Consider the following 144,179-nt stretch of genomic DNA (forward strand, 5'->3'; position numbering starts at 1 on the left):
TTGTGCCTTCTTTATGCACAAGGGTCACTTACATCTGAGCCCTGAATGTGCCCTTCTATGTGACCATAAAAATGGGATAATGGAGTTCCATGTTGTGCATCAGTCATCTCCAGACAACACTGTCTTTTTTTTTTTTTTAAATAAGTAAAATTATGGTGGGGTTTTTTGTTGTTGTTAACTACAGCCCACCCTGCAGTCTCAGCCTGGGATTAGGGCAGCTGGAATGGCACAGAAAAGATAGTACAACTTGCCCTGCAGACCCTTGTGATGATGTGTAAAAAGGGAAGAACCCAGCTTGATTCTCAGTTCCCATGTTAAGTTTGCGGAGCTGAGTTAGAAAAAAAAATTTGCAACTGTAAACTGACCAAATCTGATATGGAATCAGTGAGACACAAACATGCAACCCCACAGTGCCATTTTTAGAGCCACTTTTAAGAGTAGAGCTCTCCTGTAAGCTCTGTATGGGGATAATTAGTTGCTCACCTCTCAAGGGTTAGTTATTGTTTGAAAGCCCTCTGAAGATGTAAAGTGCGATATAAAGTCCTAAGCATTATTGTTCTTTTTAGGGTCAACTCAGGAAAGCACATGCCTAAGTGCATTCCAGAACAGGGATGGACTTAAGCATTTGTGTAAGTGCTTTTCTAAGTCAGGGCCTTTGCGACTGATCAGGACAATGTCTGTGAGTGAGGACAGACACAGGGCTGGATTTTAAATGGCAGGCTATAGCTTTATTAGAAATTAACATGGGAGAGGGGCACTATCTGCCCCATCCTACGCATTTAGGGGAATCTAGTGCAGGATTACAGGGCACCTGCCATAGAGCCATAACTCAGGGCACCTACCATGGACTCTTCACTGCCTACCCCAAGGATTCAGCTTGTTCTGCTGAATCCCCTTATCTTCCCCCTGCAAAGGGGACAGAAGGTACCAGGAAAGGATCCCTGTCTGCAAGGACTTCAGGTCTTCCTTTTTCCATAGACCTGGGGTCCACCAACAAAATCCTATGTTTCTTACTGTCTGATCACTGGCTGTTTGGCTTTTTAATCTGCACTGGACAGAAGTTGTGATGAACATTCACACAATTCCTCACATTAAACTCTGACACCATTTCACCTCGTGGTGTCTCCATGAGGGTATAAGGAAGGTGAAAAAACCTACTAGGCCACAGTCCATTTGGCCCCTATGAGAAAAAATTCCTTCACAACCCCTTACATAGGTGATCAGTCAGACCCACTGCACACTGTACTATACAACCCTGGAGACGGAGGCTGGGTTCAACTTAAAATGGGACAAGAGGCTGATAAAACCCAGGCCAGGATTTAAAAGAAATGATTGTGGGAAGCATGAGACAATCAGCTCACATCTCTCTAGCTGCCCAATGGGCAGCAGAGCACCCAGAGGGAGGCGGGGCTTATCCCAGTATACACTCCCTCTTTAGCCTATAGCTGTCCAGCACCTTGTGGATCCAATCAAGTTTCTCAGTCATTATGCTGGGGGTGGCAGCATCCGAGTACATGCCTTTCACAGTCCATTCTACATGTTAAACTGTACTGATCCAACATCCAGCTTGTTCGCTGTATTTGTAATATTGAAAGCACTATGCCATGACACGTAGCTCAAGAGCAAACTCTCAATCTGTTTCCACATTCAGGCAGCACTGAATGTACTTTTACTTTAGACTAGCAGGAAAAAATGACTGCAGTAAGATATGACAGGTATTACAAAATGCTTATGTTGCAAAGACTGTTTTTAACAACATTTATTATTGGTGCAATGAATCAGTGTTTGCTACTTGATTGAAAATTGCCTGGCAATGCAATTTTGAGCAGTTTGAAAAGGAATGAAGCGTGGCTCCTTCTGTCATTTAAAAATGGCATCAGGGCTTTGTTTTCTTTTAAAAAGGGAGATGGGTTGTAGTGCTGATAAATATGAGGACCCAGCACACACAGACACACAAATTTATCCTTGTGAACAAGGTTTTAAGGTCAGATTTTGTGTACTACACTTCTAATCAAATAACTGTAGCTATATATATAATTTATGAGACGATGAGAGAGAACAGATGGTGTTTATAAGCCTGATCCCACAAACAGTTTTACTTGCCTGAAGTCCTGGTGCCTTCAGTGGATCTCTGTAGATGTAGCAACAATCGTGGGTATAAACTATTTGCAAGTCCAGGTCCCAAAACGGTAAGCCTTTGAATGGATATTTTCAATACAAGAGACATTCGTAAACATATTTAGTCATTCCACTTGACAGATATGCAGACAGATTGCTTGTTCTGCCTGGTGAAGTGGTGCAGTGCTTCCATAGACTGCTCTTTGCAGCTGCTTGTGGCATTAGACAGCGGGTAACATTTTCAAAAACACCTCAGTCTTAGTGCCTAAGTCCCATTGGTGCTTTTGGAATCTTGCCCCAGTGTGACTGAATACAACACAGTGTTAAAATTATTATACTGATCAATACTATTTGAAGTGGGTGAAAGCCATTTTTAAAAAGGGAATGTTACTAACTGAATCAATACCATTCCAGAAGCACTGGCCTTCCTTCTAGCCTTCTGTAAAACTTTGCCAATATTCATACAGGATCCATTACCCAGCCAAACGTCTATTAGCTGAAATATCCTGGGACCAACTTGGTTACAACACTACAAACATTATCTGAAAAGGCCCTTTAGCTTCTCCCTATTCTTGACTCTTCATCTCATTTTAGAGCTCAGCTGAAAACACCTGATTCTCCCTTGAATATGCCTCTTAGGGAATAGCAGAAGGGGAAGAGGAATTATTCTTTAACTACATTATCAGTATGTTGAGATCTGCAAGTTTGAGGTACACTTTATATGCATGGTGCTGTACAGAAAGTAAAGCCTAAATCCTGCAATCCTTTCCCATGCAAAATTCCCATTGATATCACTAGGCAAGAAAGAACCCATAGAACTTGACCTCTGACATTCTACTGAATTGTATTCCCATTGCAGCTTGTTCTCTTTGCCAAAACTGAAATATACCATCTCTTTCTAGTAAACAAAACAAAAGCATTTACTACAGAAGCAAATGTCAAAACCTAGAGAGAAAAAAAAAGGGGGGGAAATAAAGTAGGTTTCTAAGAAGCATCATTAACATCACAATCCACTGGTAAATAGATGTGACTTTAAAGCCAGAGAACTGAAGGGTTCTTTGGAAAATTGTTTTGGTTGACTTTATGACAGAATGGATTTTATTTAATGTACAGCATTGAATGCATACACCAATACCAGTGCCATAACAACAAAAACGGAATTTGTAAAGTTAGCAGCAGTTCTGAAGTACAAAAATACACATTTATTTCAGACCATATATAATAGCAAAATTTATCAAGATATATTATACAAACTCAAAGCATTTTAGATAATGCATCACTTTAAATATATTATAAGATGATTTAGATAGCACATAATAAAATTACATGTGTTCTGCTTGCAATAATACATGCCATTTTACAGCTATATTAATAAACTATTCACAACGTAAACATAAAACACACCCAATGGAATACAATAAACCAAACACACAGAGTTGGGAGTTGTTAGTTACAAGCTTCTACATTTAATGTCACTTCTTTTGCTGCAAGACGGAGAGGACTGGAACTACTGAAAAGTTACCTAGTTAACATACAAAGCATGATACTTCTTCCTTGAGGGCAATGAAAGTTATAACCGTCATAGTTTCAAAACAGTAGTAGAATACCACAGTTATGGAATCTATGCTGACCATGGATACTGCATCAAAACCACAAAGGACACGGACTTACATCTACAAAGCTTAACACGGGTGGTCAAGAGGAGGACTCTATGTCAAACACACTACTGCACTCGCTGGTGTCTTGGATCTGAGTGCTTCTCTTAATTCCTAGAATCTGGGAAGGTCCCAGGAAAGGTAGTTAATCACAATATCAGTATGTGGGGAAGTTACTTTGATAATTCCCATAATGACAGGATGAGTTCTGTAGCCCCGACATGAAAGTTCATCTCTGGGGATATTAAACCCTAAGCAGATTCGACATTAGTCTCAAAGGTGGTGATTTTAAACATAAGACTCCTCGGCAAAAAACCTTTGGTCAAGCTCTTCAAACTTGGAATCACTGCAATGCTTGTTTGGCCATTCCTTTGTATTTTGGACCAAGGCCTTGGTCCCTTCCTCTGATTTCTGAAGACATTTATTAACATCAGGTTTAAACAAACAGTCATCATCTGCCTTTGTGGTTTTTGGAGATCGAGAGAAGCCCCTTTTGGACTCATCATCAATATTTTTTGATTCAGTGCATGGCAAAGATTTGTTGTTCTTGGAGTTTGTCACTTGCTGACCTCCTAAATCTGTGGAAATCACAGTCTTACTGAAGCTGTCCTTGACGAAAAGTTCATGTCCAGCATTGACAACATCCTCTGGCTCACGGGCATGTTCAGCCCTTGGATTTGTGGACTGAGTGAAAGTGTTGGACAGCTGTCTTTTATGTGACTGAACAAACAGAGAGTTTGCCGCCTCCTCCTCTTCCTCCTCCTTGCTTTGCTCAGCCAACAGCCCCAAAGCCTTTAGTCTCTTGTCTTTGGCTTCCGCTGCACAAAGTGGAGAGCTGCATAGCTGCCCACTCCCCCTGGAGGAAGAAAAATTGCCCTCCTGCACTGTTTCTGCAGCATTAATTTCTCCTGTTGACATAAGTGTTTTTAAAACTTGCCGTTCTTGACATAAGTTATCTTCTGACGCATCTGAAGAATCGGTTTGTGGTTCTAAAGTTATTTTAACAACACTCTTCTTTTTCTCCTCTTGCTTGGACACTCTCCCCTTTTTTCGGAGAGTCCAATTTTTCATTGTGGAGGCTCCGTTCTTTAGCCATGTGCTGGGATGAAGAGTTACAGGGCTTTTTTGACTCTCTTTTCTAACACAAATGGAGCTGCTGCTGCTGGCTTGGCTAGGAAAAGAACTGAGGCCAGCACCCAGGTGTACTCCAGAGAAAGGGTTAAATTCAGGAGAAAGCTCTCCATGTTTCTTCTGAGGCTGAAAAGCACAATCCAAAGGAGAGGAGGTCTCAGTTGGAGTAAATACTGAATAGTCTGAAAACTGAGAGAAAGCACTGTCCAAGGAACTCATTGAGGACCCAGATGGGGACGTTCCGGGAGAAGATAAACTAGAACAGCTAGTTCTTGAGCAAATATTTAATCTCAGCAGGGGTGGAGGCAGGAGGCAATTGGACAAGTCTTTCTTTTCACCATTTTGGCCCACGGTGCCACTCTGACCCACATCAATCTCCATAACCAAATTCTGATTAATAAGCTTTTGCCCTTCCACCTGTAATGAACGAAGCTGCTTGAGCCAGTCTTCATCTACGTGCGACAGCACTGCGTCACAGCTGGCTTTACGTACTGCGTTCTCATGAACCTCACTGACGTGGCTGAACTTAGAGGCAAGAAGGCCAATCGTGGGCTCTGAGCAGCGTCTCTGTCTTCTCAAGCTTTTGAGAGCATCCGGGACCATTACTGAGGAGCAACCAGAGGTACTGGAGTGAAGAGACTCGTTCTCAGAGTGATCCTGTAATGCAGATTCATGGCGTGATCCAGTAGAAATTCGCACTGGTTTTGATTTGGGTGGCAGCTGAATTGTAATTTCTTCCACCTCAGGCTGGTCCAAGTCACAATCACTCAGAGTCAAAACTGAGTCCCGGCTCCTGTTATCTTGACCTCGTTTTTTGATCAAGTCACTAAATGAAGAGTCAACGTCATCATTGAGCTCATTTTCCAAACTGTCATAGGAAGAATCATTCTGATGAAAGGAGAGATCTGCAAGAGGATGAAAGCAGCATTAGCATGTCCATGCTCAAATGACTCTGATGACATAGTTACATTTTGTTTCAAAAGTATCCTTTCCCTTCGGTAACTGTTTGTCCTTGGAAAGTCCCTAAACCGGACACGTGGCCAAATCAGAAAAGTTTAGAATTCTTCCAAAATGATCTTTGTAAGATGGAATAGAAATTCATTTTATTAGGTCTCCAATGCAGCATAGGGACTTAAAAACACATGCTTAAGTGCTGTGCTGAATAGGGATGAATTTATGGATACTCCCTAGTAATCAATCTATGGATAATAAATTAATTACAGGCTATTAAATCAGTAACATTATGAACATTCAATTAAATTGCTCTGATATGTGAAGAAGCCAGGGTATAATTTTATTGTGCTCCAGAAAGTAGAAGATTTATAGCCAATATATGATGAGAGGTTCTAGTTTCAGATACGGCATAACAAGTAGACTCAAGACAATGGATTTAAAGTGGTGTAACTGAGGGACAATTTAGTCACATTACACTAGAGGGAATACATGAGAAGTTTGGGACAACCATATTACTCATGAGTGGCAAAGTGCATTATATAGATCATGCCAAACGGAGTGAAAAGAGTGACTGAATTAGTTATGTATTTTTTTTTAATCATGCACCTTATACTATCACCATCACTGGCTAAGGGAGAGTGCACGTTTGTGTATGCATTTGTGTACACTGAGTAATATTTTGGATGGACAGATTATATGAGTGGAAAATAACAGCCTTCCTAAGAATGTACTCAATCTTCTGACTGGCTGGGTTAAGCTAGTATTAATGAAACATATGTTACCTGAACCATCCTCTCTGTTGTCACATCGTATCAGTATGTCCCCAAAGAGGGTGGAAATTTCCTCTCCAAAAATCCTGCAGCAATTTTCAATTAGAAACTGTACCAGAATAGAAACCTGCAACAAATCAGTGGCAATGAGATCTCTATACAGATCTTGAACTACTGAGTTGAGAGGAGCATAGATTGGTAACAAAACCCAACCAATCCTATGTGCTTTTCCTTTGAATGAAAAGGGTGCTCCCAAATATCATGTTACAGGCTCTCTGCTGATGCTGTATATTGTGCTCCAGCCTTGGATTTACTCAGCATGTGCTAAATTTTGCAGGTAATGATTTGTTCCAAAGCAGGTCTAGATGGGTGGCTCCTCTGGACATGTTTCAGAGATTCTAAGGCCAGAGGGACCACTGTGATCATCTAGTCTGACCTCCTGTATAACACAGGCCATAGGACTTCCCCCAAATACTCCCTGTCTGAGCTAAAGCACACCTCTTAGAAAAACATCCAATCGGGATGTGAAAAGTACCAGTGATGCAGAATCCACCAGCCCTTGGTAAGTTGTTCCAATGGCTGATTACCCTCCCTGTTAAAAACATCCACCTTATTTCCAGTCTAAATTTGTCTCGCTTCAACTTCCAGCCGTTGGTCTCAACACAACTGTTAGGAGATTGAGAAAGGAACAGCCAAATCTGTAAGAGGTCACTCTGCACTCCCTGGAACATGTGACTGGCCCCATGTAGGTACCTCTCATTATGAATCCAATCCTTGCTTTCCCTGTGCTCATATTAATACCAAGAGTAATAAATGGCTCTGCACTATAAGAGACGAGCACTCTAGCACCCCCGGCCTTGGTGTTTTCCCCTCTCACCACCATTGTAGCCTCCCTCACCATAGGTCCTGCTCTCTCTGTGCACAGACTGAGCCTCTGCTAACTCTAGTCCCCTTCACTACGCACTAGATCACTTCCCACACCATCCCTGCAGGCCTCATGCTCCCTGTCTACCTCCTCTCACCAGCTGGCTCTGGCATGCAGTCATTTCCGCACCAGTTCTTCCCATCCATAGCACAGCCTTCCAAGGACAGCAGCTTCTCCCAGGCTGGAGAACAGACCAGAGGAAGGGTAGGAAACTGGCAGGTAGTAGACGATCACATTGGGAGGACAGGGTATATGTGGAGGGGAATGGGATGGCACTTGCTCCATCCACGCATCCTGACCTGCCCTCACCTCCCAGTAGCCAGGAACTCTCCTGCCTTTATGGCACAGTGACCCCTAGCAGATCACCACACCCCAGCCCTACAAAAACAGCCAGTCCCCCGGAAACACACATTTCAAGAACTAGGTTAGTTCCCTACGGATAAACAGGCTTCCAGCAGATGAAATTTCTTTTACCTTTAGGCAACTGCCTCCAATTTTGCCATTACAGGGCCTCTGCATCTATACCCTTCTTCCCCCACAGCTGGAAATGAATCTACAATGAATGGATTTTCAAACTAGTATTTACAAGTTTCTGCTTTTGCATCCCTCTCATTAGGTTCATCTGTATTGTTGCCTTTATGAACAGCTTCCAAATGGTGCCAGATCCCACCCTCTTCAGCAGCGCCATCTTGCAAAGGAGGCAATTGCATAGATTGATTGTGTTTGGATCCCACTCGGCTCCTTCCCAACTGCCGTTTACAATCTTCTCCTTGGGGATAATGTTCCCCGAGGCCCTAAGCCGACTCCTTCCTGTGCATCTTTTCCACCCCGACTGCCTTACAGGTTTATTTGGTCCTGCTTCAGTACAGGGGGCTGGACTGAGGTCCCTTTTCACCCTACATTCCTCCAATTATACAGAGAAAACTGTTCTAAGACCAGCTTAAACAAACAGCACCTCTAGGAGGAACTGATTGTTACAAATGCACTGGATATTTCTGATCTCACTCCCTCTGTTTCAGGGGCAGAGTGGGGATGAATTATTTAATGTTTGCAGAGGGCTTTGAAGAGGAGAAGCACTGATCTGTGTAGGTGCTAATTATCATCACCTTGCTGAACATAGAGATTCCTTAGCAAAACTGAGGTTTCACTCACCTTTTTGGTGAATTTGCTTTCTGTTTCAGGGCTAGAGGGAGCAGGAGGCCACAGCATGCTGGGTGCGATGCACACAGCTAGATTAAATGCAGTCATCTGGTTATCTTCAGATTGCTTTTCTATACTGTGCAGTACTCCAAAGAGGTAACGTAAAAGAACCACATTGGCTCTGGGGAGTTGCTCTATTAGCCTGAAAGAAAAAAAACCATCAAAAGCAATTGAAGAAAGTACTTCCCCCTACACTCACTAGAGCTAGAATCTGATGCAACTACAGAAATCGGAGGGAGGCAATGTGGATTAGTGGTTAAAGCAGGAAATAGTTACTATTTCAATAGCTTCTAAGAAAAGACCCAGCAGGTACTCTCATTACTAAAACTTCATTGCGTTCCTCTAATATGGGGCAACTCAGAACAATTGCTGATATATTGTGAATTAGTCTAAGAAATAATTAACACTGCACTGTCACATAAACGCACATGTACAATTTGTGAACTTTATTTGTTCTTTTGTTTAATTAGTTGTCAACTCACTGGTTCAACTCAGTTGCAAAATTCAGTCATTTGCTCTGGATACCCGTTGTTAATGTAAATTGGCAGGGCTTCATCTAATAGGTCACCCAGTTCACCCTCCCGCCTGCATGGACAAGTGCTTTGCCCAATCTAATTTTAATATCCTCAGCAACAGAGCTTCCACCATTGCCAGACTCCAATATTTTGAAACAAATACAAATAAAATAAAGAAGAATGGAACTGAATAGTTGCTGAGCCCCTTTTGCCAAAGCTCCTGCACCACCCAAAACAAACTCAGTCTATTTCAGTAGCAGGCAGAAGTCCTGGTCTTTGGGAGCATATTTATAAACAAATACTCTCCCGTGGTCGTGGTGAAAGGAAATGACTGAAATCTGCTTACTAGCATGCATTCCCACAGCAGGCACATAGGTACCAAGGACATGATTTAGGAAAGCACCCTATACAGGAAAGCTCTTCAGCACGTGTTTAACTTGTAGCATGTACTTAAGCCCTTTTTATGTCAATGGGACTTGAGCACATGCCTGTGTGCTTTCCTGAACTGGAGACAACTTAAGCATGTATTTAAATGCTTTCCTTAACTGGGGCTTGTCAAAAGTCTAATGTGCAGGATTCCACTTTTTTGCAATATAAATAACTCTACCTTTGGATGTCTTTTATCTTCTCTTCATGGTTCCCCTGATCCATCACAGAGACCCACTTATCACAGAGCTGGGATGAAAAAATGCTGCCTGGGATGTTCCGAAGAAAATCCTTATTCCAAGAGAGGAACAATAAAAACATGTGAGCTAGCAGTGTGGGGGAGGAAAAAAGATAAGCTACACAGATCTGAGAGAATGTATTGGTGGGACAGCACTGGCTGGTGTGCATTTTATTCCAGGGAGCCGCTGAGGCAAGCAGTAAAGCTCTTAAAATCAAGAAAAAAATTGCATTTGTTTAGGAATAATATTTTCATACCCTCTCCTGAACCTTTTCTGTCAAATGGGATGCATTTCTGATGCTTTATCTGTTTTCACTGCACCAGCGAATTAGCTCAGGGGCCAGTTATTTGGATACCGTGAGACGCCTGCAGTTTACTAATCATCTGATTATCTTCAATCCCCATTTATCCCAGCAAAATGTTTACAGTGCTTGTCACGGATCTGGCTAAGTAAGGAGCACACCCTTGCTGCATTCCAAGAATGAGGAGAAGACTACAAACGCACAGCTACTTTCCTACACGTGTCACAGAAAGACCTGGTCTATGCGTATAAGATTTAATGGTAAAACGATGCTGGTTGGAGGGTGGTAATTTTTAACCATATAGTTATACCGATAAAAGTCCTAGTGTGGCTGCAGTTATACCAGAATAAAGGCAACTTATACTGGTACAGTTATTCTCCTTCCTGTATGGGAGTAGCTACACTTGTATAAAGCACCTTTATATTGATGTAACTGCAGCGCCACCTTAACTGTACCAGTATAGCTAAAGCAGTACAAATTTCTAGTGTAGACAAGCAATACATTTTACAGTAAGTTTCCTATAGGGCCTGATCCTGAGCCATTGAAATCACTGGTAAAAATTCCACTGGGTTCAGTGGTGCCAAATTAGGCCCATATTATCATGTGTTTATATACTAATTATTCTGTGTTCAGTTTGTGACTGTCACAGGATTGTCAAAGAACAGATTGATTCTGATGATAAAAATTAAAGAAAGTTAGTTTTGCCTGCCCATTCTCTTCAGAATAAGGCTTGTACTTCCCTGAATTACAGACAGAGCTCAATTCTGGTCTCCAGTGTTCCTATCAATAATGAACCAGAGTAGCTGCATATTGCATATTGCATGGCTCCCTCATTCAAGCGGCAGGAAATATTCTTCACTGATGCTTGATTCACACCTTGGGGAAACTCTTAGATACAAGGTCTGAGATGGGCACTTCCAAAGAACATTAAAGCAAAGTCAATCAAGGGAGAAGTGGTACATGAATTCAGTTCTCTGTCAAGTTTTCAAGTGGCAGGAAAATTTGCTTTACCAGCTTAACTGTACAATTAGCACTTACTCAGCAGATCCCACCGACTTTGCCAGCCTTAAATGGGGTCATGCTATACCACATGAACTTTTGAACCATGTCTATGATGCATAATACACAAACAGGCTTTTCTTTGACATCAGACATGTACGCCCCCTTTCCCCATCTATTTTTGGGACAACTGCAACGAAAATTATGATTTCCACCTAAAATTTGTGGTGATAAACAGGGTCCTGATCCATCAAAACACTTCAGCAGTTGCTTAACTTGAGGCACGGGAATAGTCCCACTGGAGTCAATAGGATAACTCTCATGCTTAAAGTCAAGTGCATGTTGAAATGCTTTGTTGGGTGAGGGCCCCGCTGCTCAGCACTTTGCAGGATTGAGCACTAGATGTGCAAAATATTTGTAATGAAATGGAAACAAGTACTACAGTGCTTTCCCCAACCCTTTTTGCTACAAACAAAATAAGTGGGCTCATTTCACCCCCAAAACTTTGCCCTGTTTCATACGTTTGTTTTAAACCTTAAACAGGCCACTTTTTCCCAAACAAAACAAACTCTATTGTGATGTGAAAAATGGGCACAGTGAGGTGAAGCCAGGGCAGAGGATCAGCACCATTTCGGCACTATTTTGATGATTTAAGTGGTGTTCCCTGTGCCAAGGTGCAAGCATGAGTCAAATTCGTTCAATGGCTTTGATACTGAGAATACAAATGTCACACGTTCTGGCTGAAGAAAAAAACTCGTGTCAAATTGTGCAGAAAAAGAAAATCTGGAGAGCGTCAATCAATTTGCAAGGGTGAAACGAAAACACTTTTGTGCAAAAGTTTGGGGAAGATATTTCACCATCTTTACAAGCACAGATATTATTCCACATTCAGGTCTTATTTTCTTCTCTTTTGTACACTCTAAAACCAGTAGATATGGTTTCTCAGTAGATATGGTTTCTTTAAAAGAAGCAGTAGATATGGTTTCTCAGTAGATATGGTTTCTTTAAAAGAAGCAGGTGTGCTTTTCCTTATGTCTACATGTTATCCAGAGAGCGTCTCTCTTTCCCAGTGAACATTAACAGCAACAGCACAGCACAAGGAAGAATCTGATTCCATGCAAATCCCAAGGCAGGGATCTAACTTCATTCCTTGAATTGTTCAAGATCTCTTGAGCTAATGGAGAATTTCCGATTTACTGTCAGTAGTTAACAGCAGCACATTTTAAGACCTCCAACCACTAGAGGGCAGACCATTGCAACATAATGACAGGCAACAACTCATAGGCATCAGGAATGGCAGCAAGAGGAATAGCATTCTCTGTTAAAAAAATCCTACTAGAGACACTACTTGAACATATATCAATGGAGATTACAAGGACCCATTTTACGTAACCATGTGAAGGGTAATAAAACAACAAGGCAAATATGCCAGTCCATATTTGAGATTTATATAGAAATACACATCAGACAAAATTCTCCCAAATAGGCTGGTTATGAATTCTGGATGTTCTTTGCATGAAACAATACTGTTATTAACATACTAATCCTTATGCAAAGATAATCCACGGAGAAATAAACCTGAATATTTTGGGAAGCACAAGAGTCTTGTCGTTTATAGCATCTTTACAGAATAAGGGCCCAAGCCTGCAAAGAACTCCCACAGACTTTAAGAAGAGCTAGAGGACTTGGAGGATCAGGTTCTAAATGAGATTGGAGGCAAGTTTTTAAAAAATAATAAACTCCTATTGCAGAAAACAAATTGACTCATTGTCATATCCCTCCTCCCACCCCCCGCCCTCAAGGAGTAAAGCTTTTTGCATACCTTAAACACTGAGGCGGTCACAAATATGGATTCACAAGCTAGGTGCACTTCAGCTCCCAAATTCAGTTTCTCCTTGAGCTCTCGGCAGGATTTCGCATTCGCTGAGCGTCTGAAAATACCCCTGGTAAAAGGCCCCTCTTTGTAAAGGAAGGAAAGCATGTCCTGTGAAAAATTAAAAAGCCAGATAGCCTTCCTTACATACAGCTTCTTTATCTGTTAACTATTAAGATGTGGTTTTATCCTTTTTCTACATGTGCAAACATCCCACAAAGATTCACAAGTCAAAAACACATCAGGGTATCTCTCTACTCCATGGGCTTTGCCACCCAACCTTCATTAAAGCTATGGTCTGCGGCACTGAGTTGAGAAAACATTTCTCCAAACAAGCTGTGCGAATATTCTCACCCTATATAATGATATTACTCAACACTGATCTAGCACATTACCTCTTCAAAGCACTGTGTAAATGTTAGCCAGTTTAAACTGCTGTACAGGAAGAGAGCAACAGTCCATCTAGCATAGTATCCTGTCTGACAGTGGCTACAGCCAGATGCTTCTCAGGGAGGTGTCAAACCTTCATTCACCTGTTTGTTCAGCATTGCTGCAAACTATGTGCTAAGGTTTCTGGCCCAGCTGATGATCAATTTGTAGCCTGAACAGCCTAACAAAATTTTATCATAGCTAGTAAGTACTTCTCATTTCATATTAATCTGCACTTCTAAATCCTAATTAAGAGTCAGCCCTTACTGTGCCAGATCAATATGTTATTCCATGGAGTGTTTCATTTAGGAATTCTTTAAAATAGTGATATATCTCACACACACACTTTGTCTGAAGACCAAAGTATTTAAAACAAGGAAAATAAGCCGGTCACAAAGCAATCGAATACAGTTTGTTTTAAGGAAGGATCTCTGAGCTGTAGGCAGGGAAATGGTGGCTGGTGAAGTATGTATTATCATTAAATTATTAGAACTGTAATGGCTGAGAAGTAGCTTTTGGCTAATTTTGCAGTCTGGGCTGCTGGGTATGTCTTCCTGAAGCGCAGCAATGCAAATATGCCAAATGGAAACTATTTTTAAAGTCTACATTCCTCCTCTTTCAGAAGTTGGTAGCCAACTGTCCATCTACGTGCAAATACCTTTATAGGGGCACCATTCACACCAGCAGTACTCAGAGCAGTATTTCGCCTTTCTTTGCAAAGATTGGGAGCTCATTTGTTAAAAATGAGCTAAATCCTGCAATGCAAGATCTCGACTTGAGAACAAAGGTTTGGCCAACAAACAAAACTGGTCAATGTTTTAGGGTGATGAGTTAATGGTTTGACCCGCTTTTTATAAGATAAAAACTAAAACAACCCTTTCAAATTAGAATGCAGGTGATAATGCTTTAAAGCAGACACTTGTAACCTGTGTGGGGCTTTAACGCCCTCAGCTTTGCCTTCTCCATGTAGCATCCCAGATGCCGTGTTTCCTTCTCCAAGGAAACTGCATGAATTTTATGAAAATCACTTTTTGGGACTTAAACAACATACGTTTTTCAGACTCAAACTACTAATTGTACCAAGTGGTGTCTGTGCGCCCAGTAACTTTACTTTTCCCAAACAAAAGTTCCCAAAGGATTCAAGTTTGAGAGAGATTCTCAGAACACATCAGTGGCTGCGTTGGGCTTGAAGGACCTAATAGTTCTAGAATAGATTCCTAAGGTAAACTAGAGCTCATATCTGGAGGTTAAATTGGATACCCTAAAATCATCAACATTCATAAAGACTGCAGCTAGAAAACAAAAAATGCTCTGGAATGTCCTGAAAAGTCCTGGTAAGAACATCCCTGAGTGATGTGGGGAGAACATACCAAGGGCAAGCATAAGAGTCAGATCCTCCACTACTGTAAATTGATGTAGCTCCATTGACTTCACAGGATCTCCCCCAATTTACACCAGCTGAAGATCCGGCCCGTAGACTTAGGTGCCTGATTTCACAACACTTCTGTTGAGTAGTACGTACTGCTATTGAGGAGTAGGGACTACTTGCATTAGAGACAGTTACAGAATCAGGCCCATGCAGGAAAGATAGATTAATTTTAAAAAACCTTCAGCCTGATTACATACAATTTGCAGACTGATTTGTACTTACCAGGTCTGACCACATTTTACAAACATTTGCTGCAATTTGTGTTGACAGCCAAAGTTCTGGCTCAAAACTGGAGAGAACATTTCCTCCTGGTTTCCCTACGGAGGATCATTTCAGTGTCCTGGCTACCTAACCCCCAACCTTCTCATTTATTATGCAAAGAAATCCCAAAATATTTAATAGCCAGCCCAGAATCCGTGACTTACCAAGACAGGTTTGGGTAGATTGTCATTCTCACAGATGGCTGGCAGCGACAGACCAAAGAGTTTCCCTGGAACAGGAGATGTTGGAGACAGTGGTATATCGTCCAGCTGAGTGCCTGGACCACGCCAAAAGGCCCAGTTTATGATCGATCTTTTCCTTTTAAATGGCTTTTGGCTTAGTTCTGGGGAAAAAAGTGAGATGTTTATTACAAGAAATGTATTTCAGTTCTGTTTCCAATATTACTTTTGTAGTGGTTGCTACGGTTTCAGATGGAAAAAAGTTTCATGAACACAACTAACACAACTGGCTCAGCCTTTTCCATTGGTACATGCACACGTGGAGAACATGCCTTATTATCCAAGCATTCAAAAAGGATCACACTGATCTGCACTGCATTGCTAGACTGCAGCCGAACTCTTATCTCTAAATATAGGATTAAGAAAACCAGCCCACTGAGTTTACATGCATCCAGATTGTCGCCACTCACATGCACAAAAACGTCACAGCCTCTTTTAAAAAGAAGAAATTCTTCTCTTGCTGGTTGCTGTACCACGACATTCCAGTTTCCACTGGCAATGGGCTGGAGCAGCCTCTGCACAACTAACATCAATGAGTAAGCTGATGGGGGAAGGAGCATTAACAGCCAACAGAAAAACCCAGTTGCCTTTCCAACTCTTTTCCCCCAGAGTGAGCCTATCTGTGTATTTGCTCCAAGCATTTGCCGACTAATGCTCAAGAACCAGTGCCTGCTCTTTAATCAATGTCTTCCAGCTGGCACTTCATCATGATGCCAACACACCAATGGGCTTGGTTATTCTTCATTCTTTTTGATGGTTTTCATGAGGTATGGTAACAGTGAGAGCTCCAAACTGCACTACTGATGGAAGCTCTTCTTTACAGCACAAAGAGAAGGAAACCAAGGCAATCTTAAATAGATAAACGTGAGGGCATCCCTTTTCTATGTCATCCTATATAAATCCTGCCTTAACAGCAAAGGGTATTTTGGAGGGTTGTGTTGGATCTTTAAGGTGGAAACATGAAATATCTATCCACACATACCCACACACACTTTCCCTTTTCTTTTGTCTCCAAAGTCATCTGATTCAGGTTTACAGGATCCTTAAACCTCTATGAACCTTTCCATTCTTTGGTTCTTTCATCCCACGGAACGGTCTACGTTACTAGAATTCAGGTGCGGTACTTCTATAAGCATGGATTTCAGTACAATATAGACTTTTATATTGTGTACTTTATCACACATGCTTTTAGCCTCACTAGTGGCTTTTGTTATACATCATTCCACTGTAGGAGATTACGTTCCCATTGGGAGTGGGGGAATTCATTTCATTACAATTAGACAGGAAAGTTAGAGTAACTCAAAACTTGAACGTTTTAACTTTACAAGCTGATGAAAAATACTTTCCATAAAAAAATAAGGATATAAATTTAAAAAGAACCAAAGCTTCATGACAGATAAGCCTGACAAAGTTTAAGATTGTGCTTTCACATGCCATGCTTTGGAAGAAAGGAACTAACCTCTAATGTCTAAAAACAAAATTTTTGTTATGGCTTGCTAAGGTTTACTACACTGGGAGTTCTGTTCTTACAACAGCAAGTATATACTTATGCTCTGTTCTTGCAATAAATACATTGAGCCCATTGAAAGGAAAAATTAAGGAGAGCTTCTATTTTGGAGAATAAGGAATATTAAAACTTAAGGGAATTTATCTTAAAAATTAGGAACAATTACTAGCTTCTTGTTATTGCCTTCAATTCCAAGAGGCCAAAGCACTTAAAAAAATTATGGAAACAAAAAAAGGACCATTTCAAGGAAATGCAGCCAACATTTGGGAGAGAAACAGCATCTGTTTCACAGTGCACTCCAAAATTATCATCATCTAGACCAGGAAGCAGAACGGAGGTAAAACTATAGGGGGAATTTAGGTAAGCAGAATTATTACCCAATCTGGAATTTAGCCAGGTCACCCCCACACTGGTGAAAAACTTAAATTTCAGAAATGTGTCGATGTAAATGAACAATGTTGCAACTAAGAAAATTTCAGCCTTTCCTTTGCGGCAGCAGAGTGGTTGAGCCAATCTCAATGGAAACTTTTCTTTATCTCCAACTCCGCAAGGCAATAACTCATTGGTCAAACTAAGTGAGAGCCCTAAGCCTGGTGTTATGAGGCTTCTGATGCCAGTATATCCCCCTCAAAAACACATTCTGTAGAGCTACCACCAGAGAACAAAGTCCTGGAGAGACAGTTGTTCCACTTGGCCACTGTCTTGTTAGCATTTAGGAGAAGATTTCTTCCTATTTGAAGAGGACCAATTCAACATTCTTGAAAACACTGGGACAGAAACCAACAAGTAGCCTAAAACAATGAAATACCAGCATAGTGTCAAAAATTGACAATGGTTGAGCAGCAGGAAGAAACATCCTGTGGCCACAAAGAGATTCTAAGGACAGTAAAGCTACTCCAATATTAGTTAATTTACAGCTCAAGGGAAATGGGAGATATCAAGAAGAAGAGCTGGGGGATGGAGAAACATATAAGGTCTTTCTTTGCTTAAACATGTGCTAAGTTAAGATACAGAGAGAAGCTCCGACATGGCTGAGACACAGGCAGCTTATTCATTATGCAGAAGGCAGTACTTTCATACTTTGGAACACAAACTTTGTACTCCTAGGGTCTCTCTGGGCAGTGGTGCAGTTTGGATATTTTAAGTTCAGGTTCTCAGCCCCTGCCAGCACAGCCACGCACATACAGTGCAAGAGGTCACACTGCGCGGCCCTCCACTGTTTTGCTCTTTAAAATGGAGTCTTCCATGCAGCTGTATGAGAGGTCATACTATATGTGGAGGATGCCATTTTGGGAACAATTCTGTCCACACAGCAACTTTTTCACATTACAATCATTTGTTAACTGTTCACGGCCAATGGGAGCTGCGGGGGGGCGGTGCCTGTGGGCAAGAGCTACCCAGAGCTGCTTGCACACCTCTGCCTAGGAGCCAGACCTGCTGCTGGCCGCTTCCAGGGCACAGTGCAGTCTGCAATACCAGGATAGGCAGGAAGTCTGCCTCTGCACACCTGATGCACCGCTGACTGGAAGCCGCCTGAGGTAAGCCCACGCCCCAACCCCTTGACGCAGCCCAGAGCCCCCTAGAAGCCCTGAACCCTTTATTCCTGGCCCCATCCTGCAGCCCTCACCCCTGCACCCCAACCCTCTGTCCCAGCCCTGACTCCCTCCCACACCCCAACCCCCTGCCCAACCCTGAGCCCCCCCAAGCCCAGAGCCCCCTCCCACATCCTGAACCCCTCATTCCTGGGCCCATGCCACAGCCCTCACTCCTGCATCCCAACCCTTTGCCCCAGCCCAGAGCCCCTCCCACAGCCCAAACCCCTAATCCCCAGCTCCGCTGGATCACTGGCACCAACCATTTTCTTCACCTGGGTCGCCAGAAAAAAAAAAGTTTGAAAACCACTAATCTATGCAATGTGAAAGTATTTCACCTTTGCCAGTGGTCTAGTGTGATACATGATTGAAACACTTATGCCTCTGTGCTTGCTAATTGTATGTTAACCATGTTGTGCATGGACAACCATCATGTTTAGAGCCAACTGTATCCTTAACTGGCTACATTCAGTTGTAAGTTTTAGTGGACACTGTATAAACTCCGTTTCCAAGTTAACTCTTTTATCCTATTTCAGAGAGAAGAGAATAAATTGAGCTTAATCTTACAATAGTGAAGTGCAACATTATGAGCCATAAGACCTGTTACCATACATACAAATCTTGCCCTTTGTTGTGAACTCCTCTGATACATAGGCAGAATTGTGCCTGGCGGTTACATAACAATAACAGCCACATAGCCTTTGGCCTGCTGATTTTAAAATCAGCTTGAGATCAGCCACTGGCCTCTGTGCTGCTGTCCTTATCCATTTCCTAAACTAATCTGTGAGTGGGAGCCAAGAAGAGGAAAGGAGAGTGGATCCTGCAGCATACAAGTTAATCAGGTTTGCAAACAGATAAAACAATTTAAAATGATGTATTGCTCAATCAGCTGAGGAGGAGAGTGGAAAAATAAATAAATAGCCTCTCTTACTGACACTTTGCACAATGCTTGTGCATCATCCATGGGCTGCCCCAAGCCTCAGATCCAGAGGCAGTCTTGCTTTCTCTCCAGTAGTTTACATAGTGCTATTGATAATGGGTCTGCCTCAGAACTTGAGAGAGTTGATTTGCATTTCTATTTTCTCTTGCCAGTCAATGTCAGCTGCCAAGCTGGGTCTATAAACCTAATCACACCTGCTTACTAATTGCCTCATTCCTAAAATACACCATGAAGTAATAGATGCTGCATAACATTCTGGGTAAGGGGAGTACAAAGGAAATTATTTTACTATCTATAAAACACAATTAAATTTCCTGTGTAATGTATAATACATACACATACCAAACCCCCATATATTTAATTTCTAGATACATTAGAAATGGTGTTCTAGGCATACACTCTGAGCAATGATATCCAGGAAATAAAAATAATTGGTGAGGCAACATGAAAAAGTCCTACATATATATATGATTTTATACTATTATTAATACTACAGTAGCACAAAGGTGACAACTGAGATCAGGGTCCCAGTATGCCAAGTGCAGTAAAAAACATATTAAGGGCGTCTCTGCCCCCAATGAATCTACAGTATAAGGCCCCAGCCCTGCAAAATCTTACTCGTGTGCTTAACTGTCTCACTGAGGTCACGGTGCACAAAATTAAGCATGTGTTTAAGAGCATGCAGGGTTGGGCCCAATACAGACAAAGGGTGGAAGAGTATTATTATCCTCGTTAATGGAAGCAGAGATGTACTTAAGTACATGCCTAACCTCAAGAATGTGAGTAGTCCGCTTCTGGGAGCCACTTGGAGGACAATGGGTATTCACTCACGAAAGCTTATGCTCCAATACATCTGTTAGTCTTAAAGGTGCCACAGGACTCTCTGTTGCTTTTTACTTGGAGGACAGTGGATGCCTCACTTTACAGCTTTCCTCCTCACCTCCAAAAATCCACCCCCATCACTCCCCCCCCCATCTAATTTTTATCAGATATTATTCTACAGCTCTTTTTTTTTCTGATTTAATACCATTATGGATGCTGCTCCATCTCCAGACTTTCCACAAAATACTCAAAAGCAGAAGCTATTGGGCAGCCCTCTTGCAGACAGGATGGCTGACCAGGGAGAGGCTGCCTCTCTGAAGCCAGAAGAAAATATCAGAGGGGTAGCCGTGTTAGTCTGGATCTGTAAAAGCAGCAAAGAATCCTGTGGCACCTTATAGACTAACAGACGTTTTGGAGCATGAGCTTTCGTGGGTGAATACCCACTTCCTCAGATGCATGTAGTGGAAATTTCCAGGGGCAGGTATATATATGCTAGCAAGCAAGCTAGAGATAACGAGGTCAGTTCAATCAGGGAGGATGAGGCCCTGTTCTAGCAGTTGAGGTGTGAAAACCAAGAGAGGAGAAACTGGTTCTGTAGTTGGCAAGCCATTCACAGTCTTTGTTCAATCCTGAGCTGATGGTGTCAAATTTGCAGATGAACTGAAGCTCAGCAGTTTCTCTTGGAAGTCTGGTCCTGAAGTTTTTTTGCTGCAGCATGTCCACCTTAAGGTCTGCTATAGTGTGGCCAGGGAGGTTGAAGTGCTCTCCTACAGGTTTTTATATATTGCCATTCCTAATGTCTGATTTGTGTCCATTTATCCTTTTCCATAGAGACTGTCCAGTTTGGCCGATGTACATAGCAGAGGGGCATTGCTGGCATATGATGGCGTATATTACATTGGTGGATGTGCAGGTGAATGAACCAGTGATGGTGTGGCTGATCTGGTTAGGTCCTGTGATGGTGTCGCTGGTGTAAATACGTGGGCAGAGTTGACATCGAGGTTTGTTGCATGGATTGGTTCCTGAGCTAGAGTTATTATGGTGCGGTGTGCAGTTACTGGTGAGAATATGTTTCAGGTTGGCAGGTTGTCTGTGGGCAAGGACTGGCCTGCCACCCAAGGCCTGTGAAAGTGTGGGGTCATTGTCCAGGATGGGTTGTAGATCCTTGATGATGCGTTGGAGAGGTTTTAGCTGGGGGCTGAATGTGATACACTAAGAAACTACAACATCTACTCAGGACATTCCCTACACTAACACCAGAAGAAATCAACATACCCCTAGAGCCCCGACCAGGGTTATTTTATCTACTACCCAAGATCCACAAACCTGGAAATCCTGGACACCCCATCATCTCGGGCATTGGCACTCTCTCTGAAGGACTGTCTGGATATATGGACTCTCTACTCAGACCCTATGCCACCAGCACTCCCAGCTATCTCTGTGACACCACTGATTTCCTGAGGAAACTACAATGCATTGGTCACCTCCCAGAAAACACCATCCTAGCCACCATGGATGTAGAGACTCTCTACACAAACATCCCACACACAGATGGAATACAAGCTGTCAGGAACACTATCCCTGATGATGCCACAGCACAACTGGCTGCTGAGCTCTGTGCCTTTATACTTACACACAACTATTTCAAATTTGATGACAATATATATCTCCAGATCAGTGGCACTGCTATGGGCACCCGCATGGCCCCACAATATGCCAATATCTTTATGGCTGACCTGGAACAACGCTTCCTCAGCTGTCGTCCACTCACGCCCCTTCTCTACCTACGCTACATTGATGACATCTTCATCATCTGGACCCATGGGAAGGAGACTCTGGAAAAATTCCACCACGATTTCAACAGCTTCCACCCCACCATCAACCTCAGCCTGGACCAATCTACATGGGAGGTCCACTTTCTTGACACCACAGTGCAAATAAGTGATGGTCACATTAACACCACCCTATATCGAAAACCTACCGACCGCTATGCCTACCTTCATGCCTCCAGCTTCCATCCCGGGCACATCACACGATCCATTGTCTACAGCCAAGCACTGAGGTACAACCGCATCTGCTCTAACCCCTCAGACAGAGACCACCAAGCATTCTCAAAACTACAATACCCACATGAGGAAATAAGGAAACAGATCAACAGAGCCAGACGTGTACCCAGAAGCCTCCTACTGCAAGACAAACCCAAGAAAGAAACCAACAGGACTCCACTGGCCATCACATACAGCCCCCAGCTAAAACCTCTCCAATGCATCATCAAGGATCTACAACCCATCCTGGACAATGACCCCACACTTTCACAGGCCTTGGGTGGCAGGCCAGTCCTTGCCCACAGACAACCTGCCAACCTGAAACATATTCTCACCAGTAACTGCACACCGCACCATAATAACTCTAGCTCAGGAACCAATCCATGCAACAAACCTCAATGTCAACTCTGCCCACGTATTTACACCAGCGACACCATCACAGGACCTAACCAGATCAGCCACACCATCACTGGTTCATTCACCTGCACATCCACCAATGTAATATACGCCATCATATGCCAGCAATGCCCCTCTGCTATGTACATCGGCCAAACTGGACAGTCTCTATGGAAAAGGATAAATGGACACAAATCAGACATTAGGAATGGCAATATATAAAAACCTGTAGGAGAGCACTCCAACCTTCCTGGCCACACTATAGCAGACCTTAAGGTGGCCATCCTGCAGCAAAAAAACTTCAGGACCAGACTTCAAAGAGAAACTGCTGAGCTTCAGTTCATCTGCAAATTTGACACCATCAGCTCAGGATTGAACAAAGACTGTGAATGGCTTGCCAACTACAGAACCAGTTTCTCCTCTCTTGGTTTTCACACCTCAACTGCTAGAACAGGGCCTCATCCTCCCTGATTGAACTGACCTCGTTATCTCTAGCTTGCTTGCTAGCATATATATACCTGCCCCTGGAAATTTCCACTACATGCATCTGAGGAAGTGGGTATTCACCCACGAAAGCTCATGCTCCAAAATGTCTGTTAGTCTATAAGGTACCACAGGATTCTTTGCTGCTTTTACAGAAGAAAATATGGTCTGGCTACCACAAATCTCAAGTGAGCAGATTATCTTGAGAAAAAGATGTGAGGATACAACGGAGATCAAAAATATTACTAGTACGCGCCAAGCTAATTTGCGAGGCTTGGCATCAAGACTAGAGGACACTGAGAACAGAATCTCCTCACAAGAAGACACGGTGAGTAGTATGAAAATAACTGCAGAGTAACAGGAAAGAACTATTAAAGCACCACAAGAGAAAGTTAAGGATCTTGAGGGAAAAATCTGAGACTCGTGGGTCTCCTAAGGGAGGCCTGTGGAATTTTTATCCATCATACTGCTAGCACTTTTGTCTCTGCCCCAATCAAACTTAGAAATTGAGAGCGCTCACCGCTATCTTGTGCCAAGCCCCATCCAAATGCAAAGCCCCGGGCCATAATTGTAAGATTTTAAAAATACAGTATTAAGGAACTCATTCTTTAAAAAGTCCATGAACTGAAAGATCTAACAAGGACACAGGTTGATGATTTCCCTGGATTACACCAAGGACATGCTGGAAAAAAGGGCTAAATTCAATAGATCAAGAGCCCTAGCGAAAGGATTGGGTTTGGACTACTTTGTTTCCTTCCCTGCTACTTTCAACATTAAAGAGTAAGGTAAGATACTCATGATTTCAGTGCACAGGGAGCACCATCCACCTCGAGATCCTGACTCCAAGCAACTCACTGCACCAGACCTGGGGATCCCTTACACCTATGGATCAGCAAGGCTCAACAGAGTAGTGTGATGCTATTTTCTACCTGAGGCACTCTCCCTCCTGGTACCTTTTCCAACCCCTTACCTCACCCTCACCCTCCTTAAAAAAAAAAAAATCTTCCTGCCTGATTATTTTACTTGGTTTCATCCCCATCTAATTCAGAGATTCAGGGTGTATAGTAAATCTGGAAATATTCAATCCATTTGCCCTAAAGATACACTTATAAAAGATACCAGATCTAAACGACGGAATCAAGATTTTAATTTAATGATGAATCTTTTATAATTCTCCATGGTGAATAAAACTGATCTCCTAAAATCCTATCCAAGAACAATTATTATTGCTGGTTATGATTCACCAAATTACTGATACTGCGAGTATGAGACGGTCAGTTGTCTTTTCCAATAATATTAGTTCAGGTGGTTTATTTTAGTTTTTATTTTCATTAAATGAGTTGAAATAAATGTTAAGCTGATTTACATTGCTGATGCAGTTATTGGACAATGGAGTTCACACAATACTCAAGTGCGGACAAAACTGTAGGGGGTAAAGTTTAGGTAGAACTGTTCTGCCAATGAACACTTACTTGCAAATGATCCCGTTACATTAGAATAAGATTAAACTATTTGTATACCTTTCTTATATATCTCCTATAGACTTGTTCCTTAGACACTAGCCTTCTTCCCCTTTTGTTGTGAGTGCATAAACCATTCCCCTCCTTGATGAGAATATTTCTTCTTTATAAAGTTAGAGGGTGTTTTGGAGAGGTGGGAGGTGTGAGTGACAACGTCACCCCCTTGCAAAGCTCCTGGAATGAAGTATTATTTCCATTTGGATAAGAATTATGTATTTTTAAGTGATCTGTGGTCAATTTTGACCACTTCATTTCTTTTTATACAGTTTTTCCTATTTGTTTCCCACATTATACCCATCTTTTACCTTTCCAGGTCTGCCTTACCTTCTCCTCTTTCCCCTCCCCTTCATGCCCCCATGGCATGGAAGGGAAACCCAGATATACCATTCCTAAGATCTGGAAGTAACAATGACCCAAGCAATGACACTATTCAGGTGCCTGATAAAGAGATATTTGACCTAAAACACTACTTATGGCTATTATAATAAATAGTGTTTCCTGGACTATAAAAGGGGTTAATCATTCAATAAAAAGAAAAAGAACTGTCACCCACCTAAAAATGCTGAAAGCAGATGTTATCTTCCTACAGGAAACCTACCTTATGATTTGGAGGCAGAGAAATTGTGGAGGGGTTAGATGGGGGGAAAGGATGTTTAACAATTTTTCCTCTACAGCCAAAGGTGTAGCAATATTGTTTCACAAAAGACTCAATTTACAAATTCTAGATGTAAATAAAGATGAAGGTGGTAGATTTTTGCTGGAGAAGGCTAAGATTTTTTTCAAACTACAGGTTGCATAATGGAAAGCACTTGGTCACGGTGGCTCTGGTCAGTACCGCCGATCGGGCCATTAAAAGTCCCCTCGGTGGTGTTGCCCGGCTAAGGCAGGCTTCTTCCTACCCTTCTGACACCACACTGTGCCCCAGAAGTGGCCAGCAGCAGGTCTGGCTCCTAGGCGGTGGGGCTCCACACCATGGGGCTCCGCACACTGCCCCCACCCTGAGCACCAGCTACACACTCCCATTGGCTGAGAACCAGCCTATGGCAGCTGGAGGGGGGGGGGTCGCTGTCTGCAGGCGAAAGCCATGCATAGCCGCTTTTGCGTCTCCGCCTCGGACTCAGACCTGTTGCTGGCTGCTACCGGGGTGTAGCGTGGTCTGAGGCGCCAGGACAGGCAAGAAGCCACTCATTGGGAGCTGCCCGAGGTAAGCCCAAGCCCCAATCCCCTGCCCCAGGCCTGAGTCCCCCCCCAAACCTAGAGCCCCTTCCTGTACCCCAAGCCCCTCATCCCTAGCCCCACCCCAGAGCCTGCACCCCCAGCCCAGAGCCCTGACCCCCTCCTGCATCGCAACCCCCTGCCTCAGTCTTGAGACCCCCCCCCAAACCCAGAGCCCCTTCCTGCATCCCAAACCCCTCATCTCCGGCCCCATCCCAGAGCCTGCACCTCAGCCCAGGGCCCTGACTGCCTCTCACAACCAACCCCCTGCCCCAACCGAGAGCCCCCTCCCACACCGTGAACCACTCATTCCCGGCCTCACACCACAGCCCTCACCTCCACACCCCAACCCCCTCATCCCCAGCTCCGCTGGGTCGCAGGCATTAACAATTTTCTTCAGCTGGGTCTCCAGAAAATTTTTTTGAAAACCACTGTTCTATATACACTCTGATTAATATATATGGACCCAATATAGGTGATCCAAGCTCTTTTTTCTCCCCAAACTAATTAATATTCCACTAGAATCAGCTGTCACAGCAGGAGATTTTAATGAGGTATTGGACCCTTTGAGACAAGTCAGGTCGGCCCCAGTGTACACAATCACATCAAGAAATGCCTGGGTGCCCCTCACTTCCCCCTCCACTCAGCCTACTTCCTTCCCTCCCCTCCTCCGAACTTGGCTTCTCTTTATCCTAACTTCATAATTTTTCTTTGATTAATTGGATTTTTATAAACAAAATTTTGTTTGTAAATCGTGTAATACAAATAGCTGCTTTATATTTTAATAATTCATATTACAGATATAATTAAATGTTTCAAGTATAGCTAAGGTTAGGCAGAAAATGGTTAATATGAAACACTTCTGTATTATCAGAAGCTTGTGTATAGTACATTATGCTTGTTTTTTCTATATATAATTTGTTTTTAAATTAATCATAAGCGAATTAAAAAAAAGAATGCAAGTCGTCCCATTGAAATAGGTGCTTAAAGTTAGCACCTTGCTGCATCAAGGACTAAGGGGCTTGTCTGATGAGACACAGAAACTGTGGGGGCATAGCCAGGAATTTAATCCAAATTTCGTGAGTCCCACTCCAGTGCCTTAACCACAAAACTGTCCAGCCTCATTATAGAAAAGCAAGGCCTGTGGAGACATGATTTTTCTGATCAGCAAATAAACTGTTAAAATAAGCGAACAGGCTGCCTGGAGGAGATTTGGCCATTGCTTTGTTGGTTTCAGAAAAACCATTTGATAGGCAGTTTCATAAAAACTTAACCTGGTTCAAAAAAAAAAAGTGTAAAAAAATACAGTGAACTCAAATAAGAGAATTCTAGTGTAAAATTTCTCATATAGTTGAAACGTATATCTGGACCCTCTTCCCCACATCTTGTGCCCCCATCACATGACCGCTTTCTATAACAGAGAGAGAACCTGAAGACTCTCTCAATGAATGACGCCTCTGTAAGGGGAGCAACTTACCATTCAGTTGCTCGCACAAAGCCAGACGACTTGGCTTCAGTATAAACTGGCACTGCAGCTCCCGGGGCAGCTGTTCCATTAAGAAGGACCCATGAAGGTCGAGAGGGTAGGCATAGTCTTTCAATTCCTGGGTCTGGGGCACAGCATCTCGAATGTGGCTCATTTTAATTCCAAAGGGATATTCATGTCCTACTCAAGGAGAAATAAAAAAAATCTATTTCGGACTGACTGGGGACCAGCAAAATTCAATCTACTTTAGAGAAAAAGCAGATTCTTGTACACTGGCTTGCAACTCTCTATCTCCTGGTAACCTAGGGATAAAGCTACTCTGATTCTCCTCTCATTTCTGTTGGCATAAGTCATCTTTGACTCCACTGTAGTCAAAGTTACAGTGAGTACAAGAAAATTCGGGCAATTTTGTTAGTCACATTGTGCAAATGCCCAGCAAAAAATTACAACTGACAATTTTGGAATCCAGTGTTTATTCTTTTTATTGCTTTATTTTCTCTGCAGAAAAATCTAGGTACTGGTTTTCCACATGGAGCTGGCAAGAAATGAAAGTCCTGGTAGCCATTATTTGCTAAACACACAAAAAGCGTTAGATTCAACATGAAAGTGATCTCTCCTCCCTGGCCTTGGTAACTGGGCCATCCATCAGTGCAGGCAAAGGGGACAATTCCACTTCCTGTAGGATGTTGAAATAGGAAGGAAATGTTAATCACACAGTTAACTGAAACTGGTCATCCATGCTCAATTAAAGTCTTCGGTGACTATTCAGTATCTATTCATTTTGGTGTAATTATACAAACACTCCACTAGAAAACTACCTCAGGGCTTGTCTACACACGCAGAAGTTGAACTGAAGGTGTGATGCTAAAATGAATTAAGTAAATTGGTGTAAGCGTATGTAGACCAGAGGTAACCTGAAATCTGTTTGTGGATGCAATCTTGATTAAGGATGATAGGCAGAACAAAGCTGAAACACTTGCAGTTAGATGCACACCAGCAGGCAGAATTTGAGATAAAAACTGGGCCCTTAACCTCTCCAAGTAAACTTTTGGGTTAATATCAAGTGTAGTATCAGTTTAACATCCAATAGGTCTTCTATTGAAAGGATTATATTCTGTACTTTCAGAAGGAGAGATTCAATGAACTGACAGATCTTTTCCATCTCTACATTCTATGATCCGGTAAATAAAGCCACATCAGCGGTTATGTCTGAACTAAACTACGTTCAATATGCTGAATGAAAATCTGGTATGTTTCAAAGACAAAACAGTTTACATTGTCTATAAGGTGCACACCTTAGGACATTTTATAAATATGAATGTTGCCTGATGCCAGTAAAGCATTTGTAGTTAAGGCTGCTCTGAGAAGGAATGCTATGATTTAGCTGCAGTTAGGTTTGAGAGAGGAGAATGGGAAAAACCTGCACATTGTTCTTGTTCCCTGTTTCTGTTCGCCTGCAGAATGTTATGAAGCGTAAGCAATGCGACGTTCCAAGGAGGGAAGGTTCTCAAAAATAGAAAGGGGATCAGTTCTTGAATTAAATGAGAGATGGGCCAGAACTAATCTCCTCAATCAAAACACCTTGGAGCTTTGGTGTAAACCAGTGAGGGGTTGTTTAAACCAAAACACCCAATATTTTGTTCTACTCCTGCAAACGGGGAAAGCCAGCCAGCAGAGAGGACATAAGTACATTAACAAACCCATTCCCCAGCAATCTGCTGAGCCTGAGAACACTGTACATATGCTATGGCAATATAGGAGAAAACACGACAAAGCAGGTTGGTTCTATGAGAGAGAGGTGGTTTGTGATTAGAGGGGCTAGATCAAGGTTTAGAAAATGTAAAATAAATCTCAGGGAGAAAGAAATGGTACTTTCCAGTTGCTAAGAGGGTACAACACAGGAGAGCTCTCTGAAAAAAAATATCAAAGAACTCAACTGTGTCTCAGGTCGTCCTTAAGACAGGCAAACCCATAGGACAGGAAAGTATTAAAAATAGGAAACCACATTTTTAATATGACAGTTAATGATGTAAAACAAATCCATCCCAAAAACTCACCAATAAGTGGGTAAGGAGCATCTTCTTTTCCTGAATTCACCCACAGCTGATAGTCTTTTTCAGAGCCCTTTAAAATCAAAATGACCAGCCATTAGGAGAGGAATGTATTAAGTTTCTTACAGTAATATGAGTCTGCGCCTTGAGACTATGAGCAAGGGGACTCTCCAGAGGGTGACTACTCCTATAATTCCCAAATAGAACATCCAAACTTATGAATTATTTGCATTATTATATTGTTCAATATGAGGTGTTAAGGACTAGCTCCAAGCAGCACGACTGACTGCTTGGAGTCCTCCATTTCTAGTGGCCTCTTTCAGACTCACAGTTCACAGACTGGCAATTCTCTCTACACAGTAGCCGGATAAGAGGGGAGACAGTTTATCCTGAGTTGGAGGTGATAAAATATGATTGGGTGTGAAGCCCCTTTCAGTGCAAGCCTGATGCCACGGAATTGCCAGCAGCTGAAATCAAACTGCTCATCAAAATTTCCTATGATCGATTCTTGCGAAGAACATATGCCCAACTTTCTCTCCCAGAGTTCTGGTTCATTGTCAAGAATGAATATCCTGCACTCTCAACATGCGCCTTGAAACTAGGGTGACCAGATGTCCTGATTTTAGGGTCTTTTTCTTATATAGGCTCTTATTACCCCCCACCTCCTGTCCCAATTTTTCACATTTGCTGACTGGTCCCCCTACTTGAAACTGATGGTGCCATTTGCAAGCATATAATTGTGTGAAGTTGGATTCAGGGCACTTGTGTCCATCAAGTCTCGGTATTGATCAACCATTGATGTCACATCGGAGATTAAATGTGCAACTTCTACCATGCCACCAGACGTTGAAAAGCTGTGTCACAACACACAAGCCCATGTGTCACATCAGAGAGCATTAAATAACATACTTAATGTGTAAAGTCCTTGGATTCCTTAGCCACTATGTTACTTCATTGCTGTCAGGGGCCACAGGAAACAGTAAGGCTCAAAATGGGATCATGCATGCAAAAAGTTGGCGACCCCTGTGCTACAGCATTCTTAAGCAGAGAGAGTGTCCTGGCTATAGAAACCTGGCAGATACCCACTTGGTACTTTATTTAGATTTACGACAGAGTCCAATCTTCTTCAAAATAGATTTACCACCTCCTGCACCCACTTATAATAGTCTGGATCCACCCCAGAAAGCTGTAGCCACTTTCACTGTGACTGACAGAAGTACAGCTTTCTGGGCCACATCAGCACTGCTGCCAAGCTAGTTCGCATGTGGAAGAAGGAAAAGAGAGAGACACTCTGGAGACATATAGCTGAATAGCACAAAAAATATTTACTTTTTCTTTGTAAAATATATAGGAAGGAGACATAGTGGAGGGGGAGGGGCTGGTGAACTCAGTTTTGAGGGACTGACTGCCCTTCCCAATCACAAATGCTGCCCCTGTAGGCAATACAAGGCCATTTGCTTGCACAGTTGTGACAGTCCTGGTGTTACTGAAACATTAGGAACTCAAAATTTGAAGGAACCTTCCAACCCCCTTTCCTGACCAGCTTGATAGTTTAGACCAGTGGTTGTCAACCAGGGATCCGGGGCCTCCTAGGGGGCCATGAGCAGGTTTCAGGGGGGTCGCCAAGCAGGGCCAGCATTAGACTTGCTGGGGCCCAGGGCTGAAAGACAAAGCCCTGCCACATAGGGCCGAAGTCCAGGGCCCTGAGCCCCGCCACTCGGGGATGAAGCTGAAGCTTGAGCAATGTAGCTTTGTGGGGGCCCCTGTGGCATGGGGCCCCAGGCAACTGGCCTGCCTGGTAGCCCCTAATGCCGGCCCTGGCATTTATATACAGAAAACCAGTTGTGGCACAGGCTGGCCATGGAGTTTTTACAGCATGTTGAGGGGTGGGGGGACTCAAAGTAAAAAGGATGAGAACCCCTTGAGGTTGAGTCAGTTTAGACTAACTGAACAATGACACTTTGCAGGAATTAGCTGTGGTTTTCCCAGAAAAAAGTACACTACACAAAATGCAGCAAAGTCAGGCACAGTAATAGCATCATTATTCACACAAGATAGGAAATTTATTTCCTTTAATTGCCACTGAAATATCCTTCCCCCTGCTTTTCAGATGCTTGTTCCTGTGTGTCATGTTATGTAAGGAAAAGACACTTATCTAACAGAAACAATTACTGGATGGGGCTTGTGTGTTTTCTTTTTAAGCTAGTCTCAGATGATTGCTGGTGTGTGATATGCTCATAATAAAACAGCTGCGAGGCCACCACGATGCAGAGAAAATCTGTGCTGTCTTACTTAGAAGAGTAGTACAGCAACCAAGAGTCCTAATCATCCAGAGAGATTTTCATTCTTTTCCTGCTCAAACTGATACATTAAGCCAGGGCTAAAGCTCAGGTAATGAGGCAAGAGCCAGCTCCCAAGGTGAGTTTCAGTCTTCAACAGGAGTTGTATGGAGCTCTAAACTTGTGATCACCTCAGCTCACCCACCTGTGAAATAAATTTAATAACCAGCACGAATGTGAGGTCTCTCTCACAGGGGTATTGGGAGACTCTCTCAATAGCTATAATGCATTTGGTGATCCGTGGATGACAAGCACTATACTAACATGTGCCTCCATAGCAGTTAAGAATCACTGGGCTTTTATGGTAACCGATGTAATTGGTGCCAATGTCTTCAATCTGGGTAAAAGTAAAGATTTGATAATTATTTAAAAATAAATAAATAAATAAATAAATAAATAAATAAATAAATAGAGTCATCAAATCTGATTGCAAGGACTTACGTTAATCCCCAGCTGTTGCAGGGCTGTGAGAATCACATCATTCGCTGTATCAGCATTGGTTACAGTGAGCGTTTTTGACTGTGGAGAGAAAAAAGGGGAAGGGAAAATTGGCATTCTAGACTACAGTGTTTGCCAAGAACAGCCTCCCAACGACTTTCGCACGAGAATAGTGGTAAATTACAGTGCTGAAAAAAAACTGTGCAAGAGACTCGGGTAAGATGATGGCTAATAAACAATATATGCTTTTTGTGCATAAGAACAAGCCCTCAGACCTGTCCATACCTGGCCCCAGGCCCACTTTCCAAACACCAATATGGGAAGGGCAGGGTGGTTATGATTTTGTGGTTGGGACCCCTGCAACACACAGCTGAAACAGCCACTAAGAACCGCACTTTCCCTCTGCACAAGACAAATAAAAGGTGAGTTAATGCAGGGACATATAGATATGAGAAGGGTCTTTGGAAAGAATGGAACACTTCAGAATGGATAAAGTGAGTGTGTTCAATGAAACAAATCGTCAGTGTATTAACATTTAATAATTCACTTTTCTACTGCAGTTCTAGCCAGAGAGGATAGTAACAGTAACATTCACATCTCTGCCTGTCACCACTTCCCATGTATATGCATCAAAGCCAAATTCTGTTTGATAGTAGAACTGCTTCATCTCAGGAATCTCTAATCCAGTTGTATTTTTACCTCCATAACATCCTCCAAACTTACTGATAAACAATATGAAACATACTATTCAGGTGTGTATAATGAATAGAAACAGGACATTGGTTTGACACAGGGGATGAGCTGAGCACTCTGACCATCTTGAAGTCCCTCTTCCGTATGCACTACTGTGTCTTGATTAGTCATTCCTGCAAGTCCTGCTTTCTGGAAGCTGTTCTTCCTGGAATGATCTTGCAACACCAGTACCACTGACTGTCGGGCATCAATATTATTCCTGACGTCTTGAGGGGAACATCCTCAATTACGGGTCTTATTTTTTACATTGCCATGATACATGGTTTCTAATCTTACCTTCATGTCCTCCCTCCAGCCCATTCCAATCAATCTTTATGCACTTGCCTCTTCCCCAGCTCCAACCAAAAAAATTCTTAGACTTTATCTGCACTAGAAATTACTTCGGTATAACTTACGACACTCGGACCAGTATAGACAGGGCTACGTCAGCAGGAGAGCTTCTCCCACCAACATAGTTACTGCTTCTCATGGGAGGTGGAGTAATTAAGCTGACAGGAGAGCTCTCTCTCGTCACCTTAGAGAGTCTTTACCAGAAGCTGTGCAGCTGTGCCTCTTTAGCACTTCTAGAGCAGATGTAGCCTTACTCAGAGCACTACATTTCAAACACACGTACGAGCATGACCTAATTCATTCTCAACATCGCTGGGAGGTAGATAAGTGTTACTGACCCCATTTTACAGATGGGGGGAAAGGAGACACAGAGGTCCAGTGTCACAGCAAAAGTAGGTGTCAAACCCGGGATTTGAACTCTTGACTCCTTGCCCAGAATCAGTTTGCTAGACCCTGCTGACACATACAGCATATCAATTTTAAACTGGACACAACATTTCTAGGTAAAACAAGCCCATGATGTTTTGCCTTAAACAAAAGATCTGGAACGTCCTTCTGTATAAGCCTGATAGTAACAAGCTGCCATGGCAATCAAAGTAAAGCAGTGAGAATACTGTATATTTGCTTCAGGACATATCTGAATGCTCATACCATAAAAAAATTAACATTTCCCCAAATCAATGGCATCTGGCACTCAGGAGCAGGTCAACACATTTGCATAAATTTTGCTTTGGGCTAGAATATAATAAAATGTTTTTATGCTGCATGTCCCTCCTCCCACAAAATGAAACAATTCCCTAGGATCCCCAGCTGCTTTAGTACATAAGAGACTGTAGCATCATAAGAGGTATTTAGATTATGAAGTTTCCATCGATATGCCTTTGCTTCATTACTGATAATATCTAGACTGCTATATTTCATTTCCAGGACTATCTACTGCCCCACTCTGAATGTACATAAAAGATTTACAGACTTCTCTTCAGAAATATCTGAGCACAGCTTGATTCACTTCCTTCCACCCAAACTGCCACTGTTTGCATCACTGTTTATTAACATTGTGTTTAGGGATCCAGTAATTCTAGCTGTTGTGCTCTTAATGATTTCCCATGAAAGGAGGAACACTCTGTGGTTGGACTTATTCAGATATAACATTCTAACAACTGCAGATTGCCCCTTCTGACAGAAAAGTCTCTTTAAGGGACTTTCTACAAGACATAAAATGCCTCAGCAATTGTCTTTTAGGCTCTTGAACATAAAACACAGATTTTTAAAGCAGCATTTAGAGGGGAGAGGATAAAAACAGACAGGATGGATGGATGATCTATGGATGCTAGTGTTTTTTAGAGGGCTTGTCTACATACAGAAAGTGCACTTGTTCAACTTAAACTGGGTAAAAACGGAGTTAAAATGGTGCAGCGCCCTATGTGGACATTCTTATATTGGCTTAACATTTGTTGTATCAATTTAGTTTTTTTCCTGAAAATGTATCGATACAGGTCGTCTTCTTAGCGTATGCACGATGTGCCTCAGGTGGCGCGTGACCAGGATTAACCACTGAATTTGGGCCCGCTGATTTCATTAGTTTCCCCGGCTTGGGCTGGGTACTGGCGAGGAGTGATGTGAACACTGATCCTGGTTAAGCTGATGCGAGCCAGATTTAAATTGATTTGACAGTGTTCACAAACCAAATCACACCAGTTTAGCTAAATCAGTATACAAATCACCCTTTCAGATGAACCAGTACAACTTTGTATCTAGGTCAGGTCTGAGAGTAAAACCAGGACATGTCGTAAGAGCGTCCAGGGCCGCCCACGGGTGGGGGCGGCAAGAGGGGCAATTTGCCCCAGGCCCTGGCCCCGCAGGGGCCCCCACGAGAGTTTTTTGGGGCCCCTGGAGCAGGGTCCTTCACTTGCTCCGGGGGGCCCGGAAAACTCTTGCGGGGCCCAGGCCTCCGGAGCTTCCTCCGCTCCTGGTCTTTGTCGGCGGAGGGTCCTTCCACTCCGGAGCGGAAGGACCCCCCGCCGGCGAATTACCACCGAAGCTTGGGCCCACCTATCCTGGGCAGTGGTACTCAGGCTTCAGTGCAATGAAGTTTGAGAAGCCCTGTTATAAGGCACATTTTCCTTAAAATCATAATAAATGCAAAGTAATGCACACTGGAAAACAATCCCAACTATACATGCAAAACGATAGAGTCTAAATTAGCTGTTACCACTCAAGAGGGAGATCACTGTGGATAGTTTGCTGAAAACATCCACTCAATGTGCAGCGGCAGTCAAAAAAAGGTAACAGAATGTTAGGAAGCATTAGATAATAAGACAGAAAATATCATAATGTCTCTATATAAATCCGTGACACGTCCACATCTTGAATACTGTGTGCTGATCTGGCCACCCCATTAAAAAAAAGATATATTAGAATTAGAATTGGAAATGGTACAGGAGAAGGGCAACAAAAATGACAGGGGTATGGAACAGCTTCCATATAAGGAGAGATTAAAAAGACGGACTTTTCAGCTTGGACAAGACACGACTAAGAGGGGATATGATAGAAGTCTATAAAATCTTAACTGGTGTGGAGAAAGTGAATAAGGAAATGTTGTTTACCCCTTCACATAACACAAGAACTGGGGCTCACTCAATGAAATTAATAGGCAGCAGCTTTAAAAAAAAACACAACATGTAGTCAACCTGTGGAACTTGCTGTCAAGGGATGTTGTGAAGGCCAAAACTATAACAAGGTTCAAAAAAGTATTAGATAAGTTCACAGAGGATAGGTCCATGTGGCTATTAGCCAGGATGGGCAGGGATGTTTGCCAGAAGCTGGGAGCAGATAACAGTGGATGGATCTCTCAGTGATTACCTGTTCTGTTCATTCCCTATGGAGCACCTGGCATTGGCCACTGATACTGGGATCTAGCCAGGATACTGGGCCAGATGGACCATTGGTCTGATCCAGTATGGCCATTCTTACATTCCAATCCTTTAATCATTCTTGTGGCTGTTCTGTTCTCTGAACCCTCTTCAATTTATCAACATCCTCCTTGAATTGCGGGCACTAGAACTGAGGACAGAATTCCAGATATGGAGGCATCCATGGCAAATACAAAGGTAAAAACAACCTCCCTACTTGAGATCCTCCTGTTTATTCATCCAAAGGTCACATTATTCCTTTTGGCCACAGCACCACACTCATTCAGCTTATTATTCACCATGGCCCAAGCTGTTATAGTGGGCTGGATCCTGAGAGGGGCTGGGGTCCTAAAACTCCCACTGACGTCACTGGGAATTGTGTGTGCTCAGCATCACTCAGGTCTTTTGCGATTAAGCCTTAGTCCCCTTTTTCAGCACAGAAACACTTACATATGCACAATTTCCGACATCCTTCGCAATGATCTTCAGTGGAATGCTCTTGGGATAGTCTTTTTCTTTCTCTTCTTTGATTTGACTAACAAAACAAGCAAAGACCACACCATTTTCATTGTTATTAACAAAATTGGTAATATTTTTATTTAGTAACCCAAATAATAGCTGTGATTGCAAGGTTATCATATGCACAAAGATCTTAGAGGGAAATGATGCATCGATGGTGTATGGATACTGACCAGGGTTTCCAATAAAATATTACACTTTTGCATGAATAAAGCTGATAGGTGGTGGAAACCAGTATGAGCAATAGACGAGCAAGGTTTAAAGCCCTTCTGAAACCTAAATGCTGCTTTCACAATGGTTCGCTTTTTGGGCAGCCCATTAAAATAAAAAGCATCCTTCTGCTAGCAAAGGGCCTAATCATTTCCCCCAGATTTGCATACGAAGGAAATCCCTGCACAAGTCTCCCTCTCTTCTGGACAGAAGTGGGGTCTCGGTCATCTCCACACCATTGCCCTCTCCTTGCCCCAGATCATCTGGAGGCTGCCCCATGGATCTGGGAATACCCCTCCCCCCACCTTATGGAGATTCCCCAATAGGAAAATATGCATCCCAGGGCTGCACTACCTTTTCCGCAAAGCCCCCTCCATGGCAGGGATCCCCCCCTAGGAGGGTCCTGGGGATCATCTGTGGGTAGAAGAGGTCCTGGTAACACAGCCCCCACTGGAGCCTCACTGCCAGGGACCAGGGCCAGAGCAGCTAGTGGCACACAGCCAGCCACGTAGTGGTACACGGCCTCCACTCCAATGGCACTGGTGGGACCGTGTGGTCTATTTCCAACCGGTCAGGACAATCCTCACAGGGGACTCCTTTGTGCAGCTTTCTTTCTCTCATGGGTTTTGCTGTGGGAGGGAGAGATCCAGCTCAAAGGAGGAAACTACCCTAACAAGTGAGGATAAACCTGTTGACTGGTATATTAAATCGTCATCATTATAGGATAATCCAGTGACTACCTGGGACCACTGACAACTGCCTATACGGATGACTAGGGTGTAAATAGCAAGGAAGGAGAGCAGCTGTATTTGAGGACGATACATGGTGACATCACTAAGGGGAATGGGATGAAATTAAGAATGGGTAAAATTACACCAAATACCAGCAGAAGCTTCCCATCACCGAGATGCATTAGGCTGTAAAATAGTCTCCTAAGGGAGATGGTTGAAGCCCCATTGTTTAGAACACTTAAAACAACTGGACAAAAAAAGTGGGAAGTCTAAATAATTCCAAGTAAGCATGATTGATCCACTCTCAACCCATGAAGTCTGGGGATCCAGACAAACAGACACAGATCTGAACTCCCAGAACTTTGACTCTGGAATACAAAATTCCAGCCAATGAGGTTTCTGCCCATCTCTATTTGAAATGGGACAAAACCAGATCCATGTACTCAAGCCTCCCCAAAAATCTCCCTTGACTGATTAGGTTTTGAAAAATGGATTTTGCCCATTCTTTCTAGAAAGTCCACTATAGGGAACAATCCTGCATTAGCAACAGATAGTTTAGGTGAGTGAATGAATCTTATCTATTTCTTCTATGAGTATTATAAAAGTAGGAAAATAAAGTACCTTTGCAAGGAAGAGAGCCACTTTTCCTTCTGCTCTGGGGAACTGCAAGTATTATAAAACAGTGACAAATATAAAAGTTAGCCAGCATGCAAGTGCCAAAGAAAGAACCAAGATGGACGAGCATATAGATTCACTGGCATATCCACGAACAAGCAAGTGTTAAAGAACTGTTGTGACAGAGTGACCAGGCTCTTGCTGAGCCCTAGAGCCGGCCCCTGTCCTAAGGAGTTGTCCTGCTGGAAGGGGAGAGCAGTGAGTTTAGAGCTCCAAAGGTTGCTTAGAGAGACCCACACAGAGTTGGTCCTCTGGTGCCAGGAGAAGGCAGAGGCCAATCAGGGCCAAGCAGACAGATTAAAAGGACTAATTACATCTAGTAGGGACCAATTCTGGGTGAAGCCAAGACAAAAAAGGCTCACTCTCTCTAACTCAAGTAACCAGTCAGGGGTCTAACCTTGACAGTATGTGCTCTGGATCTCTGTGAAAGTCCACATCAAATAATAATCTTTAATGGCCAGGTAGCTATTTTGAGTTCAGTGTTAATTTATTTTCTGTAAACCTGAAGTGAGCCTACTTCATGGGGAAACTGTCTCAGGGGAGCTCTTGACAACTACTGACATGATTTGCAACTTTCAGTGAATACTTCATTCCTTGCAAATTGAAAAAATACGATCTGATTGGGGTAAAGTCCTAGTGTTCAGTTTTTCACCACAGAAGTTAAAGTTCTGCCAATGAAGTCAATGGAAACAAGATTAGGCTCCTAAGCTACAGGCTGTTAAAATGCAAACAAAAAACGGGATAACTTTACACTTAGGTGTTTAGTTCCTGAGTTTACGGGTATTGCTGGTATAAAGATTGGTGAAGCTCCTCCCATTCTGATGCTTTGGCTTATTAATCGTTTGCAGTAGGCTAGTACTTAAAAGGCCCCAGTGAGGACTGAGGACCCATTTTACACAAGATTTTTTAACTTTTATCTCAGCCATACACTTTGAAGGGTACTAAGCTATCCAGTTATATGTATGATTGTTCTTTTATTAGGATAATTACAGTAATAAGAAGCCTAACCTAATTTTACTTCAAACTTTCTTGATCCAAATCCTGGCCTAGCAGAAGAAAAGATAAGATTTTTCCCACTGCTGCTTCTTCAAATCAGTTCTCCACATTTTTGGTGTTGATTGTTAGGGAACTATAATCCCTGGTCAATTTTTCTTCTTCAAAAACATACACTTGATGAACTTTTGAACGTTGGTTTTGGTTTCATTGATTGGGAGATTCTCTTGTAACTTATTTCTACTTAGCAACTTAGGAAATCTGAAGAGTTTTATACATTTATCTCTGGACATGAAATCACTCCACTTACATACAATCTAGGATTCCCTTTTGACTAGGCTGTCACTGTCACACCAGACTATTTCCTTTGAGCTTTAAAGGATAGGCTACTGTCTGTAAATCAAAGCTCATTTTTATTGGCAAGAGTTTAATTAAAATAGAAATTTCAGCTTTGTTTCAGACCTATTCTGTTAAAAGAAAACCAGTCAGTATTACAGAGAACAATTTATGCAGAACAGTCTCGTTGGTTACAGACAATGTGATATAAAACAGAACTACAGGTCTCATCTCTTGCTGTCTATTACGGGGCAAAATCCAGTTTCTGGTACTCAGCCCAATTAGCTTAGCTGGACACCACAGATTTATTGGAGAAAGGTCCCCACCTTTTTCCCAAGTGACAAGGGAGCCTTCCTGCAGAGACTAAAATCAGCCTAATGGCCAGAATTGCCTCAATGGCCATAGAGTGCCCTCACAGCAAAGACCGTGCAGAAACAGATTTAAATACTCATGCCCGTTAATATTCAGAGTTCCTGTTTTAGGAGGAATTTTGAATTTACTTTTTCTGGCACAGTTTAAAAAAACTGAACTGAGTCAACATTTTACTGAATGATTCTTGCTTGCACTCAATGCAAACTCTGCCCCTTTGCAGGCTCATATGATAGACTCTTTGACCCCCGGAAAGGGCTGACACAGCCTGGCTGTGCCTGTTCGGTAGTTAGCCTTACTAAAAACCAAGACAGACAGTTAACACCAAGCAAGTACACAGCACAAATCATACAGCACTTTGCCAAATTTTCTATTTTCTGCGCACCCATAAGAGCTAGGCAAGTACCACTGCCACTCTTTTTGAGATCTGGAAACTGAGGCAAAGAGATTAGCTGACTTGTCTCAAGGCAACAGAGGGAATCTATGTCGGAGCCACAGAGACCCTGGCTTCCAGGCCTGTGTGTAGACAATACGTCATTTGTAATATTTTTATTACATTGCTAGCCTACCTAAATTTAATAAAGCAGCAAATACATTTTTCAATTCTTACCTAAAATTAGCAACACAGTTGGTGGTGGGCCAGCCTATAACAAAGGACCTTTCCGGGTTAGTGCTGCCTTCATAGACCTCTTCCATGCAGGATGCCGTCCACATCTCACAGAGACGCACTTGGCTCTTTAGTTTGAAATGAGATGGTGACCTGTTGACAGAAATGCCAGCTATTAGACACATGAAACCAGAAGAACCCAACTTATTAAATACTGTGGTGCTGACGTGCAATTTCCATCAGAGCTAACGGAGAGATTATACTTGTTCAGTTAGAAAAATACAATCTTACTGGGCTTTTGTGCTTACAGATAAATACAATTTACTTTCCATTCCACATAAAGACGTCTCTTGGCTGTCCTAGCCCTCCACTATATCGAAATTATTAAAAGCATAACAAATTAGCTGATATCAGCCAACTCAACTCTATAGATGCAACCCACAGTCACTACAAGCAAGCACTGTAATCATCACCACCCCCTAGGCAAAAGGCCGAGTTAACAGATGGGTTTACAAAGTCAAACTCCACCTTTTCTGGACAAGGAGGAAAAGAAATTTCAAGAGATGAGGGTCCTTCCCAGAAAGTGCCCTGCCTGCCACCAGGATGTGTTAAGCCAAGCACTGCAAACAAGAGTGCACCATCTCAGCTCACCATCGTGAAGATGAATGGGGATGGTGCCTAGATACTATGGTGATTAGTGCTCTAGAAATAAATACACTAAATAAACAGTTTTAGAACTGTGGAGGATCTGGAATACCTTCTTCAGGATTAGTCTCATTTACAAGGTATTTAATTTAAGTCATATTGAACTATTTAAGTCTGAAACAGGACAGGACTTGAACCTCATGGGTTTAAAAAGATTGTGCTAAATTCTCACTGCTCTGATTTCTGATGTTTTCAGTTTAAATTCTGAAAACTGCTGCGGCTGGATACTGTACCACTGAAGACCCGGTATTAATGAGAATTTCCACAGCGGAATGTAAAAAGGATCCTGCATGCATATCTCTATAGCCATTGACATAAAGTAGTAGAATGTCTGTAGAATATTGTGAAGTTACATATTAAAATCACATCTTTATTTTTATTCTGCCATAAAGATTCGTAACCCACTGTGCATCTCACCTCTCTTAAATCTGTAATACTTGATTCAATTTGCTCATAAAATGATTGGATTTTTTTTTTTTTAACAGAGCAAGTAAGAGCCATTGTCAAAAATATTGCATAATCATGCATAGACTGACCATGTTTAAAAAATTTACAGATACAAACATAGGAGTGAAGTCTAACGAACTAAGCATAAGATCTAACAATATAAATTTATCTCTGGTGTAACTCCATTGACACCTGCGGCGTTATATCAGGAATTCATTTTTTAGTCCTGTCTTTCCTCTTTCAATTTCTGGTAAGGTGCAAACTTTGCCTGGTACTTTATTCTCTTAACATATACAACATACGGTGCTGGATCCCCACAAAACCAAGAGTGAATATTGGCAGGGGCCCACACAAACACAGAGATGCTGTATTGACCAGAATTGGTGGAGCGGAGTCCATGGTATAAATTCCCCTGGGTTAGCCAGAGTTGTTAACTATTATCCATGTCAAGTCAGTCCCATTAAAGTCAACAGAGCCAGAGAAGTATTAAGTCATCCATGGTCCAGTGGAACCAGGGAGCTCTGGTGCCTTTGCAATGGAAATACTGTGGGGGCTCCACCCCTGTGTAAACTCAGACACAAGAGTGGGGCCTGGAAGGATTGGGCCCACCATTGCAGCCCCCAGGATTGGACTGTAGAGAAGGTAGGAATCCCCCGGACCCTCCTTCCCAGACTGGAGCTGGGTCCCCACTCACTGAGTCTCAGTAATTCCCCTCTCTTCCCCTTCTACCCCTTCGTTTCCCCCATTCACAGGCAGTCCTCCCCCCATTTTCATCCCCATCTGCCAGGTCCTTTCTGCAGTCAATGAGAGGTAAGCATTTTTGAACATTACGCAACTTATTTAAAGTGCTTAAATACTGTCATTACAGCCTAACTTTAGGCACCCAGTTTTGAGACTCTTGGCCAAATATCAGAGTTTTCTGGTCAGTTCAAAAACAGCTATCATCAAAATTCAATATTAACCAATAGGGAGGGAAGAGACTGACTGGCCTAAGGAGAGATGGATTTTGTTTTCAAGAAAACAAATGGACACCATTCCAAAATATGCCTGTTTTTACATTGCAGATATAGGACACCATCCTGCTCCTAGTAAAACAACAGCAAAACTGCTGACTTTAGATGGTGCAAAACTGGGCCCTACATGAAGACGCAGGTACGCCAATACATGCCTAGCTCTCTCATACCAGCATGGCAAGTCTAGTTCCTTTTGCTTTCAGTAAATGGCAATTCGGTACCTTACTGCTATTAACAGATGGAAGATTAATTTCTCACTAGGTTAGTTAATCTCTTTAATAGGTGCTTTGACAAAAATGTTAATGGATCCACTGGGAAATTGCTACCATCATTCCATTTATTTACCCTCTTACTAATTTTCCCCAAAGCAGCTAGACTTCAGAACAGTAACCAAATGCGTGTGTTGAGGGGGAATTTTCTATCTACATCCTGCAATCATTAGAAATCTTTTTTAAAAACAGAAAGACACAAACAGCATTAAAGCATCTATCTGTAGCTGTTGGCACATGGAAACTAATGTACAAGATAAGAAACTTGCTACCAACACAGTGCACATAGAAACTTTGTTTTGGAGATCAAGGATCTTTCAATCAGCTAACTAGTGTATTCTCTTTTCCTCCTAGTCTCAATTTATTTGGATTCGCATACGTTCTCCTTTCACAAGGCTGGCAGAGGAGAAACACCTGTAAACTATCAGCTGTGGAGCTACAGCCAACCAACAGTGAGTAGAACATGGCTTAAATCTTCATGTGGCCACAGCAGAACAGGAAGATTTACTTGTGTGTGCTCAAAGATATAGCACAACCATGGACTAAGTTTAAGGCTTTGATATTCCACTCTGGTGATAGTGAAAGTAGCTGAAAGGGACCCTTGTGTGGCCCTCTCCGAGTTATTTTGCTTCTAACAAGCTGACTTTGTAGCTCTGTAAATTATTGTCTGCCTGGAAATTGTTGCTGTGGAGTTTGCCTGACTTGATAAGTGGATTACTGTCTGAGACTGCAGCTCCCGCATAAAACTGGGTCAGCATGAAAAGGGATCTGATTCTTCTATATGGCATCAAAAGCCTTCAGCAGGAAGAGTGACTGCTGGTGGGATCACAGTCAGTGAAATTCCAACCGTTGGTTGAACTACGGGACGTTGACCAATGGTTGCTAAACAGGATGCCTTCTGTATTCAGTGTGTGCATAGGGTTTTGGTGGCATTGTGTGTTATATAAACACAACAAATGCTTTCTGTCTTGATATGTACACATTCTAAAAAACTGAGTTTATCTACAACTCCAACAAGCCATTCAGTTGCTTTTCCCTGCTAAGAAGGGCATCCATTACATACTGGGAATCAACTAGTCTCTTTACTTCCAGTTCAGATTGAAGAAAAATGCCCCCAAATTATCTAAATTTTCTTGAGAGGCAGTAAATATAACTTGATTTTTTTAAAAACCCAAACACTCACCATAAAGCTTGGATTTTTCCTTGCATAAGATCCAGGACAGTTTATTTGCAGAATCAAATTTTGTATTGTATCCAATCTTATATCTGGGTTAAATGAGACACAAAGAGCTCAAATTACCTCATTCAAGGTGAAAAAAATGAATCAGTGGCTCTGTTAGAAACTAGGGTATTCCTGGCTCCCAGCCCTTTGTTACAATCACAGGAAACACACAGCCTTCTTATCAGGAGTGGCTCTATGTGTTTTGCTGCTCCAAGTATGGCAGGCAGGCAGCCTTCAACGGCATTTCTGCGGGAGGTCTGTCGGTCATGCAGATTCAGCGGCAGTTCTGTGGGAGATCCACCGGTCCCGCGGTTTTGGCGGTAATTCGGTAACTCCCACAGAAACGCCGCTGAAGGCTGGCTGACTGCTGCCCTCACAGCGACCGGCAGGCCACCCCCCGCTGCTTGACGCCCCAGGCATGCACTTGCTGCGCTGGTGCCTGCAGCCACCCTTGCTCCTTATCTGGATGTTCGCAGTCTTTCCCCTTTCCCAGGTCCCTCACCAATGATCTCTCCTCCACTCCCTCCCACTCTCACACACCTAGAATGCAAGGTCTGTTATGCGAGTGCTCTGGGTTATGAGAAAACCAAGCTGGAGTCATGCACGTGAGAGCTAGTTCTGCATGAGTGACAGGAAACAGAATAAGAGAGTGATTTGACTTTGTGACATAGGGACCCTTCTACTTCCAGACTAGCTCCACAGAGAACGTACATGCCTAGATGCAAAGAACAAAGTGAAGCAAAGCAGTACCTTCTGTTTCTTAAACCTCTCGCTCCTTTATGTACAAAATCCTATGCTCAGCTTCTTTAGAATTGGAGGCTTGGGGAACAAAGGGACGGGAGAACGGGGAATGAGTAAAACGTGGGGAACAAGTTGCTTAAATCAATGCTTTACACAAAAGTGGACACAAACCAACAAATAACCCTGAAGTTCTCAATTCTGCCATTCTGAGTCACTTTGAGCAGGCCGTATTATGCAAAATGCAAGGAAGGTTCTACTCAACATAAACATGAAGGGGAGCGAGACTGGGTGTATGAACCTTTTACTAGGCAGGGGTCCCTTGCAACACCCGCCGATCACAGGGTTAAGGAACACTTATGGGCTAAAGAGACCCTGCCCCCCCCCCACACACACCATGGCTAGGTATGCTCAGATTGGAGGAGGGGTTTAAAAGCCAGCCAGGCAACTCAGTCTGGGGCAGGCAAGCCAGGGAGCAGAAGCATGCTGGGAACTGCCAGAGAGCCAGTATTGAGCTGGTGAGCGAAGGGATCTGCAGCATCCAGAGGCGGGGATGTGGACCAGAAGCCCAAAGCTGAACATCACACAAACGCAGGTGAGCAGCTGAGTCAGTCTCAGAGGGCCCTGAGTCGGAACCCGGTGGAAGAGGGAGAGTTCAGGTTCCCCTGCTCCTGCCCTGGCAGTAGCCACTAGGCAGGACTGCCACCACCTTGAACCATCATTACTAGGCGTAATGGCCCCTGTGTGACCACTAGGCAGGAGCCACCTGAAACAAACACTCTCCGACCACAGGGAAGATCATATCCAATTGTATCTATTGGGTTTCTGGGTTTCTGCCCGCCCAATGCTAAAGGATCCCCCCCTCAGCCTGAGGGGAGGATCTACAGGACCTCAGAACCCCACTGATTTTGGGGGACAACTAATAAAAGAACAGGGACAGGAGTGCGGTCAAAGGGTCATAAGAAGGGAGCCTGACAGGGACACCGAGCAGAGAACCCCAGACAGCGCCCACTGCTCCTTGAAGGCGTCAGGGGACTGTTGCCCCCTTACTAACATTCAGTGGAGGTGTTTGGTTTCTAGCTCCCAGCACTAAAAAGGGAGGGGTCGATGGGAAATCAGGAGCCTGAGACTGACAGTCTCCAGGAACAATGTGGAGAGGCCAATGCTCCAGATCAGCCTGATTGACAGGGCGGGCAGGCTAATCACGGAGTCAGGAGGCCAGGGGGGTCCCATCCTCCGTGTGAGCTGGAATTGTCCGAGTCAGACAGAGTGCGGCCCAGCTAAGGAGAGAGCAGGGGGCCTAAGTTAAGCTGCTAGGAGTAGAGCTGCAGCCCAAAAAGCCAGAGCACAGCCCAGAGAGAGCAGACCTGCCCTGGGAGGAGAGCTGTAGCAGCTGGAGCCAGAGAGGCCAGAAAAGCAGCCCAGGGAGCTGAAGTCAGAGCAGTAGCCGTGCTGAGGCAGAGTGAAGCTGGAGCTGGAGCAGTCCAGAGCTGGGTGCGGTGAGCAGCTGGGGAGCAAGGGGGACCCTGGGCAGTAGGCCCAGCACAGGGAGACACCTCAGCCAAGAGGCTCTTTAGGCCAGACTTGGAGTGGGATTGTAACCCTGACAGGGTGGGGGAGAAGGGTCCTGCCACCCAGAGCTTGAGAGTGTGGCCACCGCTAGAGCAAGTGTCCAACCCGCAGCGTCCCTGCAGCACAGCCAGGGCCTGAGAAGGAGGCCTGGGACCTACAAGGAACAGACTGTGAACTGCCCTGACATTCCAGAGACACTGTTTGTGATGTTCTCTGCCACAGAGCAGGGTGATGTGTTTTCCTTTAACATTTCATAGATTCATAGACTCTAGGACTGGAAGGGGCCTCGAGAGGTCATCGAGTCCAGTCCCCTGCCCTCATGGCAGGACCAAAATACTGTCTAGACCATCCCTGATAGACATTTATCTAACCTACTCTTAAATAATCTCCAGAGATGGAGATTCCACAACCTCCCTAGGCAATTTATTTCACTGTTTAACTACCCTGACAGTTAGGAACTTTTTCCTAATGTCCAACCTAAATCTCCCTTGCTGCAGTTTAAGCCCATTGCTTCTTGTTCTATCCTTAGACACTAAGGTGAACAAGTTTTCTCCCTCCTCCTGATGACACCCTTTTAGATACCTGAAAACTGCTATCACGTCCCCTCTCAGTCTTCTCTTTTCCAAACTAAATAAACCCAATTCTTTCAGCCTTCCTTCACAGGTCATGTTTTCAAGACCTTTAATCATTCTTGTTGCTCTTCTCTGGACCCTCTCCAATTTCTCCACATCTTTCTTGAAATGCGGTGCCCAGAACTGGACACAATACTCCAGTTGAGGCCTAACCAGCGCAGAGTAAAGCGGAAGAATGACTTCTCCTGTCTTGTTTACAACACACCTGTTAATGCATCCCAGAATCACGTTTGCTTTTTTTGCAACAGTATCACACTGTTGACTCATATTTAGCTTGTGGTCCACTATGACCCCTAGATCTCTTTCTGCCATACTCCTTCCTAGACAGTCTCTTCCCATTCTGTATGTGTGAAACTGATTGTTCCTTCCTAAGTGGAGCAGTTTGCATTTGTCTTTATTGAACTTCATCCGGTTTACCTCAGACCATTTCTCCAATTTGTCCAGCTCATTTTGAATTTTGACCCTGTCCTCCAAAGCAGTTGCAATCCCTCCCAGTTTGCTATCGTCTGCAAACTTAATAAGCGTACTTTCTACGCCAACATCTAAGTCGTTGATGAAGATATTGAACAGAGCAAGTCCCAAAACAGACGCCTGCGGAACCCCATTTGTTATACCTTTCCAGCAGGATTGGGAGCCATTAATAACTACTCTGAGTATGGTTATCCAGCCAGTCAGGCACCCACCTTATAGTAGCCCCATCTAAATTGTATTTGCCTAGTTTATTGATAAGGATATCATGCGAGACTGTATCAAATGCCTTACTAAAGTCTAGGTATACCACATCCACCGCTTCTCCCTTATCCACAAGACTCGTTATCCTATCAAAGAAAGCTATCAGATTGGTTTGACACGATTTGTTCTTTACAAATCCATGCTGGCTATTCCCTATCACCTTACCACCTTCCAAGCGTTTGCAGATGATTTCTTTATAATAATTACTTGCTCCATTATCTTCCCTGGCACAGAAGTTAAACTAACTGGTCTGTAGTTTCCTGGGTTGTTTTTATTTCCCTTTTTATAGATGGGCACTATATTTGCCTTTTCCAGTCTTCTGGAATCTCTCCTGTCTCCCATGACTTTCCAAAGATAATAGCTAGAGGCTCAGATACCTCCTCTATTAACTCCTTGAGTATTCTAGGATGCATTTCATCAGGCCCTGGTGACTTGAAGGCATCTAACTTTTCTAAGTGATTTTTAACTTGCTCTTTTTTTATTTTATCTTCCAAACCTACCCCCTTCCCATAAGCATTCACTATGTTAGACGTTCCTTCAGACTTCTCAGTGAAAACCGAAATAAAGAAGTCATTAAGCATCTCTGCCATTTCCAAGTTTCCTGTTACTGTTTCTCCCTCTTCACTGAGCAATGGGCCTAACCTGTCCTTGGTCTTCCTCTTGCTTCTAATGTATTGATAATAAGTCTTCTTGTTTCCCTTTATTCCCATAGCTAGTTTGAGCTCATTTTGTGCCTTTGCCTTTCTAATCTTGCCCCTGCATTCCTGTGTTGTTTGCCTATATTCATCCTTTGTAATCTGACCTAGTTTCCATTTTTTACATGACTCCTTTTTATTTTGTAGGTCATGCAAGATCTCGTGGTTAAGCCAAGGCAGTCTTTTGCCACATTTTCTATCTTTCCTACCCATCGGAATCGCTTGCTTTTGGGCCCTTAATAGTGTCCCTTTGAAAAACTGCCAACTCTCCTCAGTTGTTTTTCCCCTCAGTCTTGACTCCCATGGGACCTTACCTATCAGCGCTCTGAGCTTACCAAAATCCGCCTTCCTGAAATCCATTGTCTCTATTTTGCTGTACTCCCTTCTACCCTTCCTTAGAATTGCAAACTCTATGATTTCATGATCACTTTCACCCAAGCTTCCTTCTACTTTCAAATTCTCAACGAGTTCCTCTCTATTTGTTAAAATCAAGTCTAGAACAGCTTCCCCCCAGTAGAGTTTTCAACCTTCTGAAATAAAAAGTTGTCTGCAATGCAGTCCAGGAACTTATTGGATAGTCTGTGCCCCACGGTGTTATTTTTCCACCATGTAGTAGACTCCTAGCACGACATCACCCTTGTTTTTTTACCCCTTTTATCCTAACCCAGAGACACTCAACACTTCCGTCTGCTATGTCCATCTCCACCTCAGTCCAAGTGCGTACATTTTTAATATATAAGGCAACACCTCCTCCCTTTTTCCCTTGTCTATCCTTCTGGAGCAAACTATACCCATCCACACCAACATTTCAATCATGTGTGTTATCCCACCAAGTTTCAGTGATGCCAACAATGTCATAGTTGTATTTATTCATTAGCACTTCCAGTTCTTCCTACTTATTACCCATACTTCTTGCATTTGTATATAGGCATCTAAGATACTGGTTTGATCTTGCCTCCAAGTTTTGCCCTGACCCTCCTTTCTCTCTGCCATTATAGCCCATGCTCCCTCGTTTCCGACCCATCTCCCAGGTTTTCATGTTCTCCACTTACCTGTGGGCTTTGTTCACCTGTCCCCGTCGAACCTAGTTTAAAGCCCTTCTCAGTAGGTTAGCCAGTCTGTGTGCAAATAGGGTCTTTCCCCTCCTCGAAAGGTGAATGCCATATCTGCCTAGCAGTCTTTCCTCGAATAGCATCCTGTGGTCGAGGAAGCCAAAGCCCTCCTGGCGACACCATCTTCGCAGCCAGGCATTCACCTCCATGATGCATCTGTCTCTGCCCGGGCCCCTACCTTTGACAGGAAGAATCGAAGAGAATACCACCTGCGCTCCAAACTCCTTTACCCGTACTCCCAGAGCCCTGTAGTCACTCTTGATCTGCTCAGCGTCACGCCTCGCAGTATCATTTGTGCCCACATGGATGAGTAGCATGAGGTAGTAGTCAGAAGGCCGGATAATCTTCGACAATGCCTCTAACGTTTCGGATACGGGCCCCCGGCAGGCAGCATACCTCCTGAGATGAAATGTCAGGGCGACAGATGGGCACCTCCGTCCCCCTCAGCAGAGAGTCTCCGACCACCACTACCCTACGTTTCCTATTTTCAGTGGTGGCAGCAGACCTCCAAGCCTTAGGGGTACGAGGCTTCTCCTCCTTTACTGTAGTGATTCCTTCTCTCCTGTATCAAGAAGAGTATAATGGTTACCTATTACCATGGCAGGAGGGTTCGCAGCAGGGGTGGAGCACTGCCCGCTGCCAGAAGTAACCAGCTGCCAGTGTCCACCCTGAGCCATCTCCTCCTCCACCAGTGGTGTGTCAGCAGTCCTGTGAACTGGGACAGCTACCTCAGCTGTCTCCACATGGAACTGTCCAAGAATTGCTCATGGATACCGATGCTCCTCAACCTAGCCACCTCCTCCTGCAGCTCTCCCACCTGCTGCCTGAGAGATTCCACCAGTAGGCACCTTTCACATTGGATGCCCCTCCCAGCCTGGATATCAGTAAGTGGAAATTGCAAGTTACAGTCTTTGCAAAACCACACCAGAATCTGGGTAGAAGCATCCATGCTCTGGTGCCCTGTCTGACTACAGGCACAGGTGGAGGAGACAGAAGCAGTGCTGCCACAGGTGTTGCGGGTCTTCCTAACCATCGTAAGCCTCCCTCTGTCAAACTCCCTCTCAAACTCCCCTGTCTGCAGCTCCCTGTCCACTCTGCTCTGATTTAAAGAGAAAGATTTTGGATGTAGTTAGGTTTTCAAGGGACTAACGGGTCACGGATAGGACCGACAAGGGACCCCCGCTCCCTTCCTACTCCCCTTCCAAACTCCCTTGCGAAAATCCCTGTTAGCAGCCCCTGGTCGCTTGTGCGCGGCTTTATAAAGCCCTGGTCTGAGTGAATGCCCCACCCACTGGTTAAGGCTCAGCCAATTACCAGAGGCTTCTAGCTTTCAAACCTTCCTTTGTAGCTCAGCCTCCAACTGCCAGCTACAGCACACAGTCCTTCAAACCACCAAAACAAACAAAGACTGACAAACACAAGCTTAGCACGCAGCAAGAAACCCCCAAACATAAACAAACACACACACTGCAGACAGTCACTTACCCCACAGATGCTGTATTTGCCCCCTCTTCACCTGGAGAACTCCTTTGCGAAACTCCCTGTTCGCAAAGCTCCCTGGTCGCTTGTGCGCGGCTTTATAAAGCCCTGGCCTGAGTGAATGCCCTACCCACTGGTTAAGGCTCATTTTTCCTTATTCTTTTTTAAAATTAGTTGTTAATTAAATAACTTGTATTTGCTTTAAATTGTATGATGAGATCAGTGGTTCAGGGAGGTGTGCAGTGCAAACAGAGTACCCCGGAGTGGGGACACCCTAGCCCCTGTCCTGGGTGACCACAGCAGGGCTGGGGGTTGAGCCCCCCAGGAATCCTGGGTCCAGCCTTGTTGGGGTTACGAGGACTCTGCCAGACAGCAGAGTGGAAGGGGAGTCCTCAAGGGCAGGGAGGCCTCTGGGTAAAGGAAGTGGGAGTGAGGACTCAGATCCTTTCGCTAGCCCACTTCACTGGGGTAGTGCAGAAGCCAGGAAAGTTCCACACAATAGCGGGACCATTCTCCCGCTTACACAATGCTTACATATGAAACACCAAAGTAAATATCTCATGGGGAGGGATAGGAAAAAACAGAAGAGGAAATTGAGTCCATGAGCTGCACAGACTACAAGCTTTCACAGAACAACAACAGGTGATGAATAATATTTGTTGATAATATTTAGCACTTTTATTGCGCTGGTCATCTGAGGATCTCAAAGAACTCAAAAAAGTTCAGCAAATATTTAATTATTTAGTTATTTGGTATGGCCCTCAGCACCCGAGCATCTGCGTATTATCACTATATTTATTTATATTTATATTTTTAACTGTTTGGTCAACTGATGAACCGAAAGGTTAACTGTCTAATTTGCAAAGATGCTTTATAAAAACCCATAAGTGACTTGTCTAAAGTCATTTGCTGAGCTGGGAACAGAACCCCCATCCTATCCACTGACCCACACTGCATATCTCCTTTCCCAACATCTCCTGGAAGGTACTGAGCATCTTCCATTCCCATAGACTTCACTGGGGGTAACTGGTATTCGTCACTTCTCCACCATCTTACAGGAGTGGAATCAGAGCTGACAGCCTGCTGGGGACTTTTTAAAGAAAAAACTTGGACCCATTTACTGATAATGAAAACCTAATTATAAATGAGATTCCTTTGTGATTCCAGAGTGACTGATTTGGGCTGAGCCTGTACATACGTTGCAAATTAGGAGTACCTCTAAATATAGAGAAACACTTGTCCAAAGAAAGACAAAGATGTCTCTTAGACACATGCAGCCACCAAAACTAGAGAAGTACTTAACACAGAAGATTATTACAGATTAGCCATTTTATGGGAAATAATTTTGTAGCTGAGTCAAATTCAACAGGATCCTCATTTCAGTTCAGATTTACTCTGGTGCACTACAGTCTTAAGTTCACATCAGACATTAAGAAGTCAACACTGATCACAATATATTGGTACATGGTGCACCACAGGTTTCCTGTATGTACTACTTAGAATAGGAAATAACTACAGTATCTCAGATGATACTGCATGATAACTTTTGGCAACTGCTGACTTTTTAAACAGTTCCCATTAGCGATATAGGATTCAAATATTAATTGCTGATAGAACAGCTTGAGAGATCATATCCCAATCGGTACTTCAAGACACACCAAGTAATATTCAAAATACTGTTCTTATTACTATCTTCAACAACCAATAGGAACGGAGGATCATTTTCTTACCAGAATCCTGCTCTGTTTATTCTTCTTTAAACCCTAAATTACTTTGAGCTGGTTTAACTTGTATCAAATTCACACATGGAAAAACATTCATTTTTTTCAACTCCTTCAGAAATTTTACAACTCTCCATGTTAAATTAAGTGCTGTGTATTCAGCTACCATTCCCTAGAGGCCATGTAGGCACTATGGTAATACAAATCTACTACTACTAATAAATATACATGTAAATTACTGTTCTGTGTGAGTTAGTACATTGCTTATACAGCACCCAGCACAGTGTGACCTTGATCCACCATTAGGGCCCCTGGGTGCTACCGCAGTGCAAATAATAAATAATAATAATACGTGTAAGGACCCAGCCCTATGGATGTTGACCACCCCATGGATAGTGATATGTGTTTGAAATAAAATATCCACAAAGTGAAGGAATTCAACTAGGAGTTTTATGTTTACTATATGTGATTCACACAGACATGGCTCAGATGTCTATGGAAAACATCGATTTATATTGGCTCTTCCCAGCAGCCTCTGAAATAGCCATTTGAGGGTAAAGCTGTATTGGAACAAGCACAAGATTCACATTTAAACCATCCACCCTCCTAAAAGTAAGCACATGGTGCCTTACAGAGAACGAAGGTACATTAGCGTTTTTCATATTTTTCCTTAATACATAAACAAGTGAAAGCACTCTCAAGATTTGCCTTAAACCACAACTGCTGCAAGAGGCTAGCATGCTAGATCCATCTTGTAAATTTGATCTAATTGTGAATGGTAGAATGAATAATCTGAGCTCAACAACAAGCCTGATTACATAAACAGCTCCCCAGGTTCCTCAATACTACCACCTTCTATTTTGCTACATCAGAAACAGTATTTGGAAGATAATTCAAAGAGGATAGAAATGCTCACTGTAATACTTTAATATTACATTTTCTATAGAAATGTTAACCATCTGCGGATATCAAATGACTTCCCAGACACGTATTAAATCTTTAACACCATGTGATGTAGGCAGTGATATTATACACATTTCTCAAATGAATGAACTGAAATCCAAGATGCTTAAATCACTTGTCAGCGTTTGGACAGCTGGCTACAGACAGAACTGGGAATGGAACTCAAGATGCTTAACTCCCACTCTATCCACTAGACAACATTCCCACTCTCAGCTTAAGGCAGCACTTCTAAAATACCCTCCCATATTGAATTAACATACAAATTTATGATTCCTTTAACATATTCTAGTCTGGATTGACTGATTTGTGAGTGTACAAAAGCACTTAAGGGAGTTAGGAGCTCAACTCCCATTGGCAGACTAAGAAGCTCTCATGAAATCCGGGGAAGATTCACTACTGAAGATAGCATTAGGGAAATTAATGGGATGCTGTACTGAGGAAGGGTGCTGCTCTGCAAGAATATTCCCTTAGGAATGATACTTACTTGGACTTGGCAACAACAAGGATGTCTGTGAAGAGGAAAAGGTGCCGTTCCTGGGTCTGAAGGCCCGTCTTCAACTGCACATGACCATCAAGTACAAAGGCTCTGTTGGGGCAGATAAAGGACTGCACGAGGGGACATGCTTCTGGACTGATTGGGGAGAAGCAGCTTTCCCTGCAGCAGGAATAAAGGGAAGCAAATCAAAGATAACGAAAAATGGCAGAGATTTCCCATACCAATTGCTGAACAGACAGAAAAACATTTAATTAATTCACAGATGAACTAAAATATTGCAGGGATGCTGACTTTTGTTTTTCACAGTTTAGCAGCACTGTCACCCGTGCATCTTGTACAGCACCAAGCACATTGTTAGCACTTAGCAAACAATTTAAAAACACAACCTCTGCAACTCTGTATCAGACTGTTAACAAAATACTGCGCGTATTGTAGGTTCCCCATAAATGAACGTGCCTTGGAGCAGGGAACATATGAGCACACCTGTGTGTGTGGAACTTTGAATAACTTTTTCTAAAATTGCAAACTCATACTGAGAGTCGCAGAGACCAATACTGAAAAAATGAACATGGTACAATCAGGTCAGGATGTACTGGTGACAGACCACACAACTTTCGAAGTATGTATAATGCAGGACCTAAACTACACAGAATTTGGCAGCTTGGTCAATTATTTTCCCATTGCATTTATCACTAATATCAATAGTTCATTGTCAGATCCTTGTAAATTCATGGCAGAATTTTCAAACTGATTCAGAAAGGGTCATTTTGCATTGGCTCTTTATTAATATACAGGGAATTATGCCTGTAAAGTGAAGTTTTCATTCCTACAAGATGAGGAATTTTTTTGGGAGGAGCTGAGCATCCTTAGCTCCCATTGAAGTCAGCAGCAGTTAAGTGTATTCAGTACCATACAGAAGGTGCTCAGCCTCTTGTAAGATGTAATTCTATGTCTGCTATCCAATCCTGTTGCCATCGCAGAGAACGAGAAATACACGTGATGCAGACAGGGCCTGATTCTCAGCGATGCTGAGCACCTGCAGCTCCCAACTACTTCGACTGGAGTTGAGGGTGCTCAGCACCTTTGAAAAAACACGTCCCAGGGTGTGCGGCCTTTTATTTTGCTAAGAATAAACAGGGCAGAGCTAGGTAGAAGTAAAGTGTTTTCCTACTGAGCCTGTTCCTGCTCTTATCAAAACTGATGGCGAACTCCCGCTGATGTCAATGGCAGGAGGATGGACCTTGTAAGAGGATAGCCACAAATGTAAGGAGAGACATGCAAAAAGAAGATTGCAGGCAGAGAAAGTGTTCTCAGATAAGGTCACAGGTCTTCCCAAATCTCTTGCACAATCTGGCTGTTTCCCTGTGTTTGTAACCCTTTGCCTGCACTTGGATTACTTGGAGGGCTTCAGCAGTAACGCTGACTTAGGAAATCTGACAGCTGGTGCTAAAAGAACAAGCGCTTTGATCAGCCTACATGAGCGTGACTCACTTTCACTGATCTGCAAGGAGGCGGTGGGGAGCTGCCAGAGAAAGCCCATATTTATCCTACTCGTGGCTGAAGAGCTGCATTTTTAAAAATCATTCCTTCATTTTATTTGAGACAGAGGGAGGAGCAGGAGCTTTAAAAATGAATAATGCAAAAAATAAAAGGTTACTTGTTATGGGAGTGGGGCCTAATCCTTCCTATGCAGAAAGGATGTTGAGAGGTGGGGGTGAGAGAAGAAAGAGCTCACATTAGTATAATGCAACAGTGGGCAGGTCACTATCTGAGTGGGCAAGGTGAGAGATGGTGCAAGGAGCCACTCTTCAGCCCCACCTTCTCCCCAGATAGGGGCCAGCCACAATGTGGCTTGGAAGTCCTGCCAACCCTTCTCCTTCCTAGTGCCCCATAGGCATTAACTGCCCAAAAAGGGCATGGCCCTATTCACCCTGAACTAGTCAGCTAACTAGGCTGGCGAGGGGTGCAGGTGAGAATGCTGAACCCTCTCCAAAGGCTGTGCCAGCATGGGCTGCTCAGGAGCCCCCTGAACTAATGGTAGCTAAGCCAGACTTCCTTCTCGGGGTCAGAGTTGCAGCACAGCGCTTCCGCACCCTCTCCAGTAATACTTAAGGGAGCCAAGGGCACCCGGGAAGGGATCAACCTCCTTACATGTCAAACACTTAGCAAAGAGGTTTTCAACCCATTGTATATCCAGTACCCAGCTCCCAGCTAGCCAGGACCAATCTCCCCTCCCCCAAACACCCTCCCACAAATCTGGTAATAGGGGGAGAGCAAGGTGGCTGCATAGGTGTTGGAAGTAGGGGTGCTATCGCACCCCCTGGTTTGAAATGGTTTCCATCATAGGGTTTACAGTTTGGTTGAATGGCTTTCAGCACCCCCACTATACAAATTGTTCCAGCGACCCTACGTGGCTGTGACCCCTGTTTGTGACCCTTAAGTTGAGAAACTCTGTCCTAACACAGTACTGGGGATTCAGTATCACAATGTATTTAGAACCAGGAGAAGTTATTACCTCAGACACAGGGAGCATCCTCAAGTTGTCACCTAAACAACCACACACCAAGAGCTGTGATATTCCAGGCTTTTCAGTCAGGTCAGTTCTGAATATTGGGTTAAGAGCTTCATAACAGGAGTTTCAGTACTTCAGGGAAGGGTAACTATGGAAACACTCGAGAATCACTTCACTGACTCCTGTCATTTGAAATCCTTGGGCTTTGGTTATTCAGCATATTAAACACTTGTGGCCACGTTATCAGGGACCCCATTATATGAACTCACTCGTCTAGTGTTCAGCCCAGCAAATGAAGCAGAAATGATTAATGCTTTGGGCTGGCGGAGCTCCTCCATCAGGGTGGACGCGATGCAGACGCAATGCCCACTTAGCTTTGAAGTGAGTAATGACAATTGTTAGAATAAAAACATGGTATGTTATTATAACCAAACCAAACGGAAGCCTGTGAAGGTATGTCTACACTGCAGTGAAACACCTGCAAGTGGTTCATGTCAGTTGACTCAGTCTCGCAGAGCTTGGGCTCCAGGGCTACAGATGTTCAGGCTTGGGCTTCAGCCCACGCTCTAAAATGCCACGAGAGCAGAGTATCCCAAAGCTTGGGCTCCAGCCTGAGCCCCAATATCTACACTGAAATTAAACAGCCCCATAGCCTGAGCCCCACAAGCCAGAGTCAGCTGACAGGCCTAGCTGTGGGTGTTTCATTCATACCATGCTAAGTCATATGGAAGCTAACAGAGAATCCTGTAAATTTCTTCTTGAATTCTGAGCCAATCCCAGGTACTGAAAGCTGCAAACTTTTCCTGAAGCAGGAACTCCAGATAGGTAGTGACATGCTGGGGGAAGGATTATTTTCAAGGGTCACCTCAGTAACTGACCAGCCCACACCACTTATAGATGCCCTGCTCAGTTACTATACATGGAAGACTTTGGTTGCATACACTGCTGGTTTCCCACCAGCAGCATGGGACCAACATCTCCCTTTGCCACAAGCCCACAAGAACTGTTAATGTTCACCAAACTGTGGAAGGCCTGAAATAATAGAAAACCCTTCTGTAGCATGGCTACCAACCGCCCCCTCAAATCCAAACTGTTGTACAATTTTTTTAAAGCAGCTTTGATTTTTTTTAAACTTATCATTGTCTCTGCACTTCTTTCATTGTGATTACCCCAGCTGTGTCTGGGGAGCTTCTGTGGCCTGAAACATCCCTCTCAAAATATACTGAAGTTCAATTTGGAAAAGTAACATTTTATATCCTTGCTTTGCAGTTCCTGGAACAGGAACAGCTGCAAAGGGAGAATGACAGAGCCCAGCAAAAAGAACTGCTTGATGGCTACTATCACAAATGGCCGCAAGACTGCAAGCTCCTGCTGCATCCACACCCTGGCCTGAGTCCCCTCTGTGGTACCTTGTGCGGCAGTCCAGAAACAGCTCGGGTAACTCCATGGCTGGGTGGCCCATGTTACTGGGCCCTTTTGAGCAGCTGGGCAGAGCAACTGTCCCCCCATGCAGCCCTCCATATTGATACTCACCCCTGTGGATGCCTCCCCCACCTCTTCCCTCCCCCCATGCAAAGTGCACAGCAAATGTGGAAGGAGAGGAAATGAGAACGGGGTGCTTGTCAGGGAACAAGAAACAATAAGTTGTTTCTGCTTGTACATGGTTTCACTGTTTGCACTTTTTTTGGTTAATACTGTTCTGTGTGGTGATGGCAACTGGCCTGCCTGGCAATGGGTTAATGTTTACAAATAAAGCCTTTTATTTGATCAAGAATGTGTATTGCTATCACTACATCACATCATACAATGTGTATTTCAAATAATAAAGGTAAACACCTAACCAGGGACAACTAGAAATTAGTACGCAAACAATATTTCTCAACACACAGTTAGCTATATCGATCCATACATTAATCATTTCCTTACATCAATCCACACTGTGAGTGAACCCTCTTTCACCTCCCCCATTTGATAAGCAGTCAGGTACATAAGTACATTGCATGCAATCAACCCCCTATCCAGGGGTGCTGGAACAATTTGGTACAATTTGTACCAAACTGTAAACCTGTACATAATGGAAACCATTTCAAGCCAGGGGGTGCAGCAGCACCCCCAGCACCTCTAGTTCCAGCACCTATGTCCCTCCCCAACCCCAAACTCTGAACCCCACCCCAATCAGCCCCCCTAGTGCATTCATAAATGTGCTACTCTCCCTCTTCCATTAGCCCATGCAAGCCCATCACATGGGAGCACAGAGCATTCCTGATTTCTGTTGCCTGGCTGCATCCAGCTGTGGCAGGTGCACTTTCTGGCTGAGGGTAGTGGTTCAACAATCCATCCCTGCCACAGATCCATTCTGCAGGAAATCGCTCACCTCTGGCTGCACGCAGATCATGAAGAGCACAGCAAGCCACAGTGATGCGCACAATGTTGATGACACTGGCATCCAAACAGCTCTGTAGACATCTACAATGGGATTTCAATCTGCCAAAAGCACATTCAACAACCATGCTACACCTGCTGACTGTGTAATTAAACAGGGCTCCTGATATTAAGGAATGGTTTCATAAGCCAAGGCAAAAGGGGGTATGCTGGGTCCCCCAGAATAACTGAGGAGACAGTAACTCCATTTATTACAGTGTGATTAGGTGAGAATAGTGTTCTACCGCCTGTCCATGAATACAGACTCCTGATCAGTGAAAAACCCTGGCATCATGAACTTTTCCAGTGCAGCCCATGTTGACAATCAAATTGATTTGTGGCCTGTGAGCGCCTGCCTAACGGTGGTGTGTCCTTTGTAGTTTATGTACTCGTGCTCCTTGAGAAAGGCAAACTATGGGGACATGAGTCCCATCAATGGCCCTGGCACAATTTGGAAACCCCATTCCCTCAAAGTCAGCAATTACTTCAGGAATCGCTTCTATTCCTGTCACCTTTGGGTAAATCACATGCCTGATCATCTCAAACTTCCATCACCACTGTACCCACAGTCAACTTTCCAACACCAAACTGGTTGGCACCCAACCTATAGCAGTCTGGGGTAGCCAGCTTCCAGATGGTTATAGCAACCTGCTTCTGGACAGGCAAGAGTGACCTCAGGCATGTCTCTCTATGGTCAGGGCAAGCTGCTCATAAAGCTCCAGAAATGTAGCTTTCTTCATGCAAAATTTCTCAACTCACTGCTGGTCATCCCAGGCCTGCAACATGATGTGATCCCAGTAGTCTGGGCTTGTGTCCCTGCTCCAGAAGCACCAGTCTACGTAGGAGGCATCAGCAACTATACTGAGTGTCATGAGCAGCATCAGCCACTTTGAGTCTGCAATGACTGGGTCCTTCTCCTGCTCCATCAGGTGCCTTCCATGAGTCAGAAAATGCCAGCAAAATGTCCACCAGTATCTCACGGGAGCAGCACCCATTTCCTGAAACAAGAATGAAAGCGCAAGCGAGAGATCTTCTTCAAATGGCACCTTCTCCATGTTGCTGGCTCTGGCTGTCGGGCGCGAGCTGCCCAAAGGGACTGCTCAGCAGGCTGTGTGGGCAGGCTGTTCAAACTTCCTGTGACATGCAAAGTGGACTGTTGAGTTTTCCCACACTGCACCACAGTCAAAGGGCTAGAGCGGACACATTTCAGGAGGGCACTAGGGAATATGGGATCTGGTTGTTTGACTCAGGTCTGTATGCCGCAATGTGGCCCTGGGCTTAAACAAGCTTAGAAAATTCTTAACCTAGGGATGGCTCAAGCTCTGGATTCTCTAATCCAGGGTCCACCGATTCAAATCCCACTAACCTTGGTCTTGCATTGTAGTGTAGACATACCTTCAGGGGTGTAAAGCAGTGAAATCCTTTGTAAGCAGTAAAGTCACATTACAGGGCTTGATTCTATTGATTTTCATGGGAGAAAAGGGTGCTCAGTACCTTTCAGGATCAGGCTTGTATGGGCAAGATGCATTTTGATCATTGTAGTGGAATGACTACTACATCAGATTCAGAAACCAGAGAACTTCCCAAATCACACTACAACATAGTCGCAAAATCTCCCTCATGCAGGTAAACAGAGAAAGTTCTACTAGATATTTCAATGCTATTGCAGGTCAGGCAGGTTATATTTGTTTCTAGTTTGAAGATACACAAAAACCTAAGCTATTTATCCAAATACGACCTGCACCTTGACCGGGGTGAAAGTAACTTACAGGACTTACCGGTATTGAGTACTGAGGGCAGCGTGGCCTCATCCAGAAGAGGTGTGGTCTCAACCGGAAGAGGCAGGGGCTCTCAAGATTTAAAGGCCCTGGGGCACCGGCTGTGGCTGGGAGCCCCAGGGCCTTTAAATCAACCAGGGGCTCCCAGCTGAAAAGATGGCTGAGAATCCCCAGGGCTCAGGGGCAAATTAAAGGGCCTGGGGCTCTGGCCGCCGCGGGGAACCCCGAGCTTTGCCAGGCTGGGGCTGGGATTTAAAGGGCCCAGAGCTCCTGCCGCTGCAGGCCTCCCAGAGCCCTTTAAATCCCGGCCCCAGCCAGGCCACCAGAGCCACTGGGGCAACCCAGAGCCCTTTAAATCCCCGCCGTGGAAGCCGGTGCAGTCCAGCATGGCGTACTGGCTCTTGCCAGTACACCGTACCGGCTTACTTTCACCTCTGACTTTGACTACCATGGCTCTTTTTTAACCAATAGCATTCCCACATGCTGCAACACTGCTTACAAGTGGCACCAAACAAAGGTGTGACAGTCTTTGAAAACAAAGAAAAATCAAAGATATTACTTTCAACTGGACCTTATAACCAAAAGCCCCATTGATCAACCATAGCAAAGGAGCAGAAAACTCTCCAGCATTGATACAAATATATTTTGGAAAGCAATTTTTTAATCCATATAATTGAACTGTTCCTGTTACAGGAGATGAATGAAACCAAAGTTCCACTGTACTGGCATTCTTTCACATCAGAAAATCATTAAAATACACAATTTAACTATACTTGTAGGCCTACATTTTCTTAAATGAGGGGATATTTTGGACCCCCAGTTTTTGGTTGATCAGCTTGGTACCCCTTGGAATGCTCATGTCTGAAAATTAGGCCACTTTTAATAGACACACCCAAAAATCACTAATCACTTTTCAATGTAGGCATTATTGCTTTCTTGATAGATCAATGGCTGAGAATTATTTTTAAAAGACTTTTTCCCTGTTCTTTTACAAATTATTTTATGACTGGTTACTTTTATTACTACAGTTTTTTAAAAATAGAATAGTCAACTTTCTAGTAATCTATTTGGCAGATAAATTCTGTTTGCTGCAATATCCAATTCCCCATTTTTTCTAGACAGATATCCTTCAAAGAGAACATCTACACTTGTTTCTCTTTGCGGAGCACTGCTTCTGTAATGTTATAAAATGGAAATGCCATCTGAACCTTAATTAACTCTCTATTGTCAGTTGCTTATTAGTTTCAAAATATATTATCTTTGGGGCAGAAATTTCCAAAGCATGTTCTTAGTCAAGAGGTGAACTCTGCTGCACAGTTTGAAGAAAGTCCATAAAGCTGTTTTTTGAATTATTCAAGGATGAATTCAAATGATGGGGTAAAATCCTAGCCCCACTGAAGTTAATGGACATTCTTCTATTAGCTTCAATACAGCCTGGATTTCACTCACTATTTTTAACTGAATCAAAATATGTACCTGTTCAGTGCCATTTTGAAGAGCTCTACAATCTGAGGTGTAGGGGCTACTCAGAGTCAGCACGAAGAATCAGCTAGCTGTTGAAAGATACAATGTCGTTGCACTCAGTATGAAAACAAACATCTCAATGCCCACTTCATTAGAATGGCTTCTTTACTAGGAAGCACAAAAACACAGCCAACCAATGTTTCTCATCCCCACAGCTGTCATGAGGGTTTCCAAGCTAACCATATCTTTACGAGGTAAGTACTGATATGTTTATTTTCATTCAGAGTGCAACAGAGATGTAGTTTTTAATGTTTATTCACAGGGGAAAACAGAGTACAATACCAATATTTTGCTCTATGCAGACACTTAACATAGCATCTGTTATGTAATAACAAAGGCCCGGATCTTAACCCCGCTGACATCAATGGAGGCTTTACAATGACTTCAATGGACTTTGGATCTGAGCTTTAGGTTAATCTCCGAGTGTCTATCTTCTCTTCTAGCCTCCTCTCCAGAATAAGAACTTTGTAGCTATTTTTGTCAGTTTTCCATTGAGTTTAGGCACCACAAATATGCATAATGAAATAAAACATTTTGATCTTATATAACTGAAGCGCTTTACAAAGGTAGGTAAGAATTATTCCTATTTAACCAATAGATGAATCTGAGGCACAGCATGGTTAGGTGTCTTGCCCAAAGAAAGAGTGAAGTCAAGAATAGAGGCCACGTTTCCTGACTCCCAGTCTTCTATCCTAAATCCTGATGCATCTTTAGATGATTTTTAAATTTTGTGAATAAGCTTCAGGAACAACAAACATAAAATCCCTCCACTCTCCTTTACAGTGCTGCTGGGAGAATAACTACTGAAGTTATTCCATCCTACAGCTCTGCTAAATGTGTTACAGTTACTGTCAGGATGTAGCAAAATAGGGATGGAGCCAGCGTTAGCCATTTTGGGAGGGTTTTCCCCTCCCATGTAACTGACTCCTGTCCACCTGGTCATATCACTGTGCAGAGGGTTAGTCTAACCTTTTACACTGTATGTAAGAAGGGAATCTTTCAGCCACCAACTGGTTCAGCAGAACTGGTGCCCAGCTGTTAATGCTACAATTTCTGCGTTGTTTTGAATATTAAAAAAGTAGTAGTTTTCTTAAAGACAATTGTCCAAATAATTGGAAGTCTGGAATTTACTAACCCCAGCCACTGGACGGGTGCTGAGTGCTTTCTACTGAACTTTAAACACACATATAGTACTTTTCTAAGCGAACATTAACTAAGTCAGTCACCGCAATGAATATTTATTTACCATCACCATTCCACCCCATGGATTTTATGTACATTTCACAGATGAGAATGCTAAGGCAGAAGGATTAAGTGGCTTGATTTAAGATCACTGAGTCAGTGTCAGAGCCAAGATTAGAACCTCTGAGTTCCTTCCAGTTCTATGCTTAGTTATGTAGACTTTGAAGATTCTCATGCTATGAGCTGCCCCTTGTTATGCTGGCAGCTGGCTAGAAGGGAGTTTGCAGCAGCCATAGCACATAAATCAATGCTCTTTAGAGTTACAAACTAGTCTGTAGCTTCCTTCTCCACCCCCATCCCCCACAAATACAAAGGATTTGTTTCACATCTCAAAGACCAATCACTGGGTGTCTGTAGAGAACCGTTTATTTGCCTTTAGGAAAACCAAAGTTGGCAAACTTTTAATCCTAGCAATTGAGTTTCTATTTTCCAGGTTCTCTCTCTGTTACACAAGCTCCTTGCACAGTCCCAGAGTAACTAGAGCAGTGGTTCTCAGACTTTAGTTCTGGTGACCCCTTTCACATAGTAAGCCTCTGCGAAACCCCTCTCTCCTTATAAATTAAAAACACTTTAAAAATATATTTAACACTATTATAAATGTTGGATGCAAAGTGGGGTTTGGGGTGGAGGCTGACAGCTTGTGACCCCCCATGTAATAACCTCGCAACGCCTTGAGGGGTCCTGACCCCCAGTTTGAGAACGCCTGGACTAGAGGTTTCTGCTAATGTGATCAGCCATGAAAAAGTTAGTCATGTTGATATTTACTTTGTCATCATTAGGCTTTACTTACATAAACATAAGAACGGCCGTACCGGGTCAGACCAAAAGGTCCATCTAGCCCAGTATCTGTCTACCGACAGTGGCCGATGCCAGGTGCCCCAGAGGGAGTGAACCTAACAGGTAATGAACAAGTGATCTCTCTCCTGCCATCCATCTCCATCCTCTGACAAACAGGGGCTAGGGACACCATTCCTTACCCATCCTGGCTAATAGACATTTACGGACTTCACCACCATGAATTTTATCCAGTTCTCTTTTAAACGCTGTTATAGTCCTAGACTTCATAACCTCCTCAGGTAAGGAGTTCCACAAGTTGACTGTGCGCTGCATGAAGAACTTCCTTTTATTTGTTTTAAACCTGCTGCCTATTAATTTCATTTGGTGACCCCTAGTTCTTGTATTATGGGAATAAGTAAATAACTTTTCCTTATCCACTTTCTCCACGTCACTCATGATTTTATATACCTCTATCATATCCCCCCTTAGTCTCCTCTTTTCCAAGCTGAAGAGTCCTAGCCTCTTTAATCTTTCCTCATATGGGACCCTCTCCAAACCCCTAATCATTTTAGTTGCCCTTTTCTGAACCTTTTCATTGAGATGAAGGGAAGCAGTGCAGACCTTTTAGGGCACCACTATAGCACTGTAGCGTCGCTACTTGCTACGTCAAATGAAGGGTTTTTTTCTGTTGCTGTTGTAAATCCATCCTGAGAAGCAATAGCTACGTCGCTGGAAGAATTCTCTCATGACTTAGCGGTGTCTCTACTGGGGTTTAATTCAGCTTAATCATGTCTCTCAGGCGTGTGATTTTAAGTTATAGACCAGGCCTTAGAGACAGGGAAACAATAAGTATTTGTAGACTAACAGCTATAATAAAACAACAACAACAACTGGAGATATACCTATCTCCTAGAACTGGAAGGGACCTTGAAAGGTCATTGAGTCCAGCCCCCTGCCTTCAATAGCAGGACCAAGTACTGATTTTTGCCCCAGACCCCTATGTGGCCCCCTCAAAGACTGAATTTACAACCCTGGATTTAGCAGGCCAATGCTCAAACCACTGTGCTATCCCTCCCCCGCTATGTTTCCACTGCAGTTCCTATGTTGGCACAGCCCCCTAGTGTAACCGCAGTGTACACCGACTGCAGGAACTCTGCCAGTGTAGGCATGCCACTTCCTTGAACAACGTCAGCTATGCCAACAAAAGTCCTCTTCCACTGGCATAGCTTCATTTACACTTTGGGTTTAGGGGCACAGCTATGTGGGCGAAGAGGTATGATTTTTTCACTCTCCCGACTGACATGGCTATGCAACTGTAAGTTTTAAGTGTAGACCAGGCCTGTGGGATGCCTATTAGACTCTGCAACTAAGAATTTCCCATCTATTACCATCACCAGTCCACTGGTGTAAAGAGGACATCAGGCAGGCACCAATATTTTTACCACACTATTGCCTAACTCTGCTCAGCCCTGCTCAGAAGACTTGTGGCTTTTTAAATGGAAAAAAAAAATGTGAGAGAGTGGTGGTGAGGTAAGACGGAGGAGGAATGAGGAAGGGACAAACATTTCCTCTCCCACCTTTCCCACTGGGCGGAAAAAGGGTGGGGGAGAATGAAAAAAAAAATAATCAAGTTTTATATTTGAATCTAAATAAATATTTTAAAATACACATTTTTCTTACATTGAGAGAGCCACTTAAATAATGCTGAGACAGCATCCCAGCCAACTCTCATGCAATCCAAACCTCGTGGGACCCTGCACCTGCTCTACTAGCAATGCCATTTTTCTCATTAACCAATCATTTTAACCAAGGGTGGCCAACCTGAGCCTGAGAAGGAGCCAGAATTTACCAATGTACATTGCCAAAGAGCCACAGTAATACATCAGCAGCTCCCTAGCAGCTCCCCGCCACTCCCAATGCCTCCTGTTCACCGGCGGCCCTGCCAATCAGTGCCTCCCTCTCCATTCCCACACCTCTTGATCAGCTGTTTCATGGAGTGCAGGATGCTCTGGAGTGGGGGGGGGAGCAAGGGCATGGCAGGCTCAGGGGAGGGGACGGGAAAGGGTGGAGTGGGGGCAGGGCCTGTGGCAGAGCCAGGAGTTGAGCAGTGAGCACTTCCCGGGACATTGGAAAGTTGGCATCTTTAGCTTCAGCCCTGGTGTCGGTGCCTATACAAGGAGCCACATATTAACTTTTGAAGCACCACATGTGGTTCCAGAGCCACAGGTTGGCCACCCCTGGTTTTAACCAATGCAACAGGGTTTGCCACACACATTGGGTCTGCACCAGCACACGCTGTTCTAATTCTCAAGCCCTTGGCCAGAAGAAATGAAGTTAGGTCCAAGACTTCTTTTGTAAGCAGATTGGGTGACCAGTGGTGGAGTTAAAAGGGAGAGGAGAGGCCTTCAGATGGAAGTGTGGCACTTTTCAGGCATATTACGCAATACACAAGAGAAGGAGTACAACATACATTTTCATACAGAACAGGAGAGTGAGCCTGCCTCTCACTCATTTGGCGGCAGCAGCTCCTGTCCTATGGGGCAGGGCCAGGTCCCCACTCTGGGCTTTGACACATGTCATCCAGGCTTCCTTGTCACTGTAACCCCATGCACTAGGTCGCAATGCCCGGAGTGGTGAGCCCAGCCCCGCCCCTCGGGACAAGAGCTGATGCTGTTGCATGAGTGCAGGACAGGCTCACTCTCCAGCCCACCACACCAACAATTATACATTGACCATCCAGTTGCAAGAAGTTGCAAAACCTGGCTCTGTTACTGCAGGTGACAACCTTTGCACTGTTATGGTCTCATTTTCATATCCTCAATTGCACAAGACTGCCTTCGAGAAGCCGCCTTCAATATAAGCGTAATCCATGGCTTGTTAGAAGAAATCTGAGGCAGGCATGCACTGCTAACCGGAGCTTAGGAACCATGTTGGCTCCCTGTTAGAAATACATTTCAAATGCACAGAAATTCTACCCATATTTCCTGGCTAGAGTTTTTGCATTCAGGGTCACTATTTAAGAACTAATTATTAACAACAGTATTTGAACAAACCAAAAGGCAGAGCTCTAGTATGGATTGCAGTCCTCATATGAGCAGAAAAAACCTCCAAACCCATAACACTGCAGAAAGTACCCATCGATACACTGTTTATATTGCACTCAAAACAAAAGTTAGCATTTCAAGACCTCAACACTTATCCGTTTCATTGTAACAGTAAAATGATCATTTAGCTAATGTCTTGCACACATATTATGACCGTCTTGACAATATCATGGTAGCAGATCATCATGTGATGTGTGTAAAAATTTAATGAGTTTCTTCTGTGATGGGATCAAATTCACCATGGGCATAAGCAAGTGTGCGATAATGGAATCAGCAAGTGGTAAATTTGGCCCCTAGCATGTGGCTAAGTCATTAGAGCACACAGCCTGAAGAGGCTCACTTGCCATGTCAAAAAGAATTAGAGAGCGCAACAGAGGACTGTTTTACACAGAGCAAGACTACTCCTGAGACTTCCCAGCAGGTAATCCAGTCTTTAAAGAACAGCTGTATGATTATCAAAGCCTAATTTAAGCAGCTTCTCATTTTCTCAAACCATCGAAGATATCAGTTAGGAGGAAGAGGCGAAAAACTGGCAAATGTTTTATGGCTTCGGAATACTAATGATATCCAACCAGATAGGTCTTCGCTATGCTCCTGCTGCCTTGTTCCCCACAGGTCTTCGGCATACAGGATAAGATTTTGAAAGGTGGGACCCTAAAGACAGGCCTGTTCCTTGCACTTGGTTCTGCAGAGCCTGTGCCCACACAGAGCTCCACTCGCTTCAGGTGCTGAGGACTCAGAGGTCCAACTGCCTTCAGTGGGACTCCACACAGGGATCTGCTCACATGAAACAATTTGTAGGATTGGGGCCTAAAAGATGTGAACATTCACTGCTCCCACTGACTTCAAGTCAAGATTGGTTTTGTTAGTTGGTCCAGTTAGATACGGTTCTCTACATGCACATTTATCTTTGACAAACACGCAGAGAACGAGGTGGTGCCTTTTCCCATTGCAACCCTCCATTGAGTGAGGGGGTTATATATAAAGCTTGAACGGCATTTTATATTATAACAGTACATATATCACTCCATGAGGCCAAGAATAAACAAAGATCAGCCCAGAGGGTATTTTTTTTCCTGAAAGAGATAAGTGGAAGAGGTGATTGTGGAAAACTATAATGCTGCTGTAACATTAAACTGATTAATAACACAAGAGACTTGGATACACAAGCACAAAAATTTTTTCATCGTAAGGGCAGCCAATCCATTTTTGAGAGTTAGTCAGCAGTAAATCTTATACAGTCCAAGTAGCTGATTGTGAAACCAGTGCTGAATTTCAAAGAGCTAATTAATTTATTTTGTGCAGCACACACTGCAGATTTCCTTAACCACTATATAGTCATATGCAGTAGTGTAAACCCTCTGCCAGTTGGAGTCTGCAGCAACAAAGGTTGTGTTCAGTATCTAGGGGTTCCTTTTCAACAATACAACACCAAACAGGCTCGAGTCCCACCCCACAGTAATCTGGGACAATTACATACCATCCCAAGCATGCCTCTAAGAGGCAATACTTAACCTATTGCAAGCCCACAGAGTTTGAGTGCAGAAAAGAATCTCTTAATAAAAAGAGGAAAGTAACCCAGCATTAATTTGGAAAAATGCTGAAAGCGGGATTCATAAACATAAAACAGTGAGCAAAAGACCCACCCAGAGTATGTCCTTTTGCCTCAGGTTCTGAAGTCCAGCAACCAAAAGTTCCTTCAGTGTGCCTCTCCCTTCTCCCTCCACTGCACCCCACTCACAGCTGTTGTCCTTGGTCAGTGAAGACCTGCAGTTTAGAGATATAGCTGCATGAGCTCACCTCCCACCCTGGTGGGAGGAGCCCTGTGCTTGCTCTGCCATCCAGTCACTTGCTCTGGCATCAGCCACCTTGCTGGCTGCTCACTGCTCCACTCTGCACCTTCTGGGATGTTTTGAGGTCCCACCACTTAACACAGTTCTTGGTGACTTCAACTGTTAGTCGAGGAGCCTCACTGCTAATGGAGGCTGGACAGAGACACTATCCCAAAGCAGGCTGAATGCTTAGACCCGATTATCAGTGATTTCAGCTCTGTTGGTGTGCAACAAGACTCTCAGTTGAATCTTAATCAGCTGTGTTATTACACGCTGGAGAGAGGAAGAGTCAAATGGTGTCTAAACCCTTACACGGCAACCACACCACCATGTACAAGCACCTGTCCCCACCCTCTCTCCACTCACTGGGCTTTGGCACTCATGTCCCCTGCCTAGCGAGTGCAGTTTTGATAAGGAGGAGTCCCTCAACCAGGGTATGCCAAACACAGTTCTGCTGCCCTTGATTCACACAAGGACAACAACCCTTTAGTACCCCTGCTCCTGATAACAAAGTAACCTGTGATCCAACACTAGCCAAAAGTGATCATTTAGGCAAAGCAGTCCCATCACACTGAGCACCTAGGCAAGGTAAGTGTGACCATGCAAAGGTCAGCTCCTGAAGTCCTCTTCCTCAGCTCAACACTAGATGTCAGGGGAGAGCTCATTCAGACCCAGCTTACAGTAGTTCCATACAATTAAACTTGAGAGATTTGCCTTGTATTAAACTGCAAACAAACCAACCAATCCACTCTTATTCTCAGAGTATTACTATTCCTATTCCTTCCTGAACAGGATGTAATGTATTGAATGCAGTTCTATTTTAAATATCACTCGTATTTCATTCATTCACTGGACCAGTACTGGTTTGCTGCTTTTAATTCAACTACACATTGAAAAAACTAATTGTACAAGTCTCATCTTTGCATTATGCCAAAATATTATTTCACGGAATTACTAGCAAGAGTTATAAAGTCAAACTGCGTAAAGTATGTTTCTTTTGTACTCTCCCTGAAAGGCAGTGAAGGAACCAGAATGCAATAGAATACTCACATAGCTATTAGTATGAAATATGTTATTTAAAAATATCTCCACACCTTTTGCCCCTGATGTCTGGCAGCTTAAATGAAAACAACTTCACTGAAGTCATTTTTACACAGCTGAAATGACAACATTCTCTGTGCAGCAAGAGTGCACTATAGTGTGATGCCTAGAGTCAGGAAAATACACATGTGGCTTGGTTTACTTCCAGGTTTTGTTTTAAGCTTTAACAAACAGCTGCAAGGTGTTTACTCTGCAAGTTTAACACAAAGGGCCAAATTCTCTATTGGTGCACGTTAGAGCTCCATTGGAATGTACGCTGCTGACAATTTACACCAGAAAATAATTTAGCTTTTTTTAAAGCACTAATGAACACTCGAGACTTCAAATACTTGCTGTGTGGATATTCTGCAAACTCTGCTACAGAGCTTCAATACTGATCAACTACGAATTCAGAGGGCTTATAAAGATGGAGGGAAAGTTTAGGCAAGGACATATTTGCATGTAGAAGGCAATAAAGTCTTTTTAGCCTTCAAAGAATCGATTCTCTGTTCACAACTGCAATTTAAATTTTTATTCAGTGACATAGCAGCACCACCTTGAGCGGCATTCCCACAACATCAGACCCTCTACTCTCTACTCAGACCCTATGCCACCAGCACTCCCAGCTATCTCCGCGACACCACTGATTTCCTGAGGAAACTACAATGCATTGGTGACCTCCCAGAAAGCACCATCCTAGCCACCATGGATGTAGAGGCTCTCTACACAAACATCCCACACACAGATGGAATACACGCTGTCAGGAACACTATCCCTGATGATGCCACAGCACAACTGGCTGCTGAGCTCTGTGCCTTTATACTTACACACAACTATTTCAAATTTGATGACAATATATATCTCCAGATCAGTGGCACTGCTATGGGCACCCGCATGGCCCCACAATATGCCAATATCTTCATGGCCGACCTGGAACAACGCTTCCTCAGCTCTCGTCCACTCACACCCCTTCTCTACCTATGCTACATTGATGACATCTTCATCATCTGGACCCATGGGAAGGAGACTCTGGAAAAATTCCACCATGATTTCAACAGCTTCCACCCCACCATCAACCTCAGCCTGGACCAATCTACACGGGAGGTCCACTTTCTTGACACCACGGTGCAAATAAGTGATGGTCACATTAACACCACCCTATATCGAAAACCCACCGACCGCTATGCCTACCTTCATGCCTCCAGCTTCCATCCCGGGCACATCACACGATCCATTGTCTACAGCCAAGCACTGAGGTACAACCGCATCTGCTCTAACCCCTCAGACAGAGACCAACACCTACAAAATCTCCACCAAGCATTCTCAAAACTACAATACCCGCATGAGGAAATAAGGAAACAGATCAACAGAGCCAGACGTGTACCCAGAAGCCTCCTACTGCAAGACAAACCCAAGAGAGAAACCAACAGGACTCCACTGGCCATCACATACAGCCCCCAGCTGAAACCCCTCCAACGCATCATCAAGGATCTACAACCCATCCTGGACAATGATCCCACACTTTCACAGGCCTTGGGTGGCAGGCCAATCCTTGCCCACAGACAACCTGCCAACCTGAAACATATTCTCACCAGTAACTGCACACCGCACCATAATAACTCTAGCTCAGGAACCAATCCATGCAACAAACCTCGATGCCAACTCTGCCCACATATCTACACCAGCGACACCATCACAGGACCTAACCAGATCAGCCACACCATCACTGGTTCATTCACCTGCACATCCACCAATGTAATATACGCCATCATATGCCAGCAATGCCCCTCTGCTATGTACATCGGCCAAACTGGACAGTCTCTACGGAAAAGGATAAATGGACACAAATCAGACATTAGGAATGGCAATATACAAAAACCTGTAGGAGAGCACTTCAACCTCCCTGGCCACACTATAGCAGACCTTAAGGTGGCCATCCTGCAGCAAAAAAACTTCAGGACCAGACTTCAAAGAGAAACTGCTGAGCTTCAGTTCATCTGCAAATTTGACACCATCAGCTCAGGATTGAACAAAGACTGTGAATGGCTTGCCAATTACAGAACCAGTTTCTCCTCTCTTGGTTTTCACACCTCAACTGCTAGAACAGGGCCTCATCCTCCCTGATTGAACTGACCTCGTTATCTCTAGCTTGCTTGCTAGCACACATATATATACCTGCCCCTGGATATTTCCATTACATGCATCTGAGGAAGTGGGTATTCACCCACGAAAGCTCATGCTCCAAAACGTCTGTTAGTCTATAAGGTGCCACAGGATTCTTTGCTGCTTTTACATTCCCACAACAGTTACGCCCGGGAGATGCCATTCCAGGCACTATTTGTACAGGAAAAGATTTCTTTGTTCCTTCTACTCCCCTTGTCACGAAAAAGTGATTTTTGCACAAAAATAGAAATGACCCTGTCATAAACAGATAGTTACTGGGTTAATGTCTCTTTTACCTGTAAAAGGGTAAGAAGCTCAGTGAACCTGGCTGACACCTGACCAAAGGACCAACAGGGGGACAAGATACTTTCAAATCTTGGTGGAGGGAAGTCTTTGTTTGTGCTTTTTGTTTTGTTCGCTGTTCGCTGTTGGGACTAAGAGGGACCAGACGTACACCTAGGTTCTCCAAATCTTTCTGAATCAGTTTTTCATGTTTTAAAATTGTAAGTAGTAGCCAGGCAAGGCGGATTAGTTTTATTTTTGTTTTCTCAACTTGTAAATGTTTCTTTTGCTGGAAGGATTTTTATGTCTGTTTGCTGTAACTTTGAATCTAAGGCTGGGGGGGGGGTTCCCTCTGGTCTATATGAATCTGAGTACCCTGTAAAGCATTCTCCATCCTGATTTTACAGAGATAAAAATTATATTTTCTTTCTTTAATTAAAAGTTTTCTTTTTAAGAACCTGATTGATTTTTTCCTTGTTTTAAGATCCAAGGGGTTGGGTCTGAACTCACCAGGGATTGGTGGGGGGAAAGGAGAAGGGATGGTTAATTCCTCCTTGTTTTAAGATCCAAGGGGTTTGGATCTGTGTTCCCCAGGGAAGGTTTTGGGGGAACAGAAAGTGTGCCAGACGCTAAATTCTGGCTGGTGGCAGTGTACCAGATCTAAGCTAATAATTAAGCTTGCAAGTGTTCATGCAGGTCCCCACTTTTTGTACTCTAATGTGGGGAAAAAACCTTGACATGGTGGCAGCTGTGGGATTTTTTAGGAACTAAAAGCCAGTAGGATTTTTTTTTCTCTCCTTTCTAGCTGCTTGGAAAGCAGACTGAGGGCAGAGGTGTTAAGTTTTTTAACAAGGGTCTTTGTTAAGAGGAGGCTTCAAGCTGTGAGCAAGCAGATAGCAAAAAGGAATTTACAAGTTGAATTGTTTTCTTTCTTTCTACCTCTCAGGTATAGCTAATTACAAAATCTCTGTTAACTAAGCAGCCCTGAGCGGAGTGCATCCCAGGTTTCAGTGAGCTGCAGGAGAGGGCGTGGCCAGCACAAGAAAGCAGAAAAATGAGTGCCAAAAAAGCAGTTAAACAGGAAATGGCTAGGCTGGACACAGAAGAGAAAGCCAAAGAGGCTGACCACTGGAGGGTTTTGGAGCTCCAGAGGGAGGCCCACCAGCAGGCCCTGGAATTAAAAAAGGCTAAGCAGAATGGAACAGCCAACCCTAACAACCCTTCTCCAGGTACTGTTCCCCATCCCAGGAAATTCCCCACCTACAAGGCAGGTGATGATACTGAGGCCTTCTTAGAAAATTTTGAAAGGACCTGCCATGGGTACAGCATCCCTACAGCTCAGTGGACCCTTAGCAGAGGTGGCGGCTGAAATGCCTAAGGAACACATGAACGATTATGAACTTTTTCAAACCAAGGCCACAATTATAAAGGGGCTAACACCTGAGCATACCCGTCGGCGGTTCAGAGCCCTAAGGTGGAAACCAGATGTGTCATTTACCCGACATGCCTACCACATTGGAAAGAATTGGAATGACTGGATATCAGGAGCAAAGGCTAACTCTCTGGAAGAGCTGTCCCTCCAAATGCAAATGTAGCAGTTCTTAGAGGGTGTTCCTGAGGAAATAGAAAGGTACATCCTAGATGGGAAACCCAAAACTGTAACCAAGGCGGGGGAGATTGGAGCCAGATGGGTGGAAGTGGCAGAAAAGAAAAAAGCTACTAGCAAGGGGAGAGAATATCAGAAGGGGCAAACCGAAAATAAACCCTATCACTGGGGACAACCCAAGACCCCACCTACAACCCAAGGAAAGCCCCAGACACCCTATTTTCCCACCTCACCAGTCTCCAGTAACACACCTCGGCCCAGTGACCAGTCAGCTGGGCGATGTTTTAAATGTAATGAACTGGGACATATAAAGGCCAACTGCCCAAAGAACCCCAACCGAGTACAGTTTATTACACCACCATCACACCAAAGATCCCCAGGCCCAGATGCCTCTCAAATACCCTCGGAGCGAAGGGAAACCTTGAGAGTGGGCAAAAAGAAGGTTATCACGTGGAGAGACACAGGGGCACAAGTGTCAGCTGTCCACCAATCCTTAGTGGATCCGAAATTCATCAACGCAAAGGCCTAAGTGATAATTTACCCATTAATGTCAAAATCTGTAAACTTGCCTACAGCTGAACTGCCTGTCTAGTACAAAGGCTGGTCAGGAATGTGGACTTTTGCAGTCTATGACAATTATCCCATCCCCATGCTACTGGGGGAAGATTTGGCCAACCAGGTGAAGCTGGCCAAGAGGGTGGAGATGGTTACACGCAGTCAAGCCAGGCAAGCTTCCAGACCCATCTCTGTTCCTGAGCCGTCCATAAGGGCCCCGTCTGTGTTACCAGAGACCCGGACAGAGGTGGTGGACCCGAATCCCCTGCCAACAACTGCAACAGCCACAGTGCATCCAGTCCCAGAACCGGAACTGGAAAAGCAACCAGCACCAGAACCGTTGCCAGCACTGACGCCAGCACTTGCAAACCCATCTCCAACCCCAACGCCAGAGGGCACCAGCAGGCCTGAACTGACAAAAGCAGCAGACAACCCTACCCAAGAGGCTCAGCCAGAGCCTGAAATATCGCATAGTGCGCCAGTGGACAGCGGTTCACCAGCAACGAAAACAACTCCATCACCTACATCGCTTCCAGAGGGACCAAGCCCAAGTTCACAGTCTGAGGAGGAACTGGTGTCCCCAGCCTCAAGGGAACAGTTCCAGGCTGAGCAGGAAGCAGATGACAGCCTTCAGAAAGCTTGGGCGGTGGCATGGAGCACCCCACCGCCTCTCAGCTCTTCTAACCGATCTCTGTTTGTTGTAAAACAAGGACTTTTATACAAGGAGACTCTTTCTGGTGGACACCAGGAAGATTGGCATTCGCAAAAACAGTTGGTAGTTCCAACTAAGTACCGGGGGAAGCTCTTAAGCTTAGCCCATGATCATCCCAGTGGCCATTCTGGGGTGAACAGAACCAAAGACAGGTTGGGGAAGTCCTTCCACTGGGAAGGGATGGGCAAGGATATTGCTAATTATTTCCGGTCTTGCGAGGTGTGCCAAAGAGTGGGAAAGCCCCAAGACCAGGTCAAAGCCCCTCTCCAGCCACTCCCCATAATTGAGGTCCCATTTCAGCAAGTAGCCATGGATATTCTGGGTCCTTTCCCAAAAAAAAAGACCCCCAGAGGAAAGCAGTACATACTGACTTTTGTGGACTTTGCTACCCGATGGCCGGAAGCAGTAGCTCTAAGCAATACCAGGGCTAAGACTGTGTGCCAGGCCTTAGCAGACATTTTTGCCAGGGTAGGTTGCCCCTCCGACATCCTTACAGATTCGGGAATTAATTTCCTGGCAGGGACCAGGAAAAATCTGTGGGAAGCTAATGGGGTGCATCACTTGGTTGCCACCCCTTACTACCATCAAACCAATGGCCTGGTGGAGAGGTTTAATGGAACTTTGGGGGCCATGATACGTAAATTTGTAAATGAACACTCCAATGATTGGGATCTAGTGTTGCAGCAGTTGCTTTTTGCCTACAGGGCTGTATCACATCCGGTTTAGGGTTTTCACCATTCGAACTTGTGTATGGCTACGAGTTTAAGGGGACATTACAGTTGGTGAAACAGCAATGAGAGGGGTTTACGCCTTCTCCAGGAACTAACAGTCTAGACTGTAAGCAACCTACAAAGCACACTCCGACACTCTTTAGCCCTTGCTAAAGAAAACCTAAAGGATGCTCAGGAAGAGCAAATGGCCTGGCATGATAAACATACCAGAGAGCGTTCCTTCAAAGTAGGAGACCAGGTTATGGTCTTGAAGGCGCAACAGGCCCATAAGATGGAAGGGCCATTCACAGTCCAAGAGCGCCTGGGAGCTGTTAACTATCTCATAGCATTTCCCACCTCAGCCCTAAAGCCTAAAGTGTACCATGTTAATTCTCTCAAGCCCTTTTATTCCAGAGACTTCAAGGTTTGTCAGTTTACAGCCCAGGAACGAGATGACGCTGAGTGGCCTGAAGATGTCTACTACGAAGGAAAAAGTGACGGTGGCGTGGAAAAGGTGAACCTCTCCACAGCCCTGGAACATCTGCAGTGGCAACAGATCAAGGAGGTGTGCACTAGCTTCGCCCCAATGTTCTCAGCCACCCCAGGACGGACTGAACAGGCATACCATTCCATTGACACAGGTAATGCTCACCCAATTAGAACCCCACCCTACCGAGTGTCTCCTCATGCCCAAGCTGCTATAGAACGGGAGATCCAAAACATGCTACTGATGGGTATAATCCACCCCTCTAACAGTGCATGGGCATCTCCAGTGGTTCTAGTTCCCAAACCAGATGGGGAAATACGTTTTTGCATGGACTACCATAAGCTAAATGCTGTAACTTGTCCCGACAACTATCCAATGCCACGCACCGATAAAAGCTATTGGAGAAATTGGGACGTGCCCAGTTCATCTCTACAACAGACTTAACCAAGGGGTACTGGCAAGTACCGCTAGATGAACCCGCCAAAGAAAGGTCAGCCTTCATCATCCATGCAGGGGTGTATGAATTTAATGTGCTTCCTTTTAGGCTACGAAATGCACCCGCCACCTTCCAAAGACTTGTAGATGGTCTACTAGCAGGATTAGGAGAATATGCAGTTGCCTACCTCAGTGATGTGGCTATTTTTTCTGATTCCTGGGCAGAACACCTGGAACACCTGGAAAAAGTCTTTGAGGGCATCAGGCAGGCAGGACTAACTGTTAAGGCTAAAAAGTGTCAAATGGGCCAAAACAGAGTGACTTACCTTGAACACCAGGTGGGTCGAGGAACAATAAACCCCCTACAGGCCAAGATGGATGCTATCCAAAAGTGGCCTGTCCCAAAGTCAAAGAAACAGGTCCATTCCTTCTTAGGCTTGGCCGGATATTACAGGCGATTTGTACCCCACTACAGCCAAATCGCTGCCCCACTGACCGACCTGACCAAAAAGACCCAGCCAAATGCAGTTAAGTGGACTAATGAGTGTCAGAAGGCCTTTACCCAGCTTAAGGCAACACTCATGTTCGACCCTGTGCTAAGGGCCCCAGACTTTGACAAACCATTCCTAGTAACCACAGATGCGTCTAAGCGTGATGTAGGAGCAATTTTAATGCAAGAAGGACTGGATCAAAAATTCCATCCTGTCGTGTTTCTCAGTAAAAAACTGTCTGAGAGAGAAAGCCACTGGTCAATCAGTAAAAAAGAATGCTACGCCATTGTGTATGCCCTGGAAAAGCTACGCCCACACGTTTGGGGATGGCGTTTCCAGCTACAAACTGACCATGCTGCATTGAAGTGGCTTCATACTGCCAAGGGAAACAACAAAAAGCTGCTTTGATGGAGTTTAGCACTCCAAGATTTTGATTTTGAAATTCAACACATTTCAGGAGCTTCTAACAAAGTAGCTGGTGCACTTTCCCATGAAAGTTTCCCAGAATCAACTGGTTAAAAATTGTCCTTAAAATGTGAAAAGTCTTGTAGTTTACATAATTAGTAGTATATGTAAAGGTGCATGTATTTTATTAATCTGTTTATTCTAAAGTTCTAGGAAGAAATCACCGCCAGTGTGGTCCCACACTGTCTGAGATTGGGGGCCGTGTCATAAACAGATAGTTAAGGGTTAATGTTTCTTTTACCTGTAAAGGGTTAAGAAGCTCAGTGAACCTGGCTGACACCTGACCAAAGGACCAACAGGGGGACAAGATACTTTCAAATCTTGGTGGAGGGAAGTCTTTGTGCTTTTTGTTTTGTTCGTTGTTCACTCTTGGGACTAAGAGGGACCAGACGTACACCCAGGTTCTCCAAATCTTTCTGAATCAGTCTTTCATGTTTTAAAATTGTAGGCAGTAGCCAGGCAAGGAGTACTAGTCTTATTTTTGTTTTCTCAACTTGTAAATGTTTCTTTTGCTGGAAGGATTTTTACCTCTGTTTGCTATAACTTTGAATCTAAGGCTGGGGGGGGTGAGTCCCTCTGGTCTATATGAATCTGAGTACCCTGTAAAGCATTTTCCATCCTGATTTTACAGAGATAATTTTTACCTTTTCTTTCTTTAATTAAAAGCTTTCTTTTTAAGAACCTGATTGATTTTTTCCTTGTTTTAAGATCCAAGGGATTGGGTCTGAACTCACCAGGGATTGGTGGGGGGAAAGGAGGAGGGATGGTTAATTCCTCCGTGTTTTAAGATCCAAGGAATTTGGATCGGTGTGAAGCCTCTCAAAGCAACCCAGGGAGGGGAAAGTCTGGGGGGAAAGGAGTGGGGATGGTTAATTCCTCCTTGTTTTAAGATCCAAAGGGTTTGGATCTGTGTTCCCCAGGGAAGGTTTTGGGGGAACAGAAAGTGTGCTAGACATTAAATACTTGCTGGTGGCAGTGTACCAGATCTAAGCTAGTAATTAAGCCTGCAAGTGTTCATGCAGGTCCCCACTTTTTGTACTCTAACGTTCAAAGTGGGGGAAAAACCTTGACAGACCCAAAAATAAATATCTATATCTATATTAGAGCGGGATCCTGGCCCCCATCATGATTTAGCCCATAATCTCCCATAGGAGATTTCCCTAGTTTAGGAGACTCCTAGGTGGTGTAGAACCAGCTACACCAATTCTACACCATCCCCATCCATCCATCCCATGACAGGGTAAAGGTACAACCACACTTTGGTGATCCCAGCTGCATGGAAGGCCACTCAAGAGTCAATGCAGCTAACATAATTTACAGCAGTCCTGAGGGGCAGAATTTACATGCTCACCAAAACACTCTTTGTGCTGCAAATCAGCCACAGATTGTTTACAAGGTGCAGTGGGACTGTCTGTTGCAATGATTAGCATATCCCACTGCTCACGCCTACCAGGAAACAAGCGCATGGTAAGAGAGGACTTGGGACAACTACATAAATTACTTTTAATATCCATAATAGTTCTAGATCACTACCAAACTGCTTACCACAGACTAATCGCCTAGCTGGGTTACCAGATAATAAACTGGTGTATGTTAATGCTAGGCAGGCTGCTAGGGGCTGAGCAGAGTCCCATACCAATGAGCTCACTCACTTTCAGCCACTGAACATTCCACTCTCCAGCTGCTCTCCTAAGTATCTCTCCTCCCCAAGCTGCACCACATGGAAACTGTCTCCAGATAGGCCACTGTACTTAAAAAAACAAAACAAAAAATCCAATCATTTGGTCCAAAGCAATAAGAGATATTTGAGCCCAGGTAAAATTAAAGTCGATTTCAACAGCTGTTAATTTTCAGGCCTTTTGGCAGTTTGCCCTTTTCAAGAGTCTTGAATTACTAAACTTACTGATTTATAAACTATCGGAGTAATAAAATATAAAAAGCCTTAAACAGGACTGCTAAGAGATAAATCTCTACAATCACATATTCTATTAACAACTCTGGTTCTGTTCACTCTTTTTACCTGTTTCCTTTAATTTCCTTCTCTAAGGATTCTATATTATGTTCACTTTTGTTACGATTTAACCCTTTCCTGCTTTAATTGGATACTTTATATGATTTTATAAAACCTGAATCAGCATCTTTAGGACACATACCGTCATGTCAGTTAGTGAGGAGGAGCTAAAGCCATCGTGCACTTTTTCCTGCCATAGGCTGCTAAGCTCTACCAGTCTATCCAAATGGCCATTCAAACCTGACACTCTCCCCAGCTGATCTCTTCCTTCATTTTAAATAGCCAGACTGGAAGTCGTCCGGATTGTTTGTCAGCCCGCTGATGTGATAGGTGCTGAGTTCTATCAGGCTGATAAATCACTACTGAAACTCCACTGAAGTCAGTGACATTACAGTGCAGATGAACTTGGCCCATTGTGTTTAGAAAGGACAGATTAATTCCCACTACCCTGTTCTCATTATGGTTCCACTTGGGATATTCAGTGCTCCCAACCACAGATCACCAGGGCTACAGAGGAAGCACCATCACCCCATCCCTTTCAAGAGGACACCCTCACCATGGTGTCTGTTCTGGAGACAGTCAGCCCACCCACTACCGCCTCGCTACTTGTCCCACTGCCTTTTAAACAGGCAAAGCAACAACAGTCTATGAAACAGCAGCTGGCCCAACCTTACTCCAGAATGCTTTGGAAAGCTCATTGGACTGGTGCAGGTGGCTCCTACAGCAACACTCAACTCAGAGTGGTTGAAGTGACAGCAGTGCCACATGGCTGCCTACTGATGTCCTGAAGCTTGTTAGGATCAGTGGGAGCCTGTTCCATGACCTCTTGATGTCCCTTCCCCTCTTGCATCTCCCAGACATCTTCAAAAAACACTGCATGCTGTTCAGGTCACCCCATCACAAAATATATAAGAATTGGAAAAAGTACAGAAAAGGGCAACAAAAACGATTAAGAATATGGAACAGCTTCTCTATGAGGAGAGATTAAAAAGACTGGGACTTTTCATTTTAGAAAAGAGACTACTAAGGGGGATATGACAGAGGCCTATAAAATCATGAATGGTGTAAAGAAAGAGTAAATAACACATCCTTATTCATTCTCACAACACAAGAACCAGAGGTCACCCAATGAAATTAATAGGCAGCAGGTTTAAAAAACAAACAAAAGGAAGCATTTCTTCACACAATGCACAGTCAATCTGTGGAATTTATTGCCAGGGGATGTTGTGAAAGCCAAAAATTTAATGGGGGCTCAGAAAAGAATTAGATAAGTTCATGGAGGATAGGTCCATCAATGGCTATTAGCCAGGATGGGCAGGGATGCAACCTCATGCTCTGAGTGTCCCTAGCCTCCAACTGCCAGAAGCTGGGAGCGGACAACAGGGGACAGTAGACAGGATACTGGGCTAGATGGACCATTGGTCTAACCCAGTATGGCCGTTCTTATGTCCTTAATCCTCACTCTCCCTCCCATAAAAGGCCAGTTATAATGGAGGAGCCCATATATGGGCAACTCTCTTCTATCTAGAGTGACCAGACGTCCCGATTTTATCGGGACTGTCCCGATATTTACTTGTTTGCCCCGTGTCCAGACTGATGTTCAGTCAGGACATGAATTGTCCCAATATTTTGCCCTCCGGTGCACAGACGGAGGGGGTTTGCACCCCCCACCGCAACTCCACCCCAACCCCGCCCTGACTCCACTCCTCCCTCCCCCATTGGATCCTTCCCCAAATCCGTGCCCTGGCCCCGCCCCCTCACTGCCCTATTGGATCCCTCCCCAAATCCCCAGCCTGGCCCCACCTCTTCCTCAAGCAGCCACATTCCTCCTCCTCACTCCTTCCTCCCAGGCTTGCACTAATCAGCTGTATGGCAGCACAAGTGCTGGAGGGACAGGGGAGAAGCAGGATGCGGCAGCCAGCTCAGGGGAGGTGGAGGCAGAGCGAAAGTGAGCTGATGCCGGGGGGCAGGGCGTGGAGCTGCCAGTGGGTGCTCTGCCCCCACCAATTTTTCCTATGCTCTGGCAGCTTTTGTTGTTGTTGCTGCTCTGCCGGCACCCGCCCCCCTCCCGCAGTATTTCACGTCTCTCATCTGGTCACTCTACTTCTATCTCCCTCCTCCACTTAGCGTTAGTGGATTGATCAGCATCCCCTCCTAGCCCTCTTGTAAGGCATGACCCCATCCCCATCACCAGGAGAGAAGAGTTTTTTTCTGCTTTCACTGAAGTCTGTTGCTACCTGTCGACCAATCACTGGCTTGTAAGTACCCAGCAGCAGTGGGACTCTATGGTGTAAATTCAGTATAGCTCCACTGAAAACAAACTGGGGATCTGGCCTTATCTCTCAAGCTAGCTTGAGAAACTACTGTGCATTTCAACATGATGGCAGTCTGGCTGGGACTCTGGAACTGTAATGTCCCATTGAAAATTTGATTGCCACCTTGTTGAACTTAATCTTAGTTTTAATGGGAATGAATCTGTCTTTGGCTTGTTTCAAGGGCTTTAAACCATAATCTGATGCTGGTCCCATGGGATATGAATGATCCCTTTGCAGTGAGGAGATTTACTTGATACCTCTGGCTTCGCTAGCTACTGCATGTGTATGACCCAGATTCCTTTTGAGCTGCAGTAGACAAATTAGTTTCAACTGTGTCCATCTGTTGACTTCCTTACAATTCCTGCATATGAAAATTAGTTTTTTTTACAGAGCTTCTAGATCTATTTCTTTGAAGATTCCCAGGTGATACTAATCTAGATACAGGATGTACAGGGACTGATTCTCCACAGCCTTGCACCTTTCTACAATCACACATGTGCAGAGTGGGTAGTGCAGAGTAAGGCAGCGGAGAATTAGGCCTCGTGTGCTCTGAGGGCAGCATGACAAGAACTTTTTGCATGGCAACTATTTTTATATTTGTTGCCACATTTGGTTTGCCAAACCTATGCCAGTGTCTAGTTATTGACTCTTTGGTGAAAACAGGTATTTGATTTTATACAACACCCACCAAGCCAGCTCTTTTCCTCTTGGAAAACATTGTTCACAGAACTCAGGAGAAAGCACGTGCAAGCCAGAGAAACTGTTCTCAGTCAAAGGGAACCAGTGATAAAATAAGTTCCCAGGGGAGGCCAGACAAACCCAGAGTCAGACTACTTTCAGGGTACAATGCAAAATCCAACCTTTTGACAAAGATTTCTACCACAGCTTAATTAATAGAGCATCAAGAGAAGGCAGAGAATAGGGGAAAGAAACCCAGGCATGTATATTATAAGCAGTGTCGCAGTCAGAAACTGTGGTGGGGATGGTCAGGCTTAATGGTCAGAGCCAGAATCAGGAATCCAGAACAGGACTGGAGCAGAAGCAATGCTGGAGCAAGCTAAGGCTTGTGGAGTCTGTTACCACCGTCAGGCAGCAGAGAGTTCCAAGCAATGAAGTGACTTTGAGCAGACTTAGTTGCTGTTTCTCCAGTGAGGCTTGTATACCCCGTGATAAATGAAGGAGAGAAAAGTAACTCCCTTTTATGGACCCAGCCTGATAGGCTAGCTATAAAATCCCTCTTTGTAGCTGTTCTCTACTTGGTTCACCTGTAAAGGGTTAAAAGTCTCACTGCTATGCATAGGTAAAAGGAAGTGAGTGGGCACTTGGCCAAAAGAGCCAATGGGAAGGCTAGAACTTTTAAAAATTGAAAAAAAAGACTCCCCTTTTATCTTTCCGTCTGTTGTTCTCGGGGAGAAGCACACACAGAGCAACTATGCTGTCCGAAACTTGGGGCTAAGTACGAAAAATCATAGGTATCACACCTCAACTACTCATTTGAAATCTCAGATATGTAAGTAGATCATGAAATGTCTAGGAAGACACAACTAGGTTTCTCTATTTCTTTATGGCTTGTGGACTCCTCTGTGCTAACCCCAAATGCTTGTTTTGCTTGTAACCTTTAAGCTGGACCTCAAGAATGTTATTCTTGATGCTTAATCCTTGTGTTTTGTTTTGTTTTTTTAAATCTAGCAATAGCCTGAGTTTCCAGATGTATTTTCTTTCTTTTTGTTTTTAATAAAATCTACCTTTTTTAAGAACAGGATTGGATTTTTGTGTCCTAAGAGGTTTGTGCACATGTTGTTTAATTAGCTGCTGGCAAAAGCTGATTTCCTTTGTTTTTCTTTCTCAGCACTTCCCCAGAGGGGGCGTGAAAGGGATTGAGGGTGCCCCACCGGAAGGAATTCCCAAGTGCGCCTTCCTGGGTCCTCAAAGGGGTTTTGCACTTGGGTGATGGCAGCATCTCCCCATCCAAGGTCACAGAAAAGCTGTAACCTTGGGAGTTTAATACAAGCCTGGAGTGGCCAGTATGAATTTTTAGAATCCTTGTGGCTCCCCACCTTCTGCACTCAAAGTGCCAGAGTGGGGAATCAGCCCTGACATACCCATCCTGAGTGTCACCAGACCAGCTCCTGGCTTGTAGATTGGCTGAAGCCTAGCACAGGAATTAGTCAGTGCGGGCTCTAGTTCAGGGATAACTCACACTTTACTGTCCCCCTCCATTACGGAGACAAAAACCAGAAAATGTTCTTGAAGTCCACATGTAACCCTACCATGCAGACCTAGGAACCCAAGAAGCACTCAGAAATGAGACCATTTAAAAAAGATAAAATTAGATTATTGTGACTGTTTCATAGTTAGAACTCGTTAGAGGCAGCACCACTTTATGTTCCATCATTATGTGACCCAGAGAGGTGATGCACCACCACATCAGTCCAGAATTCAACAAATATTTAATCCTGGCAATTTTCAGAGCTGTGGACATTGATGACTGCATATCATTAGTTGCTTTCACAAGGAACTCTGTCAGTCCCCAATTTCTTCAGGTATGTCACTGCCCAACTGCTATGCATAAACACAGTCATTTGACTGAGACATTATTAACAAGAATCAGAGCTATACAGATGCTGAACAATTACTCATTTTGTCAAATGACAAGTCTCTTCTCCGAAGTACAATCTAAAACCATGCAGGTACAGAACAATGAGAGTTTAGAACCTTCCTTTTATGGGATGTAACCATTCACCACCTTTGACTTAAAACAGTCAAAATTCTAAAGGGGAACTGGATTGAAGGACTTCTCAGCTTAGAAAAGAGATGACTAAGGGGGGATATGATAGAGCTCTGTAAAATCATGACTGGTGTGGACAAAGTAAATTAGGAAGTTTTATTTACTCCTCCTCATAACACAAGAACTAGGGGTTACCAAATGAAACTAATAGGCAGCAGGTTTAAAACAAACAAAAGGAAGTATTTCTTCACACAACGCACAGTCAACCTGTGCAACTCTTTGCCAGAGGATGTTGTGAAGACCAATACTATAGCAGGATTCAAAAAAGAACTAGATAAATTCATGGAGGATAGGTCCATCAATGGCTATTAGCCAGGATGGGCAGGGATGGTGCCCCTAGCCTCTGTTTACCAGAAACTGGAAATGGGTGACAGGGGATGGATCACTTGATTACCTGTTCTGTTCATGCCCTCTGAAGCACCTGGCATCGGCCTCTGTCAGAAAACAGGATATTGGGCTAGATGGCAGAGAAGCCATGTTTATAAGTTACTGGGGGGGGCAGTTGCTCAACCCCCCTACTCTGCCCCAGATCCCGCTTCCACACCATCCCCCTACGCCCCACCTTGACTCTTCCTGCCCACATCCCACCTCTTCCCACCCCTGCTCCACCCCATTCCACCCTCTCCCTGAGCATGCCCTGCCCTATCTCCTCCCCTTCTTCGAGCTCCTCCTGCTTCCCGTTAAATAGCTGCACGGTGGGTGGGAGGCACTGGGGGGGAAGGGCTGATCTGCAGGGTTGCTAGTGGGTTCTGAGCACCCACTATTTTTTTTTCTCTGGGTGTTCCAGCCTCAGAATACCCACGGAGTCAGCACCTATGCTAAATGGACTCTTGGTCTGACCCGGTATGGCTGTTCTTAGGTTCTAAAGGGTTATTTATCAATTATATTATCAAATATTATCAAATCATTATCAATCATAATAACAAAAGTAAATTGTAAAGTTTACTTCTGTATCTGAACTTGAAGCACTCTGAAAACTTGCTTCTGAGCTCCTCCGCTTTTCACCTCTCTTCCTTTCCTTTTAATAACCCCCCCCCCCCAGCATATTGCTAAGTCTAGAAGAAGCAGCACATTTCAATCTCCAGATGCAAACATATAACTGTAAGCCAGTTTGTATGTAATAAATGAATAACTGATGCATTCTGCAACACAAATACATGTAGAGGAGAACAGGAAACTCCAATCCATTGAATTCAAAGGCCATTGGAGGCCCAAGAGTTCACTTTGTTCCTTATTAACAGTTTTAATAATATTTTCCCCTAACTAGTACTGCAGAAAAACAACATCTGGGTCCAAGTGCACAGTTTAAGAAAACCAGCATCACAATTAATCTAGATGAAACATGAATTGAAAGTGCCCTAAATGTCACAGTTTGTTACTTTAGGTTATTTTAAATGTGTGGCTTTGTATTAAGATGACAAGCAAGCTGATACACACACAAGTTTTTTGTTTTATTTTTAAGGCAGTTCTATAGTGTATTAATATTTGCCTGTATTGCATACAAAAGCAAAGCATATTAATGGGAGCTAATCAAAAACAGATTTTATGTCCATTGGGAAATTCAGATATTTTGAAATCTGTTTACATCCTGGATCTGGACAAAAAGTTGAAATTTCATGAACAAAAACAAAACAAGAAAGTTTCTAATTAGAAATTCCCAATTTGAACATTCCTGAATCCAGAAGGTTTCAGTTTGTCAACCTACAGTCTGTGGCTAAGCTGCTCTGTTACATCATGGGAGCCATCTACAGGGAAAGGCCATGGGTGTATCATGGGAGACGTACAAGGGGACACAAGGAACTGGGAACTACAACGCCCATGGGGCTCCACGGTAGCTCAGGCACACACAGAGATTAATGTTGACCTGGCCTGAAATGTTTCATTTTGATCTTCCTAATGGCAAATTCTTCCAAAATAGATATTTTCCCACAGAAAAATTTTATAACCCTCATTTCCAAGGGGAATAGGGTAAGTTCAAAAATTTTCAATCAGCTCCAATACTAATATTATTTTGGGGTACTCTGGAAGTGTCTTAATCACGAAACTTTATATGTAAAACAGGAATGTGATCATCTTGAGCTTATCTGAGAGAAGAATGACACTTTATAGAAGTAGCTACATAAATTGTGTCACTCACTTTCTGCATATTTGCATTAAAGCTTAAGCAGTACATTGCTTATCACAAACTTAAGCAGAGTCCCTATTCAGTAAGGCCAGAGCCGGCTCCCGGATTTTTGCCGCCCCAAGCAGCAGAGAAAAACACAAACAAACAAAAGCCGCAATCATGATTGGTGGCAGCTCTACCCGCCACTTTCTTCTTCGGTGACAATTCGGCAGCCGGTCCTTCCCTCCGAGAGGGACTGAGGGACCCACCCCTAATTGCTGCTGAAGAGCCCGACATGCCGCCCCTCCCCCGTGGCCACCCCAGGCACCTGCTTGCTGAGCTGATGCCTGCAGCCGGCCCCGAGCAAGGCACTAAGCAAGTGCCTACTGTAAGTTTGCAAGTTTCCCCACTAAAGTCAATGGGATCAGTCACATGCTAACAGTTAGGAACATGCTTAGGTACACTTCTGAATCAGAGTTTATCTAGAGCCCTGATTCAGTGATATGACCCATAACAGGTCCTTTTCTTTTTGGAGGCTTGAATCATTTCCCACTGAAGCAATGGAAAGGTTCCCATTGACTTTAGAGTTGGATCAGGTCTTTAATCCAGTACTGCGAACTCCAAGCGTTCATGAATCATGGGACAGGGAGAGGATTTTAAAATCAAGTTTTAAACGGTGGGTTTTTTTATGTGCCTCGTGGTTTGAGTCTTTAGGGTTCAGTTTTTCAAGATTTTTCCATAACCATAAAGGCTCGAAACTTTTGCATGGTGTTCTGTTTTGTTTTTTAAATGAAAGCTGAGATTCTCATTATCACATGACTCCAGGACCTATGGCTCTAAGAAAGAAACAATATGAAAGTTGCGATAAAAATCACAGGAGTTGGCAGCAGTTAATTCTTTGGTTTGGGAATTTTTGTTTACATTTTTTCCTCCCTGCAGCGATGTGGGACTCACCCCTATGGCATTGTCTCTGGGAATTAGCTTGTCCAGCCTCCGGAGCGCCCTCTGCAGCCCAGGGTCTCACTGCCGCTTGGCCCCCGTGTCCTTCCCAGACATGGTGCCCTGTTATCTGGGGTGCTGCCCCCTGGCCATACACCCCTCAGTCTCTCCAGGTCTCCCCACTCAGGGGAACCCCTACCCACTACCCCCACCTCACCTCAGTCATAGGTACTGCCAGTCACCAACTCACCCCTGTGCCCTGGGGCAGACTGCAGTATAAGCCACTCATCATAGGCAAGGTTGGATCTGAACCTGCTGCCTCTACCTACTATTGGGCTGCCCCTTTGCAACCCCAGTACTTGCCTTAGGCCCTCTGCTAGGCCCACAGCCTGGGGGTTTTCCAGGCTGGAGCTCCCCAGCTCCTCTAGCCTTCCCCAGCCCTGCTCCACTCCCAGTACCCTGCTCGACTCCCTAGCAACCAAGACCTTCGTGTCTCTACCAGCAGAGAGACTGAGGGCTTCTGGCTCTCAGCCTCTTATAGGGACCAGCTGGGCCTGACTGGGGTCTGGCCCCATCTGTTACTGCCTTCTCCAGTCAGCCCAGGCTTTGTTTCACAGCCTCAGCCCTTTCTCAGGACTGGCTTTAACCCTTCCAGGGCTGGAGCAGGCAACAACCCTGCTACATTCCCCTTCTCATTGTTCTGTAAAATGTCTCTTCCTTCCCATGTTGTTCAATACATATGATGTCTCTTGGACAAATCACTCTAAACCCAGGAATGCAGCATCATAGGTCGGCAACTGTGTTTTTCCTGTCCCTTGAATCTTGCAAAATTCCATTTCTGCCTTGGAGGAATGCTTGAACAATACTGCCAGCTCTCTCACCCTTAACCCTGAGGAGACAGAAACTGCTATTGGAGAGGGATGATCCATATGGGGGGTTTGCTCCTCTTCTGTGTCTCTCTTACTGATGGGAAAAATTCAGGAGAATCTTGGGGTCACTTTTGACCATGCCCTTTCCATGTCCAGACATGCACTGAAAGAGGTGTTTCTTCAGTAGTGCAGGTCACACCCTTATTTATCCTGTGACAACTCTGTTTCAACAACCATTGCCCTGAAGACCTAAGAGGTTAAATTAGTGTAATTCTCTCAGATTGGCTCTCTCCGGAGTTTCTCCACCACTTCCAGCTCAGAATACAGCCACACATTTGCTCACTGGTTTGAGCAAACAATGATCTAACACCCACCAATTATTCACACTACCTGCTTGTAAAGTGACAGACTGACTTTAACCTGCCACTGCTGTTTCAAAAGCCCTTATTGTGCAGGCCCCAGGTACAGCAGAAATCTCATCCCTGAGCCCACTTCTAATTGTTATCTCTGCATTTCAGGGATCACACCTTCCCTTGTGGTGGGCTCTGGAATGTGGAATTTGTTTACTCAACATCCATCTCTGCCAATTCTTCCTCACTTAAAGGCCTGAAATCTTCCCAGTTTCCCACAAAGGTATTTCTTAGTGGGACCTTACCTAGCACCAAGATTACCTTTCTTGCTCATCTTCATTTTTGCCCTCTCTTCCTGCAACAGTATCCCTACGTTTGATGTGTTAACAATATTGTGTACTGTTTCCGTTTTCCACAGATTTCCTCCCCCACCACACCTCAGCATTTGGCTGGGGCTGGTTTACAAATACAATTATTAAGATTTGATTACATCGGTAACGCACACACATTTTGGGCATACCTAAACTCCCATGGCAACTGGGATTGCAGTTTGACTGAATATTATTTATGATTGGTATCCTCGCAGCACCTAAGAGCCCCAGTCCTGGACCAGGATCCCAGTCTGCTAAGCACCATACAAAGAATAAAGACAGTCCCTGCCCATTACAATATTTTTCTTCACAGCCTGTCCTAAGCAGTTGGGTATCAATGCTGCTGTAGTAAAGAGCTGCCACATTCCAGAGTTGGCTACGTCTCAGTGCCAAGTGAAGCAGTTCCTGTACAGGAACATGATTGAAAAATATTTTGGAATGAAATGCACTACGGGCCTGCACCACTGAAGTCAAATGGGAGCAGAATCTAACACTGATATTAATGTGAGGTGTTAACCATCACCAAACATGCACAGGTTGTATTTTATCTAAGAAAGAAAGAGTGAAAATACAGCACATAGTTGCAAACTGAAATACAAGTTTAACACGTTAATTAACATCATCGGCCTTTATTCCCCTCCTCCTCACACCTTGATTTTGATAAAACACTGAATACTGATCTTCCCAGGGAAGAGGGAATAATAAAGGCTTTCTGGCAATTTACATTTATTAAATCTCTATTTTTGTCTTCATCTAGTCACAGATTGGCTCATCCACTATCTTTCTGATTAATACCTTAGGAACAGACTGTCCAAGACGTTGGGAACACAATGTACTTGCCTAGAGCCAAGTGACATGTATTACTAGATAACACATACAATCTAAGTTATCTAGGAATACTTAGCATTTGGCCAGGACCCTTCAAAGATAACATGTCAGAATAATTTACTGTGATTCAGAAAAAGGAGCAGTGTTTCCACAAAACATGAAACTTTGATTCTATTTAATGGAAGGAAAAAACCCCTAGGAAATTCCTTAAATCTAGATTTTTTTCTGATGGATCTTCAAATATAAATCTAAAAATCCAAATGAGGATTATTTTCTAATCTATTTCCTTCTGAGGTCTATTGATGTGTTTTTATAAGCCTTCTAAAAATACTGTTTAAAAATTTAACACAATCTTTGCTCCTAGCCTATCAAAATTACCCTGTGCTACTCAGTGTGTTTCGTTTCTGACAATTTCACTTGAACATGCAGGAGTCTATTTGAAAATTGTCAAGTAGATACAAAAATGAAACTGTTTCTAAAATCTCCTGAAATTATATCAGTGTGTTACAGCTAACCAGAGTTCTGCCTTCTTCTCCTGGGAGAAGGAGTCAGCTTCATTTAGAAGTATAACCATTAGGGGGGTATTTTTCAAAAAGCACTCAGTGTTGGCCTAACTCCACACCTGTTGTAATCAATGGGAGTTTCACAATTGATCCTCAATGCTCTGATGAAACTGATAATTAGAAAAAAGGAAATAGATGGCCCATGATGCCAGCCTCCGTTGTTACACTTTCAAACCAGCACCTTCATGCTTTCTCCTATCCTGTCCCTCCTTCTTGAGAGCAGCTCCCTGAAATATATGCAAAGCTACCTCACTATTCTCCTTCAGATCCCTTCTTCAACTCTCCTCTGCTGTGATGCTTAAAAAATTCTTGATAATGGTTACGCTGCTGGACAGGGCTGGCTCCAGGCATCAGCTTATCAAGCAGGTGCTTGGAGTGGCAAATCTGAAGCGGGGCGGCACTTTCAGGTATTCAGCAGCAATTTGGTGGAGGGTCCCTCACTCCCGCTTGGAGCTAAGGACCTTCCGCTGAATTGCCGCAGATCGCGATCATGACTTTTGGGGTGGGGGTGGGGCTGCTTGGGGCAGCAAAACCCCTGGAGCCGGTCCTGCTGCTGGAGCACTGAGACCGCTGCCTGTCATGCTGACCAATATCGCCTCATTGTGTCCTTGTACTCTCCTGTCAGTTTGTCTGTATCCATCTGCTGTCTCTTATCTTATACTCAGATTGGGAGTTCTTCTAGGGTGGGGATGGTCTTTGGTTCTGTGTTTGTACAACCTAGCCTAGTACAATAGCTCCTGCTCCATGACCTCAATGCTACATTAATACAAATAATAATAATAATAATAATAATAATAATAATAATAATAATAATACAGACTTAAGTTCCAGACCTACCATGTGCTCCAAGTGGGAGCAGGTGTCACTTCACAAGAGCTCAATGAAGGCTCAGAAACCCGATAGCTATACTAACATCTAATGCCTCTTATCCCTCCAAACAATTTTCCTGTCTGAAAGAATGAGTTGTCTTGAGAGAAGTCTCAAATACTCCATACAAAAGAGTTTTGCGATTCATAGATTTCAGGGCCAAAAGGGATCACAATGACCATCTAGTATGACCTCACAGATAACACAGACCATCAGATTTCACCCTGTAATTCCCTCTTCAAACCCATAAATTCTGCTGGATCTCTAGAACATATCATTCAGAAAGTCATGCAATCTTGACTGAACGACAATGATACCCAGTAGTAAACAAGTGATTTCAAATGCACACCATTCTCAGGGCCAAATATAATTGGTTTATGTCAACATTGCACTTCATGTTGGCTTTGAAGCAGCTTTTGCTTGCCCCTTGTCTGCTGGCCTGCTTTGGAAGTCAACTGTCTGGCATTCGAAGAACATGATCAGCCCAATAGAGTTGGTGGTATATGATCATAGCTTCAATGCTGGAGGTTTTGACTTGGGATAGAACACTGATGTGCATTGGTCATCCCGCTTGATTCAAAAAGATCTTGCGGAGGCACTGTTGATGGCATCGTTCAAGAATATCGAGGTGTCTACTGGACATGACCCAGGTTTCAGCACCATACAAGAATGCAGGGATAACAATGGGCTAGTACATGAAAAGCTTAGTTTGATTCTTGATATCAATCTTTGAAGACACATTTTCTCAAGCGTCCGAAAACTGCACTGGCACATAAGCGGCAGTATTGAATTTCCTCATTTATGTCAGCTTTCTATGACAGATAGCTGCTGAGGTAAAGGAATTGATCAACATTCTCCAGAGTCTCTCTATTGATCTGAATTATAGGAGCAGGATGCCAATGATTCAGAGGCTGTTGGTGGAGTATTTTGGTTTTCCTGGTATTGAATGCAAGATTGAGTTGGTTGTAGGCCTCAGAGAAAATGTCGACTATTTTTGGAAGATCTTCTAGGTGAGCACACAGGGCACAGTTGTCTGCATATTGGAGTTCAGTGACTGATTTGTGATAATCTTTGCCTTGGATCAGCGGCGACTGAGGTTGAAGAGCTTGCTGTCCCTTTTGTTTTGAATGTCAAGTCCAGAGGGGAGCTTATCAGCAATGAGAAGGAAGATGATAGCAAGGAAGATGGGGGAAAAAAAGGGTTGAAGCAAGAGGCAGCCTTGCTTGATTCCTGTCTTGACTAGGAATAGGTCCATTTTAGAGCCGTTGCTGACCACCATCACAGACATATTGTTCTAGAAGAGTCTGAGGACAGCAACAATTTTTGGTGGGCATTCAAATTTAAGGAGAACTCTCCACAGATTCTCACAACTGATAAGAGTCAAATGTTTTTGTGAGGTCAGTGAAGCTCATGTACAGAGGTTGATGTTGTCTGCAGCACTTTTCCTAAAATTTGTGGGTGGTGAAGATCATGTTGGTGGTATCTTGAGATAGTCTGAATCAGCATTGCAATTCTGGGAGGATTTCCTCGGTAAGAGGACGCAGTCAGTTGAGGAGAATTCTGGCAAGAATTTTTCTGGAAGTGGACAACAGGACAATTCCTCAATAGTTTCCACAATCCAATCGGTCTTCTTTCTTGCAGATGATCATGATCATGGCAACCCTAAGATTGGCTGGGATTTCTTCTGAATTCCAAATCTTGAACATTAGGGCATGAAGCTGGCGATCCAGTTCTTCTCCTTCTTTGAAGATTTTGGCAGGAATTCCATCAGGTCCAGATGCCTTACTGTTCTTCATCTACTTGATGACTTCCTTTACCTCAATGAGTGTTGGTGGGGTTCTAAGGTCATCCTTGACTTAATCTCTCAACATCGCATCAAAGATGCTTTTGTCAATGTTGGAGTCATGATTCAGGAGGTCTTCGAAGAATTCCTTCTATCATTCATTGATCAATTGCCCTGAGGAGGGTGGCTCCATCCCTGGATCTAAGGGGGGTTAGCTCTTGGGTGCTGGGTCCACAGAGGGCTTTAGTGGTGTTGAAGAATCCGTGCATATCATGGGTGTTAGCGAGTTGTTGGGATCTCTTTTGCTTTGTTCTCCCACCACTTGTTCTTCATTTCATGGGTTTTCCTTTGAACTTCACCTTTGAGTTGATGGTGAATGTATGGCTTCTGCTTGGAACTGATGTCATTTTGCAAACACAAAAGGCTTTGTGCTTACAGTTGATCAGATCTTGGATTTTCTGATCATTCTCATCAAACCAATGTTGATGCTTCCTGGTTGAGAAGCCCAGTGTTCTCTCACATGCAGCATAGACACCTGATTTGAGTGCTTTCCAGTAATCTTCAGGGCTCGTCATCTTAGTTTTGGTATTCATCAGTTTCTCAGGGAGGCACTGCAAGAAAAGGTCACATTTAGTTGGGTCCTTGAGACTCTCAACATTGATCTTCTGTCTGGTTGATTTCTTCCACATTTGTTGTTTTGATGCAAGTTTGATGGAAGTAATGGAGCAGATGGGGTGATGGTCCATCCAACAATTGTTGGCACCTGTTGGCACCTGTCATCACTTTGGTGATGTAAATGTCTTCACAATCACGGACAATGACATAGTTGATAAGATGCCAATACTTAGACCCTGGGTGTTCTCATGATATCTTGTACTTGTTCTTTTGGCGGAACATGGTGTTCATGATAATTAGGTTGTGTTCTGTGCATTTTGTCAGTAGAAGAATTCTGTTGGAATCGGTCTTACCCACTCCTTCCTTTCTGATCATGCCATTCCAGAGCTCCAAGTCATGTCCAACTCTTGCATTAAAATCTTCAAGGAGTATGAGTGTGTCCTCTTTCAGGACGGTGGAGAGAATATGGTCAAGGTTGGCATAGAATCCTCCTTTGGTTTCCTCATCAGCATCAAGAGTTGTCACTGTATGTTGCATGCTGGTTCTTGGCAAGTTTAAGGCAGAGGGTCATGAGTCATTCATTGATGCTAATTGATAATTCTGCAAGTTGGTTGATAATTTTGTTTTGGATGGCAAAAGCAACGCCCTGGATTCATCATTCATCATCACCTGTTTTTTTCCAGAACAAAGTGTAACTACCACATTGTTCCTTGAGCTGTCCTTCTGTATGTCAAGTCTCACTCAGTGCAGCATTGTTGATGTCACGTCTCCTGAGTTCTCTGGCCACGATTGCTGCTCCTCACTCTGTCCGGTTATTTTTCGGTGTTAATCTGGAAGCTCACTTTTCCACTTTGGGTGACCCTGCCCAGAATGCGAGACTCCAAGCGACACTGCTCTCAGGATCCTGGGAACAGTCAAGCCGCTCCACATCAAGGTCATGATCCACTGTGGCAGTCTTTCCAATAGATTTCTAATGTAAAACCTGCTCAAAGTACTTCAAATGCAGCCATCTAATTACGTGAAACAGTGCTAGCATGATCATCCAGTGTTACTTTGTGAAGACAGACAGGCTGGGTTGTATGGAGAAGAAAACTAAAAATAGGAGGGAATATTTTCATCCTTTGGAGGCAATAGGCCATATTCTATTGTTATTCTGGTGTAAATCTAGAGTAATTCCATTGGTATCAATGGGATTACACCAGTGTAAATCTAGAGTAACTGCCACACAGCCCTAGATCACAGCAGTATAACAACCATCTTATAAAACATTCGGACTCTTCTATACACCAAATTTCTGCCAATTGCATGATATGTAATTCACTGAAAGCTAAAACAGCCACCTCCAGACATCAGAATGGTTTCTTTAAGAAAAAAAAATACTGTGAATAACTTTTACATTGCCTGAAGGCAAGTTTGCCCTGCACTTGCATTTTATTAAGTTGTGCCACATGTAGTCTGAGGACACCAGAGATATATAAACTACTATTGAAATATGACCAGACTCATGTTTCTATGTATTTCCTGCCCTTATAAAACCTTTGCACTTGCTCATTAATTTCAACAAATATTGAGGTGAACCAGCTGTTGAGGTGAGACGATTCATATAAAATACCTCACAGATGTATGCCAACATTGCATGGGATCTTATTATCTACAAGTGATTAATCAACCATTAACAAGTCAGTGTATTGGAGTAGTGACATTGGGGATCACTGCCAGAAGGAGAATAATGGAGTTTGCTTACAACAAAAGGGAACTAAGTGCTAAAATAACTTAGAGAGAAAATTTGGAGATTAGAAAACAGTTGTTTTGTTGTTCTTTAGCTCTCTTAAAAAGAGAACACACTTCACAAGAGTTAAACATTTACACAACAAGCAGAGCAGGAAGTTCAAATGCATCCAGTTTATTGATGAAGAGGAATGCATTTTGTGCAACAGAAGAGGAAAGCTGAACAGGCTAAATGAAAATACCAGATGATCCAAAGGGTTACCTTGTAGAATAAGCCTGCTTCTATTATAGGGAAGGAAAGTTCTGTCATTGAACTCAACAGAGCAGGTCCTAAAATTTTCGCACTCTCTGTTATTAGAAATGGCTCCTAATGACTGACTTTTGGGGGGGATCATTATAAATGAGACCCATACTATTGGAAAAGTACATTCTCTGAGGACAGTGGGATACAACACTTAGCTCTTTTATATAGTTCTCTACATATTGAAAGCACCATACAGACATTAACTAAGCTGAGCCCTTGTTTATTCCTTCCAAGGAGATGATACTGAGCTACTGCAGATACAGCTGGCCCTAGACAGGGGACCATTGCAGGGATGAACAGATGTTGAGCTAGATGCCAACAAGTCGAGGAAAACTCTGAAGACTAAGTATTGTGGGAGCCTGTCCCTGTGTGTCCAATCACACCCTCTAGCTGTCACCACTCACAGTATATATGAAGATGCACACCCATCTCTGCTTTGAGAAATTCAATTGTGTGAAAAAGTGTTACTGTGAAATCAGAAATTTTAAGACAGTTGCAAAGATGGTGAGGAAACAGTAAACAACAGATAATAAAAATGAGTTACCGTAGAGTCTGAGACATAACTAATTCCTTAATGAGGCAGGTAAGTAACCTGGAAACTGAAGGAAAGCAATTAAGTGACTTGTTCATGGTCACAGAGGAAGTGTCAGAGCCAGGGCTAGAACCCATGAGTTCCTAGCTCCCAATCCCATGCTGAACCATTAGACTGCACAAAGTAGCATAAACACCGTTTAAAGATTTTTTTCTATGTTTCTCCTTTTGATTCAAAGACAATAAAAAGACCTGTAGCAGCTTCTAGTACTTTCAATTTACTTTCCTTTGGTTTTTTTTGCAACTCTGATATTTTCTCAGAATTCTTTTCATATTTTTCGAGTGCTGTGGAATTCCACTGGATGATAAATATGGATCCAGGTATTAAGTAGATCAAGCAGCAAAATTTGTAAGGCCCACACATTAATTCCCTAAATTCCACACCACAGTGTGGGAGATAGTGATTCTTTACATAGTTGTGCTTTCATTTTCCTTAATTATGCTTCTCAGTAAGGTTCTCCATGTAGTCTGACATAATAACATTCTACTTGACTGTTCACTATTTCATAAACATTGGTACTTTGCAGGTTTAAAGTCTACTGAATTGTTAGTAAGATGCCAACATAGCACAAGAGGTGAGTTATGTACAGTAATGTATCATAGAAACTTAGCTCATACAGCAACTGGTATTGAATTATACCAAGTGCTGCCCAGGGGCCCGGGGGTTTGGGGGAATGAAAGAGGGAACCATTCACCCTCTCCTCGCTGCCCGTTCCATCACCACAGCAGGCAACCATGATTTGGGGTTGACTAATGCTGCCTGACGGGCTGAGGAGCTCAAATAAGGCAGGCCTGGGTGCGGCTGGAGAGCAGTTATGCTTGCCTCCTTGACATATCAGCCAGCACTAGGACAGCTGTGCTAGACAGCAGCACTGAAAATGCCTTTTAAAAGATGTAGCAAGAGCCACCTCTCCATGCAATTCACACCGCACCTCTGGATGCATTATACCTTCTAGTAGATATTATGCCAATGTAGCTAGCAGTGAAGGACATCTCCTGCCACTCCTCAATATGGCACTGCCTGAAGACATAATTTAGCCAGGTTTGGATAACTGCTTGTCAAAAACATCTCAAGATTTGGGCTCGGGAACAGGAAAAAGCACAACCAGCAAAATACATCAACTCACCTGGTGATAGTTCTGGACTTATTAAGTGCTTTGCTGAGGACCAGAGATGGTGCAGACTGACGTCTTTGAGCTAGACTCTTCATCTTCTGTTTGGAAAGAAACAAAAGGAACCAGAGGTGAGATTTTAAACACTAACTGAATGTATATAGACATTCCTCTCCTGTCTCCATTAATCTAACTGGAGTGCTCTCTCTAAAAACTGATAACACTAAGTGTCAGCATTAACTATTTAATTGCTGATTATTGGATAGAATGGGAAAGCAAATGGCTGTGAAACTCACAAAAGGCAAGGAAGAAATTGGGGATTACTGCAGGGAAGGAATAAATGAGGGGAGACACTGTCATAAACAGATAGCTAAGGGTTAATGTCTCTTTCACCTGAAGCACCTGACCAAAGGACCAATCAGGAAACCGGATTTTTTCAACTCTGGGCGGAGGGAAGGTTGTGTCTGAGTTCTTTGTTTCTGTCTGCCTGCTGTCTCTGAGCTTTGGAGAAGTAGTTTTACTTTCTAATCTTCTGTTTCTAAGTTGTAAGGACAAAGATCAGATAGTACTGGTACTAGTACTAGTCATGGTAGAATTTGTTTTTTCCAGTTTTTTTTTGAACTAGTGCATTTAATTCACCTAGTGAAGAAGCATTCTTAAATACAGATTCTATAGCTTAAAAAAAATCACTAACTTGTCTAACATGGCACACTGCGCAGCAAAACTCACGTGTTCCACATTGTGGTCATTTGTCACACACTTGGATTGCCTGTGTCATGCACTGAAGGTTGAGAGATGTGCCCCTAATCTATAGCTTCTAAGACGTGTGTCTGTCCTTACAAGCTTTGGTATAAAAATATGCAATGCTAGAATTTTCATTTAACATTGTTCCAGATCTCAGGATTGGTGACCACGGAGAACAAACAAAAATAAAACTCTAAAGATTCATCCCATGACTCTTTTCAGCCAATCGTGATCCAGGATTTTCTTCCTTTATGCTAACAATAACCACCGAATACTATTAAACATTTTAGAGGACTATTGATTCTTCTGACAATTTGTACTCTTAATATAGCACAGAACTTGTTAAGGCAGGTTCATATTACACTCTTCACTGAGAGGAAAAACTATGCAATGCTCCATTGTATCCTTTCCTCAGCCAAACAGGGAGACATTGATCAGTAATCACAGCAGTGCATTTGTTGCTTTGATGATTTTTGACACTTGCTTTTTTATTCATGCAATACGTGCCTGTTTGGTTATAATATATTTGTCTAGTAACAGACTTTGCTCTTATTAAGGCTCTGTTATACAGCAGTGGTTGAATTTCCATGATAAGTTTGATTTCTGGTCCAACTCTAAAATTTACCGAAAATCCTATCCATTTTGATAAGTTAGGCCCGGGACCAAGTTAGAATTCTTTTTTCTGATTTGTAGTTATGCAGGTACAGGTTTAATAGACTGACATGCTAAAAAAGATTTCCAGTACTTTTTTGCCACTTTATAGCAGAAAACAGAGAGAAAATACCATCTTTGCTGAATTCTTTTAGCTGAGAACAAGTGTAAAGGATCAAACACTGCCTGATTACAATCAAATCTCATAGACTTTAAGGCCAGAAGGGACCATCATGATCACCTAGTCTGACCTCCTGCAGAACACAGGTCAGAGATTTCACCCAGTAACTTCCAAAGACTAAGTACTGTGTCTTTATAGGCATTTTCAGTCTTGCCAACTTCCAGTTTTACCATGTGTCTCATGATATTTGGTGGTTTTCTTAAAGCCCCAGCTCCTGGAGTCATGGGATTGAATGGGAGTCTCAGCAAAGATTTTTAAAAGATTTTGGACCTAGTGGGAGAGAAGAAAAGTTAGAAAATGTGACCCCACAAAGGCCTAAAGAAACAGAAGACAAAGTGAACAAAAAGATTAGTATTTTTTAAAATCTCATGGTTTTCGGGGGGCTGACTCATGATTTTTTAATCTTTGAGGTTCAACAGGTCCCTGATCTTGACCGGGAGCCTCCACCAAGGGCTACAGTGACATAGAATAATAATAAATGAGTATCAGATTCCAGCAAGTTCAGAATAGAACTCAAATCACTGCTGTAGACATAAGCTTTCAAGTCTCTAGCCTTGCAGAGAGAGGCCTCCAAACATAAATAGATCGCAAAAGAGGCTTGCCATAGAAAAGAGGAGAATTTCCCAACCAAGACTGAAGTTTCTCAGGCCATCTGTCTGTAAATGAAAACACTTCAAAAGTAGTGCTCAACACAGCTATAAAGTTCTTCTAATTTTTATTTATTTAGACAGATTCCTAGTATAAAAAGAACAGAAAGTGGGAAACAATTACAATTAAGTTAATTTAATTCATCTATTCTGTGGGGGAATGAGACAGCTTCCTGGTCTAGCGAACTGCACCCAAGATGTCTGTTATCTCTAGCTTTCCTACCCGTGTTTCATATGCATGTACACACCCTGAGGTCTCGTGCTGGCAGCACTTAGGAGACCTAAGAGGATCTGTATGGCAATGAAGAGCAAGCAGAGGGCAAGGGATTAGTGGGAGGAGTGGCAACAGACACAGAGCCAGCATTTCTCCATATACAAATCCCATATGCCCATATCATGAAATTTTAACATTTTTTTAAATAAAGGTAAGTAGTATGGTAACAAATCCTCACTGGCAGAAGCATGCAGATAGGAAACATTATAAAATCAGTATCCCATGAATAAGGCTATGATTCAATCATGGGTATTTTTAGTAAAACTCATGGACCGGTCACAGGCAATAAACAAAAATTCATGGCCTGTGACCGGTCCATGAGTTGTACTATACATATCCCTGACTAAATGTTTTGGGGGGGTGGGAGGAGGATCGGAGTCACCGGGTGATGCTCTCTAACTGCTCCCCACCAAGCCAGTAAGGACTTTGGGGAGCCTCCTCTCCCTTGGAGCAGACTTGTTCAGGGCAAGAAGCTCACACGTCTTCACCTCCTGGGTCTCTCCTTGGAGCATTCAGCATCCTCTGCCCTCCGTGCACTTCCCACAGCGAGCCCGCCTCGGTGGGGTCCTGGGGAAGCCACAGGGTCCTGCACCCTCACTTTGCAGTCAGACGTGACTCAGCCAGCCAGTAAAACAGAGGTTTATTCGATGACAGGAACAGGGTCTAAAACAGAGCTTGTAGATACAGCGAACCAGACCCCTTGGCTGGGTCCATTCTGGGGGGCAGTGAGCCAGACCCCCAGGTCTGCCCTCCACCCTTGACCCCAGCCAGCTCCAGACTAACAGCCCCTCCCCAGCCCCTCCTCTCTGCTCAGCCCCTTTCCTGGGCCAGGAGGTCATCTGATCTCTTTGTCTCCAACACCTTCAGTTGGCACCTTTAGAGAGGAGGGGCCCAGTCCATCAGTTGCTAGGAGACAGAGTGTCAGGCATTTAGGTGCACTGGCCCTTTGCTCTGCCAGATACTTAAGAACTGCCATGGGGACACTGAGGCACCAACACAGTATTCAGAGAAAACATTAAGAACATTCCCAGTTCGTCACACATACCCCTGACTAAATGTTTTTGGGGGGTGGGAGGAGGATCGCTGCTGGGTGGCGGTGAATCGGGGGCTGTTGCTGGGGGGGTGGGCAGCGGCACCAGCTGCTGGGGGCTGCCAAGCCAACCGCAACTGCTCTGGCCACCCTGGGACCGCTGCCGGCAGCCGCTGACAGTCGCTGCTTTGGCTGCCCTGGGACTGCTGCTGGTGGCCACCAAGCAGCGGTTGCTCAGGAAATGGGGCCAGCTGCCCGGGATCTCCCAAGCAGCAGCCGAAGAGGCTGTCCCCAGGACCACATGAGCAGCTGGCCCCAGAGCCAGCTGCTTGGGCAGCCCTGAGGTCAGCCACACTGGCTGCTGCAGAAGTCACGGAGGTAGCGAAAAGTCATGGAATCCGTGACTTCTGCAACCTCGTGATGGATACGGAGTCCTAGATGCACATTTTTAGTACTCTGCATGCAAAGATGGTAGGCTGGCATCTGCAAAGGACAGAGTTAAGGTACATATGTCACTGTACATTTACATACTTTCATGGTGTGGGTTTCTTCTGCATTTTACCTTATGGCTATGTTTCTTGGGTTTCTATTTTTTTAAAACTCAAACCACAGAAATTAACCTGTAATCTTAATTTCACCTTAAAGTTTTCTGTTGGGGTTATAATACCATATTAAAGTGTTATCTGTCACTGCAAAGAAACTGTACAAACAATGCCAGATCCTCACCTGGTATAAATTAGCATAGCTCCATAGATTTCAACTGAGTTATGCTAATTTATAGGTTCCGGCCCAAATTGTTTAACAAATTAGGTCTTGTAATCTTATTGATGGAAAGATGAGCAGTAAAACTGCCAGCCTTTACTCTGAGTATCAACCTCGTCATCTGCTCCAGAGAAGTCCATTCCCAAATGCCAGCATTAAACTAATTTTGGCTAGTAGTTTAAGTAGACAGTCACTTTATATTGTGTTGCTCAATTATGGCATTAATCTCCATTCTGTGAAAAAGCTAATGTACAACAGATCTTGAGTGGAGCTTTTTTTAAATTTAAAAAAAAAACACACACACACACACCACAAAAACAAACTTTACTGAAAATATAGCACTTTCTTATGATTTCTGCATAGTATTTCATTATATTAGGCCTGGAAAGAGATCCGCAGAGCATTTGTTAAGTAGAGAACACACAAAAGAATTCATCGCACATGCAATTTCTTTTGTGGGGGGAAAAAACTAAGCACTGTACCACTTACATCTGGTATCTTATAATTTTTATGTGCATCTACAGAGGCAAAATAGGTGTCATTCTTTTCCAGGTTAGTGCAATGAACAGATATCCTTTTTCTGCTTTGATAGCTCTACCATTCTGATTTATGTAGTATTTTTACATACCACCCTCCAGTCTCATGTAATGCTGATACTATTAAACTATTTCAGGCCTTGATTCTCAGCTTGTTCTACATAGACAGACCCCTAGCCCACAACATGCAACTAAGTTTTGATTTACTTCTTTTGATTTACTCCTTTTTCATCATAGCATAACGTTTTTTGTCATGCTCAAATAATCTAAGTTCACTCAATACCATATTTAGATTAGTACATGAACCTTGTTGTTTACTAAAGAAATCAAAGATCTGGTCCAGTTCCCATTTAAATCAATGACAAAGTTAGAGCAGAATCAAGTTCACAGAATGTATGTGTGTTCACAGAATGAATATTGCTGATGTATTCCAGTAACATACAATGCAAGAATGTCAGATGTTTTTTGAACAGTAAGACACTTGCTTTTTGAGGAGAGGATGGGAATAGAAGGGCTTGCAAGCTTGATAACGAAATATGGAACCTTTGGTCTCTATGCCAATGGTTTGAATCCAGAAGAAAAATCAATACCATTTGAGGATGATTCAGTGATCTATGTGAAATGGACGAAGATCTCAATCTATTCCTAGCTGATAGGTTACCACAACACAAACACCACCTCTGTAAAAGGCAGACACCCTTATTGGCTCACTCACTGGAATCAAAAGGATTATATGTGTCTGGAAACTGAATTAACTTCTCCATCTCTAAATATGGGTGAGGACTGAAGCACAGTGCCTAGCTACAGCAACCTTCACTCACACTATCGCTGCTATACCTGTTCTGCAAGCAGAGGATTTTGCTCTTTTGGGTGGTAAATCTGGACCCTTCAATAGGGTGACCAGATGACCTGCTTTTATAGGGACAGTCTTGCTATTTGGGGCTCTCTCTTATATAAGCTTCTATTACCCCCCACCCCCGTCCTGATTTTTCACTCCTGCTGTCTGGTCACCCTACCCTCCAACTTTTAATGAAAAGAAGCCTTGTTTAATCAAAACTTACACTATAAAATCTTTAAGTCAATAAGAACAGTTAATGATTTCATCTGTACAAACTCTGCCCTCTTGATGTTTGAAGTAACAAAAAAAATATCTGGGCATACACGCCTTATGGTTTAATTATATCATACTTAATTCATGTTTACAGACTTTTAAGGAAGCCTGTACCAAGGTTTCCAAATAATTGTTTTTACTAAAACTAAAAAAAAGCCCCCAAAAATTCCTCACTGTCCAATAGTTTATCTTGCAAGATCGACTTGTGCATCAGCGCTTTGAGTACATTTCACAGCTAGATTGCACAGGTATCACTAGGCCAGAGGTTCTCAAACTTCATTGCACTGCGACCCCCTTCCAACAACAAAAATTACTACACGACCTCAGGAGGTGGGACTGAGCTCGCCTGTGCCTTTCCGCCCCAGGTGGGGGTGGGAGAAATGGGGCAAAGCCAAAACCCAAGGGCTTCAGCCCCAGGCAGTGGGCCTGTAACCTGAGCCCCGCTGCCCAGGGCTGAAGCAATTGGGCTTGGGCTTCAGCTTTGGCCCTGGGCAGTGGGGCTCAGGCTTTGGTCCCAGGCCCCAGCAAGTGTAAGCCAGCCCTGGTGACCCCATTAAAACCCATAGTTTGAGAACCACTGCACTAGGCTATTTATAGCTTAGTAGGTAATAAGCCCTTTATGTTGTTTATTTCTGTTTTCTGCATGCCTTAATTTAATATTTTTCAAAGTCATACAGTACACATTGAATATAAATTAAATCAAACCTTGAGAAGTTCACTATTTCTTCAGTAGGACAACAGGGCTGTTTATAACTTTCTACCCCATTCTTGACCCCTTTTAAACAGAATGATTCTGATTGCTTCATGAGTTCTGCAGTTATTAGGCTTAGCCTGTAGCGATTGCGTGTTTGTGTGCTCCATAAATTTACAGAATGTAAAATGTCCTTCTCAGGGTTCATGTACCATAAAGATAGATCAAGTGAATATTTAGCAAACTACTGAGTTACTGTTTACACTGGCAACATACTTTTACTTATTTACTTACAATGACTTTCCCCAAAATAATGTCCATTTAAGAGGGCTAACTAAAGAAAAAACAATTACAGAGGCATGAAAAGAAAGAGACATTAACACAAGAGGATGATCGGGGTGGCAGAGTGCACAATAACAGACTAAAAGGAAAGTTGCGGTAGAAAAACAGAAGATCAGCAAGAGAAATTATGAACAAGGAAAGATGTGCTATCAGCAGTCATACTACTACACTAGAAGAAACACTCTTATGGCTTTAATTTAAATCCAGCAGGGAGATCTCACCTATTATGTTGTTTCAAATGTTGGTGGGAAGGAGGAATACTAACAAAAGAATTGGAGCAAGAGGTTGTAGGGAAAACGAATGCTAAATCTGCAAGTCCTATTGCCAGCAGTGCTTCAACACTTCCTAGCTATCCTCCCCTTCTACTTTATTCTAGTTATTCCGCTACCGGGCAAGTGCATGCATATACAAACACAGCAAGAGGAGAATTAGCACTTGGTACAGTTGTGTCTGTGCTCCTGTAGTGCAGGACTTTCCCAGTGACAGTTTAAAACTGACAAACCTCATATAGTTCTTGTCAAGTGGCTACTGGGGAAGTATTGATGCAGCAGAAATCCCATTTGGGGAACTAACAAAATGCAGGCGGGTGGGAAAACTGTGAATCCCATCATCTTACATTCATCTGAAAGCCTAGTTTCTTCCCATCATTTGAAAGACTATGGGGAGCTCTTTCACATATCCAAACTTCAATTTAATCTCTGGCAGGATTTTCTGGAAGGCTGGAAGGGTTTTAGGAGTTACGATAGGCATTCACTAAGCATGTGTCTCATGTCACCTTCCTTAGGTGCCTGACATGTTTGCTCACTGTGCTGAGTGCATTCATTTCCCTGATGTACTGACATAGATGGAGCAGGTCACAGCTAGATTCCAAGGTATCTCTGCCTTCCGTTACATGTTTCAGGCTACAGAATGTAAATATGCAACACCTGTCTCCAGGTGAAGAAGAAGAAACAAAGGAGTCATAAGTACTACCATAGCATAAATGAGAGCTTACCTGTGAGTACAGATTGTACACAAGAATCTGCTAGACACATGCATGAGAAGCAGACAAAGGATTCTAATAGCCTTAAACTAATACAAAAAGGGAAATTCAGGTTCAGGCTGCTCTGCTTCCTTAACTCATTCCCCTTGTACCAAGATACTGCAAGCAACTCAGAGTCAAAACAAGATGTGACATATGCAATTCCTAGGAACTGGGGACTACAGTTTTTACTGAGGACTGCTACTACCTTGGAGTGAAAAAACAAGGCCAGGAAACTCAGGAACTGGGACATCATTTTATTCTCCAGACATATAACGTTCTACTTTTCCCATGGATGGCCACCCTCAAAAAAGAATCATTAATCCTGGATCCTTGACAAAAGCAACATTGCTGGGCACTGAGGTACAGTACTACGTTATCATAAATCAATACATGCCATATAACTGGCTCATTCCTAAGCAGCAAGTGCATTAATGATTTAGTTAATCTTAACTACATGCTATTTTCAGTCCTCATTTGACTTAAAATTGCTCATATCACCTTAAATATACGCAGTAATTTTCCATTACAGGGATAACAGTGTACTGTGAGACGTGTCCCTAGGCAGCCAAGATTCCAGTTATCATTAGCAGTAATATTATTATAGTACCACCCAAAGGCCCCAAAATCTGACCCTCTTGTGCTAGGCATGACACAATTTTAATGGGAAGATATAAACCGTGCCCCAAAGAGCTTACACTCCAAAATAAATAAATGAATATAAGGGCATGGGAAAGGGATACAACATACAAGCAATGTAATCAGGGTGTTGGCAGGTATATAGAGAAAACAACAAAATGTATTTGCCTATTTTTACAGGGGGATGAAGAGGCAGAGAAAGGGAGAAGTTATACTTGCCCCTGCTTATTCTAATATTGCTCCCTAGTTTTTTAACTATATCCACCAAGTACAAGTTTCTGCATCACCTGAATTCTTCCTTCCTTAGCATAGTAAGCAACAGCCATACATGTGATCACAACAATTGCATCAATTTAACTATATTGGTTTTGAAACAAATATCCTCAAACTAGCACAAAAACTAGCATGTGTAGACTAGCCCCCAAAAGTCAGGTCCTCAGCTGCTGTAAATTGGCATAGCTCCTCTGACATCAATAACGCTATACCAATTTACACCAGCTTAGAAACTGTTTTAGGATTTTTCATAAGCATAACAATAATACTCTGCACTTCTACATCAAATGTAGAAGTGCAAAGTATTTCAAATGTCTCGAACACAGATTGACGGTGCCTCACAAAGTCTCCGATGTAGGTAACTACTTATATCCATTTTTCATCTAGAGAAGATAAAGCATGCAAAACTTTTTGCTATTTGCTCAAAGTCACACACTAGTAGATGGTAAAGCTGGGTGGAACACATAGGCAGCTTCCACCTTCCAGCCCTGTGGTTCAACAGAGATCACACACTCCTATTTGCTCTGACAACTACATGCAAACTAGTAACTTAAGATAAAACAGAGTTCTGAGAAACACAGAAGAGTAACTATTTCTGCTAAGCTTAATTCAGACTCTGAGTCTTATCTCATGATAAGAAGAATGAGTAATTTAGTGGCTACTGATAGTCTCTCTTATTTCGAGAGGGTTCATGTCAGGAGGTTAAAGCCATTTTAGCATCTTTAATCTTAAATATCATATTTGCATTAATCTCTCTCAATTTGCATTAGCACTGTTTTGATCTTTGAGATTGTCACCAGTCTCTATACTGATCTATTACCAACTTGCTCTCCCGTATAATTTCATATGTAATCAGCACACAAGGGAATTTATCTCCCACTGTAACAAGAAGGATTCCATCCATTCTTCTGTTATATGCACACTGTAAGATAATTACCATAGATATATAGGTACTTACAGAGTATCCATCACTGTAGTATCTAAGCAGTAATGATGCCTCATTTGAGATTCCATTCCATGCAAAACTAGGGGCAGGCCTTGACCTCTGTTGAACTAGTATAGAAAGATCATAGGCAGCCTCTTCCTCACTCATGAAGCAGCAGGACAGGTTTCCAGTGCAGTACTTAAAGAGCACTAAGGACGTGGACCTATAAAAGTCACCACACCATCAACTCAAAGGCCAATATATGCAGAGCCGAGAGTGTGACTAACCTTACCCCCACCTAGCATGCAACATGCCATCTGCAGCATTTACAAACCAGAGGCACAAGCTGCTTCTTTTCAAACATCCATATCCCACTTTGTGTGCCTCCACTAGATGGAATCCTGACATGGCTGTCAGGATCTGTGGGAAATGGGCATGCTAACCAGCATCCTTACCCCCTCTCAACACTGGCTAGAGGCTGAGCAGAATTTGGGCGGCAAAGTTCCTTAGCCTGTAACCTCTTTGGAGCAAGGGCTGTCCTTGAGTGTTTGGAAAGGGTCACCATTAACAACAATGCACTCTTTATTACTTTGTATTATTTACATCCAAAGTTCTACATTACACATAGGAGGCTGTAGTAAAATACTTTGAATCTCACAGCATTTGAAGCTTCCTATCATTCTATTGTTCTTGTTCCCCCTTCATTTCAGAAGGCATTTCGACTTTCACAGGTTGCAAGGTATAACATGCACAGAGATTACATTCAGAAAATGGGGAAGAAACAATAGAAAAAAAACCTACCCTGAGGGGCCACATTTTAGATCACAGTATTTAGAGATGGAAAGTGTCTATTAGATCAACAACCCAAACAGCCAGGGCAGGATATAGTTCCAGTTTAAGGAGGTGTAGTAGATATCCCGTAATGGTACCTGTCAGATATTTCACTGATACTACATTTGATTGTAGCCAAAAACATTCTCGGCGATTGTTTTATCTATAAAAACAACAAGGAGTCCGGTGGCACCTTAAAGACTAATAGATTTATTTGGGCATAAGCTTTTGTGGGTAAAAAACCCCACTTTGTCAGATGCATGGAGTGAAAGTTACAGATGCAGGCATTATTATGCTGACACATGAAGAGAATGGAGTTCCCTCATGAGTGAAGAACACTTGTGAGGGTAACTCCCTTCTCTTCTTCATGTGTCAGCATAATAATGCATGCATTTGTAACTTTCACTCCATGCATCTGACAAAGTGGGGTTTTTTACCCACAAAAGCTTATGCCCAAATAAATCTATTAGTCTTTTAAGGTGCCACCGGACTCCTTGCTGGTTTTTTTGGATACAGACTAACACAGTTACCCCCGATACCTTTTTATCTATACATTTTCACTTGCTGCCACTGAACTGGGTCAGAGCAGTGGCTGGTTACAGTACTGCAGCATGCACTTTCAGTCTGGTTGCATTCATTGTCAGATAGACAGAAAATACAAACACTTTTTATTGCCCCTACAACTGAGATGTAACATACAAGCTTTCTGGCCATAAGGATTGTTTCTTCAGGTGGAGCAGCATTATGAAGAGACTAAGATTTGTAGCTGCCTTGCAGCTCTGCACTGCTCTTGTGGCCAATAAAGTTCCATGCCCAAGCACAAGATTGAATACAAGCATGTCCTTTAGCAAAGAAGTTTCACTCCCTTCCTAACTTGATATAATTAGGGCTGGAAAGATTTATGAAGGGCATTCCCAACCCAGCCAAGCATTATAATCCCAAGAACCAATCTGGCAGTACTGTGTGTAATTCTCTAAGGAAAAGGTATTTTTTTGCATGAATTCAATGACATTTTAATGCAAACTCTGTAAGCAAGAAGAGATTCCTATCCAAACTCCATGCCCACCAAAGCTATTGCCCAAATAAATGTGTTAATCTTTAAGGCGCCGCAAAGACTCCTCCTTGTTTTTGCTGATACAGACTAACAGGGCTACCACTCTGAAACCTGGGTTCTCTCAAATGGAAAAATAATGCACAATATGCTGAGCTAAAATGAAAAAGGAGATCCTATTTTACATTGTGGTGAGAATATGGCAGAGACAATTTAATTGGCTGTATATTACAATGGAAACTTAGCATCCAACATAATCAAGCAAGGAAACAAACTCTAGCTTTAAGAAGAGATTTTGAAGATGGCTTTGGACATCGAGCTATGTCCAATTTTCCTATAACTAATGGAACACTATTAGCGCTTATTTTCTTCCCAGGACACCCCTTTCTTGTTTCTTTCAATTTAAAAGCACGTAGGGCAACGTCCAGAGTCCTCCTCCGCTGATCCCGGCTGGACAACGCGCAGACAAGGAGCAAAGTAATTACAGAACAAGGACCTATTCCAAGCCAATCCGGCGTCGATCTAATAAGTAACAATCACCTTTAACCCATCTCGCTCAATCACCACCCAACATACACGGACATCTCCGGTTTGTGCCACTATCACTCACGTTCATGTCAACAGCTCCTTTGAAACAAACCCCGTGGCTTTTCCCTTAGACACAGCATGGATCATTATGGCAAATTACTAGAGAAAACAGCTAACGGCAATCATCACTATCGCAGGCAGACACAGCACAGGGAAACAACCCGTGCCGAGGGTGACAAATACCCCTGGGATTCAAACAAACAGTGTCAGCCGCTTGCCCTAAGTAACACATTCTGGGGACGCAGCGTGTGGCAGGTTGGATTTCGTGGGTGTTCTTGGCGATTACTTTAAATAAATGGCTCGTTCAGCCGGGGCAGAGCGGATCCGGCAAACCACAGCCTTATGCCAAGCAGTCAGCGCCAACCCGAGGGGGAGTCCGGGGACATCCTGCAAAGACAGGGCCAAGGACGGGGCTGCCATGGGAGAGGGAGGGGCGTTAACGCTATGGGGCGCGGGGCGCATCGTCTCCGAATAGGGGCACAGGATAAGAGATGGGGAAGCGGGACTTCCTCCTCCGCACTGATGCCCGGGAATGGGGGGGGGGGGTAAATGAGGGCCCTCTCGCGCCCTGCCCGCTGGGGAGTTTCAGGATTATGGGGGTATCCTCGGGGCTCTCCGCTACCGGGGTGCATCTGGGGGGAGGCGGGGCTCGAGGCTCTCCGCTACCGGGGTGCATCTGGGGGGACGCGGGGCTTTCCGCTACCCAGGTGTATGGGGGGGGGGAGATGAGGGGCTCGAGGCTTTCCACTACCCGGCTGCACCTAGGTGTATGAGAGGTTCGGGGCTCTCCGCGACCCAGGTGCATGGGGGGGTTGAGGGGCTCGCTCGCTCTCGCTCTCACCTTCTTGCCCTCGGAGGCTGCGGAGGCTCTGGACTCTCCGCTCACAGAGGACGAGCGCCCCTGCCCGACGTGATCCTGTTGCGGGGACATCGCTTCCATCAAGCTCCCTTCCCCGAGCGGCTCGAACTCCCGCTGAAGTCACAGGCTCATCCCGGCGGCGGCTGCACCACACACAGCCAGTGAGGCTGCCTGCGAGCGAGCGGGACCACAACGCGTCGGACACCCGCTCCGCTAACCCCGCCCCCAGCAGACCAGCACCGCTGCCCCGCCCACTCAGCCAGATGGCTCCGCCCACACACCGCTGGGGAGCGTTTTGCCTGTCCTCCAACGCGGAGGGCCGCGGCTTGGCTGTGGTTACTGCGCATGCTCAGCGCGCCGGCTGCTCAGTGGCAGGCCGCGGGGGGGCAGTGGAGCTGCAGCGGCAGGTGTCCCCGCCGCCGGGCTCGCGCTGCCTGGACGCGCACGCGCCGGGCCCTGCGCGTTCCCTGGGGGCCGAGCCGAGCATTACAGCGCGTGGCTGTGTGAACGGGCGCGGCTCCGTGCGCAGGGGAGGCCGAATTTGGCGCTGTAGCTCTAGAGTCACGAATCAGAGCGAGGCCGTTAGTGACTGTTAATGTGCAGCCTCCCTGCGGGCACAGGACATCTGCAACCAAGACGCGTGCCCCGCTCAGTCGAGCGCCTCTGCAAAGGGGTCAGATTTCACGCAAGCCCCATTCTGCTGTCAGTATTTTCGAAGCATTTTTTTTCCTCCTAGGGTTGAATACCTAGATGTTGCTGTCTGTTTATAAATAGCCTACTGCCGTGCTCTAGACTGCACCACTCGCGCAGATGGAAGACAAGCTGGTTTATAAAGCAAATGCTTCTGCTTTTAAATACATTGTTCAGGCCACAAGCTCCCCTTTCCATCTAATCGAGAGGAAATAACCCGAAAGCTCTGCAGACTTGGGGTGCAGTTAGGAAAATCAGGGCCAGAATCCCTGGCTCAGGAGTCAGGTACACGCTGCCTCTGTCTAACCACACACCAATTGGTTCCTCCTGCCTGCAGTATTGGCAGCACAGCTGGCTCAGTCCCATCTGTAGCTCCCAACAACGCTCATATGTCCCCGTCCAACCTAGGCAATCACATTTCGTAAAAAGGGAAGCAGCATAAATTATAATTAGAGAAGAGAACATTGTACAGAGCATGTTTGTTCCCCAGCACTTCCTTCCAGGGGGAGGACCTGAACCTGTCCTATGTGGAGCTTATGCAATATGCTCTTGACACAGAAGGGCTCTTGATGGCTAGATAATGGGGTGAACTGGGTACACCCCATAACCACCTTTTTATGTTCTGTATTCCCAAATTCTAGCCCTATTTCTACACAATGATCTGGTTTTTGCACTCCTTCACATACTACAGCAAAGAGGCAACTAAGTTCTTTGGTAAGCAGAAGTGGCTATTTAGTGGCATTTTGTTTGAATGTGTAAACATTAGTGTAAACATGTAACGCTACTTTTGGAATCAATTGCTTCCATCATGCTTTTAACTACTTCTGGCATCTATTTTGCTATATGCTACATGATTCAAAATGCTCAAACCCCGTACTGCTTCCTTTTATAACTTACCCTCTCACTGGACACTAGCCGCAAATTAACTTTGAATCTAGGAGAAGAGTTATGTGTAAAATTATTTGAGCTAGGGGCTATCATTTACTATGTTTATACCACCCCATCCACAAAGGGACCCCAACCTGGTTAAAGCCTCTAGGCACTACCACACATCTTAAATAATAGCAATAAATCATTTTGGCCGAGTTTTGACATATGACAATTGATACATTTTCTGGGATCATTTGCTGTGGAATAATGTCTCCCATTATCCAGTGGGACCTCTGCTATCTATGTTTTTTCTAGACACCCAGAGCTGACATTGAAAAGGTCATGAGGCAGGGAGCTGAGGAACTGAAGTGGAAGGGTAAGAGTACAGGTACTTTTGCAGAGATTTATCTTGAGCCCTAGCTGAATGCTGGCACCCAAATGCACACAAAGAGTAGACTCTGCCTTTTGTACACATTTGTAGCTGAAAACTCTTGCAACATCATAAGAATTCTACTACAGAACTCAATGTGTCCATTACCACTATTCAGAAAGTCAGTTTTCCATTAATTTCAAATGGAGGATGAGTAGCTAAGGTGCCTAAATGGCTTTGAAAAATTTAAACAACTACACTAGTTCCTGGAGTAGCATACTTTGTGTGTTGCCTATGTGTGCTCAGGACTTCTCCCACCTCACTCCTCATTTCTGCAAGTCAGTGGAATCACACAAGAATAAAACTGGTGTAAGAGAGTAATTTATTAATGGGCAAGAGATGGTATAAATACTTCTCTCATTCTCACAGAGATGCTGTATTTGCACATTTTCTGCTATTAACCCTTCCTTCCTGCCCTAAGTCATCAACAAGTCTTTTAGGTTATGGACAACTGGACAGGGATAACTTTGATGCCATCTAACAATACTTATTAGGTGACTGGAGAGGTTGCTTTTGGATGATGTGGTGCATGCCTTCCCAATCCTTGCAAGATCCATCACTGCCTCTGCCAGCCCCTGGAGAGAGAACTGTACATATGTTCACTGCAGAGTTGTGAACATTAAAAATTTCACGAGTTAAGATGTTTCCTGTTCACTGAAGTCTTACAGAGGAGCTGAAGTGATGCATTCTTGGATTAGCACTAATTTGCAAACAGATGGCCATATTCAAAAACTCAAGCCAGTACACAATTTAAATTTTTTAAGTTTGATAAAAATAAAATCCTGAGTCATCAAAAATAAGCTAAGCATGAACCAACTATATACCAAAACAGGTGGCAAGCTGTGACTGCTGTTTGCAGTGCAAAAGTTGCTTATTTCACTGTTTCTTCACCCACCTCCTGCTCCCTCTTTGCTCACATCTGTTTGTTTCATCTGCCTTCTGCATCTTAACCAAGACCCCAGTCCTGCAAAAACTTCCAGACAGTGGCAGATTAGCCACTGGTCCAATGGGGTCCATGCCAAGAGCCCCAGCCCAGAAAAATGGGCACCCCCATGCTCGCCTGGTGCTCCTGCCGGGGCGTGGGGTCTGGGCGCAGGGGCTTGCCCTGCTCCGCCCGACGTTTTTGTGCCCCAACCCCGCTCCCCAGCAGGAGCGCCGGGAAGGTGGAGTGCAGCAAACCTCCACGTCCCAACCCCATTTCCCTGGCAGGAGCACAGAGAGGAGTAAGGGGAGGGAGGACTGCAGGGAGAAGGGGTGGGGAGAGCTCCACACACACACTTGCTCTGGCCAAGGGCCTCACAAAAGTTTAATCTGCCTCTGCTTCCAGACATGTTTCTCTTTAAACACCTGGGTTAAAAGTAAGCACATCTGTATGTCTTTTTAGGCTTTGGGCCCAAGACTGTAAGCTCTTTGGGGCAAGAACTGTCTCCTTAGGAGCTACAGTACCCAGTACAATGGAATTCTGATCCCTCACTGAGATCTCAAGGCATGATTGTAATATACATACTTCCTAAAAAAGGGGAATTTTTTTGTATTAGGAAGCTGTATAAAATGTCTGCTCAAAATCTAGAATATTTTTAGTAATGTTGGCAGGCTATTTACAAGAAAAGTTTGTAAATGATGATATTCTTGGTGATTTTTTGGAAATTAGGCTTATCTATTTTGCAAAGGAAATGTTACACAATCTTTCCTAAATGCTCACACATGCTTAGTTGTGTTCCTTTCTCTAGTACTGTAGCCACATTTCCTGCAATATTTATTGAATGTTTATTGACCTTTTCACATAGTAACTAAAATAAATAGATTAAAAAAACTTGCTGCACGAGAGTCTGAAAATCAGAGACATGTTCCTCTGTGGATGCTGTGAATATAAAAAGTTCTATTTCAGTTCTGCTATTTCCTTTATGCTGACTTTCATACACCTTTTGTTAACCTTGGATTATTTTCCTGCATTGCCAGAAAAGCAAACAGAATGTTTTGTGCTGAAGATATCTAGCTGTAAGTGACTCAGAGGAAACAACAGTTTATAAACCATGCTTCTCTTAAACTACAGCACAAATAGTACTGTAGCCAAGTGATAGAATGGACACATAGTGAACATACAGTACACACCCACAATGAACAGCCATCCTGAGGTGCAGTGCCTCTAAAAAGACCTTCTGCATTAGAATTGGCAGCTAGAAGGTTCCACACCTTAGACCTCTTAATCTCAAAGCATATAAACAAACAAGCCAACTGAGAATGGCTAAAAATGGAAAACAGGAAAAATAGATTTTCCCAATGGAGAGTTCAGGGTTTTACAGTCAATTTTTTTTTTAAGGCTGCGCATGTTTTTTTTTAAATTTGGATTCTTTAAGGAAGCCAGAGGCTCAGCACTAAAGCCATCCAAATTACATAATCAGTGTCTGGGCTGTATTTGACATGTGGTGTTTTTGCATGTAGATTTCAAATATCAGCTTGGGGATTCCTGTTTTGCATATATAATTGTTCCAAACTTTCCAAGTATTCAACTATGCAAAATATCACAAATATAAACTAAGAACATACTCCAGCCCTGCCCTACAAAAATGTAACAGGCTCACAAGAGAACATAAATATTAACAGAGGAGAATTTTTGTTGCTTTGGCAACAATGACTGTTGTTTGGGGGCCAGAAAAGCATGGATATTTTAGGGGGAAAAATCATGTTTGTGAATATAACACAGGAGAATTAGTTCAAACAAATCCATCTACATGGAAATATGACCCCTGTAAAACTGCCATATCAGTGAAACCCCTGGTGAACTGAATACAAACTTGTTTTTTTTGGAAACCCAAGCTTTCCATCCATTTTAGCACTAGCGGAGGTTCCTTTCCAAGGAAAGGAGTGCATCCAGTGTAAATAAATTACAGTTTGGAAGTTAGGCAGTTGTGTTGATTTACAAGAATAAACTCAACATACATGATTCTACTAAATCTACACCAAAATATATGTTTTCCTGCATACTAACTTAACAAAGATCACAAAAGCCTCAGGTCAATGAAGTCATACTGTGGGTCAAATAAAGGAGCTTGAAAACCTAGAGGCAATCGTAGACCTGGTGCAACAGCCTTCATTCACTTCCTAACAATCTAATACCGTTCATACATTCTAGTGGCTAAATTCAGCAGGACCAAGTCCCAGGCAGAACTGAACCACACCGGGCACAACTGAAGATGCAGGGGTTGCTGGCAACAGTGGCTTTATGACATCTTTATGCCCTCCACTGATCCTGGAGTTGTCTGGCTGCTAGCCTGGTCCCTCACATACATTCAGCTGCAACCCCTGAGGTTTCTGTAATGAGCAGTTCTGGTTGCTGGGGTGATCACTAGGGCAAGGGCTGACTTGGACATGTTGCTGTCTCCTGGACATTCCCCTTTTTGCTGGGATCTGAGAGGGAGTGAGATGCAAGCTACAAGAGCAGCCATTCACCTCCAGAAGACTCTCTTGCACAAAGGGAATCTGCCACTGCTGAGTTCCACAGAGTTTACTGCTACTTTGTGCCAGCAGGCCAGAACGAAGTGAGCATCATAGAGCTGAGTCTGGACTGTGATATGTGTGTGAGCCACCTAGTTGCTAGGCCCAGCACTTATTCTTTAGTTTTTATGGTAGTTGGCAGTTATAAATGGTTTGCTATGCAAGTCATTGCTGGTGAGGACCATGAACCCTACTGGTTTAATCTAGAGGGGTTGCACTAGCTGGTTTGCATGGAGGCTCAGGTTCTTGGGAAACATGAGCATTTATGATAAATCATTTTCCCTCTACCTCAGGCCATTTCTCCTTTGTCAAAAGCAATGAGTTGATTTATAGCTTGTATGTGTGCTGGATGCACGTGCTGTTTATGCCCTCTGCATCTTTCAGGGGGACTGAGTGTCACTCACCCTCTTGTCTGTACCACTTCTGAATTGTAGAAGATTTTATGAAATTGCAGTGTTGCCAACTCTCATGATTTTGTCATAGGTCTAAGGAAAACAATAATTATCATGAAAGCCCCAGCTCCTGGGGTCAAATGGCTATGCAATGATTTCAGCCTTCATTCTTAAAGAAAAAGTAAGTTTCTAGCCCTCCTGGCTGTGGAGAAAGCTTCAACATATGACCCCAGGGCACGCTAAAGGCTCAAAAAGCAGAAGACAAACAAAAAACACCAGATTTATTACTGTTACATAATCTCATGATTTTTGGTGAGCCTGACTCATGATTTTTGAACATTTAGGGTTGGCAATACTGAAATTGTATCATGAAATTACTGTGTTCTGGAATGCCTGCATGTATGTGGCTTCACTGTGAATAAGCCCATAGGGTGTGCCATGTTGCTGCCAGGCCAGAGACAATGGGTGAGTGAGCAGCACTCTATCCAGAGAGAAACCCCATGTGATAATGGGTATGCTCTAGCTAGAAGACGACACTTCCTCCTCTTGTCTGAAGGGGGGGAGGCTTGGAAGTAATGGAAAGTTACCAGGAGGAGAGGAAAAGAAGCAAGTTACACCAGCAGGAGTCTATAAAGGGACTCACAGGGTGGAACCAGAGAGAGCATAGGCATGGACGCAAATAATAAAATAGTGGGTGCTCAGCACCCACCAGCAGCACCACTGATCAGCACCTCCTCTCGCTCCCTTGCCCCAAGCACCTCCCACCTGCCAGTGATCAGCAGCATGCAGGAGGTGCGGAGGTGGGGGGAACAGAGGGTAGGGGGCATGCTCGGGGGAGGAGGCAGAACAGGGCAGGAAAAGGAGTGGAGCAGGGGCTGGAAGAGGCAGGGCAGGAGTGAGGGCTGGTGGGGGGGGGGGAAGGGGTCAAGCAACACCTGGCAAATCACAGAGTTGGCGCCTCTGGGGAAGGAGAGCCATTTTGCACCAGAGTAAGAGGAATAAGGCTGCTGCAGGGGCAGGGTAAGGAAGGAGACAGAGAACCCTGCCTGCCTGTGTGAACACTGATGACATCCCAAGGACTCCCAAAGGAAAGGTGAGGTAGTAAAGGACAGGTAGGATGTCTGATTGGTTTGTACGATCGGTACTCTTCTGTACTTTACATTATAAAGTAAACTTTATTCTCTTATTTATTCTTCAGCCTCTATCAGTCCATCTCCTTACCATTATTTTCCTTCATAATTATCCTAATTCTTCAGAGGCATCCAGAATTCAAATTCTGACAAACAGATCCCTGGTTTCCTATTTCATATCTTGGGAGTTACCCATTTCATATCTTGGGAGTTAAAGTAGCTGGAGAATCTGAGAACAAACGCTGAAGGAACTGGGTATGTTTAGTTTGGGAAAGAGGAGATTAAGGTGGGGGACATAACGGTCTTCAAATACTTGAAAGGCTGCCATAAAAAAAAGATGGAGAAAAATGGCTCTCTTACCTCAGAGAGGAGGACATGAGGCAGTGGGTTCAAACTACATCATAGAAGATTTCGATTTAATCTCAGGAAAAACTTCCTTAACTGTAAGAACAGTAGGGCAATGGAACAGACAGCCTAGGGAGGTTGGGGGAGGTTTTCAAAAGGAGTCTGGATCACTGTCTGTTTAGCATGGGTTAGACCAGGGGTCGGCAACCTTTCAGAAGTGGTGTGCCGAGTTTTCATTTATTCACTCTAATTTAAGGTTTCGCGTGCCAGTGATACATTTTAAAGTTTTTAGAAGATCTTTCTATAAGTCTATAATATATAACTAAACTATTGTTGTATGTCAAGTAAATATGTTTTTAAATGTTTAAGAAGCTTCATTTAAAATTAAATTAAAATGCAGAGTCCCCCAGACCGGTGGCCAGGACCCGGGCAGTATGAGTGCCACTGAAAATCAGCTTGCGTGCCGCCTTCAGCTCCCGTGCCATAGGTTGCCTACCCCTGGGTTAGACACAACAAATCCAGCATATTGACAGGGAATTAGACTAGATGACCCTTGCAGTGCCTTCTAACCCTATGGTTCTATGATTCTGTAAAGATAATAGATTGGGTAATGTATGCATGTGTTTGCTGACTGCTTCACAACTGCTGCATACTCTTTAGCGAGTTAAACCTGTGAAGCTACTGGTTTACACTTTGGGTAGAGGTCTGGGATAGGTGTCTGGATAGTGGGTTCCAACACTCAGAGGCTGGTTCCAGACAGAAGGTCTGTGCCCTGAAAATGTGCTTATAGACCCCAAGAGTGGAGCAGTGGCTGGACTTTGTTCAGGCTCCAGGGGCTTGAAACCCACTGGAGATCCAGAGCACAGGGGCTTGGATTTCACTCACAACAGTGCTGGTGGTTACCCAGAAAAGGGTGCTTGCCGTGATTTGTGATCCACTCACCCCTTAATGCTTTTCAGAGGCCACCAGAAAGAATCACCACTTTCTTCTACCTTTAGCAGGTCTGCAGGAAGGTCAAACTCATTCTCCAAACAAAATACAGGCAGTAGGAGCCAGGAAACAGCCCCAGTCCCATTGCAATGACTCAAACTGACATGGGGCACTGAGCACCTCAATCATTAACTCAGAGTAGCTATGGCACACCTACAGTTCCCTAGCTGCCACACACAACAGATTATGGAATGTCCTTCCCAGCACACAGTTGCTAGTGAGCCTGGAAGGTTTGTCAGACTGCTGCAATAGACCTCAAGAATGCGCCCTGCTCCAGGATTCTGTGTTACCACAGCCGTTCCAGCTTTCTGACCTCCAGACCCAGGTTTCCTTCCCCTCATTTCCCCTTCCACCTCTCTCTCTTCCTGCTCTAAACCTTCCCTCCACCTCCAGACATACCCTGTCCCAGCTCCTTTTCTATTGGACCCGGTGTCCATTTCACCCACCCTCAGCTTTCTTTTTGATACCACCTACTCCATTCCCCCTGTAGAGGTAGGCTCTTCAGAATTCAATTTAAAAAAAAATGTCAGATATATCACTGAAGTTTATTTTTAAGCTTTTTCATTTTTATCAATTTTAATTTTCACTGTTTGCCTGAAATTATGGGTTAAGCCTTTTAAATTTTTTTTCATCTATTTCAATTTTTACAGTTGCAGGAAATTATGGGGAGGTCAGACAATAATTATTCAATTACAGTAGATGTTGAAATACAAAAAGTTATAACAGCCTTATAACGGTTAAAATACAAATTGTCAATATCATGTCAAAATACAGAAAATTAAAAAAAACTTAAAATCAAACTTTAATAAGTTCTCAAGCAGCCTTTTCTTACTTTACCTACCCATATGTTCCAATTATTATTGATTGAAATATTTTTCATTGGTGTGTGTGTCTACAGTGAATCTGACGTTTACTGACATCTATGACAAAAATCTAATCCTTCCAAGCCTACCTACAGGCTATGCCTGCCTCAAGAACCTGCTGGCATCCTCCACCAGCTTCTATTATTAGCCTTCTCTGACTGCTTCCTCTGAAACACCCCCCTCACTAATGAATCTTAGCATAACTTTGGCCCTGAGCTCACAAGCAGTTTAATCAAATGAGTAACTTCTTAGTGTACGCGCAACGTGCCTCAAGTAGCATGACTGGGATTCATCACTGAATTTGGTCAGCTGGTTTGATCATTAGCTTCCTCGGCCAGGGCCGAGTAGTGCTCCCTGTCAGTACATGAACACTGATCCACGCCCCCCAGGAGTAACCATGTAAAGTTAAGCACATGTTTACGAGTTTGCAGGATCAGGGCCTTTATCTGGAATTCTTGTCCCACCTTGCTCCATGCAACCTGCTCCCTAGATATCTTTTGATTCTTTTTCTAAAGGGATCAGTTCTTTGCAAATTTCATTTGTTCTGCCTCATACAGTGAACTCTAAGTACACAGTAGAGCACCCCTCTTGGAAAGTTTAATTAATGCTTAGCTACTGCACAAGCTATCTGTGTCATGGGGTGCACTCACCTCTCACGTCTCAGTGCATGAGCCTGCACCAGGGGTGAAAGTAACTCACAGGACTTACCGGTACAGCCAGAGTCCTGGGGGGTGGCCTCATCCGGAAGAGGTGGGGCCTCATCCAGAAGAGGCAGGGCCTCAAGATTTAAAGGCCCTGGGGCACCAGCTGTGACTGGGAGTCACAGGACCTTTAAATCACCCAGGGGGCTCCAGCTGCAGACATGGCTGGTAGCCCTGGGGTGAACTAAAGGGCCTGAGGCTCCAGCCACCACGGAGCTCCGAGACCTTTAAACGCTGGCCCCAGCCCGCCCGCCAAAGCTGTGGGCGGGATTTAAAGGGATCCTCCGGGCTCCTCGCTGTGGTGGGAAGCCCGGTGGAGCCCTTTAAATCCCGGCCCCGGCCCACAGCTCCAGCAGCTGGGCTGAGGCTGGAATTTAAAGGGCTCCTCTGAGCTCCCCACCACTGCATGGAGCCCGGAGGAGCCCTTTAAATCCCGGCCCCAGCCCGGCCACTGGAGCTGCGGACCCGAGCCATGGCCGAGATTTAAAAGGCTGCTCCGAGTTTCCGGCAGGCCGGGCTGGAATTTAAAGGGCTCCTCCAGACTTCCCGCTGCAGCGGGGAGCTCGGAGGAGCCCTTTAAATCCCAGCCCTAGCCTGGCCCCTGGTGATGCATTTATCTACAGTGCTTTATGGATGAGACTGGTATTTTCCTATTTTCAGTTGTTTATAACTTCCCAGATTTTAACTGTTTGTTCTGAAATCTCCCATGATGGTTGTCTGTATCAGGCAGAATTTTTCTGGAACTTTTCAGATCAAATGGTTCAGCCATATTCAAGACTGAGGTGAGTGAAAAAGATGTCCTTTAGCTCACATTAAAAATTCTGGCGACCTGTTCTTTGAGAAGCTCTAGTGCCTCTTTGCTTTGGAGCATGGATTCAAAATGTGGCATGAGGTAGGTAGTCTTGTTATCAGAGATGTGCCATTTGCTGCCCCTGTGAAAATCTATCCAAATTTGACCAATTTATGGCCTTTTGAAAATTGCAGAACGCACATGTTCAGTAAAGACTTACTAAAAGTTTGCAGCTGGATTCCCCAAAGATTCCATCTGCATGGGCATGCTCCAGGCTGGGGCTGAATAGGATTTTCCCTACAATTGCTGCTGCGGGTGGACCAGGGCCAAGGCCATGCCCCATAACTGAGAGCAGGGAGACTATTTCCCTGGCTTTCAATGGTCCCCCTGCAGAGTGTTGAGGAAGAAGATGCCTGACTCAAATGTAGAGAGGAGGAGGACCAGACACATGGAAGGGTTGGTAGGTGAGTGGAATAGATAGGAACAAAAAGCCTGGGGAGGAGACTGGGACTGGAAGGGGAAGACTGTGAGTTGTGGAGACTGGACAAGCTGGGTGAGGAGACTGGACCTGGTATCTAAGGGAGGGTAATAAGAGCTGGGCTTGGATTCAGTGGGGTGCAGGGAGATTGAGTTCAGATGAAGTGCCAGGGAAGAAGTCTGGGAGCAGTTTGACAAGGAGACTAGGAACCAGCAGGGCAGGAGGAAGGAGGTGGGGGAAGGGAAGACAGATTTGACAAGGAGCCAGATTGCAGAGGGAAAATTGGGACTGGCCAAAGAGATTGGGACAAGGAGCTATGAGAGGGGGAGAGAGTGAACTTGGACCTGAAGACTGGGTAGGGAAACTGGAACAGAGTTGGTGGGGATAGGCAACATGAGGGGAAGGGTGACTGGAGGCTGGATGAAAAGAGAAGCTGATCAAACAAGGAGCTGGGAGGGGAAACTGGGGTGGAAGATAGCAGCTGGGAGTGGGGAGGAGTCTGGTGTTGTGTATTCGGTTGCCATTGTTTTTGTTCCTATATTAAATGAGTTAGATTATTAGGGGATAGCCCAGTCAGGTAATCATAGAATATTAAGGTTGGAAGGGACCTCAGGAAATCATCTAGTCCAACCCCTTGGCTCAAAGCAGGACCAATCTCCAGACAGATTTTTACCCTAGTTCCCTAAAATGACCCCCTCAAGGATTGAACTCACAACCCTGGGTTTAGCAGGCCAATGCTTAAACCACTGAGCTATCCCTTCCCCACTCCTCCAGAGTAAGCTCTGTGTCTGTAAATAAATGGTAGTTTTGTTAGCTATCTGCTGTCTGGCACCAAATTATTTCCTCCTAAACTGGCTGCCCCCAAGAATACAAGTGGCGATGAGAGATGGGATTCCGGTGCTGCTCCAATAACAGAAGGAAGTAGAAGTCAAGGTAAAGAACCAACAAAAAAACTGCTTGTTTGCACTGACTGTGAAAATGAAACTAAAAATCATGGCTACTCTGACCGGGTCACTGGAACCTTTTGATGAGAATATAGTGCAATGGCATGTGTATACTGAGCTTTTTGAACTTTTTGTTATTGCAAATGACAATACAGAAGAGAAGAAGGTGCCAATATTCTTAAGTGTTGTAGGGGCTAAAACCTACTCCCTGCTACGCAGCTTATTACACCCTGTTAAGCCTGAGACTAAATCTTACAGTGACATTGTGGAAATCCTGGGGTCCCATTTTTCCCCCAAACCACTGGTAATTGCTGAAAGATATAAGTTCCACAAAAGAGACCAAAAAGAAGATGAAACAGTGGTACAATTTGTAGCAATTTTAAAAAAGCTAGCAGAACACTGTGAATTTAAGGAGATGTTAAATGATGCCCTGCGTGACAGATTAGTGCATGGCCTGTACAGTGAAGCTATACGGAAGTGCCTACTGACAGAGGCTCAGCTTACATTACAGAAGGCTGTTAATATTGCTGTCTCCATGTAACTGGCTACAAGGGAGGCGCAATATGTCGGTGCATCCCCTAGGATGCAAAAAGTTACAAGAACCTACGCACAAAACTGTGTAGAGTCAGGAATGTTACCACTGTGGTAAGCCAGGTCACCAGGCATCAGAATGCTGGTGTAAGGACCTGGTGTGTCGACACTGTGGCAAAAGGGGACGCACTGAGTGTGCCTGTAAACAAAAGAAAAAGAGTCCTGTGGTCTGGCCGACAAAAAGAGGAACCCTGCATACCCTAGAGCAGACCCAGGATGATCAAGGTGACACCTCATCGCAAGAGGAAGTGCCACTGCATCTTTTGTCTTTGGCAGTGGGCTCACATGAATATTGGGTAACCCCGTTGTTGGATGGCAAACCTATACGCATGGAACTGATTCCACCACCACTGAGATCACAGATGTTAGAACAGCTGCATTCCGGTCACTGTGGAATAGTGCGCATGAAGGAAATTGCACGAAGCTATTTTTGGTGGCCTGGATTGGACAGTGCTATTGAAGAGAAGACAAAAGCTTGTTTGTCATGTCAGGGTGTGAGGAATGCACCCCAGTGGGTACCCCTACACCCATGGGACTGGCCTGAAAACCCATGGTAACGTATTCACGTTGACTTCGCTGGCCCCCTTGAAGGAAGCATGTTCTTGGTGGCAGTAGATGCCATTCTAAATGGCCAGAAGTCTCTATAATGCAGTCTACTACTGCAGAGAGTATATCCAAAAACTACGGGGACTCTTTAGTCGTCTCGGTCTGCCAGAACAACTTGTGAGCGACAACGGACCACAGTTCGTCTCTCAGGAGTTTCAAAATTTTATGAAAGCAAATGGAATACACCACATCACTTCAGCACCATATCATCCATCCACCAATGGATTAGCTGAAAGATTTGTGCAGACAATGAAACACACTTTGAAATCAGCAAGGGGACAACACTCCATTCAAAAGTGTCTGAATACCTTCTTACTTTCCTACAGAAACACACCTCATGCTACGACAAAGGCATCCCCGGCCTTTCTAATGATGAGGCGACAGCTGTGCACTTGCTTTGATCTGCTGAAACCTTCTGAACCCCGACAAATTGTGCAACGTTAGCAGCAATATCAAGTCATCAGACGGGCACCCAGAGCAAAAGACCGAACCTTTAGCCCGGGACAGCCAGTTTTGGCTTGGAATTATACTTCTGGAGCTAAATGGGTCCCTGCCATGATCATCACTCAAACTGAACCTGTTTCCTACACAGTCTGGACTGCAGAGAATCTTACCTGGCAGCGACATGTAGATCAGCTGTTGCCAGGTGATGCCAGTCCTCAGGACACATCTGAAGCTGAGTGGTCTGACTTCACCTCTTCTGGTGAGACACTGAATCACGAATCACCTGTTCCTGACTGTTCTCCTCCATTACTGCTGGCGGCTGAGATACCCCTTTGCCCAGTACAAGCTGATACCACCTCCTCACCCATTCGTGCTGCGGACCCTGAGCCCATGGTATTTTCGGGTGCAACAACACCAGAAGTTCACCATAATCCACCTAGAGACAGAAGGCCTCCTCATCGGCTGGATCTTTAGCTAGGGTGAACCCACAGTTATGGTGCAAAATAATCCCCAGGGTTTAGCCGGGAATGGAGGCAGTCTACCCTCCTTCTCTAGTCTAGTGTGTGTTTTATTTAGGGGATGTTCTTATTGGGGGGGGAGGAATATGTTGTGTATTTGGTTGTCATGGTTTTTGTTCCTATGGCAACTGAGTTAGATTATTAGGGGATAGCCCAGCCAGCTTCGGCCGGTGAGGTGAGCTCTGTGTCTGTAAATAAATGGTAGTTTTGTTAGCTGTCTGGCCTCTAGTGATTTCTTTCTAAACCAGCTGCCCCCAAAGATACAACATCTGGGAGTCTGGAGTGGGGAGAATGGTATTTGCAAGGCAAGGAGACTGGGCGTGGAATGAGAAGCTTGTGAGGAGGAGACATGGACTGGCTATGTGAGGAGAATGGAAGTGGGATGTTTTTTCAGTTTGCTTTTATTAAAAACCTAGAGACTTGCACACAAAACCTACATTAGAAGACCATTATTAAAGTTGCAAAGTTGAGCACTCAAAAGTGAGGAAATGCCAGAAATAAGCTTGCCTGTAGGCTTGAGAATCCTCCAGTCAGGGAGCAGAAACAGTGCTGTATGTCTTGAGTGATGACCCACACATTACAAACTGGGGCTGGCCAGAGGCAAATGGAGGGTGCTCATCATTGCCCCCCATCCCCCTGAAGTGTTTAGCATCTTGCTGGATCAGACCCATTACAAATAGTGAATACCTGAAGCAATAGACACAATGAGACGTTTATGAGCAATTCATCAGCTGAAATACATTTATATAACACCAGCTGTCTAGTATTTTTGAATAAACAAAATTTTTATACAAATCACAGTTTGTTCATGGATAATTTGTGACTAGAAAATGGGTTAGATTTGTTGTAGAAATTATGCACTGTGAAGAACTGGCTCAGTTCCCTGGGAGCTTCTCTTCTTGTCCTCCTGGCATTGTCCTGCATGTGACAGCAGGCCAGGGCCTGAGGGTCATGACTCAAATGCAGCTGCTCACTCCAAAACCTATGTTTCCAAGGGCCTTCAAAACACCAAACTAAGATTTACCTGTCAGAACTCCACATTTCTGAGCAAAGTCAAAGAAAATAGAAACGTAAACTGTCAGCTCATGGGACAGGGATTCCACATAACCCAGTACATTTGAGCTGATTGTGTCTGTTTAATATATATCTCAAGTGACAGCAGAAGTTCTGGTAAAGGACTTATGCTTGCTGCTGTTGACAAGAATGCTGTATAGATTAATTAACAGGAAAAGGGCAGAACTATTGATTTAAGATACAACAGTGGGCGACCATATCTTGCATTAGAGGCTGATCACCATGCATCAGTAATGCATACTTTATTTTGCTCTTTGTTTCCTGAAGGGATTTTATGCCATTTACACCTCTGGGAATTGATTATGAAGAATAATATTTATTATGGGCCACAGTTCAGGTTGTTGTATTGAGAAGAACGATGCTTTTTTTGTCCTGGATAATATTGGACCAAATTCTCTGGTGCACTGGGTACGTTACACTGCTCTAGCATGACAAAGCAGCACTAAACCCAGCCCCTACTATTAGACTATGTTTTCACTGCAATTAAAAACCCACGGCTGGTCCATGCCTGTTGACTTGGGCTTGGCCTCGGGCTCAGGGGCTGTTGAGTTGCAGTGTAGATGCTCGGGCTGGGGCCTGAGCTCTAGGGCTGTGAGATGGGAGGATCCCAGAGCTTGGGCTTCAGCCCAAGTCCAAATGTCTACACTGCAATTAAACAGCCCCTTAGCCAGATCCCTGCAAAGACTGACCTGGGCCAGTCATGCATGTCTAATTGCAGTGTAGATGTACACTGGGTGGCCAGTTAAGCCTGATTTACAGCTGTTTCATGTTGCCAGAGCAGTGCAAAGCAGCTGGAGTGCACAACAACAATGAATCTGTCCCAGTACGTTTATATTTATATATTTTAGGGCTGTCAAGCGATTAAAAAAATTAATCACGATTCATCAAGCGATAAATCGCACTGTTGAACAATGATAGAGTATCATTTATTTAAATAGTTTTGGGTATTTTCTACATTTTCAAATATATAGATTTCACTTACAACATAGAATGCGAAGTGTTCAGTGCTCACTTTATATTTATTTTTTATTACAAATATTTGCACTGTAAAAAAAAGTACTGTAATAGTATTTTTCAATCACCTAATACAAGCACTGTAGTGCAATCTCATGAAAGTTGAACTTACAAATGTAGATTTATGTACAAAAAAATAGCTTGTGACGAAATGGCCGATGTTGATATGATGGGTCCCGCGCTTTTCTTGGTGGGGGCACCGAAGGCCCCGCTAGTGGCCCAGGAGGGTGGTCGAGGAGGGAAGTGATGAGGGAGGGGTCCTGGATTTTCTCCTCACTCTGAGCCCCAGCTCCTCTCACACCCTACAGGTGTCTTACCCTCTTCCCCCTTTGGTAGGGTTAACCTCAGTCCTTGATACTGGGGCAGAGTCTCCCTTCCTTTGGTTCTCTGGTCTCTCAAGTCTCAGCAATACACCTCCAAGCTCCAGTCCTCTCTCCTTCTCTGAAGCAGGGGGTTTTATTAGGTTCTTGACTACAGGTGCTCCAATTAACCTGGAGCAACCCTCTCTAGTCTACAGGGAACCACACCTTAACTAACCTAGGGCTTATATATTTCCCTTCAAACACTGCTTCCTGGCCCTCCTGTATCACAAGCTGCATTCAAAAATAAAACAAATGTAAAACTTTAGAGCCTACAAGTCCACTCAGTCCTACTTCTTGTTCAGCCAATCACTCAGACAAATAAGTTTCTTAACATTTGTAGGAGACAATGCTGCCCATTTCTTGTTTACAATATCACCTGAAAGTGAGAACAGGCATTCTCATGGCACTGTTGTAGCCGGTGTTGCAAGATATTTATATGCCAGATGCACTAAAGATTCATATGTCCCTTCATGCTTTAGCCACCATTCCAGAGGTTATGCATCCATGCTGATAGCAGGTTCTGCTCAATAACTGTCCAAAGCAGTGCAGACTGATGCATGTTCATTTTCATCATGTGAGTCAGATGTCACCAGCACAAGGTTGATTTTCTTTCTTGGTAGTTCAGGTTCTGTAGTTTCCGCATCAGAGTGTTGCTCTTTTAAGATTTCTGAAAGTTGCTCCACACCTCGTCCCTCTCAGATTTTGGAAGGTACTTCAGATTCTTAAAGCTTGGGTCAAGTGCTGTAGCTATCTTTAAAAATCTCACATTGGTACCTTCTTTGTGTTTTGTCAGATCTGCAGTGAAAGTGTTCTTAAAATGAACAACATGTTCTGTGCTAGGTCACCATCAGAGACTGCTATAATAAGAAATATATAGCAGACTGCGGGTAAAACAGAGTAGGAGAACTCGAAGGAGTTCAACCACAAATTTAATTAATGTATTATTTTTTTAATTAGCATCATCAGCATGGAAGCATGTCCTCTGGAATGGTGGCCAAAGCATGAAGAGGCATATGAATGTTTAGCATATCTGGCACATAAATGCCAAGCAATGCCAGCTACAAAAATGCCATGCAAACACCTGTTCTCACTTTCAGGTGAAATTGTAAATAAGAAGCAGGCAACATTATAGCCTGTAAATGTAAAAAAACATGTTTGTTTTAGTGATTGGCTGAACAAGAAGTAGGACTGAGTGGATTTATAGGCTCTAAAGTTTTACATTGTTTTGTTTTTGAGTGCAGTTATGAAACAAAAAAAATCTACATTTGTAGGTTGCACTTTCAAGATAAAGAGATTGCGCTTCAGTATTTGATGAGGTGAATTGAAAAATACTATTTCTTTTGTTTGCCATTTTTACAATGCAAATATTTGTAATAAAAAACAATAGAAAGTGAGCACTGTCTATTTTGTTTACTGTGTTGTAATTGAAATCAATATATTTGAAAATTTAGAAAAAAATCCAAAAATATTTAATAAATTCAATTGGTATTCTATTGTTTAACAATGCAATTAAAACTGCTATCAATCGTGATTTTTTTGAATTAATTGCATGAGTTACCTGCGATTAATTGACAGCCCTAATATATAACGTGGGCAATGGAAGATTTAACATGCCCTAAACTTCTCATTTTAAACTATTTTCAGATGTTTAGGTTTTGTAAAGGATGTGAGAGGAAACTACCCAGTTGTCATTTAGGCCCTAACCTTGCTAATGCTAAGCACTTGCATAGCTTTATTCTCTTTGGGTTTAATGGGATTACTCTAAGGCAGTAAGTTATGCATGTCCTTAAGTGTTTGGATGCCCAGGGCTTTTGCTACCTTCATTGTTTTTTTTTTTTCTTTCAAATTAACGGTTAAGTGTTTTGCTTCTTGGAGATGAAAAAATAAACTCCATATGTTCAGTAAAATGTTATTTCTTTATAACAGAGCAACGTAACACTGACTAATAAAATAATATAAGTGAAAATAATCTTTTCAGTAACAAGATATATATGGAATATAGCAGGAAGATTATTCTGGCACACAAAATTCAAGTGTAGTGCCAACAAAAGTAATGTAACAGAATGAACAGGATGTTATAAAATGTATTTAAACCACACAATGAGTCTTTTCCAAGTGGTGCTGCATTTAGTTCAATGGGAGGGGGGGGTCATTTTGTGCTATATAACTGTAATTTTTAATAAAGTAAACCTTGAGGGCTGATAATTTGCCCTTTTTTTTTAAGAGGTGTTAATATTTACATTGATTCAGTAGTAAACCTTTTAAATCAAACTCAAATCTTGGAGTAATTCAAGTTTAGATTTCCACCAGAAAGTATTTACTTAAATCGCAATGACCCTATGCTCATTTGATTTAATCAGAAAACTAATTATCATGGAGTTCCAGACACTACAGTACACTACTTTGTTTGATATCGGTACTCAAAGTCACACTGACTTCAAGAGAAGGAGGATGACAGGTTTAGTGTAAAGAAACAAGCATTATCCAAATATCCTCTTGAATCTCACCTAAAATTATGCTGTCAAAGTGTTTTAACATTTTTAAATGTATTTTCTGGCCTCATTGTTCATAATGATGGGTTGGAAACTCGAAACTGAAATCTGTTTCCTTGCTAAATGATTTTCCTCCATCCTGGAGTAAAATGAGTGTTATTGTAAAAATGTAAATGATGGGCTGCTAGGATTGGGGTTTTGCTTGTTTGTTTTGTTTTCTCTCTTAAGTTAATAAAAAAGCCACATAAGTAGTACTGGGGGGTGGGGGGAACATATGCACGGATTACAGGTCTTTACAAACAAATGCAGGAGAAAGACAAGTTAAATTTTGAACCTATTAATCTTGTTACATTTCCATACATAAAGTGCAACACAGGTTCTTTCAGTCTAAAATTACTTGTATTTATGTTAAGGAAAACAACATGAAGAAAGAACAAAAGTAAAGACTGCATGAGAGAGTGGAGTATTTGCATCTCTCCTGTTATAGGCTACAGCAATTCTAAGAACAAAATGGCTGCTGAAATCTACACACAGGGAGAATATTTAGCAATGAACATGTTCAGTGCAATGTAAATAAAAGGCATCACAGTTTCATGTGGTATACATACATAGCTATAATTCCACTGAAAGACGGTATAAAAGTGGAAGACTATTAAGTAGATTTTTGAAGGCTAATTCCTTTTTACTTTATATAATAGTTCTGCTTAGGCCAAGGTAAGTTTAAGGTGGAAAATTAGGGTTATGTCATAAAAATGTTTGAAATCCTTTAGTGTCCAGTTTCAGTTCTGGGTCAACTTATGATTTTGAAATTGGCAATAATGCATGTTTTTGCCATGATGGTTTCTACTGAATTGTAAAACAAGCCATTGCCTGAATGAGCAACAAGGATTGAAAGTGGGGCCTTTAGAGCTGAAAGCACAGGCCTCACCAACTTGAGCTAAAGGAACAGTTCCACCAGCTGGTAGCTATAACAGGCTGTTATCCCTCAGCCGACCAGCCATTAGAGAGGGACAAAACCCACACTTTGCCTTTATATTACTGTTGCACAAAGTGACAATTGAAGATAGGAGCACAAGTCTATGTGAATTAAACCAAAACAAAATACTTTTACATAGCTGTAGTGAAAAATCAAAGCGGACACTGACCATAACTGATGTGTGGTCCTTGTATTGAAGTATTGAAGGCAAAAGCAACCCCCCTGCATCTATAAACAGGTGGGGAAATTTCAGTCTGTCTCTCCTTCTAATATTAATGGACTTCACATGACAAAAATATCAAATTAGTATATTGAATATGTAAAGAAAATGGTTGGCCAAGGCCGATCACTGCACATACCCAAACATAGTTCTTTCTGGCTTATGTATTACACATAGTTGCAATGCTATGCTAGTAGCAGAAAGGCAAGTTATAACAATATTGTAAAGATTCTGTACAAGCTCATACATGCCTATGTACTATGTAAAGCCTGGACATACAAGTGCACACTTCTGTTTTAATATATTTATTTATATTTTACACTTCTTTTATTCATATATTTTAATTCACAGTTCATAGACTTTAAGGCTGAAAGGGACCATTAAAATCATGTAGTCTGACCTCCTGTATAACACAGGCCAGAGGATTTCACCCAGTGACTCCTGTACCGAGTCCTATAAGTTGCAGTTGAGTTACAGCATCTTTTAGAAAGGAATCCAATCTTGATTCAAAGAAGCCAGGTGATAGCACATCATAATATTATACTATTTAGCCTACCAGGATGCAAAACTAAAAGAAAAATCATGTAAATTAATTGAGAACATTTAGGATCTCGATCTCTGTGTTAGCAAAAAACAAAGATTTCAGCTAGACTAGTGAAAAACTGAGTGTACAGGCTTCTTTAGGTCACACATTCTGCACTAAATGTTTTCTTCTTCTTGTAGAAGGGAGGAAGAAAGCAGATCTGGGAGTGGGAATGAGAAGAGGGGAGAATGCTGGCTTCAAACTCAATACATGCCTGTACAGTGGCCTTGTAGGTGACCACAGGGAGGGCTGAGGCAGAGGACTGTATGCCACTGTCACCATTCAATCAGATAATGGAGGTGGAGCATTATCAAGGTGTTAATGCCAAATCAGTCAACCTGGATTCCCTTACAATGAGGCAATACCACAAGTGGGCTTTGGGAACCAATAGCTGGTAGGGACACTGGGGGAGCTGCGAAGAGAGAAATGAGGTAGGAACTAGTTGGAGACACAGAGCCCCCAAAAAGATGGGCCTGAGCTCTGGGTGATCTCCAGAGATCCATGGGTGCCAGAAGTCAAACCCTCTTCCTCTCAGCACAGCAAACCCCACCAGCTCCCCCACAATCAACCGGAAACTCCATGTTTCAGAACATGTGGAACTTCCTGTCTCGTTGGTAGAAATACACCAGGGAGGGTGCTATTTAGCCCATAAACCATGATTCAGAAAACCCCCATACTCAACTGAGGTAAATCAACAAAGCACCTTTGACTTCAGTGGAATTAACAGACTTCAAGATAGCTTGATTTACACCTGCTGAGGATTGGGCCCCCGGACTACATTTTTCAGCTATGTGAAAGATGCCCCTGTTTCATCATGGAGCCAGGGTCAGGAGGAGGTCGTCTACTTCATTTTTGATTCAAGTCGGTTTTAAAAGTATCTCACTCTTGTGGTGAAGGATTTTGCATTGTGTTTCAACAGGGCCTTTACAAATCTCACCCATAACTTTCTCTCTCTCTCTTTCTCATTCGGGTTGTCACAGCTTAACAGCCCTGGAAAATGTTACAATAAAAGAATCCTCTACAATGAATGGAAAAGGGTAGATCTATGGACTGATAATAAGTGAAAATACAAGCCATCAGAATGTTAAAAATAGAAACAGACAAAAAATAAGGTCCTCTGGGTCCTTAAACACACTTCCAGTAAAAACCATCCAGATTGTAAATTAGAGATGCTGAATCCACCACCTGAAATGAATCTTGAGCAAGGTAGATAATGTGATAGCTTTTTATCAAGATATAGTATTTTCAGATGGAAAAGGTCCCCTGTTCACAAGGGATTTCTTTACTTTTTCTTGACAGCTGATGTCAACATGCTAAAAAAATCACTGCTTTCTGTTTCTCATAAATTTATGGCCCATCAACCATAAAACAAAGATGTTCTATTCTTAATACAACACAAATACCTTCCCATTTTAGTTATAGTAACATTCCTGATATTAATGAGTAATTATTGATGGGCCCAGATATGCCAGCTTTCCTCATGTTACATAATACATTACACCGCATCACACTGGGAGATCATGTTCATCTGATTATCCATGTTACTAAGGCTGCCAGCAATAAAATGCCTATGCGCCTTTTCTTTAGCAGTTATAACTAAAGAGAGGAACTCAGCAGTTCCTAACTCAGCCTCTAGGGACAATCCAGTTCAGGGTATAAAAAATAAAAAGGTCCTGATTAGAGCTAGCTGGAAACTAGCAATCCTGTTCCAAGGGTGTCATGGCGTAAATCCCCACTCTGAACCTTAGCGTCCAAAAGATGGGGTACCAGCATGAATCCCCCCTAAGCTTAATTACCAGCTTAGACCTTGTAGTGCTGCCACCAACCAGGACTTGCAGTGCCTGGTATACTCTGGTCCCCCCAAAACCTTCCCAGAGGACCCCAAGACCCAGACCCCCTGGATCTTACACAAGGAAAGTAAATTCTTTCCCCCCACCGTTGCCTCTCCTAAGCTTTCCCTCCCTGGGTTACCCTGGAAGATCACTGTGATTCAAACTCCTTGAATCTTAAAACAGAGAGGAATGCACCTTTCCCCGTCCTCTTTCCCCCTCCCCAAGAGGTAATACAGATTCAAGCTCCGTGAATCTAAAACAAAGGGATTCCACCTTTCCCCCCTCCCTTCTCTTTCCCTGTCTCCCACCAATTCACTGGTGAGTACAGACTCAATTCCCTTGAGCCTCAACAAGGGGAAAAAATCAGTCAGGTCTTAAAAAGCAAAAAATAAAAAGAAAGAAAAAAAAGTAAAAGTTGTCTCTGTATTTTAGATGGTAAATGTTACAGGGTCTTTCAGCTTATAGACACTAGAGAGGAGCCTTCCCCCCAGCACAAATACACATTAAAATCATTCCAGCAAAATACACATTCGCAAATAAAGAAAACAATCAAAAAGACTAAACTGCCTTCTACTGTTACTTACTATTTGAATAGAAGATTAGAGAGACTGTAGATACGTCTGGTTACCCTCTCAGAACCCAGAGAGAACAACAGACAAAGAAAGAACACACAAACAAAGACTTCCCTCCACCAAGATTTTAAAGTATCTTGTCTCCTGATTGGTCCGCTGGTCAGGTGTTCCAGGTTCACTGTTTGTTAACCCTTTACAGGTGAAAGAGACAGTAATCCTTAACTATCTGTTTATGACAAAGGGAAACTCCAAAATTAAAAAAAAAATGAAAGAAACACACGTCCAAAAACCACAACTCCCTTCCCCTCTACACACACATTCCGAAATAGAACCAAAACCTGAAAAGTTGGAATTTCCTGCAGACCAAGAATTCCAAAATGTCATTTTGAAAAAGGAAAAACAACATTTTATTCTGAACATTTTCAAATTGTTTCCAAGACTCCGTAAGCTGCTTGGAGCCCAGCCATAGCCAGGGAGCTGGGCAGCTGTCATAAACGGATAGTTAAGGGTTAATATCTCTTTTACCTGTAAAGGGTTACAAGCAGTGAACCTGGACCACCTGACCAGAGGTCCAATCAGAAAACAAGATACTTTCAAATCTCGGTGGAGGGAAGTCTTTGTTTTGTGTTATTTGTTTGTCTGTTGTTCTCTCTGGGTTCTGAGAGTGACCAGACATACCTACAGGCTCTCTAATTTTCTGTTCACATAGTAAGTACAAGTAGAAGGGCGGTTTAGTCTTTTTGATTGTTTTCTTTATTTGCAAATGTGTATTTTGATGGAAGGATTTTAATTTGTATTTGTGCTGGGGGGAAGGCTTCTCTCTAGCGTCTATAAGCTGAAAGACCCTGTAACTTTTACCATCTTAATTACAGAGACAACTTTTACTTTTTTTCTTTCTTTTATTAAAAATCTTTTCTTTTTTAAGACCTGATTGATTTTTTCCCCTTGTTGAGGCTCAAAGGAATTGAGTCTGTATTCACCAGGGAATTGGTGGGAGACAGGGAGAGAAAGAGGAGGGGGGAAGGTGAATTTCCCTTTGTTTTAAGATTCAAGGAGTTTGAATCACAGTGATCTTCCAGAGTAACCCAGGGAGGGAAAGCCTGGGAGAAGCAATGGTGGGGGTAAGGGTACTTTCCTGGTGTAAGATACAGAGGGTCTGGGTCTTGGGGTCCTCTGGGAAGGTTTTGGGGGGACCAGAGTATACCAGGCACTGCAAGTCCTGGTTGGTGGCAGCACTACAAGATCTAAGTTGGTAATTAAGCTTAGGGGGATTCATGCTGGTACCCCATCTTTTGGATGCTAAGGTTCAGAGTGGGGGTTATACCATGACAGCAGCTCAGGAAGCCTGGCAGCTGGGGAGCTCAGAAGCTCAGGCTTTCCAGCAGCTCGCCAAATGGGCTGTCAAGGAGCAGGGAAGCCATAAAGCCATGAACAATTTTCCAAACAAAAAAACAATTTTTTTAGCAAAACTGAAATTTTCCTGTGGAAAATGTTGAATTTGTGGAAAGTGAATTTTCCATCGGAAAATCATTCCAGTGGAAAAATTCATGACCAGCATGAGTCCTGCTACTGGCCTGTATTCTCCTCTCACATCCTTCCTGCTGTTCTCAGTGCCAGCAGGACATGTCTCTCTCCCGCTGTCTCATGATTTTTGAAGGTTGGGGTTGACAATGCAGAGTTCCAGGTCTCAGCTTCTCCAATCCCAGCCCCCATATGGCCTGCTGTCTCACCTGGGGCTTCTGCTCTTATGCAGACTCTGGCTCCCTCCTGAACCTGCTCTGCTCTGACTTCAGGTTGTAATTCCCTGTACTCAGGAGGCTATGTAGTCCTCTGATGTCTGGATGCTGAATTAGATGGTGGTGACAGTGTCCGGTAATTAGCTACAGGTTCATTACAGCATTAGTCATGATATCCAGTGCGTTACAGTACGCTAAAGCCAGGTGTCTTCATTCAAAAGCAGGCTTAGATCTCTTCTCTAGGGTCACTGCAGAGGGCTTCCTCACAAGTACTGCCACCCATCTTGCTCTGCTCCAGGCAAGCGTTCCTACTCCCTGACCATGCAGGAGTCTTTCTGCTCCCTGTAAGCCTCTCAGCCAGAAAACTGTAGGAGCCGTGCTTAATTTGTGCCAGGGCTTGTCAGGCTGAGCCCCAGCACCTCTGGGCTTGACAGTTAATAGCCCCAGCACCTCTGGGCTTGCTGCATCAGTTATGAAAGTAAAAAAATTGCTTAAGCCCCCAAACCTCTTTCATTACACATTAAGCATGGTGTGGGGCATGCTCACTTCCTCCATTTTTCCTTTCTCTTTATAATTCTGCCTTGCCTCTATGCTAACCAGTCCATTCCTCCTAGGGTTACCACCTCTGAAATGCAAAAAACTCAGCTCCCTCTCCCCCTGCAAGGCAAGCCTGCCACAACCCCAAATCCCAACCACAAGACAACTCCACAAAACCCCCATCAGCAGACATTTACAGTGTCTAGAGAGAGATAACACATATAGGTAAGATTGATAACATCGCTTGTCTCCTCGTGGTCATTTGACTCAAACCCTCTCTCTCTCTCTCACACACACACACGCAGTGCACTTGCATGTTGGTGGGCAGACAGCTGATGTATTTTCAACAGCTTTGATCTGCTGTTGCTTGAACTGTGGAAGTGGGAACACTGTAGAATTTTTAGCTGGACAGTAACATTAGATATCCTAGTGTACTGTGATGATAATGCAAATCTTTTGATCCACGTTAAAAAAAAACTGGCAAATTAAGTTATTTTTCTAGCAACTGGCAAATCCATAAATAACTGGTGAAGTGGATCAAATACCAGGCAGGTGATAACTCTAGTTCCTCCTCTGTTAGGCCTAATACTACACTGGGTCTGGCCTTCCCTCCAAGTGCCACTAAGTGGGCCAACTGAGACCTCAGGCTCCTGTTCACCCTTTGTTGCCAGTGTGTGGTTTATATACCCCATCACATGCTCAAAGATTTCTGTTCTGCACATTTTGTCATGCTGATTTTTTTCATGCTCTCGACAACGATTATACAGTATACAGGGCCCCATGTGCTATGCTACTGTTGGCTTCCCTACCCAGATACCTCTGCGCTGGCAGTAGGTAGTAAGTCTATGAGTCAGATCTAACTAGTAATAGGAACAGAGAGAGCGAGAGAGAGAAGCAGCTGAAACTCATTTAAAGTTCTTTCCTTCCACCCCCACCCTCAAGCCCTTCATTTTCATTTTTGTATTTTGTTTAAAATTTCCTTGTAATTTATCGGTATTTATTTCAAAAATTAAAAATGAATGAAAATAAGAGAAACTAAAATTCAATTTTCTGGATAAATATCAGGGTTAATATTAGCAGATGGGAGGATGGAATAAAGCAACAAATAGTGTGTGTATGTATGTGTATTTTCCACTAAATTACCTTACTTTTACCAACATCCTCACATTTGCACTTAGACAACTTTATTACTAACATCAACACATCTACCTAATTTAATAGATTAGATTTTCTTAAGTATATGAAAATACTGATTATGTTGAGCAGTCCAAAACTGGGGTGGTGGGAGGGGGGAAAATTGGTAAAACACAAATAGATTTTGTAAAACCCAAGAAATTTTCAATTAAAAAAAAAAAGATATCTGAAAATGAAGGGCCTTACTTACCCCGCACACATGGAGCTAGGCCATGGTGACATGAGGTCAGCAGAAGCTTGGAGAGCTAGGGAGAAGGGCTGCCCAAGCCAGCAACAAGCACCCTTTTTCCTTCAGAGACCCATTATCAGATCACATAGTACTGAACTAGCTAACTTGACAGACCAGAAGTTGAAACTAAATGCTGATCTGCTAGGATAATGTAGTGATAGACTCAACTTGCTCCATCTATTTAGTTTATCAAAGAGAAGGTGACTTGATTAAGGTCCTTAAATACCTGCATGGGAAACAAAGCTTTGATAATGAGCTCTTCAGTCTAGCAGAAAAAGGTAGAACAATAAGATCCAGCGACTGGAAGTTGAAGCAAAACAAATTCAGACTAGGATCAAGGCACAATTTTTTAACCGTGAGGGTAATTACCCATCAAAACAGTTTATCACAGGCTGTAATGGGTTCATCACTGGCAATTTTAAAATCAAGACTGGACTATGCGAGGTGGGTGGGTCCCAGAGCTGGGACAGCAGCGTGAGCTTGAAAAGACGGTTACTCACCTTTGTAACTGTTGTTCTTCGAGATGTGTTGCTCATATCCATTCCAGTTAGGTGTGCGCACCACGCGTGCACGTTCGTCGAAAACTTTTTACCCTAGCAACTCCAGTGGGCCGGCAGGTCGCCCCCTAGAGTGGCGCCGCCATGGCGCTTGATATATACCCCTGCCGGCTCACCCGCTCCTCAGTTCCTTCTTGCCGGCTACTCCAACAGTGGGGAAGGAGGGCAGGTGTGGAATGGATATGAGCAACACATCTCGAAGAACAATAGTTACAAAGGTGAGTAACCATCTTTTCTTCTTCGAGTGATTGCTCACATCCATTCCAGTTAGGTGGAAGCCTTACCTAGGTGGTGGGGTCGGAGTGAGAAGTCGCGGCATGGAGCACTGCAGAGCCGAAGGCCGCGTCATCTCTGGACTGCTGGTCCAGGGCGTAATGGGAAGCAAAGATGTGGACCAATGACCAGGTCGCTGCCCGACAGATCTCTTGGATGAGCACGCAGGCGAGGAAAGCCAGCGACGACGCCTGCGCCCTGGTAGAGTGCGTAGTCACACAGCCCGTAGGGATGTGAGCCAAGTCATAGCAGGTCCTGATACAGGACGTTACCCACGAGGATAACCTCTGCGAGGAAATGGGAAGCCCCTTAATGCGGTCTGCTACTGCCATGAAAAGCTGGGGGGATTTGCGGAATGGTTTGGTTCTGTCCACATAAAACGCGAGAGCCCGACGGACATCAAGCGAGTGGAGTTGTTGCTCCCTGCGTGACGAATGAGGCTTCGGGAAAGAGACGGGGAGGAAGATCTCCTGGTTGACGTGAAAGGCTGAGACCACCTTGGGGAGAAAGGCAGGGTGCGGTCTCAGCTGTACCTTATCTTTATGGAAGACCGTATACGGGGGATCTACTGTGAGGGCCCGGAGTTCAGACACCCGTCTAGCTCAGGTGATGGCCACTAGAAAGGCAGTCTTCTAAGAAAGATAGAGCAGGGAGCAAGTTGCTAATGGCTCAAAGGGGGCCCCATGAGCTGAGCCAGAACCAGGTTGAGATCCCAGGTAGGGGCAGGGGGTCGGACATTGGGGTATAGACGTTCTAGCCCCTTCAGGAATCTGGTCACCGTTGGGTGAGAGAAAACTGAGCGGCCATCCCCACCCGGATGAAAGGTGGAGATAGCCGCCTGGTGAACCCGAAGGGACGATATCGCCAGGCCCTGTTGCTTGAGGGACCAAATGTAGTCCAAAATATTGGCGACAGAAGCCTCCATAGGGAGGAAACCCCTCTCCGTGCACCAACAGGAGAAATGCTTCCACTTGGCCGAGAACGTCGCTCTGGTGGAAGGCTTCCTGCTGCCCAGGAGTACCTCACATACCGGGGTAGAGCAGCGTAATTCGGATCTGGTCAGCCACGCAGGAGCCACGCCGCCAGGTGCAGCAACTGGAGGTCCGGGTGACAGAGTCTGCCGTGGTCATGGGTGATCAGGTCCGGGTGAAGGGGCAGGGGGACTGGGTTGGCTATGGCCAGGTCCAGCAACATGGGGTACCAATGTTGCCTGGGCCATGCTGGAGCTATCATAATCACGCGGGCCCTGTACCTGCGCACCTTCAGAAGGACCTTGTGGACCCGTGGGAACGGAGGGAATGCGTAGAACAAGTGGGTCGTCCACGGGATAAGGAAGGCGTCCGCTACCGACCCGGGTTCCCGGCCCTGAAAGGAGCAGAACGCCTGGCATTTCCTGATCCCCTTGGACGCGAAGAGGTCCACGCGGGGACAACCCCATCTCTGGAAGAGTGAGAGGGCGACGTCCGGGCGAAGGGACCACTCGTGCGAGAGGAAGGATTGGCTCAGGCGGTCCGCCAGCGTGTTCTGTACTCCGGGGAGGAAGGAAGCTGTGAGGTGAATGGAGTGGGCTATACAATAGTCCCAGAGCCGCATCGCCTCCTGACATAGGGGAGAGGATCTGGTGCCGCCCTGCTTGTTGATATAGTACATGGTCGTCGTGTTGTCGGTGAACACCGCGACACAACGACCTCGAAGCTGATGGGAGAACATTTGACAAGCAAGACGGACCGCTCTCAACTCCCGCATGTTGATGTGTAGATCCACCTCCTGAGGGGACCACAGGCCCTGTGTCCTCAGAGTTCCCAGGTGGGCCCCCCAGCCGAGATCTGAGGCATCCGTTGTTAGGGACACCGAGGGTTGGGGCGGATGAAACGGGAGCCCTGCACACACGACGGACTGGTCTAGCCACCAGCGGAGGGAATCCAATACCCCCTGGGGGATGGTGACAACCGTGTCCAGCGAATGTCTGGTCGGCCGGTACTGCGTGATGAGCCAAGATTGGAGGAGCCTCATGCAGAGCCGCGCATAACCTGTCACAAACGTGCAGGCCGCCATGTGGCCTAAGAGGGTTAGGCATGTCCTTATAGAGGTCAGCGGGGCCGCCTGCAAACGTGGTCAACGGCAGAAGGGCCCTGGCCAAGGTGGAGTCCAGAACGGCCCCGATGAACTCTATCCTCTGCGTGGGGAGCAGAGTGGACTTGTCCACGTTGATAATGAGGCCCAAGGTAGTAAAGAGGCCGGTGATCCTGCGGACGTGGCTGCGGACCTGCAGCTGTGATGTGCCCTGAATCAGCCAATCGTTGAGGTTAGGGAACACGTGAATGCGACTGCGCCGAAGATGTGCGACAACGACAGCCATGCATTTGGTGAATACTCTCGGGGCCGTAGAGAGGCCAAATGGGAGGACCGCAAATTGGTAGTGATGGCGGTCGACCACGAACCGAAGGAAACGTCTGTGTTGTGGCAATATGGCAATATGAAAGTAAGCGTCATGCATGTCGAGGGCGGCATACCAGTCTCCAGGATCCAGAGATGGGATAATGGTCCCCAGGGATACCATGCGGAACTTCAACTTCACCAGATGTTTGTTGAGTTCCCGCAGGTCGAGGATAGGTCTGAGGCCTCCCTTGGCCTTGGGGATGAGGAAGTAGCGGGAATAAAACCCCTTGCCCTTCTCATTCTCCGGAACCGCCTCTATGGCTCCTTTGTCGAGGAGCGTCTGCACCTCCTGGCGGAGGAATTGCTCGTGAGAGGGGTCCCTGAAGAGGGACGAGGGTGGGGGGGCGGAAGGGAGGGAAAGACGTAAACTGCAGACGGTATCCCGTCTGCACAGTGCATAAGACCCAGCGGTCGGATGTTATTTGGGTCCACGCCTGGAGGAAAAATGAAAGGTGGTTGGAAAACGGGGGGGAAGGATCCGTGGGGGAAACTGGTACCACGCCCTCGGGCGCACCTTCAAAACGAAGGTTTGGGCCCAGGTGAGGCTTTGGAGGAGCTCTGCTTCTGCCCCCCTTGGTTCCCCGACTGTCTGCGCCTGCCATTTCTGCCGCGGCACCTATTGAGGTCCTGCCGCTGGCGGAACTGAGGGTACGGCCGGCGCTGCTGCTGTTGTTGCGGCCGGAAGGGTCTGCGTTGTGTCCTGGGCGTGTGCATCCCAAGGGAGCTCATGATGACCTGATTGTCCTTCAGACTTTTTAGTCTGGGGTCTGTCTTCTCCGAGAACAGGCCCTGGCCTTCGAACGGGAGGTCCTGATGGTATACTGGAGCTCCGGTGGAAGGCCAGAAACCTGAAGCCAGGAGATGCGGCGCATTGTAACCCCTGAGGTGAGGGTATGAGCGGCCGAGTCTGCTGCATCCAAGGAGGCCTGCAACGAGCTTCTTGCGACCTTCTTGCCCTCGTCAAGAATTGCCACAAATTCTTGACGCGCCTCCTGTGGCAACAGCTCCTTAAACTTATCCGCTGCCACCCAAGAGTTAAAGGCATAGCGGCTAAGGAGGGCTTGCTGGTTGGAAACCCTGAGCTGAAGGGCCTCCTGCCGAATAGACCTTGCGGCCGAGGAGGTCCATACGCCTCGCCTCCTTGGACTTGGGAGCTGCGGCCTCTTGTCCATGACACTCCCTCTCGTTCACCGACTGCACTACGAGGGAGCACGGTGTCGGGTGAACATGGAGGTACTCATAGCCCCTGGAAGGGGCCATGTACTTCCACTCCACGCCTCGTGCAGCAGGGGGGACGGAGGCCGGCGACTGCCAGATCGTATTGGCGTTGGCCTGGATAGTCCGAATAAAGGGCAGGGCGACCCTGGTGGGAGCATCTGAGGAGAGGATGCTCACCGCGGGATCTTCGATCTTGGAGACCTCCTCAGCTTGCAGGTTTAAGTTCTGCGCTACGCGCCTGAGGAGGTCCTGGTGCGCCCTGAGGTCGAGGGGGGGGCTGGTGGAAGAAGTGCCTGCCACTGCCTCATCGAGAGAAGACGATGAGGAGACCCCTGGCAAGAGAGTGTCCATAGGGGGGTCTATCTGAGCCCGCGCCTCTGACTCTGGAGGGAGCTCAGGGTCCTGCTGTTTGGACCTGTCCTCCCCATCCGGAGAGGGAAGGGGGCGAGACAGCGATGCCCCGGCGCCCTGTGCTCAGTCGTCGCAGGCCTAGGAGGAAGCTTCTGGGGGCCCTGGGCTTGGTGGTACGCCCAGGCTGTCCAGAACCCCCACTGCTGCGGTCCCTGGTCCTGTGGAGGAGTGTCTTGAAAAAGGG

The 144,179-nt window shown here is 44.1% G+C and overlaps 1 protein-coding gene across 2 annotated transcripts; it reads right to left on the minus strand.

Moving 5' to 3' along the window:
* Nucleotides 1-3,225: 3,225 nt before the first annotated feature.
* Nucleotides 3,226-112,227, minus strand: ARHGAP20 (Rho GTPase activating protein 20). Of its 2 annotated transcripts, XM_030561278.1 has the most exons (15): nt 111,982-112,227; nt 98,859-98,944; nt 54,518-54,688; nt 40,737-40,886; nt 38,375-38,416; nt 36,744-36,828; nt 32,302-32,379; nt 29,528-29,594; nt 27,462-27,650; nt 15,390-15,568; nt 13,056-13,217; nt 9,876-9,985; nt 8,706-8,895; nt 6,641-6,755; nt 3,226-5,809 (listed from the first exon to the last, which is right to left on the minus strand). In XM_030561278.1, exons 1-15 carry the CDS (start codon nt 112,078-112,080, stop codon nt 4,062-4,064), a joined length of 3,471 nt encoding a protein of 1,156 aa, XP_030417138.1. In that variant the 5' UTR covers nt 112,081-112,227; the 3' UTR covers nt 3,226-4,061. The 2 variants fall into 2 exon arrangements, with proteins under 2 accessions (XP_030417138.1, XP_030417146.1); XM_030561286.1 differs by lacking the exons at nt 98,859-98,944; nt 111,982-112,227 and adding an exon at nt 62,717-62,800.
* Between the last annotated feature and the right edge of the window lie 31,952 nt (nt 112,228-144,179).

Source organism: Gopherus evgoodei, chromosome 1 (assembly GCF_007399415.2).
Source record: "Gopherus evgoodei ecotype Sinaloan lineage chromosome 1, rGopEvg1_v1.p, whole genome shotgun sequence".
NCBI classification, from domain to species: Eukaryota; Metazoa; Chordata; order Testudines; family Testudinidae; genus Gopherus; species Gopherus evgoodei.

Coding starts and splice junctions, on each gene's coding strand:
- ARHGAP20 (XM_030561278.1), bottom strand. CDS start 112,080: ATGGAAGCGATGTCCCCGCAACAGGATCACGTCGGGCAGGGGCGCTCG. Junction 15,569..27,461: donor TTTGTGCGAGCAACTGAATG/GTAAGTTGCTCC, acceptor TTTTTTCCCCAG/AACTAAGCCAAAAGCCATTT. Junction 13,218..15,389: donor ATCTACCCAAACCTGTCTTG/GTAAGTCACGGA, acceptor AATTTTTCACAG/GACATGCTTTCCTTCCTTTA.